The following is a 123,290-nucleotide window of genomic DNA, read 5'->3' on the forward strand; positions in this document are numbered from 1 at the left end:
CACAATCCATGTCTCAAGACTTAAAAATCCTTCTGGGTGGACAAGTAGAATGGTGACCCAGAACTAGTAGAATGGTGACCCAGCCACAGGTTCTGGATGGGAAACTAGTAGACTGGTGACCCATCCACAGGTTCTGGATGGGAAACTAGTAGAATGGTGACCCAGCCACAGGTTCTGGATGGGAAACTAGTAGACTGGTGACCCATCCACGGGTTCTGGATGGGGAAACTAGTAGACTGGTGACCCATCCACAGGTTCTGGATGGGAAACTAGTAGACTGGTGACCCATCCACAGGTTCTGGGTGGGAAACTAGTAGAATGGTGACCCATCCACAGGTTCTGGATGGGGAACTAGTAGACTGGTGACCCATCCACAGGTTCTGGATGGGAAACTAGTAGAATGGTGACCCAGCCACAGGTTCTGGATGGGAAACTAGTAGAATGGTGACCCAGCCACAGGTTCTGGATGGGAAACTAGTAGAATGGTGACCCAGCCACAGGTTCTGGAGTGGGAAACTAGTAGAATGGTGACCCATCCACAGGTTCTGGAGTGGGAAACTAGTAGAATGGTGACCCAGCCACAGGTCCTGGAGTGGGAAACTAGTAGAATGGTTACCCATCCTGCCACAGGTTCTGGATGGGAAACTAGTAGAATGGTGACCCATCCTGCCACAGGTTCTGGAGTGGGAAACTAGTAGAATGGTGACCCAGCCACAGGTTCTGGATGGGAGGCCGTGGTCATGATTCTGGACAGACTTAACGTACATGTCATAGCTAACACACAAGATGTGGTTCCGGGTTCCGATGTTGCTCCTCCCCTATACACTCAGCTCCAATGGGATAACTGTATTATCCACAGCACAGAGACCCTTTTCCGATTCTGATAGGTCAGGGGTGTCTCTCTCTCTATAGCTTCTGATGGGTCAGGGTGGGTGTCACTCAAAACATAGAGTGTACAATTGGGCAATGAAGATCCCTGGTTTCTCCTTTGGACCAATCAGAAACAAATTAACATAACAGAAACATCTGCACCAAGCTGTCCCTTTTAACCCCAAAACTTAAATAATTATCAGACAGAATATTGGCAAAATTCATCATACAGTTTTACTTTTAATCATTACATTGATCATTACAGAGGCATATATCATACAAATGAGGGCTCTATGTTTGGCTGGAGGTGAGGAGGCGGTGTTATGATTACATTTAAATCATTTAGCAGACGCTCTTATCCAGAGCGACTTACATTTTTTTACCTTTATTTAACTAGGCAAGTCAGTTAAGAACAAACTTTTATTTTCAATGTCGGCCTAGGAACAGTGGGTTAACTGCCTTGTTCAGGGGCAGAACGACAGATTTTTACCTTGTCAGCTCAGGGATTTGAACTTGCAACCTTTCGGTTACTAGCCCAACGCTCTAACCACTAGGCTACCCTGCCGCCCATGATGATACTGTGTTATGATGATACTGTGTTATGATGATACTGTGTTATGATGATACTGTGTTATGATGACACTGTGTTATGATGATACTGTGTTATGATGACACTGTGTTATGATGATACTGTGTTATGATGACACTGTGTTGTGATGATACTGTGTTATGATGACACTGTGTGTGGCTGGTGGTGAGGACGCTGTTAAAGAGTTTTGTAAAGAGGAATGGTCCAAAATTCCTTCTGATCCAGGTCTGATCCGCGACTACAGAAAACGTTTGAGGTTATTGCTGCCAAAGGAGGGTCAACCAGTTATTAAATCCAAGGGTTCACATTTATATTTTTTACATTTTAGCCATTTAGCAGACGCTCTTATCCAGAGCGACTTACAGTGGAGTGCATACATTTTATTACATTTTACATACTGAGACAAGGATATCCCTACCGGCCAAACCCTCCCTAACCCGGACGACGCTATGCCAATTGTGCGTCGCCCCACGGACCTCCCGGTTGCGGCCGGCTGCGACAGAGCCTGGGTGTGAGCCACTGCGCCACCCGGGAGGTTGGCATACTTTTCCCACCCTGCACTGTGAATGTTTACACAGTGTGTTCAATAAAGACATGAAAACGTATAATTGTTTGTGTGTTACTAGTTTAAGCAGACTGTGTTTGTCTACTGTTGTGACCTAGATGAAGACCAATTTATGCAGAAATCCAGGAAATTCCAAAGGGTTCACATACTTTTTATTGCTACTGTATATCAGTGTGAATGCTATGTTAACAATATATTTGCATATTGAAGCAATTACTGTTCAAAAACATATTTACTATTTAGTAAATATAGGATAGGTCTATATGTTATTTTGTTTCTGTAGGCTCTTTAACAAAATATAACGGTCAATGACAATGCAATACATAAAATACCATAAATACACAGCTTGAAGAAACCACGTATTTAGCCATGGAGCCCATTCTGATTGGCCAGTGAGGGGTCAAGCCTTCGACATCCTGTAGCATCAACTTGTTTATTCGTCAAATCCCAGCCCTTATGCACCGCCTGCTATCAAAACCCAGCCCTTATGCACCGCCTGCTATCAAAACCCAGCCCTTATGCACCCCCTGCTATCAAAACCCAGCCCTTATGCACCGCCTGCTATCAAAACCCAGCCCTTATGCACCGCCTGCTATCAAAACCCAGCCCTTATGCACCACCGCCTGCTATCAAAACCCAGCCCTTATGCACCGCCGGCTGCTATCAAAACCCAGCCCTTATGCACCGCCGGCTGCTATCAAAACCCAGCCCTTATGCACCGCCGGCTGCTATCAAAACCCAGCCCTTATGCACCGCCGGCTGCTATCAAAACCCAGCCCTTATGCACCGCCGGCTGCTATCAAAACCCAGCCCTTATGCACCGCCGCCTGCTATCAAAACCCAGCCCTTATGCACCGCCTGCTATCAAAACCCAGCCCTTATGCACCGCCTGCTATCAAAACCCAGCCCTTATGCACCCCCTGCTATCAAAACCCAGCCCTTATGCACCGCCGGCTGCTATCAAAACCCAGCCCTTATGCACCGCTGGCTGCTATCAAAACCCAGCCCTTATGCACCACCGCCTGCTATCAAAACCCAGCCCTTATGCACCACCGCCTGCTATCAAAACCCAGCCCTTATGCACCACCGCCTGCTATCAAAACCCAGCCCTTATGCACCACCTCCTGCTATCAAAACCCAGCCTTTATGCACCGCCGCCTGCTATCAAAACTCAGCCCTTATGCACCACTGCCTGCTACTGAGATAATAAACCCAGCCCTTATGTAGCACCGCCTGCAACTGAGACAATAAACCCAGCCCTTATGCAGCACCGCCTGCAACTGAGACAATAAACGCAGACCTTATGCACCACCGCCTGCTACTGAGACAATAATTCTGGTTATGAAAATAGCAAAAATATTTCTGACACGCCCCCGAACCTATCGCACTAGCGCCAATACTTAGATTTACCATTGAGTTAAGTTTTATTATTAAAATAGAGTCCATCGTCTCTGTTGAGGACAATGATGTGTCCATGTGAGCGTTACGTTGTCTATTTAATCACGTTGGCTGAAATCAACAGACAGTTCATACGGACTCTAGCTTTGGATGGTTTGAAGCAGCAATTGAAGTACCAGATTCATACAAATATTTCATACGTTTTCTTTCCCTTCATATGTTCATCTCTCCAGTTCTAAAACTCCCATGCCTCCTCAACTTGTTTGAGGTAATCCTCATCCAGCGGGTTGTCTGGACACTTCTGCCCGTTGTTAGGAGGCCTGACCTGGTTATAGCGACTCCAGTCCCCTTTACAGATGATCCAGGGCAGGATGTCTACCTTGTAGTGGAGGTCAGCAGAGAACTCATTGCTGATGAGGTTGAGTGTTCCTGCTCCTTTACCCCGGGTGACGAGCTTCATGTTGTCATTGTAGCAGCAGTGCTGTGCGGCCAGAGTAGTGGACTCCAGAGTTAACATAGAGCGGATGCAGTACCGGGCCGTGGGTTTGTAGATCTCTAGTTTCTCCTTGGGGCCGCTGGCGTCTTTCCAGCGGAAGTCCCGGCGCGTGGCGGGGTCGGGGACGTCGGCCGTGCTGTAGGCCACCTCGGTGGGGTAGGAGCAGGGGCAGCCGGGGAGGTCGTTGGAGACTTTGGTCATGTATTTCTTCAGGAACTCAGACTTACAGTTCATCCAGCGTTCACAGCTGTCTGTGTCTAGAAGAGATTAGAGACAGAGTTAGTTAGTCTGGATCTCTCCCTACAGCTGTCTGGGTCTAGAAGAGATTAGAGACAGAGTTAGTCTGGGTCTCTCCCTACAGCTGTCTGGGTCTAGAAGAGATTAGAGACAGAGTTAGTTAGTCTGGGTCTCTCCCTACAGCTGTCTGGGTCTAGAAGAGATTAGAGACAGAGTTAGTTAGTCTGGGTCTCTCCCTACAGCTGTCTGGGTCTAGAAGAGATTAGAGACAGAGTTAGTCTGGGTCTCTCCCTACAGCTGTCTGTGTCTAGAAGAGATTAGAGACAGAGTTAGTTAGTCTGGGTCTCTCCCTACAGCTGTCTGGGTCTAGAAGAGATTAGAGTTAGTTAGTCTGGGTCTCTCCCTACAGCTGTCTGGGTCTAGAAGAGATTAGAGACAGAGTTAGTTAGTCTGGGTCTCTCCCTACAGCTGTCTGGGTCTAGAAGAGATTAGAGACATAGTTAGTCTGGGTCTCTCCCTACAGCTGTCTGGGTCTAGAAGAGATTAGAGACAGAGTTAGTTAGTCTGGGTCTCTCCCTACAGCTGTCTGTGTCTAGAAGAGATTAGAGACAGAGTTAGTTAGTCTGGATCTCTCCCTACAGCTGTCTGGGTCTAGAAGAGATTAGAGACAGAGTTAGTTAGTCTGGATCTCTCCCTACAGCTGTCTGGGTCTAGAAGAGATTAGAGACAGAGTTAGTTAGTCTGGGTCTCTCCCTACAGCTGTCTGGGTCTAGAAGAGATTAGAGTTAGTTAGTTAGTCTGGGTCTCTCCCTACAGCTGTCTGGGTCTAGAAGAGATTAGAGTTAGTTAGTTAGTCTGGGTCTCTCCCTACAGCTGTCTGTGTCTAGAAGAGATTAGAGACAGAGTTAGTTAGTCTGGGTCTCTCCCTACAGCTGTCTGTGTCTAGAAGAGATTAGAGACAGAGTTAGTTAGTCTGGGTCTCTCCCTACAGCTGTCTGTGTCTAGAAGAGATTAGAGACATAGTTAGTTAGTCTGGGTCTAGAAGAGATTAGAGACAGAGTTAGTTAATCTGGGTCTCTCCCTACAGCTGTCTGGGTCTAGAAGAGATTAGAGACAGAGTTAGTTAGTCTGGGTCTCTCCCTACAGCTGTCTGGGTCTAGAAGAGATTAGAGACAGAGTTAGTTAGTCTGGGTCTCTCCCTACGCTGTCTGGGTCTAGAAGAGATTAGAGTTAGTTAGTCTGGGTCTCTCCCTACAGCTGTCTGTGTCTAGAAGAGATTAGAGTTAGTTAGTCTGGGTCTCTCCCTACAGCTGTCTGGGTCTAGAAGAGATTAGAGTTAGTTAGTATGTCTGGGTCTCTCCCTACAGCTGTCTGTGTCTAGAAGAGATTAGAGACAGAGTTAGTTAGTCTGGGTCTCTCCCTACTGCTGTCTGGGTCTAGAAGAGATTAGAGTTAGTTAGTTAGTCTGGGTCTCTCCCTACAGCTGTCTGGGTCTAGAAGAGATTAGAGAGAGTTAGTTAGTCTGGGTCTCTCCCTACAGCTGTCTGTGTCTAGAAGAGATTAGAGACAGAGTTAGTCTGGGTCTCTCCCTACAGCTGTCTGTGTCTAGAAGAGATTAGAGACAGAGTTAGTTAGTCTGGGTCTCTCCCTACAGCTGTCTGGGTCTAGAAGAGATTAGAGTTAGTTAGAATGTCTGGGTCTCTCCCTACAGCTGTCTGTGTCTAGAAGAGATTAGAGACAGAGTTAGTTAGTCTGGGTCTCTCCCTACTGCTGTCTGGGTCTAGAAGAGATTAGAGTTAGTTAGTTAGTCTGGGTCTCTCCCTACAGCTGTCTGGGTCTAGAAGAGATTAGAGTTAGTTAGTTAGTCTGGGTCTCTCCCTACAGCTGTCTGTGTCTAGAAGAGATTAGAGACAGAGTTAGTTAGTCTGGGTCTCTCCCTACAGCTTTCTAGGTCTAGAAGAGATTAGAGACAGAGTTAGTTAGTCTGGGTCTCTCCCTACAGCTGTCTGGGTCTAGAAGAGATTAGAGAGAGTTAGTTAGTCTGGGTCTCTCCCTACAGCTGTCTGTGTCTAGAAGAGATTAGAGACAGAGTTAGTCTGGGTCTCTCCCTACAGCTGTCTGTGTCTAGAAGAGATTAGAGACAGAGTTAGTTAGTCTGGGTCTCTCCCTACAGCTGTCTGTGTCTAGAAGAGATTAGAGACAGAGTTAGTTAGTCTGGATCTCTCCCTACAGCTGTCTGGGTCTAGAAGAGATTAGAGACATAGTTAGTCTGGGTCTCTCCCTACAGCTGTCTGTGTCTAGAAGAGATTAGAGACAGAGTTAGTTAGTCTGGGTCTCTCCCTACAGCTGTCTGTGTCTAGAAGAGATTAGAGACAGAGTTAGTTAGTCTGGGTCTCTCCCTACAGCTGTCTGGGTCTAGAAGAGATTAGAGACAGAGTTAGTTAGTCTGGGTCTCTCCCTACAGCTGTCTGGGTCTAGAAGAGATTAGAGACAGAGTTAGTTAGTCTGGGTCTCTCCCTACAGCTGTCTGGGTCTAGAAGAGATTAGAGACAGAGTTAGTTAGTCTGGATCTCTCCCTACAGCTGTCTGGGTCTAGAAGAGATTAGAGACAGAGTTAGTTAGTCTGGGTCTCTCCCTACAGCTGTCTGGGTCTAGAAGAGATTAGAGTTAGTTAGTTAGTCTGGGTCTCTCCCTACAGCTGTCTGGGTCTAGAAGAGATTAGAGTTAGTTAGTTAGTCTGGGTCTCTCCCTACAGCTGTCTGTGTCTAGAAGAGATTAGAGACAGAGTTAGTTAGTCTGGGTCTCTCCCTACAGCTGTCTGTGTCTAGAAGAGATTAGAAACAGAGCTAGTTAGTCTGGGTCTCTCCCTACAGCTGTCTGTGTCTAGAAGAGATTAGAGACATAGTTAGTTAGTCTGGGTCTAGAAGAGATTAGAGACAGAGTTAGTTAGTCTGGGTCTCTCCCTACAGCTGTCTGGGTCTAGAAGAGATTAGAGACAGAGTTAGTTAGTCTGGGTCTCTCCCTACGCTGTCTGGGTCTAGAAGAGATTAGAGTTAGTCAGTAAGTCTGGGTCTCTCCCTACAGCTGTCTGTGTCTAGAAGAGATTAGAGACAGAGTTAGTCTGGGTCTCTCCCTACAGCTGTCTGGGTCTAGAAGAGATTAGAGAGAGAGTTAGTTAGTCTGGGTCTCTCCCTACAGCTGTCTGGGTCTAGAAGAGATTAGAGAGAGAGTTAGTTAGTCTGGGTCTCTCCCTACAGCTGTCTGGGTCTAGAAGAGATTAGAGTTAGTTAGTATGTCTGGGTCTCTCCCTACAGCTCTCTGTGTCTAGAAGAGATTAGAGACAGAGTTAGTTAGTCTGGGTCTCTCCCTACTGCTGTCTGGGTCTAGAAGAGATTAGAGTTAGTTAGTTAGTCTGGGTCTCTCCCTACAGCTGTCTGGGTCTAGAAGAGATTAGAGAGAGTTAGTTAGTCTGGGTCTCTCCCTACAGCTGTCTGTGTCTAGAAGAGATTAGAGACAGAGTTAGTTAGTCTGGGTCTCTCCCTACAGCTGTCTGTGTCTAGAAGAGATTAGAGACATAGTTAGTTAGTCTGGGTCTCTCCCTACAGCTGTCTGGGTCTAGAAGAGATTAGAGACAGAGTTAGTCTGGGTCTCTCCCTACAGCTGTCTGTGTCTAGAAGAGATTAGAGACAGAGTTAGTTAGTCTGGGTCTCTCCCTACAGCTGTCTGGGTCTAGAAGAGATTAGAGACAGAGTTAGTCTGGGTCTCTCCCTACAGCTGTCTGTGTCTAGAAGAGATTAGAGACAGAGTTAGTTAGTCTGGATCTCTCCCTACAGCTGTCTGGGTCTAGAAGAGATTAGAGACATAGTTAGTCTGGGTCTCTCCCTACAGCTGTCTGGGTCTAGAAGAGATTAGAGATAGAGTTAGTTAGTCTGGATCTCTCCCTACAGCTGTCTGTGTCTAGAAGAGATTAGAGACAGAGTTAGTTAGTCTGGGTCTCTCCCTACTGCTGTCTGGGTCTAGAAGAGATTAGAGTTAGTTATTTAGTCTGGGTCTCTCCCTACAGCTGTCTGGGTCTAGAAGAGATTAGAGAGAGTTAGTTAGTCTGGGTCTCTCCCTACAGCTGTCTGTGTCTAGAAGAGATTAGAGACAGAGTTAGTTAGTCTGGGTCTCTCCCTACAGCTGTCTGGGTCTAGAAGAGATTAGAGACATAGTTAGTTAGTCTGGGTCTCTCCCTACAGCTGTCTGGGTCTAGAAGAGATTAGAGACAGAGTTAGTCTGGGTCTCTCCCTACAGCTGTCTGTGTCTAGAAGAGATTAGAGACAGAGTTAGTTAGTCTGGGTCTCTCCCTACAGCTGTCTGGGTCTAGAAGAGATTAGAGACAGAGTTAGTCTGGGTCTCTCCCTACAGCTGTCTGTGTCTAGAAGAGATTAGAGACAGAGTTAGTTAGTCTGGATCTCTCCCTACAGCTGTCTGGGTCTAGAAGAGATTAGAGACAGAGTTAGTTAGTCTGGGTCTCTCCCTACAGCTGTCTGGGTCTAGAAGAGATTAGAGTTAGTTAGTCTGGGTCTCTCCCTACAGCTGTCTGTGTCTAGAAGAGATTAGAGACAGAGTTAGTTAGTCTGGGTCTCTCCCTACAGCTGTCTGTGTCTAGAAGAGATTAGAGACAGAGTTAGTCTGGGTCTCTCCCTACAGCTGTCTGTGTCTAGAAGAGATTAGAGACAGAGTTAGTCTGGGTCTCTCCCTACAGCTGTCTGGGTCTAGAAGAGATTAGAGACAGAGTTAGTTAGTCTGGGTCTCTCCCTACAGCTGTCTGGGTCTAGAAGAGATTAGAGACAGAGTTAGTTAGTCTGGGTCTCTCCCTACAGCTGTCTGGGTCTAGAAGAGATTAGAGTTAGTTAGTCTGGGTCTCTCCCTACAGCTGTCTGGGTCTAGAAGAGATTAGAGACAGAGTTAGTTAGTCTGGGTCTCTCCCTACAGCTGTCTGGGTCTAGAAGAGATTAGAGACAGAGTTAGTCTGGGTCTCTCCCTACAGCTGTCTGTGTCTAGAAGAGACTAGAGACAGAGTTAGTTAGTCTGGGTCTCTCCCTACAGCTGTCTGTGTCTAGAAGAGATTAGATTAGATTAGATCACAGAGCAGAGCATGTTATTGGGACCAGATCACAGAGCAGAGCATGTTATTGGGACCAGATCACAGAGCATGTTATTGGGACCAGATCACAGAGCATGTTATTGGGACCAGATCACAGAGCAGAGCATGTTATTGGGGCCAGATCACAGAGCAGAGCATGTTATTGGGGCCAGATCACAGAGCATGTTATTGGGACCAGATCACAGAGCAGAGCATGTTATTGGGACCAGATCACAGAGCATGTTATTGGGACCAGATCACAGAGCATGTTATTGGAACCAGATCACAGAGCAGAGCATGTTATTGGAACCAGATCACAGAGCAGAGCATGTTATTGGAACCAGATCACAGAGCAGAGCATGTTATTGGAACCAGATCACAGAGCAGAGCATGTTATTGGAACCAGATCACAGAGCAGAGCATGTTATTGGGACCAGATCACAGAGCATGTTATTGGGACCAGATCACAGAGCATGTTATTGAAACCAGATCACAGAGCAGAGCATGTTATTGGGACCAGATCACAGAGCATGTTATTGGGACCAGATCACAGAGCATGTTATTGGAACCAGATCACAGAGCAGAGCATGTTATTGGGACCAGATCACAGAGCATGTTATTGGGACCAGATCACAGAGCAGAGCATGTTATTGGGACCAGATCACAGAGCAGAGCATGTTATTGGGACCAGATCACAGAGCATGTTATTGGGACCAGATCACAGAGCAGAGCATGTTATTGGGACCAGATCACAGAGCAGAGTGTGCTGTGTTCTTCCTCTCCTCTTTCTCCTCCTCAATCCCAGGGAAGGAATGTGTCCCAGGGAAGGAATGTGTCCCAGTGAAGGAATGTGTCCCAGGGAAGGAATGTGTCCCAGGGAAGGAATGTGTCCCAGGGAAGGAATGTGGCACAGTGAAGGAATGTGGCCCAGGGAAGGAATGTGTCCCAGGGAAGGAATGTGGCCCAGTGAAGGAATGTGGCCCAGGGAAGGAATGTGTCCCAGGGAAGGAATGTGGCCCAGCGAAGGAATGTGGCCCAGGGAAGGAATGTGTCCCAGGGAAGGAATGTGGCCCAGGGAAGGAATGTGTCCCAGTGAAGGAATGTGGCCCAGGGAAGGAATGTGGCCCAGGGAAGGAATGTGGCCCAGGGAAGGAATGTGGCCCAGTGAAGGAATGTGTCCCAGGGAAGGAATGTGGCCCAGTGAAGGAATGTGTCCCAGTGAAGGAATGTGGCCCAGGGAAGGAATGTGGCCCAGGGAAGGAATGTGGCCCAGGGAAGGAATGTGTCCCAGTGAAGGAGTGTGTCCCAGTGAAGGAATGTGTCCCAGTGAAGGAATGTGGCCCAGGGAAGGAATGTGGCCCAGTGAAGGAATGTGGCCCAGGGAAGGAATGTGGCCCAGTGAAGGAATATGGCCCGGTGAAGGAATGTGGCCCAGTGAAGGAATGTGTCCTAGGGAAGGAATGTGTCCCAGTGAAGGAATGTGTCCTAGTGAAGGAATGTGTCCTAGTGAAGGAATGTGGCCCAGGGAAGGAATGTGGGCCAGGGAAGGAATGTGGCCCAGGGAAGGAATGTGGCCCAGTGAAGGAATGTGGCCCAGGGAAGGAATGTGGCCCAGGGAAGGAATGTGGCCCAGGGAAGGTCTGAGGAATGATAAGCAGGCACAGGAAGGCTGAACTGTGCAGGATGGACCATAGAAATACAATGACTAGAGCAGGAATTCCCACAAAAAAATATCAATGGACTGTGCAGGGAAGACAGGTCCCGTGTTTGGAATTAAGTCCATTACAATTCAGTAAATTCAGGAAGTAAATGGAAATTCTGACTGAATAGACATGGAACCCCAACCCTGAGTTGGAGATTAATGTTAAATAGAATCATGTTTGAAGAACCGGACACATAGCTAGATGAATCTGATGAAAATAAAGAGAGTAAAGAGAGAAGAATCTTACCGACACCAAAGAGCTCTGTAGCGTTGAACTCATCTGTTCCAGCCAGTAGACTGACCTCGGTGGCGGCTGTCCTGAACGCGTCTTCAATACCTGCACACAGAGACATGGTCAGTGAATGATGCAACAGACGTGCATATCGCTTCTACATCTATAATAAAGCGCTGGTCTGCCTTCTTAACAACACTGTCAACAAGGCAGGTCCTACAGGCACTAGTTTCTACCTTCTTAACAGCACTATCAACAAGGCAGGTCCTACAGGCCCTAGTTTCTACCTTCTTAACAACACTATCAACAAGGCAGGTCCTACAGGCCCTAGTTTCTACCTTCTTAACAACACTATCAACAAGGCAGGTCCTACAGGCCCTAGTTTCTACCTTCTTAACAACACTATCAACAAGGCAGGTCCTACAGGCCCTAGTTTCTACCTTCTTAACAACACTATCAACAAGGCAGGTCCTACAGGCCCTAGTTTCTACCTTCTTAACAACACTGTCAACAAGGCAGGTCCTACAGGCCCTAGTTTCTACCTTCTTAACAACACTGTCAACAAGGCAGGTCCTACAGGCCCTAGTTTCTACCTTCACAACACTATCAACAAGGCAGGTCCTACAGGCCCTAGTTTCTGCCTTCTTAACAACACTATCAACAAGGCAGGTCCCTACAGGCCCTAGTTTCTATCTTCTTAACAACACTATCAACAAGGCAGGTCCTACAGGCCCTAGTTTCTACCTTCTTAACAACACTGTCAACAAGGCAGGTCCTACAGGCCCTAGTTTCTACCTTCTTAACAGCACTATCAACAAGGCAGGTCCTACAGGCCCTAGTTTCTGCCTTCTTAACAGCACTATCAACAAGGCAGGTCCTACAGGCCCTAGTTTCTACCTTCTTAACAACACGATCAACAAGGCAGGTCCTACAGGCCCTAGTTTCTACCTTCTTAACAACACTATCAACAAGGCAGGTCCTACAGGCTCTAGTTTCTACCTTCTTAACAACACTATCAACAAGGCAGGTCCTACAGGCCCTAGTTTCTACCTTCTTAACAACACTATCAACAAGGCAGGTCCTACAGGCCCTAGTTTCTACCTTCTTAACAACACTATCAACAAGGCAGGTCCTACAGGCCCTAGTTTCTACCTTCTTAACAACACTATCAACAAGGCAGGTCCTACAGGCCCTAGTTTCTACCTTCTTAACAACACTATCAACAAGGCAGGTCCTACAGGCCCTAGTTTCTACCTTCTTAACAACACTGTCAACAAGGCAGGTCCTACAGGCCCTAGTTTCTACCTTCTTAACAACACTGTCAACAAGGCAGGTCCTACAGGCCCTAGTTTCTACCTTCACAACACTATCAACAAGGCAGGTCCTACAGGCCCTAGTTTCTGCCTTCTTAACAACACTATCAACAAGGCAGGTCCCTACAGGCCCTAGTTTCTATCTTCTTAACAACACTATCAACAAGGCAGGTCCTACAGGCCCTAGTTTCTACCTTCTTAACAACACTGTCAACAAGGCAGGTCCTACAGGCCCTAGTTTCTACCTTCTTAACAGCACTATCAACAAGGCAGGTCCTACAGGCCCTAGTTTCTGCCTTCTTAACAGCACTATCAACAAGGCAGGTCCTACAGGCCCTAGTTTCTACCTTCTTAACAACACGATCAACAAGGCAGGTCCTACAGGCCCTAGTTTCTACCTTCTTAACAACACTATCAACAAGGCAGGTCCTACAGGCTCTAGTTTCTACCTTCTTAACAACACTATCAACAAGGCAGGTCCTACAGGCCCTAGTTTCTACCTTCTTAACAACACTATCAACAAGGCTGGTCCTACAGGCCCTAGTTTCTACCTTCTTAACAACACTATCAACAAGGCAGGTCCTACAGGCCCTAGTTTCTACCTTCTTAACAACACTATCAACAAGGCAGGTCCTACAGGCCCTAGTTTCTACCTTCTTAACAACACTATCAACAAGGCAGGTCCTACAGGCCCTAGTTTCTACCTTCTTAACAACACTATCAACAAGGCAGGTCCTACAGGCCCTAGTTTCTACCTTTTTAACAACACTATCAACAAGGCAGGTCCTACAGGCCCTAGTTTCTACCTTCTTAACAACACTATCAACAAGGCAGGTCCTACAGGCCCTAGTTTCTACCTTCTTAACAACACTATCAACAAGGCAGGTCCTACAGGCCCTAGTTTCTACCTTCTTAACAACACTATCAACAAGGCAGGTCCTACAGACCCTAGTTTCTACCTTCTTAACAACACTATCAACAAGGCAGGTCCTACAGGCCCTAGTTTCTACCTTCTTAACAACACTATCAACAAGGCAGGTCCCTACAGGCCCTAGTTTCTATCTTCTTAACAACACTGTCAACAAGGCAGGTCCTACAGGCCCTAGTTTCTACCTTCTTAACAACACTGTCAACAAGGCAGGTCCTACAGGCCCTAGTTTCTACCTTCTTAACAACACTATCAACAAGGCAGGTCCTACAGGCCCTAGTTTCTACCTTCTTTAACAACACTATCAACAAGACAGGTCCTACAGGCCCTAGTTTCTACCTTCTTAACAACACTATCAACAAGGCAGGTCCTACAGGCCCTAGTTTCTACCTTCTTAACAACACTGTCAACAAGGCAGGTCCTACAGGCCCTAGTTTCTACCTTCTTAACAACACTATCAACAAGGCAGGTCCTACAGGCCCTAGTTTCTACCTTCTTAACAACACTATCAACAAGGCAGGTCCTACAGGCCCTAGTTTCTACCTTCTTAACAATACTATCAACAAGGCAGGTCCTACAGGCCCTAGTTTCTACCTTCTTAACAACACTATCAACAAGGCAGGTCCTACAGGCTCTAGTTTCTACCTTCTTAACAACACTATCAACAAGGCAGGTCCTACAGGCCCTAGTTTCTACCTTCTTAACAACACTATCAACAAGGCAGGTCCTACAGACCCTAGTTTCTACCTTCTTAACAACACTATCAACAAGGCAGGTCCTACAGGCCCTAGTTTCTACCTTCTTAACAACACGATCAACAAGGCAGGTCCTACAGGCCCTAGTTTCTGCCTTCTTAACAACACTATCAACAAGGCAGGTCCCTACAGGCCCTAGTTTCTACCTTCTTAACAACACTATCAACAAGGCAGGTCCTACAGGCCCTAGTTTCTACCTTCTTAACAACAATATCAACAAGGCAGGTCCTACAGGCCCTAGTTTCTACCTTCTTAACAACACTATCAACAAGGCAGGTCCTACAGGCCCTAGTTTCTACCTTCTTAACAACACTTTCAACAAGGCAGGTCCTACAGGCCCTAGTTTCTACCTTCTTAACAACACTATCAACAAGGCAGGTCCTACAGGCCCTAGTTTCTACCTTCTTAACAACACTATCAACAAGGCAGGTCCTACAGGCTCTAGTTTCTACCTTCTTAACAACACTATCAACAAGGCAGGTCCTACAGGCCCTAGTTTCAAACTTCTTAACACCACCATCAACAAGGCAGGTCCTACAGGCCCTAGTTTCTGCCTTCTTAACAACACCATCAACAAGGCAGGTCCTACAGGCCCTAGTTTCTACCTTCTTAACAACACTATCAACAAGGCAGGTCCTACAGGCTCTAGTTTCTACCTTCTTAACAACACTATCAACAAGGCAGGTCCTACAGGCCCTAGTTTCTGCCTTCTTAACAACACTATCAACAAGGCAGGTCCTACAGGCCCTAGTTTCTACCTTCTTAACAACACTATCAACAAGGCAGGTCCTACAGGCCCTAGTTTCTACCTTCTTAACAACACTATCAACAAGGCAGGTCCTACAGGCCCTAGTTTCTACCTTCTTAACAACACTATCAACAAGGCAGGTCCTACAGGCCCTAGTTTCTACCTTCTTAACAACACTATCAACAAGGCAGGTCCTACAGGCCCTAGTTTCTACCTTCTTAACAACACTATCAACAAGGCAGGTCCTACAGGCCCTAGTTTCTACCTTCTTAACAACACTATCAACAAGGCAGGTCCTACAGGCCCTAGTTTCTACCTTCTTAACAACACTATCAACAAGGCAGGTCCTACAGGCCCTAGTTTCTACCTTCTTAACAACACTATCAACAAGGCAGGTCCTACAGGCCCTATTTTCTACCTTCTTAACAACACTATCAACAAGGCAGGTCCTACAGGCCCTAGTTTCTACCTTCTTAACAGCACTATCAACAAGGCAGGTCCTACAGGCTCTAGTTTCTACCTTCTTAACAACACTATCAACAAGGCAGGTCCTACAGGCCCTAGTTTCTACCTTCTTAACAACACTATCAACAAGGCAGGTCCTACAGGCTCTAGTTTCTACCTTCTTAACAACACTATCAACAAGGCAGGTCCTACAGGCCCTAGTTTCAGCCTTCTTAACACCACCATCAACAAGGCAGGTCCTACAGGCCCTAGTTTCTGCCTTCTTAACAACACTATCAACAAGGCAGGTCCTACAGGCCCTAGTTTCTACCTTCTTAACAACACTATCAACAAGGCAGGTCCTACAGGCCCTAGTTTCTACCTTCTTAACAACACTATCAACAAGGCAGGTCCTACAGGCCCTAGTTTCTACCTTATTAACAGCACTATCAACAAGGCAGGTCCTACAGGCCCTAGTTTCTACCTTCTTAACAACACTATCAACAAGGCAGGTCCTACAGGCTCTAGTTTCTACCTTCTTAACAACACTATCAACAAGGCAGGTCCTACAGGCCCTAGTTTCAGCCTTCTTAACACCACCATCAACAAGGCAGGTCCTACAGGCCCTAGTTTCTGCCTTCTTAACAACACTATCAACAAGGCAGGTCCTACAGGCCCTAGTTTCTACCTTCTTAACAACACTATCAACAAGGCAGGTCCTACAGGCCCTAGTTTCTACCTTCTTAACAACACTATCAACAAGGCAGGTCCTACAGGCCCTAGTTTTTACCTTATTAACAGCACTATCAACAAGGCAGGTCCTACAGGCCCTAGTTTCTACCTTCTTAACAACACTATCAACAAGGCAGGTCCTACAGGCCCTAGTTTCTTCCTTCTTAACAACACTATCAACAAGGCAGGTCCTACAGGCCCTAGTTTCTACCTTCTTAACAACACTATCAACAAGGCAGGTCCTACAGGCCCTAGTTTCTACCTTCTTAACAACACTATCAACAAGGCAGGTCCTACAGGCTCTAGTTTCTACCTTCTTAACAACACTATCAACAAGGCAGGTCCTACAGGCCCTAGTCTCTACCTTCTTAACAACACTGTCAACAAGGCAGGTCCTACAGGCCCTAGTTTCTACCTTCTTAACAACACTATCAACAAGGCAGGTCCTACAGGCCCTGGTTTCTACCTTCTTAACAACACTATCAACAAGGCAGGTCCTACAGGCCCTAGTTTCTACCTTCTAAACAACACTATCAACAAGGCAGGTCCTACAGGCCCTAGTTTCTACCTTCTTAACAACACTATCAACAAGGCAGGTCCTACAGGCCCTAGTTTCTACCTTCTTAACAGCACTATCAACAAGGCAGGTCCTACAGGCCCTAGTTTCTACCTTCTTAACAGCACTATCAACAAGGCAGGTCCTACAGGCCCTAGTTTCTACCTTCTTAACAGCACTATCAACAAGGCAGGTCCTACAGGCCCTAGTTTCTACCTTCTTAACAGCACTGTCAACAAGGCAGGTCCTACACGCCCTAGTTTCTACCTTCTTAACAGCACTATCAACAAGGCAGGGCCTACAGGCCCTAGTTTCTACCTTCTTAACAACACTATCAACAAGGCAGGTCCTACAGGCCCTAGTTTCTACCTTCACAACACTTTCAACAAGGCAGGTCCTACAGGCTCTAGTTTCTACCTTCTTAACAACACTATCAACAAGGCAGGTCCCTACAGGCCCTAGTTTCTACCTTCACAACACTATCAACAAGGCAGGTCCTACAGGCCCTAGTTTCTACCTTCTTAACAACACTATCAACAAGGCAGGTCCCTACAGGCCCTAGTTTCTACCTTCTTAACAACACTATCAACAAGGCAGGTCCTACAGGCCCTAGTTGTTGCACCTAGACTACTGTTCAGTGGTGTGGTCAGGTGCCACAAACAGGGCAGCACGGCTGGCCCTTATATGTACCAGGAGAGCTGCCATTAATAATATGCATGTCAATATCTCCTGGCTCAAAGTAGAGGAGAGATTGATTTCATCACTACTTGTATTTGTGTGAAGTGTTGACATGTTGAATGCACTGAGCTGTCTGTCTAAACTACTAGCACACAGCTCAGACACCCATGCATACCCCACAAGACATGCCACCAGAGGTCTGTTTAAACTACTAGCTCACAGCTCAGACACCCATGAATACCCCACAAGGCATACCACCAGAGGTCTGTTTAAACTACTGGCTCACAGCTCAGACACCCATGAATACCCCACAAGACATACCACCAGAGGTCTGTTTAAACTACTAACACACAGCTCAGACACCCATAAATACCCCACAAGACATACCACCAGAGGTCTGTTTAAACTACTAACACACAGCTCAGACACCCATCATACCCCACAAGACATGCCACCAGAGGTCTGTTTAAACTACTAACACACACCTCAGACACCCATGAATACCCCACAAGACATGCCACCAGAGGTCTCTTCACAATCCCCAAGTCCAGAACAGACTATGGGAGGCGCACAGTACTACATAGAGCCATGACTACATGGAACTCTATTCCACAGTACTACATAGAGCCATGACTACATGGAACTCTATTCCACAGTACTACATAGAGCCATGACTACATGGAACTCTATTCCACAGTACTACATAGAGCCATGACTACATGGAACTCTATTCCACAGTACTACATAGAGCCATGACTACATGGAACTCTATTCCACAGTACTACATAGAGCCATGACTACATGGAACTCTATTCCACAGTACTACATAGAGCCATGACTACATGGAACTCTATTCCACAGTACTACATAGAGCCATGACTACATGGAACTCTATTCCACATCAGACAACTGATGCAGCAGGAGAATCAGATTTAAAAAACAGATAAAAATACACCTTATGGAACAGCGGGGACTGAGAAGAGACATACACATGGATGTTGTGTTGTAGATATGTGGTAATACAATAGTGGCCTGAGGAAACACAATGAGTTGTGAATGTATTGTAATGTTTTACATTGTTTATAACTGCCTTAATGTTGTCGGATAATCGGGAAGAGTAGCTGCTGCCTTGACAGGAACTAATGTGGATCCATAATAAACCCCAGGAAGAGTAGCTGCTGCCTTGACAGGAACTAATGGGGATCCATAATAAACCCCAGGAAGAGTAGCAGCTGCCTTGACAGGAACTAATGGGGATCCATAATAAACCCCAGGAAGAGTAGCTGCTGCCTTGTCAGGAACTAATGGGGATCCATAATAAACCCCAGGAAGAGTAGCTGCTGTCTTTCCAGGAACTAAATGGGGATCCATAATAAACCCCAGGAAGAGTAGCTGCTGCCTTGTCAGGAACTAATGGGGATCCATAATAAACCCCAGGAAGAGTAGCTGCTGTCTTTCCAGGAACTAATGGGGATCCATAATAAACCCCAGGAAGAGTAGCTGCTGCCTTGGCAGGAACTAATGGAGATCCATAACAAACCCCAGGAAGAGTAGCTGCTGCCTTGGCAGGAACTAATGGGGATCCATAATAAACCACAGGAAGAGTAGCTGCTGTCTTGGCAGGAACTAATGGAGATCCATAACAAACCCCAGGAAGAGTAGCTGCTGCCTTGGCAGGAACTAATGGGGATCCATAATAAACCCCAGGAAGAGTAGCTGCTGCCTTGGCAGGAACTAATGGGGATCCATAATAAACCCCAGGAAGAGTAGCTGCTGCCTTGACAGGAACTAATGGGGATCCATAATAAACCCCAGGAAGAGTAGCTGCTGTCTTGGCAGGAACTAATGGAGATCCATAATAAACCCCAGGAAGAGTAGCTGCTGCCTTGGCAGGAACTAATGGGGATCCATAATAAACCCCAGGAAGAGTAGCTGCTGCCTTGACAGGAACTAATGGGGATCCATAATAAACCCCAGGAAGAGTAGCTGCTGCCTTGACAGGAACTAATGGGGATCCATAATAAACCTCAGGAAGAGTAGCTGCTGCCTTGGCAGGAACTAATGGGGATCCATAATAAACCCCAGGAACAGTAGCTGCTGCCTTGACAGGAACTAATGGGGATCCATAATAAACCCCAGGAAGAGTAGCTGCTGCCTTGGCAGGAACTAATGGGGATCCATAATAAACCCCAGGAAGAGTAGCTGCTGTCTTGGCAGGAACTAATGGAGATCCATAACAAACCCCAGGAAGAGTAGCTGCTGCCTTGGCAGGAACTAATGGAGATCCATAACAAACCCCAGGAAGAGTAGCTGCTGCCTTGGCAGGAACTAATGGGGATCCATAATAAACCCCAATACATATTTCATGACTGAAATGCTGGTAAACTAAGCAGGCCAGGATTCAAACACAGATGAATGACCTGTGCACAGCGATAGACTTTTAAAGGCAATTTCCCCGACGTTCACGAAGATCCCGTTGGCTGTAAATGCTGCAGATGTCGACTCAAGTAGAAAACCCCTTTAGAAGAACATTTAACAGATGCCCAGGGGTGTATTCACTAGGAACCAAACACAACAAAAGGGAGGAGGGACCTACCTGAATTTGTCCAATATAAACTCTTTAATCGCAACTGTTTTCTACGGTTTGGACTAATGATTACAACCCTGGATCCACACACACACACACACACACACCCTCCCTCCTCACCTGGACAGGGTGGCATGTCACAGGTGCGTGACTCGGTGGCGCTGCAGGCGTAACCACATGACCTGGTCCTCTTCTGGTTCCCGTTCCCACAGGTCACACTGCACGGAGACCAGTTACTCCAGCCACCGTCTCCGTCTATATAGTCTGGAGGAAGAGGGAGAGAGAAGCAGAAACAGAGCGAGAGAGAAACACAGAAAGAGAAACACAGAGATAGAAAGAGAGGGAGAGAGAAGCAGAAACAGAGCGAGAGAGAGAGAGAAACACAGAAAGAGAAACACAGAGATAGAAAGAGAGGGAGAGAGAAGCAGAAACAGAGCGAGAGAGAGAGAGAAAACACTGTCAGTATAAGACAGTACACAGAGTAGCTAGCCAAACAGAAAAAGTAGCAAGCCAGGGCATTCTGGGCTGTCTAGGGGGTTCTGGGGGCAAGCCAGGGCGTTCTGGGCTGTCTAGGGGGTTCTGGGGGCAAGCCAGGGCGTTCTGGGCAAGCCAGGGCGTTCTGGGCTGTCTAGGGGGTTCTGGGGGCAAGCCAGGGCGTTCTGGGCTGTCTAGGGGGTTCTGGGGGCAAGCCAGGGCGTTCTGGGCAAGCCAGGGCGTTCTGGGTAAGCCAGGGCGTTCTGGGCTGTCTAGGGGGTTCTGGGGGCAAGCCAGGGCGTTCTGGGCAAGCCAGGGCGTTCTGGGTAAGCCAGGGTGTTCTGGGTAAGCCAGGGCGTTCTGGGTAAGCCAGGGCGTTCTGGGGGCATGCCAGGGCGTTCTGAGCAAGCCAGGGCGTTCTGGGTAAGCCAGGGCGTTCTAGGGGGTTCCGGGGGCATGACCCCACCAGAGGATATTGTTTTCGAACAATACATTCTAATGACTTGCTTCCATTCTAAATACACAGCTAAATGATTACATACTTTAATGAGTTTACCTCGCAGGTTGGTGAAATTAGTTGTGGTACAAAAAATGACTGAAAATGTATGAATTCAGTGTATTGTTAGTTGTTTTGGTCTAGGTCTTTATGTTCAAGACTATTTTCTAAGTAAAAGAACATTAATCCTTTAACATTAAATCCATCTTCTCTTGAGATTAAAGTAATATTTACAGTTTTACTGTGAAATAAGAATTGTCACAATTTGTTCTTCATATTATAAAAAGAAATTTAAATATATATATTTTTTTTATCAGTTAAATCCCTGAAGGAATTTCAGTATTTTCAAATCTCTTCGTGAATGGCAGTATGTCATTTATTCAAAAAAATGTATTGTTTAGCAACTGAGCTACAGATGACTTCTTGAAGAGTCTGCTAACTGCCAGAAGAACGAAGCAGGTGTTAAACGAACAGCAGTTGACCACCCCATTGTCAACACTTTAGTAAGTCGGCCTTATATCAATAGCTTTAACAATACCATATAAGTATTATTAGCTTTTAGAACCTTCAATATATTTAATTTGATCATTTATTAATTATAATTCATTATTTTAAATATATATATATACATATATATTTTTTTATGTTACAAAATATGGCATTGCCCCTTTAAGATGGCATTGCCCCTTTAAGATGGCATTGCCCCTTTAAGATGTCATTGCCCACTTTAAGATGTCATTGCCCACTTTAAGATGTCATTGCCACTTCAAGATGGCATTGCCCCTTCAAGATGTCATTGCCCACTTCAAGATGTCATTGCCCCTTCAAGATGTCATTGCCCACTTCAAGATGTCATTGCCCCTTCAAGATGTCATTGCCCACTTCAAGATGTCATTGCCCCCTTCAAGATGTCATTGCCACTTCAAGATGGCATTGCCCACTTCAAGATGGCATTGCCCACTTCAAGATGTCATTGCCCCTTCAAGATGTCATTGCCCACTTCAAGATGTCATTGCCCACTTCAAGATGTCATTGCCCCTTCAAGATGTCATTGCCCCTTCAAGATGTCATTGCCCCTTTAAGATGGCATTGCCCACTTTAAGATGTCATTGTCCCTTCAAGATGTCATTGCCCACTTCAAGATGTCATTGCCACTTCAAGATGGCATTGCCCCCTTCAAGATGGCATTGCCACTTCAAGATGGCATTTCCACTTCAAGATGGCATTGCCACTTCAAGATGTACTTCTGCGTAAACCTGGAAACTCTGGTTGTAGCCTATTTAAAATGATGCCACGTGTAGGAGTTGAAATAAACGTGACAGCACTGGAAAGCTGAGATCTCCCTCTTTTTAACAATTAAAACTCTGTGTCCGATTTCCTGTTTGACCAGGCCCTAGTACCTGGTAACACCTCCATCCCTAGTACCTGGTCACACCTCCATCCCTAGTACCTGGTCACATCTCCACCCCTAGTACCTGGTCACACCTCCATCCCTAGTACCTAGTCACACCTCCATCCCTAGTACCTGGTCACACCTCCATCCCTAGTACCTGGTCACACCTCCGTCCCTAGTACCTGGTCACACCTCCATCCCTAGTACCTAGTCACACCTCCGTCCCTAGTACCTGGTCACACCTCCATCCCTAGTACCTAGTCACACCTCCGTCCCTAGTACCTGGTCACACCTCCATCCCTAGTACCTGGTCACATCTCCATCCCTAGTACCTGGTCACACCTCCATCCCTAGTACCTGGTCACACCTCCATCCCTAGTACCTGGTCACACCCCCATCCCTAGTACCTGGTCACACCTCCATCCCTAGTACCTGGTCACACCTCTGTCCCTAGTACCTGGTCACACCTCCATCACTAGTACCTGGACACATCTCCATCCCTAGTACCTGGTCACACCTCCGTCCCTATTACCTGGACACACCTCCATCACTAGTACCTGGACACATCTCCATCCCTAGTACTTGGTCACACCTCCATACCTAGTACCTGGTCACACCTCCATCCCTAGTACCTGGTCACACCTCCATCCCTAGTACCTGGTCACACCTCCATCCCTAGTACCTGGTCACACCTCCATCCCTAGTACCTGGTCACACCTCCATCCCTAGTGCCTGGTCACACCTCCATCCCTAGTACCTGGTCACACCTCCATCCCTAGTACCTGGTCACACCTCCGTCCCTAGTACCTGGTCACACCTCCATCCCTAGTACCTGGTCACACCTCCATCCCTAGTACCTGGTCACATCTCCATCCCTAGTACCTGGTCACACCTCCATCCCTAGTACCTGGTCACACCTCCATCTCTAGTACCTGGTCACACCTCCATCCCTAGTACCTGGTCACACCTCCATCCCTAGTACCTGGTCACACCTCCATCCCTAGTACCTGGTCACATCTCCATCCCTAGTACCTGGTCACACCTCCATCCCTATTACCTGGTCACACCTCCATCCCTAGTACCTGGTCACACCTCCATCCCTAGTACCTGGTCACACCTCCATCCCTAGTCACATCTCCATCCCTAGTACCTGGTCACACCTCCATCCCTAGTACCTGGTCACACCTCCATCCCTAGTACCTGGTCACACCTCCATCCCAAGTACCTGGTCACACCTCCATCCCTAGTACCTGGTCACACCTCCATCCCTAGTACCTGGTCACACCTCCATCCCTAGTACCTGGTCACATCTCCATCCCTAGTACCTGGTCACACCCCCATCCCTAGTACCTGGTCACACCTCCATCCCTAGTACCTGGTCACACCTCCATCCCTAGTACCTGGTCACACCTCCGTCCCTAGTACCTGGTCATACCTCCATCCCTAGTACCTGGTCACACCTCCATCCCTAGTACCTAGTCACACCTCCGTCCCTAGTACCTGGTCACACCTCCATCCCTAGTACCTGGTCACATCTCCATCCCTAGTACCTGGTCACACCTCCATCCCTAGTACCTGGTCACACCTCCATCCCTAGTACCTGGTCACACCCCCATCCCTAGTACCTGGTCACACCTCCATCCCTAGTACCTGGTCACACCTCTGTCCCTAGTACCTGGTCACACCTCCATCACTAGTACCTGGACACATCTCCATCCCTAGTACCTGGTCACACCTCCGTCCCTATTACCTGGACACACCTCCATCACTAGTACCTGGACACATCTCCATCCCTAGTACTTGGTCACACCTCCATACCTAGTACCTGGTCACACCTCCATCCCTAGTACCTGGTCACACCTCCATCCCTAGTACCTGGTCACACCTCCATCCCTAGTACCTGGTCACACCTCCATCCCTAGTACCTGGTCACACCTCCATCCCTAGTGCCTGGTCACACCTCCATCCCTAGTACCTGGTCACACCTCCATCCCTAGTACCTGGTCACACCTCCGTCCCTAGTACCTGGTCACACCTCCATCCCTAGTACCTGGTCACACCTCCATCCCTAGTACCTGGTCACATCTCCATCCCTAGTACCTGGTCACACCTCCATCCCTAGTACCTGGTCACACCTCCATCTCTAGTACCTGGTCACACCTCCATCCCTAGTACCTGGTCACACCTCCATCCCTAGTACCTGGTCACACCTCCATCCCTAGTACCTGGTCACATCTCCATCCCTAGTACCTGGTCACACCTCCATCCCTATTACCTGGTCACACCTCCATCCCTAGTACCTGGTCACACCTCCATCCCTAGTACCTGGTCACACCTCCATCCCTAGTCACATCTCCATCCCTAGTACCTGGTCACACCTCCATCCCTAGTACCTGGTCACACCTCCATCCCTAGTACCTGGTCACACCTCCATCCCTAGTACCTGGTCACACCTCCATCCCTAGTACCTGGTCACACCTCCATCCCTAGTACCTGGTCACACCTCCATCCCTAGTACCTGGTCACATCTCCATCCCTAGTACCTGGTCACACCTCCATCCCTAGTACCTGGTCACATCTCCATCCCTAGTACCTGGTCACACCCCCATCCCTAGTACCTGGTCACACCTCCATCCCTAGTACCTGGTCACACCTCCATCCCTAGTACCTGGTCACACCTCCGTCCCTAGTACCTGGTCATACCTCCATCCCTAGTACCTGGTCACACCTCCATCCCTAGTACCTGGTCACACCTCCATCTCTAGTACCTGGTCACACCTCCATCCCTAGTACCTGGTCACACCTCCATCCCTAGTACCTGGTCACACATCCATCCCTAGTACCTGGTCACACCTCCATCCCTAGTACCTGGTCACACCTCCATCCCTAGTACCTGGTCACACATCCATCCCTAGTACCTGGTCACATCTCCATCCCTAGTACCTGGTAACACCTCCATCCCTAGTACCTGGTCACACCTCCATCTCTAGCACCTGGTCACACCTCCCTCCCTAGTACCTGGTCACACCTCCATCCCTAGTACCTGGTCACACCTCCATCCCTAGTACCTGGTAACACCTCCGTCCCTAGTACCTGGTCACACCTCCATCCCTAGTACCTGGTCACACATCCATCCCTAGTACCTGGTCACACCTGCATCCCTAGTACCTGGTCACACCTCCATCCCTAGTGCCTGGTCACACCTCCATCCCTAGTGCCTGGTCACACCCCCATCCCTAGTACCTGGTCACACCCCCATCCCTAGTACCTGGTCACACCTCCATCCCTAGTACCTGGTCACACCTCCATCCCTAGTACCTGGTCATATCTCCATCCCTAGTACCTGGTCACACCTCCGTCCCTAGTACCTGGTCACACCTCCGTCCCTAGTACCTGGTTACACCACCGTCCCTAGTACCTGGACACACCTCCATCCCTATTACCTGGACACACCTCTGTCCCTAGTACCTGGACACACCTCCGTCACTAGTACCTGGTCACACCTCCATCCCTAGTACCTGGTCACACCTCCATCCCTAGTACCTGGACACACCTCCGTCCCTAGTACCTGGTCACATCTCCATCCCTAGTACCTGGTCACACCTCCGTCCCTAGTACCTGGTCACATCTCCATCCCTAGTACCTGGTCACATCTCCATCCCTATTACCTGGACACACCTCTGTCCCTAGTACCTGGACACACCTCCGTCACTAGTACCTGGTCACACCTCCATCCCTATTACCTGGACACACCTCTGTCCCTAGTACCTGGACACACCTCCGTCACTAGTACCTGGTCACACCTTCATACCTAGTACCTGGTCACACCTCCATCCCTAGTACCTGGTCACACCTTCATACCTAGTACCTGGTCACACCTTCATACCTAGTACCTGGTCACACCTCCATCCCTAGTACCTGGTCACACCTCCGTCCCTAGTACCTGGTCACACCTCCGTCCCTAGTACCTGGTCACACCTCCATCCCTAGTACCTGGTCACACCTCCATCCCTAGTACCTGGTCACACCTCCATCCCTAGTACCTGGTCACACCTCCATCCCTAGTACCTGGTCACACCTCCATCCCTAGTACCTGGTCACACCTCCATCTCTAGTACCTGGTCACACCTCCATCCCTAGTACCTGGTCACACCTCCGTCCCTAGTACCTGGTCACACCTCCATCCCTAGTACCTGGTCACACCTCCATCCCTAGTACCTGGTCACACCTCCATCCCTAGTCACATCTCCATCCCTAGTACCTGGTCACACCTCCATCCCTAGTACCTGGTCACACCTCCATCCCTAGTACCTGGTCACACCTCCATCCCTAGTACCTGGTCACACATCCATCCCTAGTACCTGGTCACACCTCCATCCCTAGAACCTGGTCACACCTCCATCCCTAGTACCTGGTCACACATCCATCCCTAGTACCTGGTCACACCTCCATCCCTAGTACCTGGTCACACCTGCATCCCTAGTACCTGGTCACATCTCCATCCCTAGTACCTGGTAACACCTCCATCCCTAGTACCTGGTCACACCTCCATCTCTAGCACCTGGTCACACCTCCATCCCTAGTACCTGGTCACACCTCCATCCCTAGTACCTGGTCACACCTCCATCCCTAGTACCTGGTCACACATCCATCCCTAGTACCTGGTCACACCTCCATCCCTAGTGCCTGGTCACACCCCCATCCCTAGTACCTGGTCACACCTGCATCCCTAGTACCTGGTCACACCTCCATCCCTAGTGCCTGGTCACACCTCCATCCCTAGTACCTGGTCACACATCCATCCCTAGTACCTGGTCACACCTCCATCCCTAGTGCTTGGTCACACCCCCATCCCTAGTACCTGGTCACACCTGCATCCCTAGTACCTGGTCACACCTCCATCCCTAGTGCCTGGCCACACCTCCATCCCTAGTACCTGGTCACACCTCCATCCCTAGTACCTGGTCACACCTCCATCCCTAGTACCTGGTCACACCTCCATCCCTAGTACCTGGTCATATCTCCATCCCTAGTACCTGGTCACACCTCCGTCCCTAGTACCTGGTCACACCTCCGTCCCTAGTACCTGGTTACACCACCGTCCCTAGTACCTGGACACACCTCCATCCCTATTACCTGGACACACCTCTGTCCCTAGTACCTGGACACACCTCCGTCACTAGTACCTGGTCACACCTCCATCCCTAGTACCTGGTCACACCTCCATCCCTAGTACCTGGACACACCTCCGTCCCTAGTACCTGGTCACATCTCCATCCCTAGTACCTGGTCACACCTCCGTCCCTAGTACCTGGTCACATCTCCATCCCTAGTACCTGGTCACATCTCCATCCCTATTACCTGGACACACCTCTGTCCCTAGTACCTGGACACACCTCCGTCACTAGTACCTGGTCACACCTCCATCCCTATTACCTGGACACACCTCTGTCCCTAGTACCTGGACACACCTCCGTCACTAGTACCTGGTCACACCTTCATACCTAGTACCTGGTCACACCTCCATCCCTAGTACCTGGTCACACCTTCATACCTAGTACCTGGTCACACCTTCATACCTAGTACCTGGTCACACCTCCATCCCTAGTACCTGGTCACACCTCCGTCCCTAGTACCTGGTCACACCTCCGTCCCTAGTACCTGGTCACACCTCCATCCCTAGTACCTGGTCACACCTCCGTCCCTAGTACCTGGTCACACCTCCATCCCTAGTGCCTAGTCACACCTCCGTCCCTAGTACCTGGTCACACCCCCATCCCTAGTACCTGGTCACACCTCCATCCCTAGAGGTTGGTGGGCCCTGGGAGGGAGGTGGGTCCTGGGAGGGAGGTGGGTTCTGGGAGGTTGGTGGGCCCTGGGAGGTTGGTGGGCCCTGGGAGGTGGGTGGGCCCTGGGAGGTGGGTGGGCCCTGGGAGGTGGGTGCGCCCTGGGCACTTAAATCTGTGTAATTCTCTCAAATGAAGTGTTTTAAATCAAATACTCGTCTTTTGCTGCTGTCTGACTGTTAATGTGTTGTTTGGAAATGGGGCTGAACTGGCAAGAAATTCCCTTTCGTTCCAATGATCATTGAAGGGATCAGTTTAATGAGAATTACATGGAAACGTTTCCTCTGGCTGAACTGAGTACTAAACTATTACATTAAACTCACGGCACACACACACACACACACACACACACACACACACTAACCACCTCACCAACATCTGCCACACATTGTCTTAATTTCACAGATTAAAGTCTAGATAGCAGCGTAGCCCCTTCCTCTACCCCCCCCCCCCCCCCCCCTCCCCTGCCACTACACCCCCATACACAAATTACACCTAAAGTGTACTAGTGGCAGCTCTTACAGAAACACAGAACAGCTCACTCAGCAGGACCAGCAGCCAGCTAGCACAGAACCAGATTTTATTTGAGCTAGTTAGAGCGGGGTTTGTCCTACGGTCATTTTTCATACAACCTTCCCACAACGTTCTGGGAAAGGTGCAGGATACCCAGCTAACGCACAACGTTCTGGGAAAGGTGCAGGATACCCAGCTAACGCATAACGTTCTGGGAAAGGTGCAGGATACCCAGCTAACGCATAACGTTCTGGGAAAGGTGCAGGATACCCAGCTAACGCATAACGTTCTGGGGAAAGGTGCAGGATACCCATCTAACGCATAACGTTCTGGGAAAGGTGCAGGATACCCAGCTAACGCATAACGTTCTGGGAAAGGTGCAGGATACCCAGCTAACGCATAACATTCTGGGAAAGGTGCAGGATACCCAGCTAACGCATAACGTTCTGGGGAAAGGTGCAGGATACCCAGCTAACGCATAACGTTCTGCGAAAGGTGCAGGATACCCAGCTAACGCATAACGTTCTGGGGAAAGGTGCAGGATACCCAGCTAACGCATAACGTTCTGGGAAAGGTGCAGGATACCCAGCTAACGCATAACGTTCTGGGAAAGGTGCAGGATACCCAGCTAGCGCATAACGTTCTGGGAAAGGTGCAGGATACCCAGCTAACGCATAACGTTCTGGGAAAGGTGCAGGATACCCAGCTAACGCATAACGTTCTGGGAAAGGTGCAGGATACCCAGCTAACGCATAACGTTCTGCGAAAGGTGCAGGATACCCAGCTAACGCATAACGTTCTGGGGAAAGGTGCAGGATACCCAGCTAACGCATAACGTTCTGGGAAAGGTGCAGGATACCCAGCTAACGCATAACGTTCTGGGAAAGGTGCAGGATACCCAGCTAGCGCATAACGTTCTGGGAAAGGTGCAGGATACCCAGCTAACGCATAACGTTCTGGGAAAGGTGCAGGATACCCAGCTAACGCATAACGTTCTGGGAAAGGTGCAGGATACCCAGCTAATGCATAACGTTCTGGGGAAAGGTGCAGGATTCCCAGCTAACGCATAACGTTCTGGGAAAGGTGCAGGATACCCAGCTAACGCATAACGTTCTGGGAAAGGTGCAGGATACCCAGCTAACGCATAACGTTCTGGGAAAGGTGCAGGATACCCAGCTAATGCATAACGTTCTGGGGAAAGGTGCAGGATACCCAGCTAACGCATAACGTTCTGGGAAAGGTGCAGGATACCCAGCTAACGCATAACGTTCTGGGAAAGGTGCAGGATACCCAGCTAACGCATAACGTTCTGGGAAAGGTGCAGGATACCCAGCTAACGCATAACGTTCTGGGAAAGGTGCAGGATACCCAGCTAACGCATAACGTTCTGGGAAAGATGCAGGATACCGAGCTAACGCATAACGTTCTGGGGAAAGGTGCAGGATACCCAGCTAACGCATAACGTTCTGGGAAAGGTGCAGGATACCCAGCTAACACATAACGTTCTGGGAAAGGTGCAGGATACCCAGCTAACGCATAACATTCTGGGAAAGGTGCAGGATACCCAGCTAACGCATATCGTTCTGGGAAAGGTGCAGGATACCCAGCTAACGCATAACGTTCTGGGAAAGGTGCAGGATACCCAGCTAACGCATAACGTTCTGGGAAAGGTGCAGGATACCCAGCTAACGCATAACGTTCTGGGGAAAGGTGCAGGATACCCAGCTAACGCATAACATTCTGGGAAAGGTGCAGGATACCCAGCTAACGCATAACGTTCTGAGAACCATATGTTTCTGATGTGGGAATTTCAGTACTACAGCATGACGTTTCATACAGGTTTCCTCGTGGTTCTATTTAAAGTCATGTTCTCAGAACATTAAGAAAACTTTCTTTAAAAACACAACAAAATATTAGTAACGTACAAAGAACATTCTAAGAATGTTATTTAAAAACATATACATTCCGTTCTCAGCGTCAACAAATCACTATCTTGTTAAATGTGTTCCGGTGTGTTGGTCACGCCCACTACTTGGCCACACCTGATCTTAATGAGTGCTGGGCGGCAGGTAGCCTAGCGGTTAAGATCGTTAGGCCAGTAACTGAAAGGACGGCGGTTCGAATTCTCTGAGCCAACTAGGTGAAAACTCTGCCGATGTGCCCTTGAGCAAGACACTTAACTGTTAAAGCTGGGGGCGCTGTTGTCACTATTTATGGTAATCATGTAATTTTTGAAACGGCTTCCTACAAAATTCTTGATCGTACAATATGCATATTATTATTATTATTGGATAGAAAACAGTCTATAGTTTCTATAGGAGTTGAAATTGTGTCTCTGAGTGGAACAGAACCCATTCTACAGCAATTTCCCTGACATGGAGTCAGATTTCAGAAATTTTGGCCACTGTTCTGGAGTCAGTTTTAAAGCCAATGTTATTCCTATGAGTATACGGACACTGCTTACGTCTTCCCCTGGATGCCTTTACGTGATGACGATTTGAATGGGGTCGATTGCGCAATCACAGGCACTATAAATTAAAAAACCCTGTAGCTAGTCACTCTTTTGCAGCTGCGTCATGCGCGTGGAGGACACCGACCCGCACCTGTTCCAAGCATTAGTGTTGGGAGTAATCTTTCTCCGGTCATGTTTCTACTCGTTATAGGAGTTAAAAACATCATAAGGTAGTTAATTTAAAGCGTTTTATAGCAATTTATATCCGTTTAGTGCGATTTTGGGACATTTATTTCTGAAACGCTGTGAATCGCTGGGCACGCTTCCAGTTCATCCCGAACGCAGTTGGCATTTCCACATGGCAAGAGGACAGCTTTCCACCAAAAGACGATTAGACCCAAGAAAGGATCCTTTGCCCAAGATACTGATGGAAGAACAGCTCAAAGTAGGACATTTTTATTATGATAAATCGTGTTTCTGTCGAAAAATGTTAGCGGCTTAGGACGCCATGTTTTTTGACGTAGCTTCGCTTGGCGCAAACTGTATTGAAAAGTAAGGATAATTTAAAAAATGTAATTCCGCGATTGTATTAAGAATTAAATTGTCTATCAATCGCTGTCCACCCTATATTTTTTAGTCACGTTTATGAGTATTTATGTATACGACTAGATCACTGTCTAATATGGCGCACGGACATTTTCTCACCAGCTGGGCTACATTTCTCATTGTCTAACCATGATTTTGGTGGCTAAATATGCACATTTTCGAACAAACTGTATATGTATGTTGTAATGTGATGTTACAGGGGTGTCATCTGAAGAATTCTGAGAAGGTTAGTGAAAAAAATTATATATTTTGGCGATGTTTACGTTATCGCTCTCTTTGGCTAGAATCAATGCTTGGGTAATGTTTGCACATGTGCTATGCTAATATAACGATTTATTGTGTTTTCGCTGTAAGACACTTAGAAAATCTGAAATATTGTCTGTATTCACAGGATCTGTGTCTTTCGATTAGTGTATGCTGTGTATTTTTACGAAATGTTTGATGATTAGTAGTTAGGTAAACACGTTGCTCATTGTAATTATTCCAGTCCATTTGTGACGGTGGGTGCAATTGTAAACTATGCCAGCTACCTGAAATATGCACATTTTTCTAACAAAACCTATCCCATACCATAAATATGTTATCAGACTGTCATCTGATGAGTTTTTTTCTTGGTTAGGGGCTATAAATATCTTAGTTTAGCCGAATTGGTGATAGCTACTGGTGTTGGTGGACAAATAAAATATGGTGGATTATGCTAATGTATTTTTAGGTAATAGATTTACATCTTTACATATTGTGTCTTCCCTGTAAAACATTTTAAAAATCGGACATGTTGGCTGGATTCACAAGATCTGTGTCTTCCATTAGCTGTATTGGACTTTAATGTGTGAAGTTAAATATTTAAAAAATATATTTTTTTTGAATTTCGCGCTCTGCCTTTTCAGTGGAATGTGGGGGGGTGTGCCGCTAGCGGCACCCTCATCCTAGACAGGTTAACTACACAGCTACATGGAAAAACAAACAATGAACTACTGAAAACCCTGATTGCTCCTGTAAGTCGCTCTGAATAAGAGCGTCTGCTGAATGACTAAAATGTAAATGTAGTTTTTGTTTCCTTTGAAAATGGGGTCTGTTTGAATAGACCAAAATGAACATGGCATGCTAGCTCCATCCTGGTGGTGCAGTGGACTAATTCCATGGATAGAGAATAGAAGATCATAGGTTTGAATCTCACTGACGCTGTGCCACAATAAAAAAAAAAGTAATGTGCTCGCATGATTAATCCCTAAGAAAATGAATTTCTGTGTCAAATCAAATCAAATTGTGTTTTATTAAATCACAAATTGCCAAATACATCAGGTGTAGACCTTACAGTGAAATGCTTACTTATGAGCCCCTAACCAACAGTGCAGTTTCAAAATATACAGATAAGAATAAGAGACAATAGCAATGAGTAAATAAAGAGCAGAAGTAAAAACTAACAATATACAGTTGAAGTCGGAAGTTTACATAAACTTAGGTACACACTCCACAAATGTTCTTGTTAACAAACTATAGTTTTAGCAAGTCGGTTAGGACCTCTACTTTGTGCATGACACAAGTCATTTTTCCAACAATTGTTTACAGACAGATTATTTAATTTATAATTCACTGTATCACAATTCCAGTGGGTCAGAAGTTTACATACACTAAGTTCATTGTGCCTTTAAACAGCTTGGAAAATTCCAGAAAATGATGTCATGGCTTTAGAAGCTTCTGATGGTCTAATTGACATCATTTGAGTCAATTGGAGGTGTACCTGTGGATGTATTTCAAGGCCTACCTTCAAACTCAGTGCCTCTTTGCTTGACATCATGGGAAAATCTAAAGAAATCAGCCAAGACCTCAGGAAAAAAATTGTAGACCTCCACAAGTCTGGTTCATCCTTGGGAGCAATTTCCAAACGCCTGAAGGTACCACGTTCATCTGTACAAACAATAGTACGCAAGTATAAACACCATGGGACCACGCAGCCATCATACCGCTCAGGAAGTCTCCTAGAGATGAACGTACTTTGGTGCAAAAAGTGCAAATCAATCCCAGAACAACAGCAAAGGACCTTGTGAAGATGCTGGTGGAAACAGGTACAAAAGTATGTATATCCACAGTAAAACGAGTCCTATATCGACATAACCTGAAAGGCCGCTCAGCAAGGAAGAAGCCACTGCTCCAAAACCACCATAAAAAAGCCAGACTACGGTTTTTAACTGCACATGGGGACAAAGAATGTACTTTTTGGAGAAATGTCCTCTGGTCTGATGAAACAAAAATAGAATTATTTGGCCATAATGACCATCGTTATGTTTGGAGGAAAAAGAGGGAGGCTTGCAAGCCGAAGAACACCATCCCAACCGTGAAGCACGGGGGTGGCAGCATCATGTTGTGGGGTGCTTTGCTACAGGAGGGACTGGTGCACTTCACAAAATAGATGGCATCATGAGGCAGGAAAAGTATGTGGATAAGCAACATCTCAAGACATCAGTCAGGAAGTTAAAGTTTGGTCGTAAATGAGACTTCCAAATGGACAATGACCCCAAGCATACTTCCAGAGTTGTGGCAAAATGGTCAAGGTATTGAAGTGGCCATCACAAGCCCAGACCTCAATCCTATAGAACATTTGTGGGCAGAACTTAAAAAGTGTGTGCGAGCAAGGAGGCCTACAAACCCGACTTAGTTACACCAGCTCTGTCAGGAGAAATGGGCCAAAATTCACCCAACTTATTATGGGAAGCATGTGGAAGGCTACGAGAAACATTTGACCCAAGTTAAACAATTTAAAGGCAATGCTACCAAATACTAATTGAGTGTATGTAAACTTCTGATCCACTGGGAATGTGATGAAAGAAATAAAAGCTTAAATAAATAATTCTCTCAACTATTCTTCTGACATTTCACATTCTTAAAATAAAGTGGTGATCCTAACTGGCCAAAGACGGGGAATTTTTACTAGGATTAAATGTCAGGAATTGTGAAAAATTGGGTTTAAAAGTATTTGGCTAAGGTGTATGTAAACTTACCAACTTCAACTGTATACAGGGGGGTGCGGTTACAAAGTCAAAGTGCAGGGGCACGGGTTAGTTGAGGTAGTACGTACATGTAGGTAGAGTTAATGGAGGTGTCCTATCCGTGCGTGGCGTTCCAACCTAAACTAGCAGTGTTATTAAAAAAGTCAAATAACCTATAATTTTCATGAATAAAACCTTCCAGGGAACCAAAGTAAAAGGCTCGGTCGGCACCACAGACCTGGCTCGGTCGGCACCACAGACCTGGCTCGGTCGGCACCACAGACCTGCTGGCTCGGTCGGCACCACAGACCTGCTGGCTCGGTCGGCACCACAGACCTGCTGGCTCGGTCGGCACCACAGACCTGCTGGCTCGGTCGGCACCACAGACCTGCTGGCTCGGTCGGCACCACAGACCTGCTGGCTCGGTCGGCACCACAGACCTGCTGGCTCGGTCGGCACCACAGACCTGGCGGCTCGGTCGGCACCACAGACCTGGCGGCTCGGTCGGCACCACAGACCTGGCTCGGTCGGCACCACAGACCTGGCTCGGTCGGCACCACAGACCTGGCTCGGTCGGCACCACAGACCTGGCTCGGTCGGCACCACAGACCTGGCTCGGTCGGCACCACAGACCTGGCTCGGTCGGCACCACAGACCTGGCTCGGTCGGCACCACAGACCTGACTCAGTCAGCACCACAGATCTGACTCAGTCAGCACCACAGACCTGACTCAGTCAGCACCACAGACCTGACTCAGTCAGCACCACAGACCTGACTCAGTCAGCACCACAGACCTGGCTCAGTCACTGCTGAGTGACAGTCAGCACCACAGACCTGGCTCAGTCACTGCTGAGTGACAGTCAGCACCACAGACCTGGCTCAGTCACTGCTGAGTGACAGTCAGCACCACAGACCTGGCTCAGTCACTGCTGAGTGACAGTCAGCACCACAGACCTGGCTCAGTCACTGCTGAGTGACAGTCAGCACCACAGATACAGTAACATGAGGTCCTGTGACCTGATAAGTCCTAAATAGTCCATCCACAGCGGTCAGCCAGTAAACAATGGGTTTAGGGTTTGAAATGTAGAATTGAACAATATATGAACCTGCTCATTCATTCCTGACAGCCGTACCCAGATGGATAAAATTACATTTCTCCTCTTTTCTCTCCATAGCTCCCACATTCCTGTTTAACAGTGTTGTGTTTGAGCTGGTGGACAAGCTGAGACACGGTGTGGATGGATACTGTACGCCCACGGGGAGGGGGAATTCTTCTACGTTAAATCTATCTAGCAGGCTGTGGAGAGAGAGAATGTGTGTGTGTGTGTGTGTGTGTGTGTGTGTGTGTGTGTGTGTGTGTGTGTGTGTGTGTGTGTGTGTGTGTGTGTGTGTGTGTGTGTGTGTGTGTGTGTGTGTGTGTGTGTGTGTGTGTGTGTGTGTGTGTGTGTGTGTGTGTGTGTGTGTGTGTGTGTGTGTGTGTGTGTAGACAGTAATTGAGAATGATATGAACTGGTCTGCTATTACCCCATGCACTACTATTAACCAGAAAAGTACCCAGCTAGCACATTGGTTCCTTGGACGTTGTGGGGATGTATGATTTTGGTTTCACATTGGTTGTGGGAATGAAGCCATATGTTCCCTGACCGGTAAAACAGACAGTGTATTTAATGTTCTGAGAACAGAAACCTGTTCTGGGAATGTTTATTTTTAGATTGCAGGGAGATTCTGAGAACATTTTACTCTGGTTCCTTGAAAGCTTTCCTTGTAGGTTTTATTAACGTTCTGATAAATGATATTTTAGGTTCCTTAAAAAATGTCACTTAATGTTTCAATGCTAGTGTACTATAGTGTTCTTGTGTTTTTTTTTTTAATGGAAGGTTTTCTTAACGTCCTCGTAATAATTTGAGAACATGACTTTAAATAGAACCAAGAGGAAACGTGTAGGAAACGTTATGATGAGGTACTGAAATTCCCACAGAAGAACATTGTTTCTTAACGTTCTCTGAACTATGAGAACATTCCCAATGTCAAACCAGTTGGAGAACGTTCCTAGAACATTACCAAAACTGAAATTAAATGTGTTAATGAACTATGTTCAAACGTTCGGGAAACGTTCTGTTAAAGTAATGAAATACCAAGTAAATAAAAAAAAATGTTTGTCAAGTACCTTAAAATGTGCTGAGAATTTTCCAAAGCCAAGCAACTATCCGGCACCATTCCCCCGAACGTTGTAGGAAGGTTGTATGCAAAACAATCATAGGACAAACCACGCTCTAAGAAACATATGGTTCTCAGAACATTATGTGCTAGCTGGGTAGTGCACTATATAGGGATTAGGGTGCCATTTAGGAAGCAGTTCTGATTTGGCCCTGTAGGGGGACTTTGATGTTCGAGAAGCGTCGAATCTGTCACACGCACACACACAATAGATAAATCCATCTGATGAAACTAAAGAGTGTTTCATTTGACCATGCTGGTCATCGATGAACATTTGAACATCTTGGCCATGTACTGTTATAATCTCCACCCGGCACAGCCAGAAGAGGACTGGCCACCCCTCATAGCCTGGTTCCTCTCTAGGTTTCTTCCTAGGTTTTGGCCTTTCTAGGGAGTTTTTCCTAACCACCGTGCTTCTACACCTGCATTGCTTGCTGTTTGGGGTTTTAGGCTGGGTTTCTGTACAGCACTTTGTGGCATCAGCTGATGTAAGAAGGGCTTTATAAATACATTTGATTGATTTAAGGCTTCAATCATACATCCGCTTCCTGTGTCAAACACGCTTGCACGCTTAGAACACACACACAACCCCTAAACAAACACACGTCCTCTTGCCGTCAGTCCCCCTCACACTACACTCACCATATTCAGTCTGAGCCTTGCTGGTGCCTCCTCCTCCTGCGCCTCCTCTCCTCTCCCAGTCCCCTGGTGGTTTCAGGAAGTTACTATCCTCTGTGTTACTGCCACGTTCTACTCCTCCTCTGTAGATGGGCTGCTGCTCCCTGGCCTGCTCCTTGGGTCGACGTGGGGTCAAGACCGAAGAGGAGGAGGATGACGAGGAGGAGGTGATTTGCCACCAGTTTCTCCGGTTGGGAGCGGCCAAACCTGGTTTGTTCTCCATCTTCAGGTCTTTCTCATGCTCCGCCCCTTCTAGATCGTCCACCACCTCTATGGTCACCTGGAGGAGAGGAGGAGAGGGAGAGGAGGAGAGGGAGAGGAGGAGAGGGAGGGGAGGGGAGGGAGAGGAGGAGAGGGAGAGGAGGAGAGGGAGAGGAGGAGAGGGAGAGGAGGAGAGGGAGGAGCAGGGTCAAAGGTAAGTGTCTGTCTGGAGTGTGTGTGTGTGTGTGTGTGTGTGTGTGTGTGTGTGTGTGTGTGTGTGTGTGTGTGTGTGTGTGTGTGTGTGTGTGTGTGTGTGTGTGTGTGTGTGTGTGTGTGTGTGTGTGTGTGTGTGTGTGTGTGTGTGTGTGTGTGTGTCTGTTGGGAGGGCAACAACATTCTCTCAAATCTAACATTAAAAATAACTTTTATAGCACGCTGCGACTTGATTTAGACGTGAAATAAGTCTTGATACAATTGTACATTGTCAAGAATTGGATGCACTGTTTACCTCTCATGTGTTACCATCCAGCCTGTTATCCTCTCTAGGGTACGTGGAACGGTAGCGTCCCACCTGACCAACATCCAGTGAAATTGCAGAGCGCCAAATTCAAAAACAGATATACTCACATTACAAATTCATAAAACATACAAGTGTTATACATCGGCTTAAAAAGAGGAATTTCTTGTTAATCCAGCCGCTGTGTCAGATTTCAAAAAGGCTTTACGGCGAAAGCAAACCATGCGATTATTTGAGGACAGCGCCCAGCAGACAAATCATTACAAACTGTTACCAGCCAAGTAGTTGTAGTCACAAAAGTCAGAAATAGCGATAAAATGAATCACTTACCTTTGATGATCTTCATATGGTTGCACTCACAAGACTCCCATTTACTCAATAAATGTTTGTTTTGTTCGATAAAGTCCCTCTTTATATCCAAAAACCTCCGTTTTGTTCAGTAATCCACAGGCTCAAAGGCGGTCACAACAGACAGACGAAAAATCTGAAAAGTATCAGTAAAGTTCGTAGAAACATGTCAAACGATGTTTATAATCAATCCTCAGGTTGTTTTTAGTCATAATAATCAATAGCATTTCAACCGAACAAAAGCTTCGTCAATATAAAAATGAAAACAAGAAAGGCATGCTCTCGGTCGCACGCATGAAAAACCTCTGGGACACTCCAGTGTCCACTCATTCAGAGTGGTCTTACTCCCTCAATTTTCAGAATACAAGCCTGAAACAATTTCCAAAGACTGTTGACATCTAGTGGCAGCCATGGGAAGTGCAATTTGAGTCCTAAGTCATTGGAATCTGTATAGGCAGTCTATGGAAAACTACAAACATAAAAAAATCCCACTTCCTGGATGGATATTTCTCAGGTTTTCGCCTACCATATCAGTTCTGCTATACTCACAGACATTATTTTAACAGTTTTGGAAACTTTAGAGTGTTTTCTATCCAAATCTGCCAATTATATGAATATCCTAGCTTCTGGGCCTGAGTAACAGGCAGTTTACTTTGGGCACGCTTTTCATCCGGATGTCAAAATACTGCCCCCTACCCTAGAGAAGTTATATTCCAGACACAAAACACCAGTCTGTCTAGCCTAGCCTGTTATATTCCAGACACAAAACACCAGTCTGTCTAGCCTAGCCTGTTATATTCCAGACACAAAACACCAGTCTGTCCAGCCTGTTTTATTCCAGACACAAAACACCAGTCTGTTCAGCATGTTATATTCCAGACACAAAACACCAGTCTGTCCAGCCTGTTATATTCCAGACACAAAACACCAGTCAGTCCAGCCTGTTTTATTCCAGACACAAAACACCAGTCTGTCCAGCCTGTTTTATTCCAGACACAAAACACCAGTCTGTCCAGCCTGTTATATTCCAGACACAAAACACCAGTCTGTCCAGCCTGTTATATTCCAGACACAAATCACCAGTCTGTCCAGCCTGTTTTATTCCAAACACAAAACACCAGTCAGCCTGGTCTAGTTTTGATACTCTGTACAATAAAAGACAAATCAAGAGTGAAAAGCTCAACTCCTTGAGCAGTCCCACGGAGCCTACAAGCGTGGTATAGTCCTGACTCATTGGCTCATTCCCCTCGTTTTCAAGTGTCCCTCGTGACTCACTGGTCTGGCATCTCAGGCTTGTAAAAGGGGAGGTTAGCTTCCTTGTCAATTTGCCCTAGCTAGCCTAACCAGAACTGTGGGGAGAAAAGCTCTGTGAAGGAGCTTCCTGAAAAGGAGATAGAGACAACACTGCCACATAGCAACGAACAACTTAGTTTTCATTTCATTCAAATAAGAGCAATTTGAAGCATTTCGATCCGTTGTGCGAGGGGAGGATATATTGGCATTTTTTTGCCAATGGGCTTTGGGGAAAAGCCTCTTTTACCAGCTAGCTAGCTAGCTTTAGTCTTCAAGAAGCTAGGAAAAATAAACTCCAATTCTGACAGTCGTGTCCCCACTAAAAGGCTGAGGAACATATCGGCGAGGCTACATCCCTGGGGTCTCAGAGTGGTGGTTGTGAAGGAAGACAAGAACACTATATGGGAGGGTGCATGATACCTTGTCTTCGGAAGTCCGGAGAGCTGTTTGGGGAAGACCGGGAGAGATGTGTTGGCCTCAGTCCTATACAGCTCCAAAATCATCTGAATCGTTGTGGATTAAGTCCATATGACCTACATGTGGTATACTCTTACCAAAAAAGGTTATGTATGGAACCAAAATAGGGTTCTATGCTTGATTCACACAGTATATGGCACCCAAGGGTTCTATACGGAACCAATTTTGGTTCCGTGAAGAACCCCACCAAACAATTCTATATAGAACCTTTAAGGGGTGCATATATGAAGCAAGGAATATAACCCTTTTTGGTTCTATCCAGAACATATTGTAATGAAACAGGCAGGGAGCGGGTCTCGAACCCTCGACCTTCTAGCCCGAAGTCCGGCGCGCTATCGACTGTGCCGCAAAAAAGCATGCTCAAAGCGGCAGAGTCGATTTTCGCACTTGTAAACCCAGGGTCGTTACAATGTACTGTAGTTGGACGGTATAGAGTGCCACTGTGATGGATACATGTGGTGTTTGTTTGCATGACATTTTAGACCTTTATAAGACCTTGAGCATCCTTAATAAAGTGGTGGAACTGCATCATAACTGGGGGAAACACTACAGGAAGAGGCACTACAGGAAGAGGCACTACAGGAAGAAGCACTACAGGAAGAAGCACTACAGGAAGAGGCACTACAGGAAGAGGTACTACAGGAAGAGGCACTACAGGAAGAAGCACTACAGGAAGAGGCACTACAGGAAGAGGCACTACAGGAAGAAGCACTACAGGAAGAGGCACTACAGGAAGAGGTACTACAGGAAGAGGCACTACAGGAAGAGGCACTACAGGAAGAAGCACTACAGGAAGAGGCACTACAGGAAGAGGTACTACAGGAAGAAGCACTACAGGAAGAAGCACTACAGGAAGAGGCACTACAGGAAGAGGTACTACAGGAAGAGGCACTACAGGAAGAGGCACTACAGGAAGAAGCACTACAGGAAGAAGCACTACAGGAAGAGGCACTACAGGAAGAGGCACTACAGGAAGAAGCACTACAGGAAGAAGCACTACAGGAAGAGGCACTACAGGAAGAGGTACTACAGGAAGAAGCACTACAGGAAGAGGCACTACAGGAAGAGGTACTACAGGAAGAGGCACTACAGGAAGAGGCACTACAGGAAGAAGCACTACAGGAAGAAGCACTACAGGAAGAGGCACTACAGGAAGAGGCACTACAGGAAGAAGCACTACAGGAAGAAGCACTACAGGAAGAGGCACTACAGGAAGAGGTACTACAGGAAGAAGCACTACAGGAAGAGGCACTACAGGAAGAGGCACTACAGGAAGAGGCACTACAGGAAGAGGTACTACAGGAAGAGGCACTACAGGAAGAAGCACTACAGGAAGAGGCACTACAGGAAGAGGCACTACAGGAAGAGGCACTACAGGAAGAAGCACTACAGGAAGAGGCACTACAGGAAGAGGCACTACAGGAAGAGGCACTACAGGAAGAAGCACTACAGGAAGAAGCACTACAGAAAGAGGCACTACAGGAAGAAGCACTACAGGAAGAAGCACTACAGAAAGAGGTACTACAGGAAGAAGCACTACAGAAAGAGGTACTACAGGAAGAGGCACTACAGGAAGAGGTACTACAGAAAGAGGCACTACAGGAAGAGGCACTACAGGAAGAGGCACTACAGGAAGAGGCACTACAGGAAGAGGCACTACAGGAAGAGGCACTACAGGAAGAGGCACTACAGGAAGAGGCACTACAGGAAGAGGCACTACAGGAAGAGGCACTACAGAAAGAGGCACTACAGAAAGAGGCACTACAGGAAGAGGTACTACAGGAAGAGGTACTACAGGAAGAGGTACTACAGGAAGAGGCACTACAGGAAGAGGCACTACAGGAAGAGGCACTACAGGAAGAGGCACTACAGGAAGAGGCACTACAGGAAGAGGCACTACAGGAAGAAGCACTACAGGAAGAAGCACTACAGGAAGAGGCACTACAGGAAGAGGTACTACAGGAAGAGGCACTACAGGAAGAAGCACTACAGGAAGAAGCACTACAGGAAGAGGCACTACAGGAAGAGGCACTACAGGAAGAGGCACTACAGGAAGAGGCACTACAGGAAGAAGCACTACAGGAAGAGGCACTACAGGAAGAGGCACTACAGGAAGAGGCACTACAGGAAGAGGTACTACAGGAAGAGGTACTACAGGAAGAGGCACTACAGGAAGAGGTACTACAGGAAGAGGCACTACAGGAAGAGGTACTACAGAAAGAGGCACTACAGGAAGAGGCACTACAGGAAGAGGCACTACAGGAAGAGGCACTACAGGAAGAGGCACTACAGGAAGAGGCACTACAGGAAGAGGTACTACAGGAAGAGGCACTACAGGAAGAGGTACTACAGGAAGAGGCACTACAGGAAGAGGTACTACAGGAAGAGGCACTACAGGAAGAGGTACTACAGAAAGAGGCACTACAGGAAGAGGCACTACAGGAAGAGGCACTACAGGAAGAGGCACTACAGGAAGAGGTACTACAGGAAGAGGCACTACAGGAAGAGGCACTACAGGAAGAGGCACTACAGGAAGAGGTACTACAGAAAGAGGTACTACAGGAAGAGGCACTACAGGAAGAGGTACTACAGGAAGAGGCACTACAGGAAGAGGCACTACAGGAAGAGGCACTACAGGAAGAGGCACTACAGGAAGAGGCACTACAGAAAGAGGCACTACAGAAAGAGGCACTACAGGAAGAGGTACTACAGGAAGAGGTACTACAGGAAGAGGCACTACAGGAAGAGGCACTACAGGAAGAGGCACTACAGGAAGAGGCACTACAGGAAGAGGCACTACAGGAAGAGGCACTACAGGAAGAGGCACTACAGGAAGAGGCACTACAGAAAGAGGCACTACAGAAAGAGGCACTACAGGAAGAGGTACTACAGGAAGAGGCACTACAGGAAGAGGCACTACAGGAAGAGGCACTACAGGAAGAGGCACTACAGGAAGAGGCACTACAGGAAGAGGCACTACAGGAAGAGGTACTACAGGAAGAGGCACTACAGGAAGAGGCACTACAGGAAGAGGCACTACAGGAAGAGGCACTACAGAAAGAGGTACTACAGAAAGAGGCACTACAGGAAGAGGTACTACAGGAAGAGGCACTACAGGAAGAGGCACTACAGGAAGAGGCACTACAGAAAGAGGCACTACAGAAAGAGGCACTACAGGAAGAGGCACTACAGGAAGAGGTACTACAGGAAGAGGTACTACAGAAAGAGGCACTACAGGAAGAGGCACTACAGGAAGAGGCACTACAGGAAGAGGCACTACAGGAAGAGGCACTACAGAAAGAGGCACTACAGGAAGAGGCACTACAGGAAGAGGCACTACAGGAAGAGGCACTACAGGAAGAGGTACTACAGGAAGAGGCACTACAGGAAGAGGCACTACAGGAAGAAGCACTACAGGAAGAGGTACTACAGGAAGAGGTACTACAGAAAGAGGCACTACAGGAAGAGGTACTACAGGAAGAAGCACTACAGGAAGAAGCACTACAGGAAGAGGCACTACAGGAAGAGGCACTACAGGAAGAAGCACTACAGGAAGAGGCACTACAGGAAGAGGCACTACAGGAAGAGGCACTACAGGAAGAGGCACTACAGGAAGAGGTACTACAGGAAGAGGCACTACAGGAAGAGGCACTACAGGAAGAGGTACTACAGGAAGAAGCACTACAGGAAGAGGCACTACAGGAAGAGGCACTACAGGAAGAGGCACTACAGGAAGAGGCACTACAGGAAGAGGCACTACAGGAAGAGGCACTACAGGAAGAGGCACTACAGGAAGAGGCACTACAGGAAGAGGCACTACAGAAAGAGGCACTACAGGAAGAGGCACTACAGGAAGAGGCACTACAGGAAGAAGCACTACAGGAAGAGGCACTACAGGAAGAGGCACTACAGGAAGAGGCACTACAGGAAGAGGCACTACAGGAAGAGGCACTACAGGAAGAGGCACTACAGGAAGAGGCACTACAGGAAGAGGCACTACAGAAAGAGGCACTACAGAAAGAGGTACTACAGAAAGAGGCACTACAGGAAGAGGTACTACAGGAAGAGGCACTACAGAAAGAGGCACTACAGGAAGAGGCACTACAGGAAGAGGCACTACAGAAAGAGGCACTACAGGAAGAGGCACTACAGAAAGAGGCACTACAGGAAGAGGTACTACAGGAAGAGGTACTACAGGAAGAGGTACTACAGGAAGAGGCACTACAGGAAGAGGTACTACAGAAAGAGGCACTACAGGAAGAGGCACTACAGGAAGAGGTACTACAGGAAGAGGCACTACAGGAAGAGGTACTACAGAAAGAGGCACTACAGGAAGAGGCACTACAGGAAGAGGCACTACAGGAAGAGGTACTACAGAAAGAGGCACTACAGGAAGAGGCACTACAGGAAGAGGCACTACAGGAAGAGGCACTACAGGAAGTACTTTTACTGGATTCAACTATGGAAACCCCACACAACATTTTATTAGGCAAGAACTACTAGCATAGTAATCAGACTTGCTCAATATCTTTATCTTGTTACCAATTATACTTTTTTTTCTGGAAAAGGATGGGAGTTAAATATCTATAGACTACTTTTTAAATCGCTGTCAGCACTAACAGTGGCCCGAATACCCATACTAGCGTACTTAAAATGCATACTATGTACTCATCGTCGCACACTATTTAGCATGTACCGTTTAATAAAGAGTACGCAGCGTGCCACGGCTGCAACTCAGTAGCGGCTCCTGATTGGCCGAGTAGGTGGGGCCGAGCCGAGTAGGTGGGGCCGGGCCGAGTAGGTGGGGCCGGGCCGAGTAGGTGGGGCCGGGCCGAGTAGGTGGGGCCGAGCCGAGTAGGTGGGGCCGAGCCGAGTAGGTGGGGCCGGGCCGAGTAGGTGGGGCCGAGCCGAGTAGGTGGGGCCGGGTCGAGTAGGTGGGGCCGGGCCAAGTAGGTGGGGCCGAGTGTCTTACTATAGATTATAGCCCATGTTGACTGTCTATTTTACTAGGGGCCATCACCACTCATAGTGTCGTACTATAGATTATAACCCATGTTGACTGTCTATTTTACTAGGTGCCATACTACATATTATAACCCATGTTGACTGTCTATTTTACTAGAGGCCATCACCACTCATAGTGTCGTACTATAGATTATAACCCATGTTGACTGTCTATTTTACTAGGTGCCATACTACATATTATAACCCATGTTGACTGTCTATTTTACTAGGGGCCATCACCACTCATAGTGTCTTACTATAGATTTTAACCCATGTTGACTGTCTATTTTACTAGGGGCCATCACCACTCATGTCGTACTATAGATTATAACCCATGTTGACTGTCTATTTTACTAGGGGCCATCACCACTCATGTCGTACTATAGATTATAGCCCATGTTGACTGTCTAGTTTACTAGGGGCCATCACCACTCGTAGTGTCGTACTATAGATTATAACCCATGTTGACTGTCTATTTTACTAGGGGCCATCACCACTCATAGTGTCGTACTATAGATTATAACCCATGTTGACTGTCTATTTTACTAGGGGCCATCACCACTCATGTCATACTATAGATTATAACCCATGTTGACTGTCTATTTTACTAGGGGCCATCACCACTCATGTCATACTATAGATTATAACCCATGTTGACTGTCTATTTTACTAGGGGCCATCACCACTCATAGTGTCGTACTATAGATTATAACCCATGTTGACTGATACCACAGTGTGCAATCACAGCAGCAAGATGTGTGACCTGTTGCCACAAGAAAAGGACAACAAGTGAAGAACAAACACCTTTGTAAATGCAACCCAAACTCAGCAAAACAAGAAACGTCCTCTCACTGTCAACTGCTTTTATTTTCAGTAAACTTAACATGTGTAAATATTTGTATGAACATAACAAGATTCAACAACTGAGACATAAACTGATCAAGTTCCACAGACATGTGACTAACAGACATGGAATAATGTGTCCCTGAACAAAGGGGGGGTCAAAATGAAAAGTAACAGTCAGTATCTGGTGTGGCCACCAGCTGCATTAAGTACTGCAGTGCATCTCCTCCTCATGGACTGCACCATATTTACCAGTTCTTGTTGTGAGATGTTACCCCACTCTTCCACCAAGGCACCTGGAAGTTCCCTGACATTTCTGGGGGGAATGGCCCTAGCTCTCACCCTCCGATCCAACAGGTCCCAGACGTGCTCAATGGGATTGAGATCCGGGCTCTTCGCTGGCCATGGCAGAACACTGACATTCCTGTCTTGCAGGAAGTCACGCACAGAACGAGCAGTATGGCTGGTGGCATTGTCATGCTGGAGGGTCATGTCAGGATGAGCCTACAGGAAGGGTACCACATGAGGGAGGAGGATGTCTTCCCTGTAACGCACAGAGTTGAGATTGCCTGCAATGACAACAAGCTCAGTCCGATGATGCTGTGACACACCACCCCAGACCTTGACGGACCCTCCACCTCCAAATCGATCCCGCTCCAGAGTACAGGCCTCGATGTAACGCTCATTCCTTCGACGATAAACGCGAATCTGACCATCACCCCTGGTGAGACAAAACCGCGACGCGTCAGTGAAGAGCACTTTTTGCCAGTCCTGTCTGGTCCAGCGACGGTGGGTTTGTGCCCATAAGCAACGTTGTTGCCGGTGATGTCTGGTGAGGACCTGCCTTACAACAGGCCTACAAGCCCTCAGTCGAGCCTCTCTCAGCCTATTGTGGACAGTCTGAGCACTGATGGAGGGATTGTGCGTTCCTGGTGTAACTAGGGCAGTTGTTGCCATCCTGTACCTGTCCCGCAGGTGTGATGTTCGGATGTACCAATCCTGTGCAGGTGTTGTTACACGTGGTCTGCCACTGCGAGGACGATCAGCTGTCCATTCTGTCTCCCTGTAGCGCTGTCTCAGGCATCTCACAGTACAGACATTGCAATTTATTGTCCAGGCCACTTCTGCAGTTCTCATGCCTCCTTGCAGCATGCCTAAGGCACGTTCACGCAGATGAGCAGGGACCCTGGCCATCTTTCTTTTGGTGTTTTTCAGAGTCAGTAGAAAGGCCTCTTTAGTGTCCTAAGTTTTCATAACTGTGACCTTAATTGCCTACCGTCTGTAAGCTGTTAGTGTCTTAACGACCGTTCCACAGGTGCATGTTCATTAATTGTTTATGGTTCATTGAACAAGCATGGGAAACGGTGTTTAAACTCTTTACAATGAAGATCTGTGAAGTTATTTGGATTTTTACGAATTATCTTTGAAAGACAGGGTCCTGAAAAAGGGTTTCATTTTTGCTGAGTTTATATTTATGTTTATTTATTTTCCCTTTTTGTACTTTAAATATTTGCACATCGTTACAACACTGTATATACTTTGGCAATGTAAACATATATTTCCCATGCCAATAAAGCTATTCGAATGAAATTGAATTGTTGAGAGAGAGGGTAGTGATGTGCACCAGGGTATCCTGCCGCTTCCTGTTTGTTCTTCCTGCCTCTGTTTACAAGGAGGGTCACTGTTACCTGTCTGTTTACAAGGAGAGACAGTGTTACCTGTCTGTTTACAAGGAGGGACAGTGTTACCTGTCTGTTTACAAGGAGAGACAGTGTTACCTGTCTGTTTACAAGGAGGGTCACTGTTACCTGTCTGTTTACAAGGAGAGACAGTGTTACCTGTCTGTTTACAAGGAGGGACACTGTTACCTGTCTGTTTACAAGGAGAGACAGTGTTACCTGTCTGTTTACAAGGAGGGACAGTGTTACCTGTCTGTTTACAAGGAGAGACAGTGTTACCTGTCTGTTTACAAGGAGGGTCACTGTTACCTGTCTGTTTACAAGGAGAGACAGTGTTACCTGTCTGTTTACAAGGAGGGACAGTGTTACCTGTCTGTTTACAAGGAGAGACAGTGTTACCTGTCTGTTTACAAGGAGAGACAGTGTTACCTGTCTGTTTACAAGGAGGGACAGTGTTACCTGTCTGTTCACAAGGAGGGACAGTGTTACCTGTCTGTTTACAAGGAGGGACAGTGTTACCTGTCTGTTTACAAGGAGAGACAGTGTTACCTGTCTGTTTACAAGGAGTCACAGTGTTACCTGTCTGTTTACAAGGAGAGACAGTGTTACCTGTCTGTTTACAAGGAGGGACAGTGTTACCTGTCTGTTTACAAGGAGAGACAGTGTTACCTGTCTGTTTACAAGGAGTCACAGTGTTACCTGTCTGTTTACAAGGAGAGACAGTGTTACCTGTCTGTTTACAAGGAGAGACAGTGTTACCTGTCTGTTTACAAGGAGGGACAGTGTTACCTGTCTGTTTACAATGAGAGACAGTGTTACCTGTCTGTTTACAAGGAGAGACAGTGTTACCTGTCTGTTTACAAGGAGAGACAGTGTTACCTGTCTGTTTACAAGGAGAGACAGTGTTACCTGTCTGTTTACAAGGAGAGACAGTGTTACCTGTCTGTTTACAAGGAGAGACAGTGTTACCTGTCTGTTTACAAGGAGGGACAGTGTTACCTGTCTGTTTACAAGGAGAGACAGTGTTACCTGTCTGTTTACAAGGAGAGACAGTGTTACCTGTCTGTTTACAAGGAGGGACAGTGTTACCTGTCTGTTTACAAGGAGGGACAGTGTTACCTGTCTGTTTACAAGGAGAGACAGTGTTACCTGTCTGTTTACAAGGAGAGACAGTGTTACCTGTCTGTTTACAAGGAGGGACAGTGTTACCTGTCTGTTTACAAGGAGAGACAGTGTTACCTGTCTGTTTACAAGGAGAGACAGTGTTACCTGTCTGTTTACAAGGAGGGACAGTGTTACCTGTCTGTTTACAAGGAGGGACATTGTTACCTGTCTGTTTACAAGGAGGGACATTGTTACCTGTCTGTTTACAAGGAGAGACAGTGTTACCTGTCTGTTTACAAGGAGAGACAGTGTTACCTGTCTGTTTACAAGGAGAGACAGTGTTACCTGTCTGTTTACAAGGAGGGACAGTGTTACCTGTCTGTTTACAAGGAGAGACAGTGTTACCTGTCTGTTTACAATGAGAGACAGTGTTACCTGTCTGTTTACACGGAGAGACAGTGTTACCTATCTGTTTACAAGGAGGGACAGTGTTACCTGTCTGTTTACAAGGAGTCACAGTGTTACCTGTCTGTTTACAAGGAGAGACAGTGTTACCTGTCTGTTTACAAGGAGGGACAGTGTTACCTGTCTGTTTACAAGGAGAGACAGTGTTACCTGTCTGTTTACAAGGAGTCACAGTGTTACCTGTCTGTTTACAAGGAGAGACAGTGTTACCTGTCTGTTTACAAGGAGTCACAGTGTTACCTGTCTGTTTACAAGGAGGGACAGTGTTACCTGTCTGTTTACAAGGAGTCACAGTGTTACCTGTCTGTTTACAAGGAGAGACAGTGTTACCTGTCTGTTTACAAGGAGTCACAGTGTTACCTGTCTGTTTACAAGGAGAGACAGTGTTACCTGTCTGTTTACAAGGAGGGACAGTGTTACCTGTCTGTTTACAAGGAGAGACAGTGTTACCTGTCTGTTTACAAGGAGGGACAGTGTTACCTGTCTGTTTACAAGGAGGGACAGTGTTACCTGTCTGTTTACAAGGAGAGACAGTGTTACCTGTCTGTTTACAAGGAGTCACAGTGTTACCTGTCTGTTTACAAGGAGAGACAGTGTTACCTGTCTGTTTACAAGGAGGGACAGTGTTACCTGTCTGTTTACAAGGAGAGACAGTGTTACCTGTCTGTTTACAAGGAGGGACAGTGTTACCTGTCTGTTTACAAGGAGGGACAGTGTTACCTGTCTGTTTACAAGGAGAGACAGTGTTACCTGTCTGTTTACAAGGAGAGACAGTGTTACCTGTCTGTTTACAAGGAGAGACAGTGTTACCTGTCTGTTTACAAGGAGAGACAGTGTTACCTGTCTGTTTACAAGGAGAGACAGTGTTACCTGTCTGTTTACAAGGAGAGACAGTGTTACCTGTCTGTTTACAAGGAGAGACAGTGTTACCTGTATATTGGGGTTCTGTCTGTTTATATCAGCCTTGGAGAGGTCAGGGAAGTTGTGGAGGTCCAGGAGGAAGGCCCCAGATCTGTCTCTCTGCAAGCTGCCTCCAGTAGCCTGATTCTGGGCCCAGGGGAGGGCAGCAGGCCGCTGGGCTGACTGGGGCTCTGGTCCTCTCCGCTTCCCTGGATCCTGCTGGGATAACAAACTGCTCTCTGCTATGACATTATTCTAGATGGGGGGGAGAGAAAAAGAAAGAGAGAGATATTTGAATATTATGATATTTGTGCATTAGTAACTTTCACACTCATCATTATTCACGATTAATTCAGGATTATCTGTAATCAAGGTAGCGTCCACATTAATGTAGAATTGTTTATAAATGTATTCTATTCTTATTTACAATAAGAGTGACTCAGAAATGACACAGTACATTATTTACCATTCATTTCTATTGGACACGAAATAGTCTGAAACACAGCAAATGCAACCAACAAGTTCACAAGCTTGATGTGGTCTTTATTTTCATATTTGAAACACACAGTGAAAATAAAATATTTCAAGAATCCTATTAAAATTAATGTAATCAAATCAAACTTAGTCACATGCGCCGAATACAACAAGTGTAGACTTTACCGTGAAATGGTGACTGACAAGCCCTTAACCAACATTACAGTTCAAGAAGAAGAAAATATTTACCAAGTAGACTAAAATACAAAGTAATAATAAAAAGTAACACAATAAAAATAATGAGACTATACACAGGGGCACCGGTACCGAGCCAATGTGGAGGCTATATACAGGGGGTACCGATACAGAGTCAATGTGGAGGCTATATACAGGGGGTACCGGTACAGAGTCAATGTGGAGGCTATATACAGGGGGTACCGGTACAGAGTCAATATGGAGGCTATATACAGGGGGTACCGGTACAGAGTCAATGTGGAGGCTATATACAGGGGGTACCGGTACAGAGTCAATGTGGAGGCTATATACAGGGGTACCGGTACAGAGTCAATGTGGAGGCTATATACAGGGTGTTACAGTACAGAGTCAATGTGGAGGCTATATACAGGGGGTACCGGTACAGAGTCAATGTGGAGGCTATATACAGGGGGTACCGGTACAGAGTCAATGTGGAGGCTATATACAGGGGGTACCGGTACAGAGTCAATGTGGAGGCTATATACAGGGGGTACCGGTACAGAGTCAATGTGGAGGCTATATACAGGGGTTACGGTACAGAGTCAATGTGGAGGCTATATACAGGGAGTACCGGTACAGAGTCAATGTGGAGGCTATATACAGGGGGGGTACCGGTACAGAGTCAATGTGGAGGCTATATACAGGGTATTACGGTACAGAGTCAATGTGCAGGCTATATACAGGGGGTACCGGTACAGAGTCAATGTGGAGGCTATATACAGGGGGTACCGGTACAGAGTCAATGTGGAGGCTATATACAGGGGGTGCCGGTACAGAGTCAATGTGGAGGCTATATACAGGGGGTACCGGTACAGAGTCAATGTGGAGGCTATATACAGGGGGAACCGGTACAGAGTCAATGTGGAGGCTATACACAGGGGCACCGGTACCGAGTCAATGTGGAGGCTATATACAGGGGGTACCGATACAGAGTCAATGTGGAGGCTATATACAGGGGGTACCGGTACAGAGTCAATGTGGAGGCTATATACAGGGGGTACCGGTACAGAGTCAATATGGAGGCTATATACAGGGGGTACCGGTACAGAGTCAATGTGGAGGCTATATACAGGGGGTACCGGTACAGAGTCAATGTGGAGGCTATATACAGGGGTACCGGTACAGAGTCAATGTGGAGGCTATATACAGGGTGTTACAGTACAGAGTCAATGTGGAGGCTATATACAGGGGGTACCGGTACAGAGTCAATGTGGAGGCTATATACAGGGGGTACCGGTACAGAGTCAATGTGGAGGCTATATACAGGGGGTACCGGTACAGAGTCAATGTGGAGGCTATATACAGGGTATTACGGTACAGAGTCAATGTGGAGGCTATATACAGGGAGTACCGGTACAGAGTCAATGTGGAGGCTATATACAGGGGGGGTACCGGTACAGAGTCAATGTGGAGGCTATATACAGGGTATTACGGTACAGAGTCAATGTGCAGGCTATATACAGGGGGTACCGGTACAGAGTCAATGTGGAGGCTATATACAGGGGGTACCGGTACAGAGTCAATGTGGAGGCTATATACAGGGGGTACCGGTACAGAGTCAATGTGGAGGCTATATACAGGGGGTACCGGTACAGAGTCAATGTGGAGGCTATATACAGGGGGTACCGGTACAGAGTCAATGTGGAGGCTATATACAGGGTGTTACGGTACAGAGTCAATGTGGAGACTATATACAGGGGGTACCGGTACAGAGTCAATGTGGAGACTATATACAGGGGGTACCGGTACCGAGTCAATGTGGAGGCTATATACAGGGGGTACCGGTACAGAGTCAATGTGGAGGCTATATACAGGGGGTACCGGTACAGAGTCAATGTGGAGGCTTTATACAGGGGGTACCGGTACAGAGTCAATGTGGAGGCTATATACAGGGGGTACCGGTACAGAGTCAATGTGGAGGCTATATACAGGGGGTACCGGTACAGAGTCAATGTGGAGGCTATATACAGGGGGTACCGGTATAGAGTCAATGTGGAGGCTATATACAGGGGGTACCGGTATAGAGTCAATGTGGAGGCTATATACAGGGGGTACTGGTACAGAGCCAATGTGGAGACTATATACAGGGTGTTACGGTACAGAGTCAATGTGGAGGCTATATACAGGGGGGTACCGCAACAGAGTCAATGTGGAGGCTATATACAGGGGGTACCGGTACAGAGTCAATGTGGAGGCTATATACAGGGGGTACCGGTACAGAGTCAATGTGGAGGCTATATACAGGGGGTACCGGTACAGAGTCAATGTGGAGGCTATATACAGGGTTTTACGGTACAGAGTTAATGTGCAGGCTATATACAGGGGGTACCGGGACAGAGTCAATGTGGAGGCTATATACAGGGGGTACCGGTACAGAGTCAATGTGGAGGCTATATACAGGGGGTACCGGTACAGAGTCAATGTGGAGGCTATATACAGGGGGAACCGGTACAGAGTCAATGTGGAGGCTATATACAGCGGGCGCCGGTACAGAGTCAATGTGGAGGCCAAATACAGGGTGTTACGGTACAGAGTCAATGTGCAGGCTATATACAGGGGGTACCGGTACAGAGTCAATGTGGAGGCTATATACAGGGGGTACCGGAAAAGAGTCAATGTGGATGCTATATACAGGGGGTACCGGTACAGAGTCAATGTGGAGGCTATATACAGGGGGTACCGGTACAGAGTCAATGTGGAGGCTATATACAGGGGGTACCGGTACAGAGTCAATGTGGAGGCTATATACAGGGGGTACCGGTACAGAGTCAATGTGGAGGCTATATACAGGGGGTACCGGTACAGAGTCAATGTGGAGGCTATATACAGGGGGTACCGGTACAGAGTCAATGTGGAGGCTATATACAGGGGGTACCGGTACAGAGTCAATGTGGAGGCTATATACAGGGGGTACCGCAACAAAGTCAATGTGGAGGCTATATACAGGGGGTACCGGTACAGAGTCAATGTGGAGGCTATATACAGGGGGGGTACCGGTACAGAGTCAATGTGGAGGCTATATACAGGGGGTACCGGTACAGAGTCAATGTGGAGGCTTTATACAGGGGGTACCGGTACAGAGTCAATGTGGAGGCTATATACAGGGGGTACCGGTACAGAGTCAATGTGGAGGCTATATACAGGGGGTACCGGTACAGAGTCAATGTGGAGGCTATATACAGGGGGTACCGGTATAGAGTCAATGTGGAGGCTATATACAGGGGGTACCGGTATAGAGTCAATGTGGAGGCTATATACAGGGGGTACTGGTACAGAGCCAATGTGGAGACTCTATACAGGGTGTTACGGTACAGAGTCAATGTGGAGGCTATATACAGGGGGGTACCGCAACAGAGTCAATGTGGAGGCTATATACAGGGGGTACCGGTACAGAGTCAATGTGGAGGCTATATACAGGGGGTACCGGTACAGAGTCAATGTGGAGGCTATATACAGGGGGTACCGGTACAGAGTCAATGTGGAGGCTATATACAGGGGGTACCGGAACAGAGTCAATGTGGAGGCTATATACAGGGGGTACCGGTACAGAGTCAATGTGGAGGCTATATACAGGGGGTACCGGTACAGAGTCAATGTGGAGGCTATATACAGGGGGTACTGGTACAGAGTCAATGTGGAGGCTATATACAGGGTGTTACGGTACAGAGTCAATGTGGAGGCTATATACAGGGGGTACCGGTACAGAGTCAATGTGGAGGCTATATACAGGGGGTACCGGTACAGAGTCAATGTGGAGGCTATATACAGGGTGTTACGGTACAGAGTCAATGTGGAGACTATATACAGGGGGTACCGGTACAGAGTCAATGTGGAGACTATATACAGGGGGTACCGGTACCGAGTCAATGTGGAGGCTATATACAGGGGGTACCGGTACAGAGTCAATGTGGAGGCTATATACAGGGGGTACCGGTACAGAGTCAATGTGGAGGCTTTATACAGGGGGTACCGGTACAGAGTCAATGTGGAGGCTATATACAGGGGGTACCGGTACAGAGTCAATGTGGAGGCTATATACAGGGGGTACCGGTACAGAGTCAATGTGGAGGCTATATACAGGGGGTACCGGTATAGAGTCAATGTGGAGGCTATATACAGGGGGTACCGGTATAGAGTCAATGTGGAGGCTATATACAGGGGGTACTGGTACAGAGCCAATGTGGAGACTATATACAGGGTGTTACGGTACAGAGTCAATGTGGAGGCTATATACAGGGGGTACCGGTACAGAGTCAATGTGGAGGCTATATACAGGGGGTACCGGTACAGAGTCAATGTGGAGGCTATATACAGGGGGAACCGGTACAGAGTCAATGTGGAGGCTATATACAGCGGGCGCCGGTACAGAGTCAATGTGGAGGCCAAATACAGGGTGTTACGGTACAGAGTCAATGTGCAGGCTATATACAGGGGGTACCGGTACAGAGTCAATGTGGAGGCTATATACAGGGGGTACCGGAAAAGAGTCAATGTGGATGCTATATACAGGGGGTACCGGTACAGAGTCAATGTGGAGGCTATATACAGGGGGTACCGGTACAGAGTCAATGTGGAGGCTATATACAGGGGGTACCGGTACAGAGTCAATGTGGAGGCTATATACAGGGGGTACCGGTACAGAGTCAATGTGGAGGCTATATACAGGGGGTACCGGTACAGAGTCAATGTGGAGGCTATATACAGGGGGTACCGGTACAGAGTCAATGTGGAGGCTATATACAGGGGGTACCGGTACAGAGTCAATGTGGAGGCTATATACAGGGGGTACCGCAACAAAGTCAATGTGGAGGCTATATACAGGGGGTACCGGTACAGAGTCAATGTGGAGGCTATATACAGGGGGGGTACCGGTACAGAGTCAATGTGGAGGCTATATACAGGGGGTACCGGTACAGAGTCAATGTGGAGGCTTTATACAGGGGGTACCGGTACAGAGTCAATGTGGAGGCTATATACAGGGGGTACCGGTACAGAGTCAATGTGGAGGCTATATACAGGGGGTACCGGTACAGAGTCAATGTGGAGGCTATATACAGGGGGTACCGGTATAGAGTCAATGTGGAGGCTATATACAGGGGGTACCGGTATAGAGTCAATGTGGAGGCTATATACAGGGGGTACTGGTACAGAGCCAATGTGGAGACTCTATACAGGGTGTTACGGTACAGAGTCAATGTGGAGGCTATATACAGGGGGGTACCGCAACAGAGTCAATGTGGAGGCTATATACAGGGGGTACCGGTACAGAGTCAATGTGGAGGCTATATACAGGGGGTACCGGTACAGAGTCAATGTGGAGGCTATATACAGGGGGTACCGGTACAGAGTCAATGTGGAGGCTATATACAGGGGGTACCGGAACAGAGTCAATGTGGAGGCTATATACAGGGGGTACCGGTACAGAGTCAATGTGGAGGCTATATACAGGGGGTACCGGTACAGAGTCAATGTGGAGGCTATATACAGGGGGTACTGGTACAGAGTCAATGTGGAGGCTATATACAGGGTGTTACGGTACAGAGTCAATGTGGAGGCTATATACAGGGGGTACCGGTACAGAGTCAATGTGGAGGCTATATACAGGGGGTACCGGTACAGAGTCAATGTGGAGGCTATATACAGGGTGTTACGGTACAGAGTCAATGTGGAGGCTATATACAGGGGGGTACCGCAACAGAGTCAATGTGGAGGCTATATACAGGGGGTACCGGTACAGAGTCAATGTGGAGGCTATATACAGGGGGTACCGGTACAGAGTCAATGTGGAGGCTATATACAGGGGGTACCGGTACAGAGTCAATGTGGAGGCTATATACAGGGGGTACCGGAACAGAGTCAATGTGGAGGCTATATACAGGGGGTACCGGTACAGAGTCAATGTGGAGGCTATATACAGGGGGTACCGGTACAGAGTCAATGTGGAGGCTATATACAGGGGGTACCGGTACAGAGTTAATGTGGAGGCTATATACAGGGGGGGTACCGGTACAGAGTCAATGTGGAGGCTATATACAGGGTATTACGGTACAGAGTCAATGTGCAGGCTATATACAGGGGGTACCGGTACAGAGTCAATGTGGAGGCTATATACAGGGGGTACCGGTACAGAGTCAATGTGGAGGCTATATACAGGGGGTGCCGGTACAGAGTCAATGTGGAGGCTATATACAGGGGGTACCGGTACAGAGTCAATGTGGAGGCTATATACAGGGGGAACCGGTACAGAGTCAATGTGGAAGCTATATACAGCGGGCGCCGGTACAGAGTCAATGTGGAGGCTACGTACAGGGTGTTACGGTACAGAGTCAATGTGCAGGCTATATACAGGGGGTACCGGTACAGAGTCAATGGAGGCTATATACAGGGTGTTACGGTATAGAGTCAATGTGGAGGCTATATACAGGGGGTACCGGTACAGAGTCAATGTGGAGGCTATATACAGGGGGTACCGGTACAGAGTCAATGTGGAGACTATATACAGGGGGTACCGGTACAGAGTCAATGTGGAGACTATATACAGGGGGTACCGGTACAGAGTCAATGTGGAGACTATATACAGGGGGTACCGGTACCGAGTCAATGTGGAGGCTATATACAGGGGGTACCGGTACAGAGTCAATGTGGAGGCTATATACAGGGGGTACCGGTACAGAGTCAATGTGGAGGCTTTATACAGGGGGTACCGGTACAGAGTCAATGTGGAGGCTATATACAGGGGGTACCGGTACAGAGTCAATGTGGAGGCTATATACAGGGGGTACCGGTACAGAGTCAATGTGGAGGCTATATACAGGGGGTACCGGTATAGAGTCAATGTGGAGGCTATATACAGGGGGTACCGGTATAGAGTCAATGTGGAGGCTATATACAGGGGGTACTGGTACAGAGCCAATGTGGAGACTATATACAGGGTGTTACGGTACAGAGTCAATGTGGAGGCTATATACAGGGTGTTACGGTACAGAGTCAATGTGCAGGCTATATACAGGGGGTACCGGTACAGAGTCAATGTGGAGGCTATATACAGGGGGTACCGGTACAGAGTCAATGTGGAGGCTATATACAGGGGGTACCGGTACAGAGTCAATGTGGAGGCTATATACAGGGGGTACCGGAACAGAGTCAATGTGGAGGCTATATACAGGGGGTACCGGTACAGAGTCAATGTGGAGGCTATATACAGGGGGTACCGGTACAGAGTCAATGTGGAGGCTATATACAGGGGGTACCGGTACAGAGTTAATGTGGAGGCTATATACAGGGGGGGTACCGGTACAGAGTCAATGTGGAGGCTATATACAGGGTTTTACGGTACAGAGTTAATGTGCAGGCTATATACAGGGGGTACCGGGACAGAGTCAATGTGGAGGCTATATACAGGGGGTACCGGTACAGAGTCAATGTGGAGGCTATATACAGGGGGTACCGGTACAGAGTCAATGTGGAGGCTATATACAGGGGGTACCGGTACAGAGTCAATGTGGAGGCTATATACAGGGTTTTACGGTACAGAGTTAATGTGCAGGCTATATACAGGGGTACCGGGACAGAGTCAATGTGGAGGCTATATACAGGGGGTACCGGTACAGAGTCAATGTGGAGGCTATATACAGGGGGTACCGGTACAGAGTCAATGTGGAGGCTATATACAGGGGGTACCGGTACAGAGTCAATGTGGAGGCTATATACAGGGGGAACCGGTACAGAGTCAATGTGGAGGCTATATACAGCGGGCGCCGGTACAGAATCAATGTGGAGGCCAAATACAGGGTGTTACGGTACAGAGTCAATGTGCAGGCTATATACAGGGGGTACCGGTACAGAGTCAATGTGGAGGCTATATACAGGGGGTACCGGAAAAGAGTCAATGTGGATGCTATATACAGGGGGTACCGGTACAGAGTCAATGTGGAGGCTATATACAGGGGGTACCGGTACAGAGTCAATGTGGAGGCTATATACAGGGGGTACCGGTACAGAGTCAATGTGGAGGCTATATACAGGGGGTACCGGTACAGAGTCAATGTGGAGGCTATATACAGGGGGTACCGGTACAGAGTCAATGTGGAGGCTATATACAGGGGGTACCGGTACAGAGTCAATGTGGAGGCTATATACAGGGGGTACCGCAACAAAGTCAATGTGGAGGCTATATACAGGGGGTACCGGTACAGAGTCAATGTGGAGGCTATATACAGGGGGGGTACCGGTACAGAGTCAATGTGGAGGCTATATACAGGGGGTACCGGTACAGAGTCAATGTGGAGGCTTTATACAGGGGGTACCGGTACAGAGTCAATGTGGAGGCTATATACAGGGGGTACCGGTACAGAGTCAATGTGGAGGCTATATACAGGGGGTACCGGTACAGAGTCAATGTGGAGGCTATATACATGGGGTACCGGTATAGAGTCAATGTGGAGGCTATATACAGGGGGTACCGGTATAGAGTCAATGTGGAGGCTATATACAGGGGGTACTGGTACAGAGCCAATGTGGAGACTCTATACAGGGTGTTACGGTACAGAGTCAATGTGGAGGCTATATACAGGGGGGTACCGCAACAGAGTCAATGTGGAGGCTATATACAGGGGGTACCGGTACAGAGTCAATGTGGAGGCTATATACAGGGGGTACCGGTACAGAGTCAATGTGGAGGCTATATACAGGGGGTACCGGTACAGAGTCAATGTGGAGGCTATATACAGGGGGTACCGGAACAGAGTCAATGTGGAGGCTATATACAGGGGGTACCGGTACAGAGTCAATGTGGAGGCTATATACAGGGGGTACCGGTACAGAGTCAATGTGGAGGCTATATACAGGGGGTACTGGTACAGAGTCAATGTGGAGGCTATATACAGGGTGTTACGGTACAGAGTCAATGTGGAGGCTATATACAGGGGGTACCGGTACAGAGTCAATGTGGAGGCTATATACAGGGGGTACCGGTACAGAGTCAATGTGGAGGCTATATACAGGGGGTACCGGTACAGAGTCAATGTGGAGGCTATATACAGGGGGTGCCGGTACAGAGTCAATGTGGAGGCTATATACAGGGGGTACCGGTACAGAGTCAATGTGGAGGCTATATACAGGGGGAACCGGTACAGAGTCAATGTGGAAGCTATATACAGCGGGCGCCGGTACAGAGTCAATGTGGAGGCTATGTACAGGGTGTTACGGTACAGAGTCAATGTGCAGGCTATATACAGGGGGTACCGGTACAGAGTCAATGGAGGCTATATACAGGGTGTTACGGTATAGAGTCAATGTGGAGGCTATATACAGGGGGTACCGGTACAGAGTCAATGTGGAGGCTATATACAGGGGGTACCGGTACAGAGTCAATGTGGAGACTATATACAGGGGGTACCGGTACAGAGTCAATGTGGAGACTATATACAGGGGGTACCGGTACAGAGTCAATGTGGAGACTATATACAGGGGGTACCGGTACCGAGTCAATGTGGAGGCTATATACAGGGGGTACCGGTACAGAGTCAATGTGGAGGCTATATACAGGGGGTACCGGTACAGAGTCAATGTGGAGGCTTTATACAGGGGGTACCGGTACAGAGTCAATGTGGAGGCTATATACAGGGGGTACCGGGACAGAGTCAATGTGGAGGCTATATACAGGGGGTACCGGTACAGAGTCAATGTGGAGGCTATATACAGGGGGTACCGGTATAGAGTCAATGTGGAGGCTATATACAGGGGGTACCGGTATAGAGTCAATGTGGAGGCTATATACAGGGGGTACTGGTACAGAGCCAATGTGGAGACTATATACAGGGTGTTACGGTACAGAGTCAATGTGGAGGCTATATACAGGGTGTTACGGTACAGAGTCAATGTGCAGGCTATATACAGGGGGTACCGGTACAGAGTCAATGTGGAGGCTATATACAGGGGGTACCGGTACAGAGTCAATGTGGAGACTATATACAGGGGGTACCGGTACAGAGTCAATGTGGAGACTATATACAGGGGGTACCGGTACCGAGTCAATGTGGAGGCTATATACAGGGGGTACCGGTACAGAGTCAATGTGGAGGCTATATACAGGGGGTACCGGTACAGAGTCAATGTGGAGGCTTTATACAGGGGGTACCGGTACAGAGTCAATGTGGAGGCTATATACAGGGGGTACCGGTACAAAGTCAATGTGGAGGCTATATACAGGGGGTACCGGTACAGAGTCAATGTGGAGGCTATATACAGGGGGTACCGGTATAGAGTCAATGTGGAGGCTATATACAGGGGGTACCGGTATAGAGTCAATGTGGAGGCCATATACAGGGGGTACTGGTACAGAGCCAGTGTGGAGACTATATACAGGGTGTTACGGTACAGAGTCAATGTGGAGGCTATATACAGGGGGGTACCGCAACAGAGTCAATGTGGAGGCTATATACAGGGGGTACCGGTACAGAGTCAATGTGGAGGCTATATACAGGGGGTACCGGTACAGAGTCAATGTGGAGGCTATATACAGGGGGTACCGGTACAGAGTCAATGTGGAGGCTATATACAGGGGGTACCGGAACAGAGTCAATGTGGATGCTATATACAGGGGGTACCGGTACAGATTCAATGTGGAGGCTATATACAGGGGGTACCGGTACAGAGTCAATGTGGAGGCTATATACAGGGGGTACCGGTACAGAGTCAATGTGGAGGCTATATACAGGGGGTACCGGAACAGAGTCAATGTGGAGGCTATATACAGGGGGTACCGGTACAGAGTCAATGTGGAGGCTATATACAGGGGGTACCGGTACAGAGTCAATGTGGAGGCTATATACAGGGGGGTACCGGTACAGAGTCAATGTGGAGGCTATATACAGGGGGTACCGGTACAGAGTCAATGTGGAGGCTATATACAGGGGGGGTACCGGTACAGAGTCAATGTGGAGGCTATATACAGGGGGTACCGGTACAGAGTCAATGTGGAGGCTTTATACAGGGGGTACCGGTACAGAGTCAATGTGGAGGCTATATACAGGGGGTACCGGTACAGAGTCAATGTGGAGGCTATATACAGGGGGTACCGGTACAGAGTCAATGTGGAGGCTATATACAGGGGGTACCGGTATAGAGTCAATGTGGAGGCTATATACAGGGGGTACCGGTATAGAGTCAATGTGGAGGCTATATACAGGGGGTACTGGTACAGAGCCAATGTGGAGACTATATACAGGGTGTTACGGTACAGAGTCAATGTGGAGGCTATATACAGGGGGGTACCGCAACAGAGTCAATGTGGAGGCTATATACAGGGGGTACCGGTACAGAGTCAATGTGGAGGCTATATACAGGGGGTACCGGTACAGAGTCAATGTGGAGGCTATATACAGGGGGTACCGGTACAGAGTCAATGTGGAGGCTATATACAGGGGGTACCGGAACAGAGTCAATGTGGAGGCTATATACAGGGGGTACCGGTACAGAGTCAATGTGGAGGCTATATACAGGGGGTACCGGTACAGAGTCAATGTGGAGGCTATATACAGGGGGTACCGGTACAGAGTCAATGTGGAGGCTATATACAGGGGGTACCGGTACAGAGTCAATGTGGAGGCTATATACAGGGGGTACCGGTACAGAGTCAATGTGGAGGCTATATACAGGGGGTACTGGTACAGAGTCAATGTGGAGGCTATATACAGGGTGTTACGGTACAGAGTCAATGTGGAGGCTATATACAGGGGGTACCGGTACAGAGTCAATGTGGAGGCTATATACAGGGGGTACCGGTACAGAGTCAATGTGGAGGCTATATACAGGGTGTTACGGTACAGAGTCAATGTGGAGGCTATATACAGGGGGGTACCGCAACAGAGTCAATGTGGAGGCTATATACAGGGGGTACCGGTACAGAGTCAATGTGGAGGCTATATACAGGGGGTACCGGTACAGAGTCAATGTGGAGGCTATATACAGGGGGTACCGGAACAGAGTCAATGTGGAGGCTATATACAGGGGGTACCGGTACAGAGTCAATGTGGAGGCTATATACAGGGGGTACCGGTACAGAGTCAATGTGGAGGCTATATACAGGGGGTACCGGTACAGAGTTAATGTGGAGGCTATATACAGGGGGGGTACCGGTACAGAGTCAATGTGGAGGCTATATACAGGGTATTACGGTACAGAGTCAATTTGCAGGCTATATACAGGGGGTACCGGTACAGAGTCAATGTGGAGGCTATATACAGGGGGTACCGGTACAGAGTCAATGTGGAGGCTATATACAGGGGGTACCGGCACAGAGTCAATGTGGAGGCTATATACAGGGGGTACCGGTACAGAGTCAATGTGGAGGCTATATACAGGGGGAACCGGTACAGAGTCAATGTGGAGGCTATATACAGCGGGCGCCGGTACAGAGTCAATGTGGAGGCTATGTACAGGGTGTTACGGTACAGAGTCAATGTGCAGGCTATATACAGGGGGTACCAGTACAGAGTCAATGGAGGCTATATACAGGGTGTTACGGTACAGAGTCAATGTGGAGGCTATTTACAGGGGGTACCGGTACAGAGTCAATGTGGAGGCTATATACAGGGGGTACCGGTACCGAGTCAATGTGGAGGCTATATACAGGGGGTACCGGTACAGAGTCAATGTGGAGACTATACACAGGGGGTACCGGTACAGAGTCAATGTGGAGACCATATACAGGGGGTACCGGTACCGAGTCAATGTGGAGGCTATATACAGGGGGTACCGGTACAGAGTCAATGTGGAGGCTATATACAGGGGGTACCGGTACAGAGTCAATGTGGAGGCTTTATACAGGGGGTACCGGTACAGAGTCAATGTGGAGGCTATATACAGGGGGTACCGGTACAGAGTCAATGTGGAGGCTATATACAGGGGGTACCGGTATAGAGTCAATGTGGAGGCTATATACAGGGGGTACCGGTACAGAGTCAATGTGGAGACTATATACAGGGGGTACCGGAACAGAGTCAATGTGGAGGCTATATACAGGGGGTACCGGTACAGAGTCAATGTGGAGGCTATGTACAGGGGGTACCGGTACGGAGTCAATGTGGAGGCTATATACAGGGGTACCGGTACAGAGTCAATGTGGAGGCTATATACAGGGGGTACTGGTACAGAGCCAATGTGGAGACTATATACAGGGTGTTACGGTACAGAGTCAATGTGGAGGCTATATACAGGGGGGTACCGCAACAGAGTCAATGTGGAGGCTATATACAGGGGGTACCGGTACAGAGTCAATGTGGAGGCTATATACAGGGGGTACCGGTACAGAGTCAAGGTGGAGGCTATATACAGGGGGTACCGGTACAGAGTCAATGTGGAGGCTATATACAGGGGGTACCGGAACAGAGTCAATGTGGAGGCTATATACAGGGGGTACCGGTACAGAGTCAATGTGGAGGCTATATACAGGGGGTACCGGTACAGAGTCAATGTGGAGGTTATATACAGGGGGTACCGGTACAGAGTCAATGTGGAGGCTATATACAGGGGTACCGGTACAGAGTCAATGTGGAGGCTATATACAGGGGGTACTGGTACAGAGCCAATGTGGAGACTATATACAGGGTGTTACGGTACAGAGTCAATGTGGAGGCTATATACAGGGGGGTACCGCAACAGAGTCAATGTGGAGGCTATATACAGGGGGTACCGGTACAGAGTCAATGTGGAGGCTATATACAGGGGGTACCGGTACAGAGTCAAGGTGGAGGCTATATACAGGGGGTACCGGTACAGAGTCAATGTGGAGGCTATATACAGGGGGTACCGGAACAGAGTCAATGTGGAGGCTATATACAGGGGGTACCGGTACAGAGTCAATGTAGAGGCTATATACAGGGGGTACCGGTACAGAGTCAATGTGGAGGCTATATACAGGGGGTACCGGTACAGAGTCAATGTGGAGGCTATATACAGGGGGTACCGGTACAGAGTCAATGTGGAGGCTATATACAGGGGGTACCGGTACAGAGTCAATGTGGAGGCTATATACAGGGGGTACTGGTACAGAGTCAATGTGGAGGCTATATACAGGGTGTTACGGTACAGAGTCAATGTGGAGGCTATATACAGGGGGTACCGGTACAGAGTCAATGTGGAGGCTATATACAGGGGGGGTACAGGTACAGAGTCAATGTGGAGGCTATATACAGGGGGTATGGGTACAGAGTTAATGTGGAGGTTATATACAGGGTGTTACGGTACAGAGTCAATGTGGAGGCTATATACAGGGGGGTACCGGTACAGAGTCAATGTGGAGGTTATATACAGGGTGTTACGGTACAGAGTCAATGTGGAGGCTATATACAGGGGGTACCGGTACAGAGTCAATGTGGAGGCTATATACAGGGGGTACCGGTACAGAGTCAATGTGGAGACTATATACTATATATTGTATATACTATATACAAATCATCGGCCAGAGCATCAAGTGTCCGAGAGCGAAACAAGATGGGTGGGGCTAAAGCTTAAGAAGGTTTGAACGATGCTGAATGGCTGTAGACAAAGAAGAGCTCTTCACTAGATACCAAAATATTCAAAGGCCATTTTCTCAAAAGTGAAAGCAGAATTACTTTCCCCATTGTTCCTCAACTGTAGTGCATGATATACCATTTTGTAACTCTGAGTCTCTACTTTTATCCAATGTAAAAAACACCATTTCACCATTTTGCTTCATAAGACCGAATCCAAGGGGTGAGTCACATATTTGAAACACACAGTGAAAATACAATATTTCAAGAGTCATATTAAAATTATTGTGTGCTATGAATATGGGACCCAATATTTTACTTGTTTTACTTTAATACACACAAGTGAATTTGTTCCAAAACTGTTGGTCCCCTAAAATGGGGGAACTATGTACAACAAGTGCTGTAATTTCTAAACGGTTTACCCGATATGGATAGAAATACCCTCAAATGAAAGCTGACAGTCTGCACTTTAACCCCATAGTCATTGTACCATTTCAAATCCAAAGTGCTGGAGTACAGAGCCTAAACAAACAAATAAAACATGCACTGTCCCAATACTTTTAGAGCTGACTGTATTTATTTAGGGCAGTCAGTTTAAACTTCCTAAAACCATCAGAGAGAACCATATCTCTTATTCTCAGTTGTCCTGTAATTTCTACACCTGGCCCCCCATAGAGACATGGGCCTGTGAGTACACCTGGCCCCCCCACAGAGACCAGGGCCTGTATGAAGGGTCTCAGAGTACACCTGGCCCCCCACAGAGACCAGGGCCTGTATGAAGGGTCTCAGAGTACACCTGGCCCCCCCACAGAGACCAGGGCCTGTATGAAGGGTCTCAGAGTACACCTGGCCCCCCACAGAGACCAGGGCCTGTGTGAAGGGTCTCAGAGTACACCTGGCCCCCCCCCAGAGACCAGGGCCTGTATGAAGGATCCCAGAGTACACCTGGCCCCCCACAGAGACCAGGGCCTGTGAGTACACCTGGCCCCCCCACAGAGACCAGGGCCTGTATGAAGGGTCTCAGAGTACACCTGCCCCCCCACAGAGACCAGGGCCTGTATGAAGGGTCTCAGAGTACACCTGGCCCCCCACAGAGACCAGTGCCTGTATGAAGGGTCTCAGAGTACACCTGGCCCCCCAGAGACCAGGGCCTGTATGAAGGGTCTCAGAGTACACCTGGCCCCCCCCAGAGACCAGGGCCTGTATGAAGGGTCTCAGAGTACACCTGGCCCCCCACAGAGACCAGGGCCTGTATGAAGGGTCTCAGAGTACACCTGGCCCCCCAGAGACCAGGGCCTGTATGAAGGGTCTCAGAGTAGAAGTTCTGACATTTAGATCAGAATGAACAGAATGAACAAGATTAGATATAAACAGATCCTCTGAAACGCTTTGTGGATACGGGCCCTGGCCTCCCCCTTTAGATCTATCTTTACCTCGGCCCCCCCTATAGAGGACCACTTAGCTACATCAGATTGATATATATCTCTGTTCCCCCTATAGAGGACCACTTAGCTACATCAGATTGAGCCCCCTCCACAACCTGTTCTCTATCCTAGTCCTGTCCTGTGTTATTTCATTGTTCTTTGATGTTTTCATTTCTGTCTAAAATACTATGGCCCTGCTCTGTCCACACTAATTAGAGTTGGTGGTTTCCAATAGAAGTGGATCTGGTACACTCCACAGAGCAGGGATTTACGGAAGAGTGGCCAGAAAAAAAGCTGTTGCTTAAAGAAGAAATAAGCAAACACGTTGGGGATGTGGGGATGTTTTTCATCGGCAGGGACTGGGAAACTGGTCAGAATTTAAGGAATGATGGATGGCGCTAAATACAAGGAAATTCTTGAGGGAAACCTGTTTCAGATTTGAGACTGGGACGGAGGTTCGCCTTCCAGCAGGACAATGACCCTAAGCATACTGCTAAAGCAACACTTGAGTGGTTTAATTAAGGGGAAACATTTAAATGTCTTGGAATGGCCTAGTCAAAGCCCCGACCTCAATCCAATTGAGAATCTGTGGTATGACTTAAAGATTGCTGAACACCAGCGGAACCCATCCAACTTGAAGGAGCTGGAGCAGTTTTGCCTTGAAGAAAGAGCAGAAATCCCAGTGGCTAGATGTGCCAAGCTTATAGAGACATACCCCAAGAGACTTGCAGCTGTAATTGATGCAAAAGGTGGCTCTACAATGTATTGACTTTGGGGGGGGTGAATAGTTATGCACCCTCAAGTTTTCCATTTTTTATCTTATTTTTTGTTTGTTTCACAATAAAAAATATATTGCATCTTCAAAGTGGTAGGCATGTTGTGTAAATCAAATGATACAACCCCCCCCCAAAAAAATATATATTTTAATTCCAGGTTGTAAGGGAAGTCCCCCCCCCAATTGTACAAAATAACATGGCAACTTATTGGCACCGAGCGGAGCATATACACGATGGACAAGTACACTACTTCTGGCGGTGTTTCATCCAAAGCTGATGGCAAATGCCATGCTGCAAATGAGCTGTGTAACACTCCAAAATTCCTATAGTGGGCGAATGTGTTCTATCTAAATTTTTCATAGGCTTTATGTAACGCAAGTCAAGACCCAAGAGTAAAATTTTGAGATTTTGAAAGGTTTTGCCAAAAACTTATCACCCCCTTAAAAAAGTGCTTTCTGGACCGTTTTCGAAATTCTTTCGAGTTTTATGTCAATTACACATGTGTAAGAACTATATGAAAATACTTTTTTCAAATTTTATTAACATTATTTTTTTTATATATTTTTTTGAACTTAAGGTATATGGTTTGTGCATTTGCAATGTGATTTCATACGAAGTCAAAAGTCAAAAGTCAAAAATGTCAAAAATTTGGAAAAAACGTATCACCCCCTTAAAAAAGTGCTTTCTGGACCGTTTTTCGAAATTCTTTCGATTTTTAGGTCAATTACACATGTATAAGAACTATATGAGGATACTTTAGTCACATTTTATTATCATATTTTTTTTTTAAATGTTTACTTGTACTTAAGGAATATGTTTTGTACATTTGGAATGTGATTTCATAGGAAGTCAAAAGTCAAAAGTCAAAAGTCAAAAATGTCAAAAATTTGGAAAAAACGTATCACCCCCTTAAAAAAGTGCTTTCTGGACCGTTTTTCAAAATTCTTTCGATTTTTAGGTCAATTACACATGTATAAGAACTATATGAAGTGACTTTACTCACATTTTAATTATCATAATTTTTTTTGAAATGTTTACTTGTACTTCAGGAATATGTTTTGTGCATTTGGAATATGATTTCATAGGAAGTCAAAAGTCAAAAATGTGAATAAATTAGAAAAAACTTATCAACCCCTTTAAAAAAGTGCTTTTTTGGATTTCATAGTCAAAAATAACATTTTGTTTTTAAAAGGCCAAAATGAATCATTTAAAACGGTTTTGAAAAATGACGCCTGGTACCCAAAACATGAAACATAGAATATTTTTTGACTTTTTTTGGAAACCTCCTTAAATCACTCAGGCCGGACCCCCATTGACTCGAGAAGAAAAAACAAAACAAACATTCCAGAAGAAAAAACAGAATATTTTCTGACTTTTTTTGAAAACCTCCATAAATCACTCAGGCCAGCACCGATTGATTTTTGCCCGTAGAATAGTGCTCCCAGAGCGGGTATGGAATTCTGGATGCCCCCTAAAAGCAATTTCAACCATGGCACCTGGTAACCCCAAAAAAATACCAGGTGCACGAAAAGTTTGGACTTAGAATATTTTTTGATTTTTTTGGAAAAACTCCATAAATCACTCAGGCCATTGACTCGAGAAGAAAAAACATAAAATATTTTCAAGAAAAAACAGAATATTTTTGACTTTTTTTGAAAACCTCCATAAATCACTCAGGCCAACACCCATTGATTTTTGCCCGTAGTATAGTGCTCCCAGAGCGGGTATGGAAGTCTGGATCCCCCCTAAAAGCATTTAAGGCTCTGTGTGTCTTTAAGCACCATACTTTTTCATTCCATCCTTGCTGTGTGTGTCTCTGTGTGTGTGTGAGCATTTCTTTGACATCTGTTTAGAGAAATGACTGATTTAGAGTTTATGAAGGTTGCCTAATCACACACTTAAAGTTTTGGAAAGATCTGACTTTTTTAACCCTTTGAAACAGCACCTATGACCCCATTTCAAGGCACTTCCGGTTGGCACAGGAAGCTTAGAATCAACACAGGTAGACCTCATAGTGGCTTGATGGATTGTCATTGAAGACAGGTTCATAAGACATTCATAACCCACATAGGGTTTATTTAAAGAATGCACGTTACATTTGCATATGATTCAACAGTGAAAAACATCACATCATATTGCAAACATAACACAGTGTTACATTTGCAATATGATGTGGTGAATCATATTGCAAACATAACACACAGTGTTACATTTGCAATATGATGTTGTGAATCATATTGCAAACATAACACACAGTGTTACATTTGCAATATGATGTGTTGAATCATATTGCAAACATAACACAGTGTTACATTTGCAATATGATGTGTTGAATCATATTGCAAACATAACAGAGTGTTACATTTGCAATATGATGTGGTGAATCATATTGCAAACATAACACACAGTGTTACATTTGCAATATGATGTGTTGAATCATACTGCAAACATAACACACACTGTTACATTTGCAATATGATGTGTTGATTCATATTGCAAATGTAACGCGCATTCTTTAAATACTTTAGAAATACAAAATTGAACATCCTGATGACCTCAGGATGGCCGGCCAGTGTTAGTGGTTCCTCTCCATCGCTCGTTGCGTGAAAATTTCATCATGTCGATTTTGCTGATGGTACCCCCGCGTTGAAACATATTGCAATTGTACAAAAGTCAACTAGCAAGTCGGTGTCCATCAGTCAATTGGATGTTTTCAGACACCAAACTGATACCATCTGACACCAAACTCACTTTTTCCAACTCCTTTAGAAGCCAACTATAACATATTTCAGAGCAGGCCCAAAATTCACAGCGCCTTCCATTTAAACCATAATAAACCAAATAATACGTAGTTATGTTCTAGCTGCTGGTCCAATTTTGACATTATGTTTAGCCCTATGTGAGGCGACCTTGAATCCCAAGTTTCGGCTCGATAGGTCATTCGGTGCCCGAGCAAAACCCTAATTGGTGCTGAAAATCCACTGTTTTCATTGCCTTGCTACGGGGTCCTTGAATGAGCAATCAAACAGGCTCGTTGGAGTCTGTCTTTATGGGCCGAGCCGGTTTCAACGCACCTAGTCTTGAGACTCTGGGACTTTTCTAAATGTCGTCCATTTCGTTGAGCTGAAATGAATTGAAAACATAGCAAATACACGAGGCTGTTTATCGGTCCGAGAACCTTCTAGAGCCACATAAATCACCGTGCACAATCGACCTGAGGTCTAGAACAGGTTTGTAAATTTTCAGAACTCTAGGTCTGACGGTTCTTTAAAAGTTCAAACAAAAGTAACTACTACATACAGTATATCACAAAAGTGAGTACACCCCTCACATTTTTGTAAATATTTGAGTATATCTTTTCATGTGACAACATTGAAGAAATGACACTTTGCTACAATGTAAAGTAGTGAGTGTACAGCTTGTTTAACAGTGTAAATTTGCTGTCCCCTCAAAATAACTCAACACACAGCCATTAATGTCTAAACCGCTGGCAACAAAAGTGAGTACACCCCTAAGTGAAAATGTCCAAATTGGGCCCAATTAGCCATTTTCCCTCCCCGGTGTCATGTGACTGGTTAGTGTTACAAGGTCTCATGTGTGAATGGGGAGCAGGTGTGTTAAATTTGGTGTCATCGCTCTCACACTCCCTCATACTGACTGGTCACTGGAAGTTCAACATGGCACCTCATGGCAAAGAACTCTCTGAGGATCTGAAAAAAAGAATTGTTGCTCTACATAAAGATGGCCTGGGCTATAAAAAGATTGCCAAGACCCTGAAACTGAGCTGCAGCACGGTGGCCAAGACCATACAGCGGTTTAACTGGACAGGTTCCACTCAGAACAGGCCCCGCCATGGTCGACCAAAGAAGTTGAGTGCACGTGCTCTGCGTCATATCCAGAGGTTGTCTTTGGGAAATAGACGTATGAGTGCTGCCAGCATTGCTGCAGAGGTTGAAGGGGTGGGGGGTCAGCCTGTCAGTGCTCAGACCATACGCCGTACACTGCATCAAATTGGTCTTCATGGCCATCGTCCCAGAAGGAAGCCTCTTCTAAAGATGATGCACAAGAAAGCCCGCAAACAGTTTGCTGAAGACAAGCAGACTAAGGACATGGATTACTGGAACCATGTCCTGTGGTCTGATGCGACAAAGATAAACTTATTTGGTTCAGATGGTATCAAGCGTGTGTGGCGGCAACCAGGTGAGGAGTACAAAGATAAGTGTGTCTTGCCTACAGTCAAGCATGGTGGTGGGAGTGTCATGGTCTGGGGCTGCATGAGTGCTGCCGGCACTGGGGAACTACAGGTCATTGAGGGAACCATGAATGCCAACATGTACTGTGACATACTGAAGCAGAGCATGATCCCCTCCCTTCGGAGACTGGGCCGCAGGGCAGTATTCCAACATGATAACGACCCCAAACACACCTCCAAGACGACCACTGCCTTGCTAAAGAAGCTGAGGGTAAAGGTGATGGACTGGCCAAGCATGTCTCCAGACCTAAACCCTATTGAGCATCTGTGGGGCATCCTCAAATGGAAGGTGGAGGAGTGCAAGGTCTCTAACATCCACCAGCTCCGTTTTGTCGTCATGGAGGAGTGGAAGAGGACTCCAGTGGCAACCTGTGAAGCTCTGGTGAACTCCATGCCCAAGAGTGTTAAGGCAGTGCTGGAAAATGATGGTGGCCACACAAAATATTGACACTTTGGGCCCAATTTGGACATTTTCACTTAGGGGTGTACTCACTTTTGTTGCCAGCGGTTTAGACATTAATGACTGTGTGTTGAGTTATTTTGAGGGGACAGCAAATTTACACTGCTATACAAGCTGTACACTCACTACTTTACATTGTAGCAAAGTGTCATTTCTTCAGTGTTGTCACATGAAAAGATATACTCAAATATTTACAAAAATGTGAGGGGTGTACTCACTTTTGTGATATACTGTACACTGTCTGCCTCTTAGCCCCTCAGTGTGTCCCTCCATCATTTCTGTTGATTGTGTATTATTATTATTTTTTTTAAATCTGATGGGATGAATGACTGATTTACAGTTCAGGAGGGTTGTCTATTCACATATATGACGTTTTGGAAAGATCTGACATTTTTAACCCTTCGAAACAGCCCATTTGACACCAATTATGGCACTTCCGGTTGGCACAGGAAGTTGAAAATAAACACATATACTCACTGGAGTATGCTGTTTGAGAATCCTGAGTTTTAAGTTTATATGTCAAAATTTGACTGATTTACATAGGGCTGAATGCACTATTTCTCTCAAACTGCATGTTGGGTATGGCAAACACTTTTAGGGTGATTTATCCACTTCCGGTTGCTCCAGGAAGCTTAGAATCGACACAGGTAGACCTCATGGTGGCTTGATGGACTGACATCAAAGACAGGTTCATAAGACAATCATAACCCACATAGGCTTTAGGTTGAATTTAGAGGTGCACTCAATGTATTCCAATGGGGAGACATGTCATTGTAAACTGTTTGATGTAAACGCCTACTTTTAACTGTGAAGGGTTAATTCCACATGGTCAAGGTTGGGCTTGCACAGATCGGGAGGACCTTAAGAACACTCCTGAGGTGAAATTGTGTTTCTAACCTTAACGGTTCTCTCTCTGTGTCCCAAAAGCAAATGAAATTGACATTCAGGTCAAAAGATCATTTGTGTCCGTTCTCTTGTAACGGTCGCTGCGCTCAGACCGAGCGAGCTACGGTCAAGCGGGGCATCTCGTTGAACTCGGCACGGCCTAGAGATAATAGTAATGCCATTTTGGGCTTTGTGTGTCTTTAAGCACCGTACTTTTTCACTCCATCCTTCCTTTTTGTGTGTGTGTGTTTGAGTGAGAGAGCTTTTCTTTGACATCTGTTGGGATAAATGACTGATTACAGTTCATGAGGGTTGTCTAATCGCACAAGTGAAGTTTTGAAAAGATCTGACCTTATTACCCTTCAAACCTGACCCTATGGCACCATTTTAAGGCACTTCCAGGTTACATAGGAAGCTGAGAGTGAACACATACCCTCCTCTGTGTAGACTCTTATATAATATTGAGTTTTAAGTCTTTATGTTAAGAGCGGACTTATTTAAAGAGGGTTAAAGGAGTGTGTGTTATTTCATAAAATCATATAAAATCACAGGATTCTCGCAAAGCTTCGAGACCCACTTTAAAAATGTACGTCTGAACACAGTGCAACTGGATCTGTGATTTTTTTGAAAAAAAAAATCCTCTTTGTGAACATCACCAAACGGTCAATGTACGATTTCTCTTAAATTACGATAGATAAATGGCTGGTTCTTTTTTTCCTGACACCGTATGCTTATGTACTTTGACATGAAGCGGTCAAATTAGCACCCTACTTGCGTTTTAACCCTTTAATTCCAGAAAAATGGCCATAACTCAAAAAGCGCCGAGGTCTCGACGCCATCTTGTTCGGGGCCAACTGCCCATTACTCCTAACCTACGCTCGCCGAGTTTCATCTTCGAAATATTTTCAGTTTAGGAGAAAAGGCCGCGCTCATTTGCCACGTGCTCGTGCGCCTGCAATATGATTTATTTTCCGTCTTGTGGGAATTTTCGCGAATGCAGAAAAAAGTCAAAAATTTGTCTTTTTTATAAAACGGAAACCGAAATTCCGAAACGTTTTTTTGAGTAACTTCCTGAAAGAGCTCTCCGCCGCCCACGGCCCGACGCCGTCCGCGATTTTCTGCGATGTATTAAGACGTCAGGTAAGGGACCGTACATTTGCAATGGGACTTTCTTCACTAACCATACGGCTCCCGTCCCAGAGTTCCCTTAAGGTATGTAAGGCAACAAAGTGGGAAAATTGCCAAGGGGGGTGAATAGTTTCGCAAGCCACTGTACATAATACTTTATAGAAAATCAAGTCAGAAATGTTAGTGGAACTTACTAATTTTAGAAGCCTTTTTAAACCTTAAAGACTTAGTTTGCATGTCCTCCTGTGCAGGAAAATTGTTATCAATAAAAGAGTGATCAAATTAAGACCCTACATCTGTACTAATATGGTATTTTCAAAGATATTTATATACAGTACCAGTCAAAAGTTTGGACACACCATATGGAATTATGTAGTAACCAAAAAAAAAGAAGTGTTAAACAAATCAAAATATATTTTATATTTGAGATTCGTCAAAGTAGCCAGCCTCTGTCCTGTGTTCTGTGTCCTCTGTCCTGTGTTCTGTGTCCTCTGTCCTGTGTTCTGTGTCCTCTGTCCTGTGTTCTGTGTCCTCTGTCCTGTGTTCTGTGTCCTCTGTCCTGTGTTCTGTGTCCTCTGTCCTGTGTACTGTGTCCTCTGTCCTGTGTACTGTGTCCTCTGTCCTGTGTTCTGTGTCCTCTGTCCTGTGTTCTGTGTCCTCTGTCCTGTGTACTGTGTCCTCTGTCCTGTGTACTGTGTCCTCTGTCCTGTGTTCTGTGTCCTCTGTCCTGTGTTCTGTGTCCTCTGTCCTGTGTTCTGTGTCCTCTGTCCTGTGTACTGTGTCCTCTGTCCTGTGTTCTGTGTCCTCTGTCCTGTGTTCTGTGTCCTCTGTCCTGTGTCCTCTGTCCTGTGTTCTGTGTCCTCTGTCCTGTGTTCTCTGTCCTGTGTTCTGTGTTCTGTGTCCTGTGTGCTGTGTCCTCTGTCCTGTGTTCTGTGTCCTCTGTCCTGTGTTCTGTGTCCTCTGTCCTGTGTTCTGTGTCCTCTGTCCTGTGTTCTGTGTCCTCTGTCCTGTGTTCTGTGTCCTCTGTCCTGTGTTCTGTGTCCTCTGTCCTGTGTTCTGTGTCCTCTGTCCTGTGTTCTGTGTCCTCTGTCCTGTGTTCTGTGTCCTCTGTCCCGTGTTCTGTGTCCTCTGTCCCGTGTTCTGTGTCCTCTGTCCTGTGTTCTGTGTCCTCTGTCCTGTGTACTGTGGCTATTTTAGATGTGCAGCTCGAACCATAGAACTAGAATGACTGAATTTAGAATGCATCCAATTCTAATTCTAGAACAGGGTCGGGTCCATTGGTGAACATCAGTTCAAGTGATTCTGATGGTGGGGAGTCCTAAATATGTCTACGGTAATAATAATACTGACCTGGTTAAAACAGGTGGAGACAAGCGTCAGCCTGAACAAACAAGACACATTTCCAGTCATCAAAGGGGATTAAATGTGATGGATTTGAGTTAAAATGGGGGAGAGAGAAAAAGAGAGGTTTTATTTTGCCTGTAAAGCTGCAGTATAACAGTGGGTTTAAATGAAAGGCAGCAACAGTGCATTGTGGGAGAGAGACCTTTCCAACGGAAGGGCTCCAACAACAGGTGACTATAGAAGTCATGTGAAGCCAGAAAGCCAATCAGAAGCAGAGTGTTCCTTGCGCCTACAGGCCACACCATCGAGATGTGGTGGGAACGGTCTGTACCTCCGGCGCTGACCTGACCGCTCTACCCATCCCCAAGGAGGAGACTAGGGTGACCGTGATAAGCTGTGATGACAGAGTAGTGCCTGCAGCTCGGGCATGGAATCCCCATGGAAATCCCAGCTATGACGAAGCTGAATGGACTATGACCCCTGTGACCCCTCTCTCCATCTTACGTTTCACCTCTTACTACCAGCCTCTCCCAGGGGAGACTATTGTGTGTGTGTGTGTGTGTGTGTGTGTGTGTGTGTGTGTGTGTGTGTGTGTGTGTGTGTGTGTGTGTGTGTGTGTGTGTGTGTGTGTGTGTGTGTGTGTGTGTGTGTGTGTGTGTGTGTGTGTGTGTGTGTCTATCATTTCACCTCTTACTACCAGCCTCTCCCAGGGGAGACTATTGTGTGTGTGTGTGTGTGTGTGTGTGTGTGTGTGTGTGTGTGTGTGTGTGTGTGTGTGTCTACCATTTCACCTCTTACTACCAGCCTCTCCCAGGGGAGACTATTGTGTGTGTTTGTGTGTGTGTGTGTGTGTGTGTGTGTGTGTGTGTGTGTGTGTGTGTGTGTGTGTGTGTGTGTGTGTCTACCATTTCACCTCTTACTACCAGCCTCTCCCAGGGGAGACTATTGTGTGTGTGTGTGTGTGTGTGTGTGTGTGTGTGTGTGTGTGTGTGTGTGTGTGTGTGTGTGTGTGTGTGTGTGTGTGTGTGTGTGTGTGTGTGTGTGTGTGTGTGTGTGTGTCTACCATTTCACCTCTTACTACCAGCCTCTCCCAGGGGACTGAGGCTCTATGAATGGACTGATAGACTGTCTCTTTATACTGTATATCAGGGGTACTCAAGTGCTATTTGAGAAGGTCTCTGGTCCCACACATTTCCTAGGTGGCAAAGATCTGGAAGGATAATGTAATTTACCGCGGTAGTAACAAACCCTGACCTCACAACCCATGCGACCCCAAAATGTTCAAACACCTCTTGTTGGCAGAGATGAAATCAAACCGTTTTCAAAGATAATTTCCCGCTTTTCTGTGTATTCTTCCATGTCTTATGTGTGTTTTTATTGATACCAGGGGTCGAAGCCCGAACAAGTAAAAAAAAAGAGATATACAGTAGCAGTGAAAAGTGTCAAACACCGACTCATTCCAGGGTTTTTCTATATTTTCACTATTTTCTACATTGTAGAATAACAGTGAAGACGTCACTATGAAATAACACATATGATTCTTCAATGTAGAAAATAGTAAAAAATAACGAAAAACCCTTGAATGAGTAGGCGTTTGACACTTTTCACTGCTACTATATATATATGATTTATTATTTTGGGTTATGACACCGTTCGGGGGTCTGGATCCGATCAGACAGTTGAGTATGGGGGCTGTATATCATAAACCCCAAGGCCTCAGAATAACCCTCAGGGAATGTGTTCATCCATAATATATCATGTCTGTTATCCAACTCTGTGGTTATTTAAAATAGACCCTTTTCACTTTCCATTTCAGACACAATGTGTTACAGAAACATTTCCCGGAAAGGACTGTGGATCCCATAGAATACAAGTTACAGGCTTATTCCCCATTTTGATATTGAGCCCTAACCCCAAACTCAATAGCCTAAAAAAAAGAGTCCCTGCAACGTATACTGCACTGTAGGTTTCCCGAAAGAATAGAAAAATAAATAGCACTCACCTCTGCAATCACAGTATACTGCTGATCCTGGCTCAAAGTTAAATTCCCGTGGTGCAGCGGGCTGCTCCGTAACACCGTGATGTGTAAGGTAAGAAGTACAAGTCCTAAAAGCAACAAGAGTTCTGCCACCAATCGAACCATCTTTTTCACCCGATCCGTCTTGGGTCCCTGCGGTGTGACAGGGGGTCCGCCGCCAGCTCCTCCCGCTGCAGACGCTCCAAGCTCCGGATCCGCTGCGGGCGAGGAGTCACAACACCACTTCGGAGCCACTTCGAGGTTCAGAAGTACAATTTTAATGTGAAAGGGGGGGGGGGGGGATAGGACGTAGAATAGAGTATTCCAGAAAAATAAAACCTGCCAAAAGTTTGTTTGGGATCAGGTGGTTATGTTAGGTTGATTTTGTTTATTATGAATTGCATCAGACCAGCCTCGGTGGAGAGTTCTTCAAATGTGCCAAAAAAGTGAGTCCGGATTCGATGTGTAAAAAAGGGATAACGTTAAACCAAAGTTAAAAGTCCATTCAACAAGGTTTCCTGTGGAATCCCCTTGAACTATGCTCCTTCTATGCTGGCATGGATCTCCAAGGTTAATTATCCAAATGCTGCCAGGGCGACTGTTATAACACTACCCACGGGAAAAGTACAATTTAGGATGTTTTAGTAACGTAGGCTATTGCTTGTTGCACTCCAGGTGGAGTCCTCTCCACGATCAAGAAACGTGCAGCCCAGTTCCAGACCCGTGTTTCCCCCACTGCATGCTCCACTGTTTACACGAAGACTTTGGCTCAACTTTAGAATCAAACCTTCTCGTTCCCTTCTCTCTCTCTCTCTCCCTCCCTCTCATCTGTGGTATGGCGCACTCCTTGGTGTTGATGGTTTGGACACAAATGATCCCTTATACATTACATAGGCTATCCTCTATCCCAAAAATTGTCATTTTGAATTTGCGCAGAGAATGAACTTGCTGGTGTGGCTACGTTTTCGTACACCATCCAACCCCAAAAGATCCTTTCTAGTTTGAATAGTTCTCCTTTTAAAACCAGGACCATTAGTCGCGAATATAGGCGTGGTGGTGGTAATTCTGGGCTGAGTTCTGCGCAGCATAAAACCAGCAGCTATCCAATCCAAGCTCCAAGTGCGTCCCGTTCCTCACCGTGTCCAAATGGTGTAAACCACACGGCGGTCAGTCCACATTCCTATACTATGGGCATGCTATACAGGCTGTTTTCTGTCGCAGCGCGCAGTGTTGTTAATACGCCCCTCTGCTGGTTTGCTGTCAGCTCCCCTCCCCCTTTCTCTCCCTTCAGCGCCCGTGACGGGTCATGTCTAGAAGGATTATGTCAAGTTGACGTCGAACGTATATATATATATATTGCATTTTTTTGGTGTATTTTATCTAACCCGAACTATTTTCCTAACGTTAACTTAATTATCCTAACCTGTTACGTTAATTATCTCAACCTGTTACGTTAATTCTCTCAACCTACTGCATAAATTCTAACCTGCTACGAAAAGTCACTTCTGACATTAGCTTCACCCCTTCTAGTCAAAACCCTGTGACGCTGGAGGGATGGTGGCAAGTCAAATCGTCACGGCTCTACATCACAGTCAAGTCACAGGCCACCTACTCTAGGTATTTGCACATGTGCCCGATGTTATTGCAGGAACTGGACATATCAACTTGAAACATGAATATATTTCAAACTAACATTATACTTTTAAGCACTTTATTTGTTTATTGCCCTCTTCAAAGGACCTGGTCACTGATCACCCAGTAGGATCTCCTTCAGTTCCCAATAGTACAGTTCCCTAAAACAAATGGCAACTTTAAAGGGTGAATGCACTTCCTGATTTACCCTTGTATTTCCATTAATGCTCATTAACAAATAGTAGCGGCCATGACTGAAGACAAACAACCATTGTCTTGGGGGTGTGGTTTGATAGGGGTGTGGTTTGATGGGGGTGTGGTTTGATGAGGGTGTGGTTTGATGTGGGTGTTTCTTGGGTGTGTCTTTGTCATTCAACAACAAAAAAACAAGGCCAGTAGTGAGTACAGCGATGTTAGCTAAGCTAGCTTTGCTATAGAGAGAACAAAGTTTTGAAGTTGAGGACTTCTCAAGATGGTCAGCTAATTCCGTTGTATGTGTAGGCTAAAGCTCACCGTGTGCTTCCCAGCATATATTATGGCAACATTTTCTTGTTCGTTTTGGTCTTTGGCAGGGGGGGGTTTCAGCTGTTTGTGCACACACAACATTTTCTAGAGGTAAGTCAACATTTTTGTAGCTGAAGTCTACGCTCCTTCGTCGGTGATTGGTTAATAGTACTACTCCTAGTAGGACTGGGAACATTAAGTGTTTGTTGTCATCGAACAAGAGACCACTAGTTTTCATGCAGAGTTTTTCACTTGAGAAATACTGCACCAAACAGCTTATCTAGATTTAAAATTGCACGACTAACACCTCCTCGGAAAAAACATCAACATTACCGAGGTCTTCATTGATCTTGAAGAAGTGTTTCCGGCTATGTTGTTGCTAAGGTGGCTCAAGAGGGACAAACAACAGTAATATTGGGTAGAAGTCCTAAGACTCAAGATGGCGCCGATAGAGATGGCAGCTTCACTCCTAGTCCTTAGGAAACTGTGCAGTATTTAGTTTTTATTTATTTATTATTTATTACATTGTTAGCCCAGAAAACATTATGTGTTATTACATACAGCCGGGAAGAACTATTGGATATCAGAGAGACGTCAACTTACCAGCACTACGACCAGGAATACGACTTTCCCAAAGCAGATCATTTGTCTGTACCTCCCAGGGAATTTGAACTGTTGCCAGAGGCCGAGCCAAAACAACCCGGCCGGAGGAGAGGGTGCCGGAGCTGTCACGTTCCTGACCTATTGTTCCTTTTTCCTTTTATTTATTTAGTTGGTCAGGGCGTGAGTTGGGGTGGGTTGTCTATGTGTGTTTTTCTATGTTGGGATTTTGTGTTCGGCCTGGTATGATTCTCAATCAGAGACAGCTGTGAATCGTTGTCCCTGATTGAGAATCATACTAAGGCAGCCAGGGTTTCACTTGTGTTTTGTGGGTGTTTGTTCCTGTGGAGGTTTTGTTGCCACACAGGACGGTTTCGGTTTTGTCACGTTGGTTGTTTTTTGTATTTTGAAGTGTTTTGTTGACTTTCATTAAAAGAATGAACACTAACCACTCTGCGTTTTGGTCCACACCTTCTGTCAGCGAGGACAGCCGTGACAGAAACACCCACCACAAACGGACCAAGCGGAGTGGAGAAGGGCAGCGACAGCAGCAGAGACAGACAGAGGAATGGACATGGGAAGACGTCTTGAACGGCAAGGGTTGCTACACATGGGAGGAGATCCTGGCTGGAAAGGATCGCCTCCCATGGGAACAGCTGGAGGCAGCGAGGAGAGCAGAGGCAACCGGAGAGAGGAACCGGAGGTATGAGGGTACGCGGCTAGCACGGAAGCCCGAGAGGCTCACCCAAAAATTTCTTGGGGGGGAGCTAAAGGGGAGTGTGGCGAAGCCGGGTTGGATACCTGAGCCAACTCCCCGGGCTTACCGTGGAGTGAGAGGGCGTCGTACTGGTCAGATACCGTGTTATGCGGCGGAGCGCACGGTGTCCCCAGTATGCGTGCTTAGCCCAGTGCGGGCTATTCCACCTTGCCGCACTGGGAGGGCTAGGTTGGGCATCGAGCTGGGTGCCATGAAGCCGGCCCAACATATCTGGCCTCCAGTACGTCTCCTCGGGCCGGCGTACATGGCACCAGCCTTACAGGTGGTGTCCCCGGTTCGCCTGCATAGCCCAGTGCGGGCTATTCCACCTCGCTGCACTGGCAGGGCTACGGGGTCCATTCAACCTGGTAGGGTTGGGGAGGCTCGGTGCTCAAGAGCGCGTGTCCTCCTTCACGGTCCGGTATATCCGGCGCCACCTTCCCACCCCAGCCCAGTACCATCAGTGCCGACACCACGCACCAGGCTTCCAGTGCGTTTCCAGAGCCCTGTTCCTCCTCCACGCACTCTCCCTGTGGTGCGTGTCTCCAGCCCAGTGCCTCCAGTTCCGGCACCACGCACCAGGCTTACTGTGCGCCTCAGCAGGTCAGAGTCGGCCGTCTGCCCAACGCCGCCTGCGCTGCTTGCCTGCTCAGCGCTGCCTGAACTGTCTGCCTGCCCAGCGTGGTCTGAACTGTCTGCCTGCCCAGCGCTGCCCGTCTGTTCCGAGCCTTCAGAGCCGTCCAGCCAGGACCAGCCAGTGCCGTCCAGTCAGGACCAGCCAGAGCCGTCCAGCCAGGACCAGCCAGAGCCGTCCAGCCAGGACCAGCCAGAGCCGTCCAGCCAGGACCAGCCAGAGCCAGCAAGCCAGGAGCTGCCAGCCAGCCAGGAGCTGCCGGAGCCAGCCAGCCAGGAGCTGCCGGAGCCAGCCAGCCAGGAGCTGCCGGAGCCAGCCAGCCAGGAGCTGCCGGAGCCAGCCAGCCAGGATCCGCCAGAGCCAGCCGCCAGCCAGGATCCGCCAGAGCCAGCCGCCAGCCAGGATCCGCCAGAGCCTTCCGCCAGCCAGGATCCGCCAGAGCCTTCCGCCAGCCAGGATCCGCCAGAGCCTTCCGCCAGCCAGGATCCGCCAGAGCCTTCCGCCAGCCAGGATCCGCCAGAGCCTTCCGCCAGCCAGGATCCGCCAGAGCCTTCCGCCAGCCAGGATCCGCCAGAGCCTTCCGCCAGCCAGGATCCGCCAGAGCCTTCCGCCAGCCAGGATCCGCCAGAGCCTTCCGCCAGCCAGGATCCGCCAGAGCCTTCCGCCAGCCAGGATCCGCCAGAGCCTTCCGCCAGCCAGGATCCGCCAGAGCCTTCCGCCAGCCAGGATCCGCTAGAGCCTTCCGCCAGCCAGGATCCGCCAGAGCCAGCCAGCCAGGATCCGCCCCTCAGTCCGGTGCTGCCCCTCAGTCCGGTGCTGCCCCTCAATCCGGTGCTGCCCCTCAATCCGGTACTGCCCCTCATTCCGGTGCTGCCCCTCAGTCAGGTGCTACCCCTCAGTCTGTTACTGCTCTTTGGAATAGTGGGATTGACATGGAGGGTGGATATTGGGAGGAGGCCACGGAAGCAGGGGTTGACTATGGTGGGGTGGGGACCACGACCAGCGCCAGAGCCGCCACCGTGGACAGACGCCCACCCAGACCCTCCCCTAGACTTTGTGCTGGTGCGCCCGGAGTTCGCACCTTAAGGGGGGGGTTATGTCACGTTCCTGACCTATTGTTCCTTTTTCCTTTTATTTATTTAGTTGGTCAGGGCGTGAGTTGGGGTGGGTTGTCTATGTGTGTTTTTCTATGTTGGGATTTTGTGTTCGGCCTGGTATGATTCTCAATCAGAGACAGCTGTGAATCGTTGTCCCTGATTGAGAATCATACTAAGGCAGCCAGGGTTTCACTTGTGTTTTGTGGGTGTTTGTTCCTGTGGAGGTTTTGTTGCCACACAGGACGGTTTCGGTTTTGTCACGTTGGTTGTTTTTGTATTTTGAAGTGTTTTGTTGACTTTTATTAAAAGAATGAACACTAACCACTCTGCGTTTTGGTCCACACCTTCTGTCAGCGAGGACAGCCGTGACAGGAGTGGTCTTCTAGTGAGGCTTCGGAGGTGCGCACACCACCCACCGCTTCCCAGTATATTACTCACTATTGTCCAGTCCCTAGATAACAAAGTCAACGAAATCAGGGCAAGAGTTGCTTTCCAAAGAGATATCCGGGATTGTAACATACTCTGTTTCACGAAGACATGGCTAACTTGGGATATGCTGTTGGAGTCGGTACAGCTAACAGGATTTTCAGTGCATTGTGCCGAAAGGAATGAACATCTCTCCGGTAAGAAGAAGGGCGGTGTAAGTTTCATGATTAGCGACTCATGGTGTAATCGTAACAACATACAGGAACTCAAGTCTTTTTGTTCACCTGACCTAGAATTACTCACAATCAAATGCTGACATTCCTCTGTTATTGTCACAGACGTGTATATCCCCCCTCAAGCCGATACAAGACGGCCCTCTAGAAACTTCACTGGACTTTATGCTAACTGGAAACCATATATCCTGAGGCTGCATTTATTGTATCTGGGGATTTTAACAAAGCTAATTTGAGAACAAGGCCACCTAAATTCTATCAGCATATTAAATACAGTCCACGAGCAAGTAACATGCTCGACCACTGCTACTCTAAATTCCGTGATGCATACAAGGCCCTCCCCCGCCTTCCTTTTGGCAAATCTCACCATGACTCCATCTTGTTGCTCCCTTCCTATAGGCAGAAACTAAAACAGGAAGCACCCGTGCTTAGGTCTATCCAACGCTGGTCTGACCAATTTTGGATTCCACGCTTCAAGATAATTTCGATCACGTGGACTGGGATATGTTCCGGGTAGCCTCAGAGAATAACATCGACCTATACGCTGACTCGGTGAGGGAATTTATCAGGAAGTGTATAGGAGATGTTGTGCCCACTGTGACTATTAAAACCTTCCCGAACCAGAAACCGTGGATTTGCGGCAGCATTCATGCTAAATTAAAAGCACATTCCACCACATTTAACCACGGCAAGGCGACTGGGAATATGGCCGAATACAATCAAACAAGCAAAGTGTCAGTATAGAGACAAAGTGGAGTCGCATTTCAACGGCTCAAACAAGAGAAGTATGTGGCTGATTCTACAGACAATGACAGATTACAAACAAGAAAACCAGCCCCATCTACGTCTTGCATCCAGACGAACTAAACACCTTCTTTGCCCGCTTTGAGGATAACACAGTGCCACAGACGCAGCCCGCTCCCAAGGACTGTTGGCTCTCCTTCTCCGTGGTCGGCGTTAAACATTTTAATGTGTTAACCCTCGCAAGGCTGCTGGCCCAGACGGCATCTCTAGCCACGTCCTCAGAGCATGCGCAGACCAGCTGGCTGGAGTGTTTATGGACATATTCAATCAATCCCTATCCCAGTCTGCTGTCCCCACATGCTTCAAGATGGCCACCATTGTTCCTTTACCCAAGAAGGCAAAGGTAACTGAACTAAATGACAATCGCCCCATAGCACTCACTTCTGTCATCATGAAGTGCTTTGAGAGACTAGTCAGGGATCATATCACCTCCACCCTACCTGTCACCCTAGACCCACTACAATTTGCTTACCGCCCCACTAGGTCCACAGACGATGCAATCGCCATCACACTGCACACTGCCCTATCCCGTCTGGACAAGAGGAATACCTATATAAGAATACTGTTCATTGACTACAGCTCAGAATTCAACACCATAGTACCCTCAACTCATCATTAAGCTTGAGACCCTGGGTCTCGACCTCGCCCTGTGCAATTAGGTCCTGGACTTCCTGACGGGCCGCCCCCAGGTGGTGAGGGTAGGTAACAACATCTCCACTTCGCTGATTCTCAACACTGGGGGCCCCACAAGGGTACGTTCTCAGCCCCCTCCTGTACTCCCTGTTCACCCACGACTGCGTCGTGACCAACAAAATGGGATTTGATTTTGATTATTGCTGCTTTTTCCCTGTTTTTTAAAGGGAAGATCTTAAGGGACGAGCCGAGTTCTGCTGGGAACCGAGCCTAAGAATGCGGACGCCTTAACTTCTGCGCTGACCTTGTGTTTAGCCAGACTGACAGCAGCGTTCACCCTAATGCTTAGACCTATCCAGTTCACCTGTAGTACCTCCACCTAATGCTTAGACCTATCCAGTTCACCTGTAGTACCTCCACCTAATGCTTAGACCTATCCAGTTCACCTGTAGTACCTCCACCTAATGCTTAGACCTATCCAGTTCACCTGTAGTACCTCCACCTAATGCTTAGACCTATCCAGTTCACCTGTAGTACCTCCACCTAATGCTTAGACCTATCCAGTTCACATGGGCCTCGGGGGAAAAGGGTTCGGTTTTCTTCTATTGAATGAGGGGGTAAGGGGTGTCTCCTCTATCGGACCTTTGACAAAAGCCACCAATGACAAACGCCCTAACCACTGTCCCAAGAAGGGATATCTCTAGGGCATGCTTATTGGGCCAGAATAGTTAGCCCCAGTCCAGAGGAAGGCCTAACCCTTCCTCCATAGGTATTTGTGTCGATCTGAAACAACTTGATAGGTTTAAGCAGTAGGATGAATGCTCTTTGAAATAAATCACAACTCTGTTAAAAAGTCAAGAAAAATGATTTGATTGATCATAGTGATTCAGGAGTTCTCATGAAACGTGTCTATAACATTAATACGTGTTATATTCTGAGAACATGGCAACCGTGTCCTGTGTATGTTTGATGTGACTTTTTGATGGAATATTCTCCTAACCCCACAGAAAACTGGACACATGAACGTTCTTGCAACGTTCCATTAAAAACGCATCTAGAACATGAATATTGTATATTCTGAGAACGTTAGAACGTTCTGGGTTCTGTTTGACATTAAGGCAACGTTCTTCTACCTCTAACGCCAAAACATCCTTAAAAAGGTTCTCAGAAGGTTTTTTGCACACATGGATAGAATGTTCTCCTAACTAACGGAAAACTGGACACAAGCATTAGGGGAACATTACAAAAATGTTCTCTGTCCCTATAATTGTTAGCTGGGTGCCCTGTTTTGATTCTAAAAGCCAAAGGTGCTACAGTTAGCTGTTGTTAGCAAGGTAGCTAGCTAATGTGACTTATGCACATCTTCCTCTGACATGCTACATCACAATTACACATCAGTGGAGGCTGCTGAGAGGAGGACGGCTCATAATAATGGCTGGAATGGAGTCAATGGAATGGTATCTAACATGTGGGTTCCATGTGTTCTCCATGTGGTCTCCATGTGTTCTCCATGTGTTCTCCATGTGGTCTCCATGTGGTCTCCATGTGGTCTCCATGTGGTCTCCATGTGTTCTCCATGTGTTCTCCATGTGGTCTCCATGTGTTCTCCATGTGGTCTCCATGTGGTCTCCATGTGTTCTCCATGTGTTCTCCATGTGGTCTCCATATGTTCTCCATGTGTTCTCCATGTGGTCTCCATGTGGTCTCCATGTGGTTTTCATGTGTTCTCCATGTGTTCTCCATGTGTTCTCCATGAGGTCTCCATATGTTCTCCATGTGTTCTCCATGTGGTCTCCATGTGGTCTCCATGTGGTTTTCATGTGTTCTCCATGTGGTCTCCATGTGGTCTCCATGTGTTCTCCATGTGTTCTCCATGTGTTCTCCATGTGGTCTCCATGTGTTCTCCATGTGTTCTCCATGTGGTCTCCATGTGGTCTCCATGTGGTTTCCATGTGGTCTCCATGTGGTTTTCATGTGTTCTCCATGTGGTCTCCATGTGGTCTCCATGTGTTCTCCATGTGGTCTCCATGCGGTCTCCATGTGGTTTTCATGTGTTCTCCATGTGTTCTCCATGTGTTCTCCATGTGTTCTCCATGTGGTCTCCATGTGGTCTCCATGTGTTCTCCATGTGGTCTCCATGTGGTCTCCATGTGGTCTCCATGTGGTCTCCATGTGGTCTCCATGTGTTCTCCATGTGGTCTCCATGTGGTCTCCATGTGGTTTCCATGTGGTCTCCATGTGGTCTCCATGTGGTCTCCATGTGGTCTCCATGTGGTCTCCATGTGGTCTCCATGTGGTCTCAATGTGTTCTCCATGTGGTCTCCATGTGTTCTCCATGTGGTCTCCATGTGGTTGATACCATTCCATTGACTCCATTCCAGCCGTTCCAGTCATTATTCTATATATTTTTATTTATTTATTTAACCAGGCAAGTCAGTTAAGAATAAATTCTTATTTTCAATGACGACCTAGGAACAGTGGGGTAACTGCCTTGTTCAGGGGGCAGAACGACAGATGTTTACCTTATCAGCTCAGGGATTCGATCTTGCAACCTTTATAACCTTGGTTACTAGTCTAACGCTCTAACCACTAGGCTACTTGCTGCCACAATGAGCCGTCCTCCCCCCAGCAGCCTCCACTGTTGCATGTTAGCTTGATGTATTTTGCCAGCTACAGCATCATTCCTGTTTCATCTCTGATATCAAACAGCCTGGCTTGATAGTATTATCAAATACTGGTGTAGAACCAAAAGTAGCTACTAACTAGCTAGTACCAGCTATCTACTTAGCTAACGTACTCATCAACACCAGTGGTTTGACGGTTGACAGGCAACAGAAGTGACAGTTGGGGTGGGCCACTACATGTTGTCTCTGGACAGTGGGGGGGGGTGGACCACTACATGCTGTCTGGACAGTTGGGGTGGACCACTACATATTGTCTAGACAGTGGGGGGGGTGGGGGGGGGTGGACCACTACATGTTGTCTGGACAGTTGGGGTGGACCACTACATGTTGTCTGGACAGTGGGGGTGGACCACTACATGTTGTCTGGACAGTGGGGGTGGACCACTACATGTTGTCTCTGGACAGTGGGGGTTGGACCACTACATGTTGTCTCTGGACAGTGGGGGTGGACCACTACATGTTGTCTCTGGACAGTGGGGGTGGACCACTACATGTTGTCTGGACAGTGGGGGTGGACCACTACATGTTGTCTCTGGACAGTGGGGGTGGACCACTACATGTTGTCTGGACAGTGGGGGTTGGACCACTACATGTTGTCTGGACAGTGGGGGTGGACCACTACATGTTGTCTGGACAGTGGGGGTGGACCACTACATGTTGTCTCTGGACAGTGGGGGTTGGACCACTACATGTTGTCTCTGGACAGTGGGGGTTGGACCACTACATGTTGTCTGGACAGTGGGGGTGGACCACTACATGTTGTCTGGACAGTTGGGGTGGACCACTACATGTTGTCTGGACAGTGGGGGTGGACCACTACATGTTGTCTGGACAGTGGGGGTGGACCACTACATGTTGTCTCTGGACAGTCGGGGTGGACCACTACATGTTGTCTGGACAGTGGGGTTGGACCACTACATGTTGTCTGGACAGTGGGGGTGGACCACTACATGTTGTCTGGACAGTGGGGTTGGACCACTACATGTTGTCTGGACAGTGGGGGTGGACCACTACATGTTGTCTAGACAGTGGGGGGTGGGGGGTGGGGGGGGGGGGGTGGACCACTACATGTTGTCTCTGGACAGTGGGGGTGGACCACTACATGTTGTCTGGACAGTGGGGTTGGACCACTACATGTTGTCTGGACAGTGGGGGTGGACCACTACATGTTGTCTCTGGACAGTCGGGGTGGACCACTACATGTTGTCTGGACAGTGGGGGTGGACCACTACATGTTGTCTCTGGACAGTGGGGGTGGACCACTACATGTTGTCTGGACAGTTGGGGGTGGACCACTACATGTTGTCTCTGGACAGTGGGGGTGGACCACTACATGTTGTCTGGACAGTTGGGGGTGGACCACTACATGTTGTCTCTGGACAGTTGGGGTGGACCACTACATGTTGTCTGGACAGTTGGGGGTGGACCACTACATGTTGTCTCTGGACAGTGGGGGTGGACCACTACATGTTGTCTGGACAGTTGGGGGTGGACCACTACATGTTGTCTCTGGACAGTGGGGGTGGACCACTACATGTTGTCTGGACAGTGGGGGGTGGACCACTACATGTTGTCTGGACAGTTGGGGGTGGACCAGGCATGTTAGTGAAACACACCCAACCCTCCAGTAAGTCATGATGAACTCACTTTTCAAAACTCAGTTTTGGATGAGACTGACCTTTATGACACAAATTATCCTACTTTCACTTTGTAGTCAATTTTGACAAGAAGAAGGAACGTTTCAGACCCATATAGATGCCACATTGTCACGCCCTCAGATAGCTGTTTTATTTCTCTATTTGGTTAGGTCAGGGTGTGATTTGGGGTGGGCATTCTATGTTGTCTATTTCTTTGTTTTTGGCCGAGTATGGTTCCCAATCAGAGGCAGCTGTCTATCTTCGTGTCTGATTGGGGATCATGCTTAGGCAGCCCTTTTTCCCACCGTCAGTTGTGGGATCTTGTCTTTGTGTGTTGCAGGTGTTTGCACTCCTAGCTTTTCGTATCATTGAAGAAAATGTAGGCCTGCCACGCTGCACCTTGGTTCATTTATGACAGCGAGTTTGAGGACAGCGAGCGTAACACACATTGTCCCTTTAAAACCAGAGAAGTTGGATCTAACAGACCATACAGGCACAGAGAAAAGTAACTTCATGTTGGCTAACCAGGAATATTCTCTTTTATTCTTCTCATGATTCCATAATGCAGTTTAGTATTGTAAAGATTACATTTCTATGGTCTTTTCTCTTTCACTCTGGATGGAAAGGTGGGCCGCAATTTATACACTGGATTAAAAGGCCAACCTTTATAAATCCTTGCCTTAGCTATCTGTTGTAATCTCTCTTTACTCTATAGGCCCAGCTGTCTCTAACATGTAGCCTATAGTACCGCTGCTTCACCTGTAGTACCTCCATACAGCCTCCTGTCTCCTCTGCTGCTTCACCTGTAGTACCTCCATACAGCCTCCTGTCTCTTCTGCTGCTTCACCTGTAGTACCTCCGTACAGCCTCCTGTCTCCTCTGCTGCTTCACCTGTAGTACCTCCGTACAGCCTCCTGTCTCCTCTGCTGCTTCACCTGTAGTACCTCCATATGGCCTCCTGTCTCCTCTGCTGCTTCACCTGTAGTACCTCCATACAGCCTCCTGTCTCTTCTGCTGCTTCACCTGTAGTACCTCCGTACAGCCTCCTGTCTCCTCTGCTGCTTCACCTGTAGTACCTCCGTACAGCCTCCTGTCTCCTCTGCTGCTTCACCTGTAGTACCTCCATATGGCCTCCTGTCTCCTCTGCTGCTTCACCTGTAGTACCGCCATACGGCCTCCTGTCTCCTCTGCTGCTACACCTGTAGTACCTCCATATGGCCTCCTGTCTCCTCTGCTGCTTCACCTGTAGTACCTCCATACAGCCTCCTGTCTCCTCTGCTGCTTCACCTGTAGTACCTCCGTACAGCCTCCTGTCTCCTCTGCTGCTTCACCTGTAGTACCTCCATATGGCGTCCTGTCTCCTCTGCTGCTTCACCTGTAGTACCTCCATACAGCCTCCTGTCTCCTCTGCTGCTTCACCTGTAGTACCTCCGTACAGCCTCCTTTCTCCTCTGATGCTTCACCTGTAGTACCTCCATACGGCCTCCTGTCTCCTCTGCTGCTTCACCTGTAGTACCTCCATATGGCCTCCTGTCTCCTCTGCTGCTTCACCTGTAGTACCTCCATACAGCCTCCTGTCTCCTCTGCTGCTTCACCTGTAGTACCTCCGTACAGCCTCCTGTCTCCTGTGCTGCTTCACCTGTAGTACCTCCATATGGCGTCCTGTCTCCTCTGCTGCTTCACCTGTAGTACCTCCATACAGCCTCCTGTCTCCTCTGCTGCTTCACCTGTAGTACCTCCGTACAGCCTCCTGTCTCCTCTGCTGCTTCACATGTAGTACCTCCATACGGCCTCCTGTCTCCTCTGCTGCTTCACCTGTAGTACCTCCATATGGCCTCCTGTCTCCTCTGCTGCTTCACCTGTAGTACCTCCATATGGCCTCCTGTCTCCTCTGCTGCTTCAGCTGTAGTACCTCCATACAGCCTCCTGTCTCCTCTGCTGCTTCACCTGTAGTACCTCCATACAGCCTCCTGTCTCCTCTGCTGCTTCACCTGTAGTACCTCCATACAGCCTCCTGTCTCCTCTGCTGCTTCACCTGTAGTACCTCCATACGGCCTCCTGTCTCTTCTGCTGCTTCACCTGTAGTACCTCCATACGGCCTCCTGTCTCCTCTGCTGCTTCACCTGTAGTACCTCCATACAGCCTCCTGTCTCCTCTGCTGCTTCACCTGTAGTACCTCCATACGGCCTCCTGTCTCTTCTGCTACTTCACCTGTAGTACCTCCATACAGCCTCCTGTCTCCTCTGCTGCTTCACCTGTAGTACCTCCATATGGCATCCTGTCTCCTCTGCTGCTTCACCTGTAGTACCTCCATACGGCCTCCTGTCTCCTCTGCTGCTTCACCTGTAGTACCTCCATACGGCCTCCTGTCTCCTCTGCTGCTTCACCTGTAGTACCTCCATACAGCCTCCTGTCTCCTCTGCTGCTTCACCTGTAGTACCTCCATAGAGCCTCCTGTCTCCTCTGCTGCTTCACCTGTAGTACCTCCGTACAGCCTCCTGTCTCCTCTGCTGCTTCACCTGTAGTACCTCCATATGGCGTCCTGTCTCCTCTGCTGCTTCACCTGTAGTACCTCCATACAGCCTCCTGTCTCCTCTGCTGCTTCACCTGTAGTACCTCCGTACAGCCTCCTGTCTCCTCTGCTGCTTCACATGTAGTACCTCCGTACGGCCTCCTGTCTCCTCTGCTGCTTCACCTGTAGTACCTCCATATGGCCTCCTGTCTCCTCTGCTGCTTCACCTGTAGTACCTCCATATGGCCTCCTGTCTCCTCTGCTGCTTCACCTGTAGTACCTCCATATGGCCTCCTGTCTCCTCTGCTGCTTCACCTGTAGTACCTCCATACAGCCTCCTGTCTCCTCTGCTGCTTCACCTGTAGTACCTCCATACGGCCTCCTGTCTCCTCTGCTGCTTCACCTGTAGTACCTCCATACAGCCTCCTGTCTCTTCTGCTGCTTCACCTGTAGTACCTCCATACGGCCTCCTGTCTCCTCTGCTGCTTCACCTGTAGTACCTCCATACAGCCTCCTGTCTCCTCTGCTGCTTCACCTGTAGTACCTCCATACAGCCTCCTGTCTCTTCTGCTGCTTCACCTGTAGTACCTCCATACAGCCTCCTGTCTCCTCTGCTGCTTCACCTGTAGTACCTCCATATGGCCTCCTGTCTCCTCTGCTGCTTCACCTGTAGTACCTCCATACGGCCTCCTGTCTCCTCTGCTGCTGCACCTATAGTACCTCCATATGGCCTACTGTCTCCTCTGCTGCTTCACCTGTAGTTCCTCCATATGGCCTCCTGTCTCCTCTGCTGCTTCACCTGTAGTACCTCCATACGGCCTCCTGTCTCCTCTGCTGCTTCACCTGTAGTACCTCCATATGGCCTCCTGTCTCCTCTGCTGCTTCACCTGTAGTACCTCCATATGGCCTCCTGTCTCCTCTGCTGCTTCACCTGTAGTACTTCCATATGGCCTCCTGTCTCCTCTGCTGCTTCACCTGTAGTACCTCCATATGTTCTCCTGTCTCCTCTGCTGCTTCACCTGTAGTACCTCCATATGGCCTCCTGTCTCATCTGCTGCTTCACCTGTAGTACCTCCATACGGCCTCCTGTCTCCTCTGCTGCTTCACCTGTAGTACATCCATACGGCCTCCTGTCTCCTCTGCTGCTTCACCTGTAGTACCTCCATACAGCCTCCTGTCTCCTCTGCTGCTTCACCTGTAGTACCTCCATACAGCCTCCTGTCTCCTCTGCTGCTTCACCTGTAGTACATCCATACGGCCTCCTGTCTCCTCTGCTGCTTCACCTGTAGTACCTCCATACAGCCTCCTGTCTCCTCTGCTGCTTCACCTGTAGTACCTCCATACAGCCTCCTGTCTCCTCTGCTGCTTCACCTGTAGTACCTCCATACGGCCTCCTGTCTCCTCTGCTGCTTCATATCCGAACTCTCCCTAAAGGATAAAAGGAAAACAGGGGAGAGATAGACAGACAGATATAAATATATATATAGAGAGAGAGTGTTAGAGAGAGGGGAACAACGAGATAGAGTGAGAGAATCTACGGCCTTGGACACACAGCACTGACAGGCGTCTGGACATCAAAGGTCTAGCAGAAGATCCCCCTTCAGAATAGCAGCCAGCCACATGCCATTCCAAGAAGCACAGCCTGCGTAGAGCTGAGGTTCAACAGAACAGCTAAATACAGGCAGACAGGCAAGCAGAGAGGGAGACAGGCAACCAGAGAGGGAGGGAGACAGGCAGGCAAACAGGAAGGGGGGAAGCAGGTAGGGAGACAGGCAGGGAGGGAGGGGGGAGACAGGCAGAGAGACAGGCAGGGAGGGAGGGGGGAGACAGGCAGGGAGACAGGCAGGGAGGGAGGGGGGAGACAGGCAGGGAGACAGGCAGGGAGGGAGGGGGGAGACAGGCAGGGAGATAGACAGGCAGGCAGGGAGGGAGGGGGGAGACAGGCAGGGAGGGAGGGGGGAGACAGGCAGGCAGACAGGCGGGCAGGCAGGGAGATAGACAGGCAGGGAGGGAGGGGGGAGACAGGCGGGCAGACAGGCGGGCAGGCAGGGAGATAGACAGGCAGGGAGGGAGGGGGAGACAGGCAGGAAGACAGGCAGGGAGGGAGGGGGGAGACAGGCAGAGAGACAGGCAGGGAGGGAGGGGGGAGACAGGCAGAGAGACAGGCAGGGAGGGAGGGGGGAGACAGGCAGGGAGGGAGGGGGGAGACAGGCAGAGAGACAGGCAGGGAGGGAGGGGGGAGACAGGCAGAGAGACAGGCAGGGAGGGAGGGGGAAGACAGGCAGAGAGACAGGCAGGGAGGGAGGGGGGAGACAGGCAGAGAGACAGGCAGGGAGGGAGGGGGGAGACAGGCAGAGAGACAGGCAGGGAGGGAGGGGGGAGACAGGCAGAGCTGCTGATTGGCCTCAACAGGCAGGTCCCGACCCATTAGAGTCTGGCTAGACAGATGTTTCAGAGAGGTTGTGTTCCAAATTATACCCTTTCCCCTTATGTAGTGCACTTGTTTTGACTAGGGCCTGTAGGTGCACATTATGCAGGGATCAGGGTACCATTTGGGACACATACAGGCAGAGCATTGCAGACCGTACTGGCCTCTTGCCAGTTCTGTTACTATTCAGCGCCTTTTAAGAGATTGCTGGTGGTTTGGGGCTGGGGATATGGGGAGGCTGGACATCTGTTTTCCAGACCTGACAGCTCGACTTGGAGGAGGCACGGCTAGCCCACTGACTTGGAGGGGGCCCGGCTAGCTAACTGACTTGGAGGAGGCCCAGCTAGCTAACTGACTTGGAGGAGGCCCGGCTAGCTAACTGACTTGGAGGAGGCCCAGCTAGCTAACTGACTTGGAGGGGGCCCAGCTAGCTAACTGACTTGGAGGAGGCCCAGCTAGCTAACTGACTTGGAGGAGGCCCGGCTAGCTAACTGACTTGGAGGAGACCCAGCTAGCTAACTGACTTGGAGGAGACCCAGCTAGCTAACTGACTTGGAGGGGACCCGGGTAGCTAACTGACTTGGAGGAGGCCCGGCTAGCTAACTGACTTGGAAGGGGCCCAGCTAGCTAACTGACTTAGAGGAGGCACGGCTAGCCCACTGACTTGGAGGAGGCCCAGCTAGCTAACTGACTTGGAGGAGGCACGGCTAGCTAACTGACTTGGAGGAGGCCCGGGTAGCTAACTGACTTGGAGGGGGCCAAGCTAGCTAACTGACTTTGAGGAGGCCCGGCTAGCTAACTGACTTGGAGGAGACCCAGCTAGCTAACTGACTTGGAGGAGACCCAGCTAGCTAACTGACTTGGAGGGGGCCCGTGTAGCTAACTGACTTGGAGGGGGTCCGGCTAGCTAACTGACTTGGAGGAGGCCCGGCTAGCTAACTGACTTGGAGGAGACCCAGCTAGCTAACTGACTTGGAGGAGACCCAGCTAGCTAACTGACTTGGAGGGGGCCCGTGTAGCTAACTGACTTGGAGGGGGTCCGGCTAGCTAACTGACTTGGAGGAGGCCCAGCTAGCTAACTGACTTGGAGGAGGCCCGGCTAGCTAACTGACTTGGAGGAGACCCAGCTAGCTAACTGACTTGGAGGAGACCCAGCTAGCTAACTGACTTGGAGGAGGCCTTGCTAGCTTCCTCCTCCATCTAGAGGAGGAGGAGGAAGTGGAGGAGGAGGAGCAGGAAGAGGGGGAGGAGGAGGTGGAGGATAAGGAGGAAGAAGAGGAGGGGGAGGTCTAGAACAGAACTGGGCAGGGGAGAGCAGGGTAGGACAGGCCTTCAGGCTCCAAACAGCAGAGACTCTATAGCAATAAGAATGATAACTGCAGGGTTCAATGTTATTGTCATGGTAACTTACAATACACTATGTGGAGAATCCCCGTAGTTCATTGATCCTGTCTGTGGTTCATTGATCCTGTCCGTGGTTCATTGATCCTGTCTGTGGTTCATTGATCCTGTCGGTGGTTCATTGATCCTGTCGGTGGTTCATTGATCCTGTCTGTAGTTCATTGATCCTGTCGGTGGTTCATTGATCCTGTCGGTGGTTCATTGATCCTGTCTGTAGTTCACTGATCCTGTCGGTGGTTCATTGATCCTGTCTGTAGTTCATTGATCCTGTCTGTAGTTCATTGATCCTGTCTGTAGTTCATTGATCCTGTCTGTAGTTCATTGATCCTGTCGGTGGTTCATTGATCCTGTCGGTGGTTCATTGATCCTGTCTGTAGTTCATTGATCCTGTCGGTGGTTCATTGATCCTGTCGGTGTTACTACTACTGTTACTGTTACTGTTACTGTTACTACTACTGCTACTGTTACTACTACTGTTAATGTTACTACTACTGCTGTTACTGTTACTGTTACTGCTACTGTTACTGTTACTACTACTGCTACTGTTACTACTACTGTTACTGTTACTACTACTGCTGTTACTGTTACTGTTACTGTTACTGTTACTACTACTGTTACTGTTACTACTACTGCTACTGTTACCACTACTACTGTTACTGTTACTGTTACTACTACTGTTACTGTTACTGTTACTGTTACTACTACTGTTACTACTACTGTTACTACTACTACTACTGTTACTGTTACTACTACTGTTACTACTACTGTTACTGTTACTACTACTGTTACCGTTACTGTTACTACTACTGTTACTACTACTGTTACTACTACTGTTACTACTACTGTTACTGTTACTGTTACTGTTACTACTACTGTTACTACTACTGTTACTGTTACTACTACTGTTACTGTTACTACTACTGCTGTTACTGTTACTACTACTGTTACTACTACTACTGTTACTGTTACTACTACTGTTACTGTTACTGTTACTACTACTGTTACTGTTACTACTACTGTTACTGTTACTACTACTGTTAATGTTACTACTACTGTTACTGTTACTACTACTGTTACTGTTACTACTACTGTTACTGTTACTACTACTGTTACTGCTACTGTTACTACTACTGTTACTGTTACTACTACTGCTACTGTTACTACTACTGTTACTGTTACTACTACTGTTACTACTACTACTACTGTTACTACTACTGTTACTGCTACTGTTACTACTACTGTTACTGTTACTACTACTGTTACTACTACTACTACTGTTACTGTTAATGTTACTACTACTGTTACTGTTACTACTACTGTTACTGTTACTACTACTGTTACTGTTACTACTACTGTTACTGTTACTACTACTGTTACTGTTACTACTACTGTTACTGTTACTACTACTGTTACTGCTACTGTTACTGTTACTGTTACTACTACTGTTACTGTTACTACTACTGCTACTGTTACTACTACTGCTACTGTTACTACTACTACTGTTACTGTTACTACTACTGTTACTGTTACTACTACTGCTGTTACTGTTACTACTACTGTTACTACTACTACTGTTACTGTTACTACTACTGTTACTGTTACTGTTACTACTACTGTTACTGTTACTACTACTGTTACTGTTACTACTACTGTTACTGTTACTACTACTGTTACTGTTACTACTACTGTTACTGCTACTGTTACTGTTACTGTTACTACTACTGTTACTGTTACTACTACTGCTACTGTTACTACTACTGCTACTGTTACTACTACTACTGTTACTGTTACTGTTACTGTTACTGTTACTACTACTGTTACTGTTACTACTACTGTTACTGTTACTGTTACTACTACTGTTACTGTTACTACTACTGTTACTGTTACTGTTACTGTTACTACTACTACTGTTACTACTACTGTTACTGTTACTGTTACCACTACTGTTACTGTTACTGTTACTACTACTGTTACTGTTACTGTTACTACTAATGTTACTGTTACTACTACTGTTACTGTTACTGTTACTGTTACTACTACTACTGCTACTGTTACTACTACTGTTACTGTTACTGTTACTGTTACTACTACTACTGTTACTGTTACTACTACTGTTACTGTTACTACTACTGTTACTGTTACTGTTACTACTACTGTTACTGTTACTACTACTGTTACTGTGACTGTTACTACTACTACTGTTACTGTTACTACTACTGTTACTGTTACTACTACTGTCACTGTTACTGTTACTGTTACTACTACTACTGTTACTGTTACTACTACTGTTACTGTTACTGTTACTACTACTGTTACTGTTACTACTACTGTTACTGTTACTGTTACTGTTACTGTTACTGTTACTACTACTGTTACTGTTACTACTACTGTTACTGTTACTGTTACTACTACTGTTACTGTTACTGTTACTACTACTCCTGTTAATGTTACTACTGTTACTGTTACTGTTACTACTACTGTTACTACTACTGTTACTACTACTGTTACTGTTACGACTACTGTTACTACTACTGTTACTGTTACTACTACTGTTACTACTACTGTTACTGTTACTGTTACTACTACTGTTACTGTTACTACTACTGTTACTGTTACTACTACTGTTACTGTTACTACTACTGTTACTGTTACTACTACTGCTGTTACTGTTACTACTACATTACTACTACTACTGTTACTGTTACTACTACTGTTACTGTTACTGTTACTACTACTGTTACTACTACTACTGTTACTGTTACTACTACTGCTGTTACTGTTACTGTTACTGCTACTGCTACTGTTACTGTTACTGTTACTACTACTGTTACTGTTACTACTACTGTTACTGTTACTACTACTGCTGTTACTACTACTGTTACTGTTACTACTACTGTTACTGTTACTACTACTGCTGTTACTACTACTGTTACTGTTACTACTACTGTTACTGTTACTACTACTGTTACTGTTACTACTACTGTTACTGTTACTGTTACTACTACTACTGTTACTGTTACTACTACTGTTACTGTTACTACTACTGTCACTGTTACTGTTACTGTTACTACTACTACTGTTACTGTTACTACTACTGTTACTGTTACTGTTACTACTACTGTTACTGTTACTACTACTGTTACTGTTACTGTTACTACTACTGTTACTGTTACTGTTACTACTACTGTTACTGTTACTACTACTGTTACTGTTACTACTACTGTTACTGTTACTGTTACTACTACTCCTGTTAATGTTACTACTACTGTTACTGTTACTGTTACTACTACTGTTACTACTACTGTTACTACTACTGTTACTGTTACTACTACTGTTACTGTTACTGTTACTGTTACTACTACTGTTACTACTACTGTTACTGTTACTGTTACTACTACTGTTACTGTTACTACTACTGTTACTGTTACTACTACTGTTACTGTTACTACTACTGTTACTGTTACTACTACTGGTGTTACTGTTACTACTACATTACTACTACTACTGTTACTGTTACTACTACTGTTACTGTTACTGTTACTACTACTGTTACTACTACTACTGTTACTGTTACTACTACTGCTGTTACTGTTACTGTTACTGCTACTGCTACTGTTACTGTTACTGTTACTACTACTGTTACTGTTACTACTACTGTTACTGTTACTACTACTGCTGTTACTACTACTGTTACTGTTACTACTACTGTTACTGTTACTACTACTGCTGTTACTACTACTGTTACTGTTACTACTACTGTTACTGTTACTACTACTGTTACTGTTACTGTTACTACTACTGTTACTACTACTGTTACTACTACTGTTACTGTTACTGTTACTACTACTGCTGTTACTACTAATTTTACTGTTACTACTACTGTTACTGTTACTACTACTGTTACTCTTACTGGTACTACTACTGTTACTACTACTGTTACTGGTACTACTACTGTTACTGTTACTACTACTGCTGTTACTGTTACTACTACTGTTACTACTGCTGTTACTGTTACTACTACTGTTACTGTTACTACTACTGCTGTTACTACTACTGTTACTACTACTCCTACTGTTACTGTTACTACTACTGTTACTGTTACTACTACTGTTACTGTTACTACTACTGTTACTGTTACTACTACTGTTACTGTTACTACTACTGTTACTGTTACTGTTACTGTTACTGTTACTACTACTGTTACTGTTACTACTACTGTTACTACTACTACTGTTACTACTACTACTACTGTTACTGTTACTACTACTGTTACTACTACTGTTACTGTTACTACTACTACTGCTACTACTACTGTTACTACTACTGTTACTGTTACTGTTACTACTACTACTATTACTACTACTGTTACTACTACTGTTACTACTACTGTTACTGTTACTACTACTGTTACTGTTACTACTACTGTTACTGTTACTGTTACTGTTACTGTTACTACTACTGTTACTGTTACTGTTACTGTTACTACTACTACTGTTACTGTTACTGTTACTACTGCTGTTACTACTACTGTTACTGTTACTGTTACTACCACTGTTACTACTACTGTTACTGTTACTACTACTGTTACTGTTACTGGTACTACTACTGTTACTGTTACTGTTACCACTGTTACTACTACTGTTACTGTTACTACTACTGTTACTACTACTGTTACTGTTACTACTACTGTTACTGTTACTACTACTGTTACTGCTACTGTTACTGTTACTGTTACTACTACTGTTACTACTACTGTTACTGTTACTACTACTACTGTTACTGTTACTACTACTGTTACTGTTACTACTACTGCTGTTACTGTTACTACTACTGTTACTACTACTACTGTTACTGTTACTACTACTGTTACTGTTACTGTTACTACTACTGTTACTGTTACTACTACTGTTACTGTTACTACTACTGTTACTGTTACTACTACTGTTACTGCTACTGTTACTGTTACTGTTACTACTACTGTTACTGTTACTGTTACTACTACTGTTACTACTACTACTGTTACTGTTACTACTACTGCTGTTACTGTTACTGTTACTGCTACTGCTACTGTTACTGTTACTGTTACTACTACTGTTACTGTTACTACTACTGTTACTGTTACTACTACTGCTGTTACTACTACTGTTACTGTTACTACTACTGTTACTGTTACTACTACTGCTGTTACTACTACTGTTACTGTTACTACTACTGTTACTGTTACTACTACTGTTACTGTTACTACTACTGTTACTACTACTGTAACTACTACTGTTACTACTACTGTTACTGTTACTGTTACTACTACTGCTGTTACTACTAATTTTACTGTTACTACTACTGTTACTGTTACTACTACTGTTACTCTTACTGGTACTACTACTGTTACTACTACTGTTACTGGTACTACTACTGTTACTGTTACTACTACTGCTGTTACTGTTACTACTACTGTTACCACTGCTGTTACTGTTACTACTACTGTTACTGTTACTACTACTGCTGTTACTACTACTGTTACTACTACTCCTACTGTTACTGTTACTACTACTGTTACTGTTACCACTACTGTTACTGTTACTACTACTGTTACTGTTACTACTACTGTTACTGTTACCACTACTGTTACTGTTACTGTTACTGTTACTGTTACTGTTACTACTACTGTTACTGTTACTACTACTGTTACTACTACTACTGTTACTACTACTACTACTGTTACTGTTACTACTACTGTTACTACTACTGTTACCGTTACTACTACTACTGTTACTACTACTGTTACTACTACTGTTACTGTTACTGTTACTACTACTACTATTACTACTACTGTTACTACTACTGTTACTGTTACTACTACTGTTACTGTTACTACTACTGTTACTGTTACTGTTACTGTTACTACTACTGTTACTGTTACTGTTACTGTTACTACTACTACTGTTACTGTTACTGTTACTACTGCTGTTACTACTACTGTTACTGTTACTGTTACTACCACTGTTACTACTACTGTTACTGTTACTACTACTGTTACTGTTACTGGTACTACTACTGTTACTGTTACTGTTACCACTGTTACTACTACTGTTACTGTTACTACTACTGTTACTACTACTGTTACTGTTACTACTACTGTTACTGTTACTACTACTGTTACTGCTACTGTTACTGTTACTGTTACTACTACTGTTACTGTTACTACTACTGCTACTGTTACTACTACTGCGGTTACTGTTACTACTACTGCTACTGTTACTGTTACTACTACTGCTGTTACTGTTACTGTTACTCCTACTACTGTTACTGTTGCTGTTAATGTTACTACTACTGTTACTGTTACTACTACTGTTACTGTTACTACTACTGCTACTACTACTGTTACTAATACTGTTACTGTTACTACTACTGTTACTACTAATGTTACTGTTACTACTACTGTTACTACTAATGTTACTGTTACTACTACTGTTACTGTTACTGTTACTGTTAAAACTACTGTTACTACTACTGTTACTACTGTTACTGTTACTGTTACTGTTACTGTTAAAACTACTGTTACTACTACTGTTACTGTTACTGTTACTGTTACTGTTACTACTACTGTTACTGTTACTACTACTGTTACTGTTACTGTTACTGTTAAAACTACTGTTACTACTACTGTTACTGTTACTGTTACTGTTAAAACTACTGTTACTACTACTGTTACTGTTACTGTTACTGTTACTACTACTGTTACTGTTACTACTACTGTTACTGTTACTACTACTGCTACTACTACTGTTACTACTACTGTTACTGTTACTACTACTGTTACTACTAATGTTACTGTTACTACTGTTACTGTTACTACTGTTACTGCTACTGTTACTGTTACTACTACTGTTACTGTTACTGTTACTACTACTGTTACTGTTACTGTTACTACTACTGTTACTGTTACTACTACTGTTACTACTAATGTTACTGTTACTACTGTTACTGTTACTACTGTTACTACTACTGTTACTGTTACTACTACTGTTACTACTACTGTTACTGTTACTACTACTGTTACTGTTACTGGTACTGCTACTGTTACTGTTACTGTTACTGTTACTACTACTGTTACTGTTACTGGTACTACTACTGTTACTGTTACTGTTACTGGTACTACTACTGTTACTGTTACTGTTACTGGTACTGCTACTGTTACTGTTACTGGTACTACTACTGTTACTGTTACTGTTACTGTTACGGTTACTGTTACTACTACTGTTACTGTTACTACTACTGTTACGGTTACTGTTACTGTTACTGTTACTACTACTGTTACTGTTACTGTTACTGTTACTACTACTGTTACTGTTACTACTACTGTTACTGCTACTGTTACTGTTACTGTTACTACTACTGTTACTGTTACTGTTACTGTTATTACTACTGTTACTACTACTGTTACTGTTACTGTTACTACTACTGTTACTGTTACTGTTACTGTTACTACTACTGTTACTGTTACTGTTACTACTACTGTTACTGTTACTACTACTGTTACTGTTACTACTACTGTTACTGTTACTACTACTGTTACTACTACTACTACTGTTACTGTTACTACTACTGTTACTGTTACTACTACTGTTACTGTTACTACTACTGTTACTGTTACTACTACTGTTACTGTTACTACTACCGTTACTACTACTGTTACTGTTACTACTGCTGTTACTGTTACTGTTACTGTTACTGTTACTACTACTGTTACTGTTACTACTAATGTTACTGTTACTACTACTGTTACCTTTACTACTACTGTTACTATTACTGTTACTGTTACTACTAATGTTACTGTTACTACTACTGTTACTGTTACTACTACTGTTACTGTTACTACTACTGTTACTACTACTACTACTGTTACTACTACTGTTACTGTTACTGTTACTACTACTGTTACTGTTACTACTAATGTTACTGTTACTGTTACTACTACTGTTACTGTTACTACTAATGTTACTGTTACTACTACTGCTGTTACTGTTACTGTTACTACTGCTGTTACTGTTACTGTTACTACTAATGTTACTGTTACTACTACTGCTGTTACTGTTACTGTTACTACTGCTGTTACTACTACTGTTACTGTTACTACTACTGTTACTACTACTGTTACTGTTACTGTTACTGTTACTGTTACTGTTACTACTACTGTTACTGTTACTGCTACTACTACTGTTACTGTTACTGTTACTGTTACTGTTACTGTTACTACTACTGTTACTGTTACTGTTACTGTTACTGTTACTACTACTGTTACTGTTACTGTTACTACTACTGTTACTACTACTGTTACTGTTACTACTACTGTTACTGTTACTACTACTGTTACTACTACTGTTACTGTTACTACTACTGTTACTGTTACTACCAATGTTACTGTTACTACTAATGTTACTGTTACTACTACTGCTAATACTACTGCTGTTACTGTTACTGTGACAACTACTGTTACTGTTACTACTACTGTTACCACTACTGTTACTGTTACTACTACTGTTACTACCACTGTTACTGTTACTACTACTGTTACTGTTATTACTACTGTTACTACTACTGTTACTGTTACTGTTACTACTACTGTTACTGTTACTGTTACTGTTACTACTACTGTTACTGTTACTGTTACTACTACTGTTACTGTTACTACTACTGTTACTACTACTGTTACTGTTACTACTACTGTTACTGTTACTACTACTGTTACTACTACTACTACTGTTACTGTTACTACTACTGTTACTGTTACTACTACTGTTACTGTTACTACTACTGTTACTGTTACTACTACTGTTACTGTTACTACTACCGTTACTACTACTGTTACTGTTACTACTGCTGTTACTGTTACTGTTACTGTTACTGTTACTACTACTGTTACTGTTACTACTAATGTTACTGTTACTACTACTGTTACCTTTACTACTACTGTTACTATTACTGTTACTGTTACTACTAATGTTACTGTTACTACTACTGTTACTGTTACTACTACTGTTACTGTTACTACTACTGTTACTACTACTACTACTGTTACTACTACTGTTACTGTTACTGTTACTACTACTGTTACTGTTACTACTAATGTTACTGTTACTGTTACTACTACTGTTACTGTTACTACTAATGTTACTGTTACTACTACTGCTGTTACTGTTACTGTTACTACTGCTGTTACTGTTACTGTTACTACTAATGTTACTGTTACTACTACTGCTGTTACTGTTACTGTTACTACTGCTGTTACTACTACTGTTACTGTTACTACTACTGTTACTACTACTGTTACTGTTACTGTTACTGTTACTGTTACTACTACTGTTACTGTTACTGCTACTACTACTGTTACTGTTACTGTTACTGTTACTGTTACTACTACTGTTACTGTTACTGTTACTGTTACTACTACTGTTACTGTTACTGTTACTACTACTGTTACTACTACTGTTACTGTTACTACTACTGTTACTGTTACTACTACTGTTACTACTACTGTTACTGTTACTACTACTGTTACTGTTACTACCAATGTTACTGTTACTACTAATGTTACTGTTACTACTACTGCTAATACTACTGCTGTTACTGTTACTGTGACAACTACTGTTACTGTTACTACTACTGTTACCACTACTGTTACTGTTACTACTACTGTTACTACCACTGTTACTGTTACTACTACTGTTACTGTTACTACTACTGTTACTACTACTGTTACTACTACTGTTACTACTACTGTTACTACTACTGTTACTGTTACTACTACTGTTACTGCTACTGTTACTACTACGGTTACTGTTAATACTATTGTTACTACTACTGTTACTGTTACTGTTACTGTTACTGTTACTACTACTACTACTGTTACTACTACTGTTACTACTACTGCTACTACTACTGTTACTGTTACTGTTACTACTACTGTTACTGTTACTACTACTGTTACTACTACCGTTACTACTACTGTTACTGTTACTGTTACTACTACTGTTACTGCTACTGTTACTGTTACTGTTACTACTATTGTTACTGTTATTACTACTGTTACTGTTACTACTACTGTTACTGTTACTACTACTGTTATTGTTACTACTACTGTTACTGTTACTACTACTGTTACTGTTACTACTACTGTTACTACTACTGTTACTGTTACCACTACTGTTACTGTTACTGTTACTACTACTGTTACTGTTACTACTACTGTTACTACTACTGTTACTACTACTGTTACTGTTACTACTACTGTTACTACTACTGTTACTGTTACTACTACTGTTACTACTACTACTGTTACTACTACTGTTACTGTTACTACTACTGTTACTACTACTGTTACTGTTACTGTTACTACTACTGTTACTGTGACAACTACTGTTACTGTTACTACTACTGTTATTACTACTGTTACTACTACTGTTACTGTTACTACTTCTGTTACTACTACTGTTACTATTACTACCACTGTTACTACTACTGTTACTACTACTGTTACTACTACTGTTACTACTACTGTTACTACCACTGTTACTACTACTGTTACTGTTACTGTTACTACTAATGTTACTGTTACTACTACTGCTACTACTACTGTTACTACTACTGTTACTGTTACTACTACTGTTACTGTTACTGTTACTACTACTGTTACTACTACGGTTACTGTTACTACTACTGTTACTGTTACTACTACTTTTACTGTTACTACTACTGTTACTGTTACTACTACTGTTACTGTTACTGTTACTACTACTGTTACTGTTACTGTTACTACTACTGTTACTACTACTGTTACTACTACTACTACTACTGTTACTACTACTGTTACTGTTACTACTACTGTTACTACTACTGTTACTACTACTGTTACTACTACTGTTACTACTACTGTTACTACTAATGTTACTGTTACTACTACTGTTACTGTTACTACTGTTACTGTTACTACTACTGTTACTACTAATGTTACTGTTACTACTACTGTTACTACTACTGTTACTACTACGGTTACTGCTACTGTTACTGCTACTGTTACTGTTACTGTTACTACTACTGTTACTACTACTGTTACTACTACGGTTACTGCTACTGTTACTGCTACTGTTACTGTTACTGTTACTACTACTGTTACTGTTACTACTACTGTTACTACTACTGTTACTGTTACTACTACTGTTACTGTTACTACTACTGTTACTGTTACTGTTACTGTTACTGTTACTGTTACTACTACTGTTACTGTTACTACTAATGTTACTGTTACTACTACTGTTACTGTTACTACTACTGTTACTACTACTGTTACTGTTACTACTACTGTTACTGTTACTGTTACTGTTACTACAACTGTTACTACTACTGTTACTGTTACTACTACTGTTACTGTTACTGTTACTGTTACTGTTACTCCTACTACTGTTACTGTTGCTGTTAATGTTACTACTACTGTTACTGTTACTACTACTGTTACTGTTACTACTACTGCTACTACTACTGTTACTAATACTGTTACTGTTACTACTACTGTTACTACTAATGTTACTGTTACTACTACTGTTACTACTAATGTTACTGTTACTACTACTGTTACTGTTACTGTTACTGTTAAAACTACTGTTACTACTACTGTTACTACTGTTACTGTTACTGTTACTGTTAAAACTACTGTTACTACTACTGTTACTGTTACTGTTACTGTTACTGTTACTACTACTGTTGCTGTTACTACTACTGTTACTGTTACTGTTACTGTTAAAACTACTGTTACTACTACTGTTACTGTTACTGTTACTGTTAAAACTACTGTTACTACTACTGTTACTGTTACTGTTACTGTTACTACTACTGTTACTGTTACTACTACTGTTACTGTTGCTACTACTGCTACTACTACTGTTACTACTACTGTTACTGTTACTACTACTGTTACTACTAATGTTACTGTTACTACTGTTACTGTTACTACTGTTACTGCTACTGTTACTGTTCCTACTACTGTTACTGTTACTGTTACTGTTACTACTACTGTTACTGTTACTGTTACTACTACTGTTACTGTTACTACTACTGTTACTACTAATGTTACTGTTACTACTGTTACTGTTACTACTGTTACTACTACTGTTACTGTTACTACTACTGTTACTACTACTGTTACTGTTACTACTACTGTTACTGTTACTGGTACTACTACTGTTACTGTTACTGTTACTGTTACTACTACTGTTACTGTTACTGGTACTACTACTGTTACTGTTACTGTTACTGGTACTACTACTGTTACTGTTACTGTTACTGGTACTACTACTGTTACTGTTACTGGTACTACTACTGTTACTGTTACTGTTACTGTTACGGTTACTGTTACTACTACTGTTACTGTTACTACTACTGTTACGGTTACTGTTACTGTTACTGTTACTACTACTGTTACTGTTACTGTTACTGTTACTACTACTGTTACTGTTACTACTACTGTTACTGCTACTGTTACTGTTACTACTACTGTTACTGTTACTGTTACTGTTATTACTACTGTTACTACTACTGTTACTGTTACTGTTACTACTACTGTTACTGTTACTGTTACTGTTACTACTACTGTTACTGTTACTGTTACTACTACTGTTACTGTTACTACTACTGTTACTACTACTGTTACTGTTACTACTACTGTTACTGTTACTACTACTGTTACTACTACTACTACTGTTACTGTTACTACTACTGTTACTGTTACTACTACTGTTACTGTTACTACTACTGTTACTGTTACTACTACCGTTACTACTACTGTTACTGTTACTACTGCTGTTACTGTTACTGTTACTGTTACTGTTACTACTACTGTTACTGTTACTACTAATGTTACTGTTACTACTACTGTTACCTTTACTACTACTGTTACTATTACTGTTACTGTTACTACTAATGTTACTGTTACTACTACTGTTACTGTTACTACTACTGTTACTGTTACTACTACTGTTACTACTACTACTACTGTTACTACTACTGTTACTGTTACTACTACTGTTACTGTTACTACTAATGTTACTGTTACTGTTACTACTACTGTTACTGTTACTACTAATGTTACTGTTACTACTACTGCTGTTACTGTTACTGTTACTACTGCTGTTACTGTTACTGTTACTACTAATGTTACTGTTACTACTCCTGCTGTTACTGTTACTGTTACTACTGCTGTTACTACTACTGTTACTGTTACTACTACTGTTACTACTACTGTTACTGTTACTGTTACTGTTACTGTTACTACTACTGTTACTGTTACTGCTACTACTACTGTTACTGTTACTGTTACTGTTACTGTTACTGTTACTACTACTGTTACTGTTACTGTTACTACTACTGTTACTACTACTGTTACTGTTACTGTTACTACTACTGTTACTACTGCTGTTACTACTAATGTTACTGTTACTGGATTTTTAGTTTTTTTGTTTTAGATTCCGTCTCTCACAGTTGAAGTGTACCTATGATCAAATTTACAGACCTCTACATGCTTTGTAAGTAGGAAAACCTGCAAAATCGGCAGTGTATCAAATACTTGTTCTCCCCACTGTAGATCAGACATCCATCTACTGTAGATGGAACCACAGAGATCAGACATCCATCTACTGTAGATGGAACCACAGAGATCAGACATCCATCTACTGTAGATGGAACCACAGAGATCAGACATCCATCTACTGTAGATGGAACCACAGAGATCAGACATCCATCTACTGTAGATGGAACCACAGAGATCAGACATCCATCTACTGTAGATGGAACCACAGAGATCAGACATCCATCTACTGTAGATGGAACCACAGAGATCAGACATCCATCTACTGTAGATGGAACCACAGAGATCAGACATCCATCTACTGTAGATGGAACCACAGAGATCAGACATCCACCTACTGTAGATGGAACCACAGAGATCAGACATCCACCTACTGTAGATGGAACCACAGAGATCAGACATCCATCTACTGTAGATGGAACCACAGAGATCAGACATCCACCTACTGTAGATGGAACCACAGAGATCAGACATCCATCTACTGTAGATGGAACCACAGAGATCAGACATCCACCTACTGTAGATGGAACCACAGAGATCAGACATCCATCTACTGTAGATGGAACCACTGTAGATCAGACATCCATCTACTGTAGATGGAACCACAGAGATCAGACATCCATTTACTGTAGATGGAACCACAGAGATCAGACATCCATCTACTGTAGATGGAACCACAGAGATCAGACATCCATCTACTGTAGATGGAACCACAGAGATCAGACATCCACCTACTGTAGATGGAACCACAGAGATCAGACATCCACCTACTGTAGATGGAACCACAGAGATCAGACATCCATCTACTGTAGATGGAACCACAGAGATCAGACATCCATCTACTGTAGATGGAACCACAGAGATCAGACATCCATCTACTGTAGATGGAACCACAGAGATCAGACATCCACCTACTGTAGATGGAACCACAGAGATCAGACATCCATCTACTGTAGATGGAACCACAGAGATCAGACATCCATCTACTGTAGATGGAACCACAGAGATCAGACATCCATCTACTCTAGATGGAACCACAGAGATCAGACATCCATCTACTGTATATGGAACCACAGAGATCAGACATCCATCTACTGTAGATGGAACCACAGAGATCAGACATCCATCTACTGTAGATGGAACCACAGAGATCAGACATCCATCTACTGTAGATGGAACCACAGAGATCAGACATCAACCTACTGTAGATGGAACCACAGAGATCAGACATCCATCTACTGTAGATGGAACCACAGAGATCAGACATCCACCTACTGTAGATGGAACCACAGAGATCAGACATCCATCTACTGTAGATGGAACCACAGAGATCAGACATCCATCTACTGTAGATGGAACCACAGAGATCAGACATCCATCTACTGTATATGGAACCACAGAGATCAGACATCCATCTACTGTAGATGGAACCACAGAGATCAGACATCCATCTACTGTAGATGGAACCACAGAGATCAGACATCCACCTACTGTAGATGGAACCACAGAGATCAGACATCCATCTACTGTAGATGGAACCACAGAGATCAGACATCCATCTACTGTAGATGGAACCACAGAGATCAGACATCCATCTACTGTATATGGAACCACAGAGATCAGACATCCATCTACTGTAGATGGAACCACAGAGATCAGACATCCATCTACTGTAGATGGAACCACAGAGATCAGACATCCACCTACTGTAGATGGAACCACAGAGATCAGACATCCATCTACTGTAGATGGAACCACAGAGATCAGACATCCATCTAGTGTAGATGGAACCACAGAGATCAGACATCCATCTACTGTAGATGGAACCACAGAGATCAGACATCCACCTACTGTAGATGGAACCACAGAGATCAGACATCCATCTACTGTAGATGGAACCACAGAGATCAGACATCCATCTACTGTAGATGGAACCACAGAGATCAGACATCCATCTACTGTAGATGGAACCACAGAGATCAGACATCCATCTACTGTAGATGGAACCACAGAGATCAGACATCCATCTAGTGTAGATGGAACCACAGAGATCAGACATCCATCTACTGTAGATGGAACCACAGAGATCAGACATCCACCTACTGTAGATGGAACCACAGAGATCAGACATCCATCTACTGTAGATGGAACCACAGAGATCAGACATCCATCTACTGTAGATGGAACCACAGAGATCAGACATCCATCTACTGTAGATGGAACCACAGAGATCAGACATCCATCTACTGTAGATGGAACCACAGAGATCAGACATCCATCTACTGTAGATGGAACCACAGAGATCAGACATCCATCTACTGTAGATGGAACCACAGAGATCAGACATCCATCTACTGTAGATGGAACCACAGAGATCAGACATCCATCTACTGTAGATACCAGACATGAATGCAATAGTGGATACTGTAACAGAGAGAGATACTGTACATTTTGGCATACAGAGAAGGGTGTACTGGCCCTTTAAATCGTTAAATCAGCCCCAGGTGAAAGACAGTACATTAGTTTGAGGCTTGGGCCTACAACTTTTGACCAAATCAGTGGTTCTCAATTCTCTCCTCAGGGGCCCTCAGCCATTTCAGCACTTCCACAGCTGATTCAACTTGTCAATTAACACTATATTAACACATGGCATTTTAACAAAATGCCTAGCCAGAACAATTAATGGTTTTTCAAAATGATCTAGAAATAAGCTTTGAGATGGAGAAAGGTCTTTATAGAACCTCTCTCCGTAAAGGTTCTATAAATATCAGGTATCAAGGAAGTGCAGACTGTGTGAAGTAACAATGTTTATTGTAACAACAGGGACAGGCGAACGACAGGTCAAGGCAGGCAGCGGTTGATAATCCAGAGCAGAGGCCAAGGTACAGGACGGCAGGCAGCCTCAGGTCAGAGACAGACAGTGGTCGGACGGGTGGGTACAGGTTCAGGACAGGCAAATGTCAAAAACCAGGAGGACGAGAAAAAGAGAGACTTGGGAAAAACAAGAGCTGAGACAAACCGCTGGTAGGCTTGAACAAACAAGACGATCTGGCAACAGACAGACAGAGAACACAGGTATAAGTACACAGGGGATAATGGGGAAGATAGGAGACACCTGGAGGGGGGTGGAGACAAGCACAAAGACAGGTGAAACAGATCAAGGTGTGACAATAAAGAACCGTTGAAAGGGTTCTATAAGGCCCCAAAATGGGATGTAAGTCGGCTTAGGTGTTGAACCGTATATTAATATAAATATATTTGACCTTTTATTTATACAGGTTTATACAGAGAGACCTGGTCCAATAGCAGCAGGGGGAACAACGTTTCAGACACTTACTAATAACAACATTAAACAAAACTATAGACACACATACAGTACAACAATTACATATTACGTTAACAAAACACACATGTCTTGACTTAAAAAGAGCTGTCCTAAAGACAATTACACTCTTGTATGATATTTACATCGATCAAGTGTTTAAACTCCACCAACGTGACTAGATCATCACATTTTAAAATGTTCAGGAGAGAATTCCAGGACCACAGAGCTGAGTAACTTAAACCATTTCTACCACGACCTGTTCTAATTCTTGGTTCTGTTAGAAGCAAATCAGAATGGGACCGTAATTTATATTTATTTACCGACCTGACTAAAAAAAGAACAGAGATAAAATGGCATTTTACCCAATATGGCCTTATAAATCAGTGTATACCAGTGTTTGAGCCTATTCAAGGTCAATGACGACCAGCCAACAGCGCTGTAGAGATCACAATGATGTGTTAGACGTTTCTGATTTGTAATGAACCTGAGGGCTGCATGATACACTGAATCAAGTGCTCTCAGGGTAGTGGCTGAGGGCTGCATGATACACTGAATCAAGTGCTCTCAGGGTAGTGGTTGAGGCCTGCATGATACACTGAATCAAGTGCTCTCAGGGTAGTGGCTGAGGGCTGCATGATACACTGAATCAAGTGCTCTCAGGGTAGTGGCTGAGGGCTGCATGATACACTGAATCAAGTGCTCTCAGGGTAGTGGCTGAGGGCTGCATGATACACTGAATCAAGTGCTCTCAGGGTAGTGGCTGAGGCCTGCATGATACACTGAATCAAGTGCTCTCAGGGTAGTGGCTGAGGGCTGCATGATCCACTGAATCAAGTGCTCTCAGGGTAGTGGCTGAGGGCTGCATGATACACTGAATCAAGTGCTCTCAGGGTAGTGGCTGAGGGCTGCATGATACACTGAATCAAGTGCTCTCAGGGTAGTGGCTGAGGGCTGTTGATACACTGAATCAAGTGCTCTCAGGGTAGTGGCTGAGGGCTGCATGATACACTGAATCAAGTGCTCTCAGGGTAGTGGTTGAGGGCTGCATGATACACTGAATCAAGTGCTCTCAGGGTAGTGGTTATACCGTATACTGGGGGCTCTCAGGGTAGTGGTTATACCGTATACTGGGGGCTCTCAGGGTAGTGGTTATACCGTGTACTGGGGGTGTTTGGGTATTGGTTATACCGTATACTGGGGGTGTTTGGGTAGTGGTTATACCGTGTACTGGGGGTGTTTGGGTAGTGGTTAGACCGTATACTGGGGGTGTTTGGGTAGTGGTTATACTGTATACTGGGGGTGTTTGGGTATTGGTTATACCGTATACTGGGGGTGTTTGGGTAGTGGTTATACCGTGTACTGGGGGTGTTTGGGTAGTGGTTAGACCGTATACTGGGGGTGTTTGGGTAGTGGTTATACCGTATACTGGGGGTGTTTGGGTAGTGGTTATACCGTGTACTGGGGGTGTTTGGGTAGTGGTTATACCGTGTACTGGGGGTGTTTGGGTAGTGGTTATACCGTGTACTGGGGGTGTTTGGGTAGTGGTTATACCGTGTACTGGGGGTGTTTGGGTAGTGGTTATACCGTGTACTGGGGGTGTTTGGGTAGTGGTTATACCGTGTACTGGGGGTGTTTGGGTAGTGGTTATACCGTGTACTGGGGGTGTTTGGGTAGTGGTTATACCGTGTACTGGGGGTGTTTGGGTAGTGGTTATACCGTGTACTGGGGGTGTTTGGGTAGTGGTTATACCGTGTACTGGGGGTGTTTGGGTAGTGGTTATACCGTGTACTGGGGGTGTTTGGGTAGTGGTTATACCGTGTACTGGGGGTGTTTGGGTAGTGGTTATACCGTACACTGGGGGCTCTCAGGGTAGTGGTTATACCGTGTACTGGGGGTGTTTGGGTAGTGGTTATACCGTGTACTGGGGGTGTTTGGGTAGTGGTTATACCGTATACTGGGGGTGTTTGGGTAGTGGTTATACCGTATACTGGGGGTGTTTGGGTAGTGGTTATACCGTGTACTGGGGGTGTTTGGGTAGTGGTTATACCGTATACTGGGGGCTCTCAGGGTAGTGGTTATACCGTGTACTGGGGGTGTTTGGGTAGTGGTTATACCGTATACTGGGGGTGTTTGGGTAGTGGTTATACCGTGTACTGGGGGTGTTTGGGTAGTGGTTATACCGTATACTGGGGGTGTTTGGGTAGTGGTTATACCGTGTACTGGGGGCTCTCAGGGTAGTGGTTATACCGTGTACTGGGGGTGTTTGGGTAGTGGTTATACCGTGTACTGGGGGTGTTTGGGTAGTGGTTATACCGTATACTGGGGGTGTTTGGGTAGTGGTTATACCGTATACTGGGGGTGTTTGGGTAGTGGTTATACCGTATACTGGGGGTGTTTGGGTAGTGGTTATACCGTGTACTGGGGGTGTTTGGGTAGTGGTTATACCGTATACTGGGGGTGTTTGGGTAGTGGTTATACCGTATACTGGGGGTGTTTGGGTAGTGGTTATACCGTAAACTGGGGGTGTTTGGGTAGTGGTTATACTGTATACTGGGGGTGTTTGGGTAGTGGTTATACCGTATACTGTGGGTGTTTGGGTAGTGGTTATACCGTAAACTGGGGGTGTTTGGGTAGTGGTTATACCGTATACTGGGGGTGTTTGGGTAGTGGTTATACCGTATACTGGGGGTGTTTGGGTAGTGGTTATACCGTATACTGGGGGTGTTTGGGTAGTGGTTATACTGTATACTGGGGGTGTTTGGGTAGTGGTTATACCGTATACTGGGGGTGTTTGGGTAGTGGTTATACCGTAAACTGGGGGTGTTTGGGTAGTGGTTATACTGTATACTGGGGGTGTTTGGGTAGTGGTTATACCGTATACTGGGGGCTCTCAGGGTAGTGGTTATACTGTATACTGGGGGTGTTTGGGTAGTGGTTATACCGTATACTGGGGGTGTTTGGGTAGTGGTTATACCGTATACTGGGGGTGTTTGGGTAGTGGTTATACTGTATACTGGGGGCTCTCAGGGTAGTGGTTATACTGTATACTGGGGGTGTTTGGGTAGTGGTTATACCGTATACTGGGGGTGTTTGGGTAGTGGTTATACCGTATACTGGGGGCTCTCAGGGTAGTGGTTATACTGTATACTGGGGGTGTTTGGGTAGTGGTTATACCGTGTACTGGGGGTGTTTGGAAATAGCCATGCAATAGTTTTTCAATACGGTCAAAACAGTTGTTTTAAATGTGAACTTGTAGCTACTTTTTAAGTTAATAACCTAACAGTCAACTTGTGCAATACATTAGGAGACAAAGCAGATTTCGTTCTTCATTTCACCCGTCACATTACCGTAGTTTCTCAGAACAGTCTGTCGCGTGTTTGTTTGTAAATAACACAACATGAGAAAAAGGGAGCAGCTGTGTCTTTGGTTCAACTTGCTAGTTATCTCAGTAACTGGCTGAATTAATAAGGAGACTGGGCATCATATAGGTGTCAGACCCCTTCCCTTCTAGTTATCTCAGTAACTGGCTGAATTAATAAGGAGACTGGGCATCCTATAGGTGTCAGACCCCTTCTAGTTATCTCAGTAACTGGCTGAATTAATAAGGAGACTGGGCATCCTATAGGTGTCAGACCCCTTCCCTTCTAGTTATCTCAGTAACTGGCTGAATTAATAAGGAGACTGGGCATCCTATAGGTGTCAGACCCCTTCTAGTTATCTCAGTAACTGGCTGAATTAATAAGGAGACTGGGCATCCTATAGGTGTCAGACCCCTTCTAGTTATCTCAGTAACTGGCTGAATTAATAAGGAGACTGGGCATCCTATAGGTGTCAGACCCCTTCTAGTTATCTCAGTAACTGGCTGAATTAATAAGGAGACTGGGCATCCTATAGGTGTCAGACCCCTTCCCTTCTAGTTATCTCAGTAACTGGCTGAATTAATAAGGAGACTGGGCATCCTATAGGTGTCAGACCCCTTCTAGTTATCTCAGTAACTGGCTGAATTAATAAGGAGACTGGGCATCCTATAGGTGTCAGACCCCTTCCCTTCTAGTTATCTCAGTAACTGGCTGAATTAATAAGGAGACTGGGCATCCTATAGGTGTCAGACCCCTTCTAGTTATCTCAGTAACTGGCTGAATTAATAAGGAGACTGGGCATCCTATAGGTGTCAGACCCCTTCTAGTTATCTCAGTAACTGGCTGAATTAATAAGGAGACTGGGCATCCTATAGGTGTCAGACCCCTTCTAGTTATCTCAGTAACTGGCTGAATTATTAAGGAGACTGGGCATCCTATAGGTGTCAGACCCCTTCTAGTTATCTCAGTAACTGGCTGAATTATTAAGGAGACTGGGCATCCTATAGGTGTCAGATCCCTTCCCTTCTAGTTATCTCAGTAACTGGCTGAATTATTAAGGAGACTGGGCATCCTATAGGTGTCAGACCCCTTCCCTTCTAGTTATCTCAGTAACTGGCTGAATTAATAAAGAGACTGGGCATCCTATGGTGTCAGACCCCTTCCCTTCTAGTTATCTCAGTAACTGGCTGAATTAATAAGGAGACTGGGCATCCTATAGGTGTCAGACCCCTTCTAGTTATCTCAGTAACTGGCTGAATTAATAAGGAGACTGGGCATCCTATAGGTGTCAGACCCCTTCTAGTTATCTCAGTAACTGGCTGAATTAATAAGGAGACTGGGCATCCTATAGGTGTCAGACCCCTTCCCTTCTAGTTATCTCAGTAACTGGCTGAATTAATAAGGAGACTGGGCATCCTATAGGTGTCAGACCCCTTCTAGTTATCTCAGTAACTGGCTGAATTAATAAGGAGACTGGGCATCCTATAGGTGTCAGACCCCTTCCCTTCTAGTTATCTCAGTAACTGGCTGAATTAATAAGGAGACTGGGCATCCTATAGGTGTCAGACCCCTTCTAGTTATCTCAGTAACTGGCTGAATTAATAAGGAGACTGGGCATCCTATAGGTGTCAGACCCCTTCTAGTTATCTCAGTAACTGGCTGAATTAATAAGGAGACTGGGCATCCTATAGGTGTCAGACCCCTTCTAGTTATCTCAGTAACTGGCTGAATTAATAAGGAGACTGGGCATCCTATAGGTGTCAGACCCCTTCTAGTTATCTCAGTAACTGGCTGAATTAATAAGGAGACTGGGCATCCTATAGGTGTCAGACCCCTTCTAGTTATCTCAGTAACTGGCTGAATTATTAAGGAGACTGGGCATCCTATAGGTGTCAGACCCCTTCTAGTTATCTCAGTAACTGGCTGAATTAATAAGGAGACTGGGCATCCTATAGGTGTCAGACCCCTTCCCTTCTAGTTATCTCAGTAACTGGCTGAATTAATAAGGAGACTGGGCATCCTATAGGTGTCAGACCCCTTCTAGTTATCTCAGTAACTGTCTGAATTAATAAGGAGACTGGGCATCCTATAGGTGTCAGACCCCTTCTAGTTATCTCAGTAACTGGCTGAATTAATAAGGAGACTGGGCATCCTATAGGTGTCAGACCCCTTCCCTTCTAGTTATCTCAGTAACTGGCTGAATTATTAAGGAGACTGGGCATCCTATAGGTGTCAGACCCCTTCTAGTTATCTCAGTAACTGGCTGAATTAATAAGGAGACTGGGCATCCTATAGGTGTCAGACCCCTTCTAGTTATCTCAGTAACTGGCTGAATTAATAAGGAGACTGGGCATCCTATAGGTGTCAGACCCCTTCTAGTTATCTCAGTAACTGGCTGAATTAATAAGGAGACTGGGCATCCTATAGGTGTCAGACCCCTTCCCTTCTAGTTATCTCAGTAACTGGCTGAATTAATAAGGAGACTGGGCATCCTATAGGTGTCAGACCCCTTCTAGTTATCTCAGTAACTGGCTGAATTAATAAGGAGACTGGGCATCCTATAGGTGTCAGACCCCTTCCCTTCTAGTTATCTCAGTAACTGCCTGAATTATTAAGGAGACTGGGCATCCTATAGGTGTCAGACCCCTTCTAGTTATCTCAGTAACTGTCTGAATTAATAAGGAGACTGGGCATCCTATAGGTGTCAGACCCCTTCTAGTTATCTCAGTAACTGTCTGAATTAATAAGGAGACTGGGCATCCTATAGGTGTCAGACCCCTTCTAGTTATCTCAGTAACTGTCTGAATTAATAAGGAGACTGGGCATCCTATAGGTGTCAGACCCCTTCTAGTTATCTCAGTAACTGGCTGAATTATTAAGGAGACTGGGCATCCTATAGGTGTCAGACCCCTTCTAGTTATCTCAGTAACTGGCTGAATTAATAAGGAGACTGGGCATCCTATAGGTGTCAGACCCCTTCCCTTCTAGTTATCTCAGTAACTGGCTGAATTATTAAGGAGACTGGGCATCATATGCAGTGCCTTTTTAAAATATTCAGATCCCCTCCCATTTTCCACATGTTGTTACGTTACAGCCTAATTCTAAAATGGATTAAATGTATGTTTTTTTCTCATCAATCTAAACACAATACCCCATAATGACATCACAATACCCCATAATGACATCACAATACCCCATAATGACATCACAATACCCCATCATGACAAACCGAAAACAGGTTTGAACAGAGTTTTGCACATTTATTACAAATAAAAACAGAAATACCTTATTTACATAAGTATTCAGACCCTTTGCTATGAGACTCAAAATTGAGCTCATGTGCATCCTGTTTCAATTGATCATCCTTGAGATGTTTCTACAACTTGATTGGAGACCACCTGTGGTGAATTCAATTGATTGGACATGATTTGGAAAGGCACACACCTGTCTATATAAGGTCCCACAGTTGACAGTGAATGTCAGAGCAAAAACCAAGCCATGAGGTTGAAGGAATTGTCTGCAGAGCTGCGAGACAGGATTGTGTCGAGGCACAGATCTGGGGAAGGGTACCAAAACATTTCTGCAGCATTGAAGGTCCCCAAGAACACAGTGGCCTCCATCATTCTTAAATGGAAGAAGTTCGGAACCACCAAGACTCTTCCTACAGCTGCCCACCCGGCCAAACTGAGAAATAAGGGGAGAAGGTTCACTCTGAAGGGTCACTCTCCGTTGGTCACTCTGACAGAGCTCCAGAGTTCCTCTGTGGAGATCAGAGAACCTTCCAGAAGGACAACCATCTCTGCAGCACTCCGCGATTCAGGCCTTTATGGTAGAGTGGCCAGATGGAAGCCTCTCCTCAGTAAAAGGCGCACGACAGCCCGCTTGGAGTTTGCCAAAAGGCACCTAAAGGACTCTCAGACCATGAGAAACAAGATTCTCTGGTCTGTTGAAACCAAGATTGAACTCTTTGGCCTGAATGCCAAGCGTGTTTGGATTCGGTCTTGTGTCAGGTAAACTGTTGTGTCCTCACCGTTAGTCTAATAATGTTCACATAATCTCCAAACTGTTCCCTTTCAATTGCTGCCATGGTTATGCATTTCATATTTCTTCTGTAAGTAACAAATCAATTCAGTCCTATTCATAGAGGCCATTTACCACGAGTGTAAAGGGTTAATGGTTCTTTATAGAACCTTAGGAAACAGGTCTTTATAGAACCATGAAGGTTTCATTTAGAACCTCAAGAGCATGGGTCTCTATAGAACCTTAGGAAACAGGTCTTTATAGAACCATGAAGGTTCCATTTAGAATCTCATGAGCATGGTTCTCTATAGAACCTTAGGAAACAGGTCTTTATAGAACCATGAAGGTTCCATTTAGAACCTCAAGAGCATGGGTCTCTATAGAACCTTAGGAAACAGGTTCTACATAGCAACAAAAAGGCATTACTGTACTGTTGGAGCTAGAAACACAAACATTTAGTTAGGTATTACTGTACTGTTGGAGCTAGAAACACAAGCTTTTAGCTAGGTATTACTGTTGGAACTAGAAACACAAGCTTTTAGCTGGGTATTACTGTACTATTGGAGCTAGAAACACAAGCATTTAGCTAGGTATTACTGTTGGAGCTAGAAACACAAACATTTAGTTAGGTATTACTGTACTGTTGGAACTAGAAACACAAGCTTTTAGCTAGGAATTACTGTACTGTTGGAGCTAGAAACACAAGCATTTAGCTGGGTATTACTGTACTGTTGGAGCAAGAAACACAAGCATTTAGCTGGGTATTACTGTACTGTTGGAGCTAGAAACACAAGCATTTAGCTGGGTATTACTGTTGGAGCTAGAAACACAAGCAGTTAGCTGGGTATTACTGTTGGAGCTAGAAACACAAGCATTTAGCTGGGTATTACTGTTGGAGCTAGAAACACAAACATTTAGCTGGGTATTACTGTTGGAGCTAGAAACACAAGCAGTTAGCTAGGTATTACTGTTGGAGCTAGAAACACAAGCATTTAGTTAGGTATTACTGTTGGAGCTAGAAACACAAGCATTTAGCTATGTATTACTGTTGGAGCTAGAAACACAAGCATTTAGCTAGGTATTACTGTACTGTTGGAACTAGAAACACAAGCATTTAGTTAGGTATTACTGTTGGAGCTAGAAACACAAGCAAATTGCAAAGTTTTAACATCTGCAAGTCTGTGTATGTGACCAATACATTTTATTTGATCACCGCCATCTAGTGGCCGAAATATATAGATTACAAGATTTGGTTCAGTACTCCAGCACTGCACGTGGCTGATAAATCACTAATATTAGCTTTACGCTTTTTACAAACACAAAAGAATAAGAAAATGTACTTATTTCAAATGGATATATCCTCATGGTGCTGCCCATGCTGTCACAGACGGCATAATGGCACAGATACAAAAATGAGTCCTCTATCGGCAGGGAACCTAGCGGTTAGAGAAGCGAGCCAGCAACTGGAGGGTTGCCTGTTCGAATCCCAGGTCCGATGGGAGAAATCTGTCGGGAAGTGAGCTGGCAACCAGAGGGTTGCTGGTATCAAATCATAGATGCCATTGCCTGCCATCGTACCCTTGAGCAAGGCACTTAACCCCTACAACAACAGCTCTCTGGGCTCTTAGTGAGGCAGCCCCCCACACCTCTCCACCCCCCACAACAACAGCTCTCTGGGCTCTTAGTGAGGCAGCCCCCCACACCTCTCCCACCCCCACAACAACAGCTCTCTGTTCTCTTAGTGAGGCAGCCCCCCACACCTCTCCCACCCCCACAACAACAGCTCTCTGTTCTCTTAGTGAGGCAGCCCCCCACACCTCTCCCACCCCCACAACAACAGCTCTCTGTTCTCTTAGTGAGGCAGCCCCCCACACCTCTCCCACCCCTACAACAACAGCTCTCTGGGCTCTTAGTGAGGCAGCCCCCCACACCTCTCCACCCCCCACAACAACAGCTCTCTGGGCTCTTAGTGAGGCAGCCCCCCACACCTCTCCACCCCCCACAACAACAGCTCTCTGGGCTCTTAGTGAGGCAGCCCCCCACACCTCTCCCACCCCCACAACAACAGCTCTCTGTTCTCTTAGTGAGGCAGCCCCCCACACCTCTCCCACCCCCACAACAACAGCTCTCTGTTCTCTTAGTGAGGCAGCCCGACACCTCTACAATAACATGTACAGTATGTGTGTCTTTCGGAGAGGTTGGGTTAAAAGCGGATGTCAAATTTATTTTGGACAATTGTGTGCACTTGACCAATGATTAAAATGTATGGAAATCTGGGGATGAGGATTGCTACAATGACACGTATTGGACAACTGGATCGTTCAATAATGCCCTTTTCTTTTATTGCTATCTAAACTAGAGATATAATCAAAAGATAATTGTGAGTCATTATCCAGACAGCTGTTAACCTAGCCTGGCATTGCATGTCTCACAGTCTCAGGCATCTAAACACACTGTGGACATACATCGCCTTGCAGAGCAAGCTAATAAAATCGAAACAAAAGTGGGACAACACTCTGATTTAATTGGCTCAGAATTGTTTGAGAATTGAACCATGACAACAGTGTTACATCATACAGAATAACTAGTCAGAGGTTGTTTCTGAATACATAAACAGGCTTCCTACTAACTACAGTTAAATGATGAACACAGAAGCATTACATTATAAGGGAGTCTAATCCTTCTGATCACACTGCTTGTTCTGATCATCCTGGGCAATATGTTCCTTAGTTTCGGGCGGATTCGGGCTTTCTGGGTGGACCTCAAGGACCTCTGCTTCTCCAATCATCTCTGGAAGAAAGAACAGAAGCTTAGAGAGGAAAGGACAAGAGCTAGTCAAATATGTTACCTAACCATGGCCAACCATGATCTAACCATGATCTAACCAGTCCTGTACCTTCTATAACCCCCATAGTAGTCCTGTACCTTCTATAACCCCCATAGTAGTCCTGTACCTTCTATAACCCCCCATAGTAGTCCTGTAACTTCT

General features: G+C 46.0%; 2 protein-coding genes across 2 annotated transcripts in view; both read right to left on the reverse strand.

Moving 5' to 3' along the window:
* Window positions 1–2,159: 2,159 nt before the first annotated feature.
* Window positions 2,160–78,337, reverse strand: LOC129828548 (isthmin-1-like). The gene is made up of 6 exons (XM_055889571.1): window positions 77,965–78,337; window positions 50,482–50,706; window positions 37,585–37,900; window positions 20,079–20,222; window positions 11,233–11,322; window positions 2,160–4,175 (listed from the first exon to the last, which is right to left on the reverse strand). Exons 1-6 carry the CDS (start codon window positions 78,103–78,105, stop codon window positions 3,658–3,660), a joined length of 1,434 nt encoding a protein of 477 aa, XP_055745546.1. The 5' UTR covers window positions 78,106–78,337; the 3' UTR covers window positions 2,160–3,657.
* Window positions 78,338–122,805: 44,468 nt separating this feature from the next.
* LOC129828549 (protein TBATA-like) overlaps window positions 122,806–123,290 on the reverse strand; it is a 22,393-nt gene continuing 21,908 nt past the window's right edge. Inside the window, exon 9 of the mRNA XM_055889572.1 lies at window positions 122,806–123,091. Within this exon, the coding sequence (XP_055745547.1) occupies window positions 122,976–123,091 (116 nt within the window). The 3' untranslated portion in view covers window positions 122,806–122,975. The remainder of the gene's footprint in view (window positions 123,092–123,290) is intronic.

The sequence above is a fragment of the Salvelinus fontinalis genome, chromosome 30, assembly GCF_029448725.1.
Source record: "Salvelinus fontinalis isolate EN_2023a chromosome 30, ASM2944872v1, whole genome shotgun sequence".
In the NCBI taxonomy this organism is placed as follows: Eukaryota; Metazoa; Chordata; class Actinopteri; order Salmoniformes; family Salmonidae; genus Salvelinus; species Salvelinus fontinalis.

Bases quoted from the DNA above. Each gene is read 5' to 3' on its own strand.
- LOC129828548 (XM_055889571.1), bottom strand. From the start codon at position 78,105: ATGGTTCGATTGGTGGCAGAACTCTTGTTGCTTTTAGGACTTGTACTT. The intron at 11,323-20,078 runs GTGAGGAGGGAG...CTCTGTGTGCAG, and splicing joins TGACATGCCACCCTGTCCAG to GTATTGAAGACGCGTTCAGG. The intron at 4,176-11,232 runs GTAAGATTCTTC...AATCTCTTCTAG, and splicing joins TACAGAGCTCTTTGGTGTCG to ACACAGACAGCTGTGAACGC.